At 42.8% G+C, this 144,179-nt stretch overlaps 3 protein-coding genes across 4 annotated transcripts in view; 2 read left to right on the top strand and 1 right to left on the bottom strand.

Annotated features, from left to right (window-relative positions):
- The window catches only part of prkcba (protein kinase C, beta a), a 126,445-nt gene extending 95,499 nt beyond the window's left edge, over positions 1–30,946 (top strand). The window contains exons 13-17 of one of the 2 annotated variants that reach the window (XM_061223471.1): positions 471–609; positions 3,215–3,295; positions 4,440–4,547; positions 11,247–11,387; positions 27,914–30,946. In XM_061223471.1, the coding sequence (XP_061079455.1) occupies positions 471–609; positions 3,215–3,295; positions 4,440–4,547; positions 11,247–11,387; positions 27,914–28,066 (622 nt within the window). In that variant the 3' untranslated portion in view covers positions 28,067–30,946. Of the gene's footprint in view, positions 1–470; positions 610–3,214; positions 3,296–4,439; positions 4,548–11,246; positions 11,388–19,249; positions 22,407–27,913 lie in introns of those variants that run through there. The other variant, XM_061223465.1, reaches the window with a different exon arrangement.
- Positions 30,947–51,134: 20,188 nt separating this feature from the next.
- On the top strand, positions 51,135–96,098 carry LOC133122319 (voltage-dependent calcium channel gamma-3 subunit-like). The gene is made up of 4 exons (XM_061232247.1): positions 51,135–51,345; positions 83,734–83,817; positions 93,997–94,137; positions 95,593–96,098. The coding sequence occupies exons 1-4, from the start codon at positions 51,135–51,137 to the stop codon at positions 96,096–96,098; spliced, it is 942 nt and encodes a 313-aa protein (XP_061088231.1).
- A 4,478-nt stretch (positions 96,099–100,576) lies between these two features.
- On the bottom strand, positions 100,577–138,011 carry LOC133122412 (probable helicase with zinc finger domain). The gene is made up of 31 exons (XM_061232373.1): positions 137,929–138,011; positions 137,092–137,304; positions 136,911–136,947; positions 136,514–136,638; positions 136,273–136,329; positions 135,614–135,659; positions 135,279–135,360; positions 134,547–134,745; positions 134,326–134,433; positions 133,602–133,878; positions 132,757–133,024; positions 131,965–132,304; positions 131,202–131,332; positions 130,592–130,765; positions 129,691–129,789; positions 126,575–126,753; positions 126,178–126,296; positions 125,791–125,936; positions 121,776–121,914; positions 121,070–121,253; positions 119,955–120,210; positions 119,661–119,865; positions 116,003–116,057; positions 115,034–115,212; positions 114,478–114,661; positions 113,404–113,471; positions 112,653–112,878; positions 111,676–111,856; positions 108,652–108,754; positions 103,003–103,186; positions 100,577–100,834 (listed from the first exon to the last, which is right to left on the bottom strand). Exons 2-31 carry the CDS (start codon positions 137,296–137,298, stop codon positions 100,704–100,706), a joined length of 4,689 nt encoding a protein of 1,562 aa, XP_061088357.1. The 5' UTR covers positions 137,299–137,304; positions 137,929–138,011; the 3' UTR covers positions 100,577–100,703.
- Between the last annotated feature and the right edge of the window lie 6,168 nt (positions 138,012–144,179).

Genomic DNA, 144,179 nt, shown 5'->3' with positions numbered 1-144,179 from the left:
GCCTAATCAACTGTACGTCGCTCTGGATAAGAGCGTCTGCCAAATACCAATAATGTAATGTAGTCAATTCGTCAATTTAGTCAAATTGTAATATTGACTCAAATTGACTCCTTACTCTTACTCTGAAAGATCCATTTCACTTCTCTATGCATCATATCCAAGAAACTAGTGCTGCTCTATCTTGGTGAAGCATGGCTGACTATCATTCCAAGCACCTAGCTGCATAGGAGTGAGTCACACACCTGAAATCCTGTTTGCTACGGCTGTTACAAAAGAGACACGCTTTGGTCATCTTTTCTCCTTTTTCCCAAGCCCACTCCGCTGCGCTCGGCACCCTGGTTAGAGCGGGGAAACAGGCACACAGATTCACAGCCTCTGATTTAATAAGGATTTTCCACACAGCCCTTTCTTCTCCACCGCACGATGTTGGGTACAAAGTGGAATCACTAAAAGCGTGCTCTTTGCCACAGGGACCTGAAGCTGGATAATGTGATGCTGGACTCGGAGGGACACATCAAAATCGCTGACTTTGGCATGTGCAAGGAGAACATGTGGGATGGCGTGACCACAAAGACCTTCTGTGGCACACCTGATTACATCGCCCCTGAGGTGAGGGACACCTGCATCTTCTGTGTCTGTGTGTGTGCGTGTGTGGTGTGTGTGCGCCTGTGTGTGCGTGTGTGTGAGTCTGTGTGTGCGTGGTGTGTGGTATGTGTGCCTGTGTGTGTGCGCACTTGTGTGTGTGCCTGCGTGTGTGCCCGTATATGTGTGTGTGTGTGTGCGTATGTGTGTGCATGTGTGTGTGCACGCCTGTGTCCGTGTGTGTGTCCGTGCATGTGTGTGTGCACATGCCCTCCTGCACATACCGTATGTATGTGCATACCTGTGTGTGTTAAGTGACGTGTATGGGCATGTGTGAGTCTGTCTGTGTCTTATTGTGTGTGTTTATGTGTCTGTCTGTGTCTGATAGTGTGTGTGTGTGTGGGTGTGTGTGTTATCTCTGTATTGTTACTATTATGGCAGCGCAGATGCCACTCCCTGGCACTCATTAACATTTTAAAGGAGCCTTGTAGAGTACAGGCAGAGCTGTCACTGTTGGTGAGTATGAGTGGCCTACATACAGTAACCCATGGCTGTATTATTAATGTGTGCTATAGGATGTGCACATAGAGACACACTGAAACAGCAAAGGGAAATGCTGCTAAAACCCACAACCAACTTTATCAAAATGTTGTTATCGGATTCAATAAAATAGTTACATTTATTTGAGGAAAAAAAAAATCTATATCTAATACATAAATATAAATAAATTGCTTTTTTTATATGACGTTTTGCACCAGAGCCCTCACCACACATTGGCATAAGTTCCGAGGGAGGAAATCATCGAGCTAATTCAACTGGGGATGATTAGGTGGCTGAGTTAATCAAGCCGTTTGGGAATTTAGCTGGGACACTGGGGAACCTCCTACTCTGAGAAAAGTGCCATGGGATGTTTAATAACAACAGTGAGTCAGGACCTCAGTTTAAAGTGTCATCCCAAAGACAGCATTGGGGGTAGTAAATTTTACCATGTCTCCCTTCCATGTAACGTACAAGTAAAACACCTGAAGTCATGTTAGTATACATGTGAAAAGAAGAGATATGCAGGCGCAAACTTAGTTAAAAAATTAATGCAGTCTGAAATGCAAAGGAAGCAACTATTAATAGAATATTTTTCTAATGCTGAAGTAGTATCCTCGTATTTTATTGGCATTTTTTTTCTTAACCTGCATCAATCCCCATGACATACCAGTGACCTCTGACCCCGGGATCCATAGGCACCCTCCCCAGACAACTCACATATACGTTCCCACCCACTCACTCAAATGCATTTGCCTCCCAATTTATACAGGCACTTCATGCTGGCAGTGGCCACAGTGTGCATATTTGTGTGGTGTCGACAGAGTTGAATAGCTAGTGCACTTACCGCAGGTTTGCATTTACATTACCTGTTAAGTGGTAGCTGGAATTTGGTGTGGAAGATGTACTATTTGTTAATTTTAATAACGCTAAAAGTTGTTAGTGGTGGGGCACGGCCTGTGTTTGGGGTGTGGGGTGCGGGGTCCAGGGGGGCCATGCTGTCGGACAGGGGGAAGGGGGCTTAGACGTGGGGCAGGACCAGCACTTCTGTAATTAAGTCAATTAGATATCACACGTTTTTGGTCGACAGAACGACAGATGGTGTCGCCTGAGGTCTCAGCTCCAGAATGAGGGGCCGAGTGATTTGAATCACGCACACATGTACAGAGTTGTGTGCACATGCTCACACACACACACACACACACACGCACACACACACACACACGCGCACGCACACACACACACACACCCAAACACGCACGCAGACAACATTTATTCTGTGTAAATATTAAACGGGCTAAAATACTCACTATGCATTCGTAGTACTAATGTATGCTGTTACTTTGTGTGATGCGGTTCTGTAAGATGGAGGCCACGTAGAGCACTTGTGCCTCTGCACGTACTGTAAGGCTGCCATTACATTCTGCGCAGACACTCCTGATAATTGGTATTGGGAACGTGGTTGCATGCCGATTCCCCGAGGTCAAAAATAGAAAAAATCCACAATAATGAAGTACATTCATTACAATCAATTTTTCCTGGGTTTTCTGCAGCGATTAGCATGCGTCACAGACTGCCTGCGGATACACTCGGCTACACACTTGAAGGGTAACGGCAGCCTCAGAGGAGTACTGCAGTACAGCCGCACCATAGACCAGGCCAAACCGCACGTAGAACAAACCGCTTTTCGCCATCCCACTCCAGGCTAACGTCCCACGCTGCGGCCACGCTAACAAACAGACACACGTACTGTACACACACACACACACACACACGTGTTCATGTGCATACAATTCACGGCTGTACGTGTCTACTTCTTCCATACTCTCACATATGGATCACATACACACTGTGTTCACTGAACCTTGGAGAAGCTGTTGCTGTAATGTGGTGTACTGCACGTAACAATACAAACTTTAGAACTGCCTCATAACGCAATAGGGTCAAATGTGGACACAGTAATTACAACTTTCTGTTTTTCATGCGAGTGCCGATGATTTTTGTTCCACACCAAAGCCGCGCAACCACTATGGAGAACATCTGCTGGACCCTATTGAAAGCATCAGCATTAACACAATTTTCCTGTTTCCTCCAGATCATTGCCTACCAGCCATATGGCAAATCTGTGGACTGGTGGGCTTTTGGGGTCCTGCTGTACGAGATGCTGGCGGGAGAGGTAAGACGTACAGCTGAGCCATAACTGAGGGAAAATGGCTTCCTCCCTAATTGAGAAACCTTAGCTGATCCTGGCGACACGGATTTATTCCCAAGCACTAAATCTCAAAGGGCAAGAATAACTGTTCTCATTCATTTATAGAAGATTGATAGACATCTATATACTAAACTATTTTTAATGCATTGCATTAGTCAAAAAGTGAAGCGTTTATGCATGTAGGTCAAGTATATTAAGTGGGTAGGTTTTTGGCTGTGTAAGTAACACTGACAGGCCTTTTGTGAATTACTTCCTAGTCGGCGCTGAACTTTATTTGACCTGTGTAGTAACTAAATCATTCTAAGAAATCTTTGGTAGAATAAATTCCAAAGGCAAAAACCCTGATATTGTGGTCTCATGGTAAGTGTTCTGAAGGTTTACTCGCGTTTCTTCTTCATAGTACAGTAACTGAGGTGAAGAGGATTATAGGGGTTTAGCCATGGGGTTGAGGCTGTTGTTGTTATCTTTTAAGAAATAATGATAGAGAGAACCTGCTAGGAGCTACATCAAGGGTGAGAACTCCCACAGTGTCTGCAGGTATTTGTGGCTTCCTTTCAACAAGCAGTCCATTAAGACCTTGTGTGTTATGAGGTTTATTTATCTGGTCAAGATCATAAATGAATTGCTGGCCATGAAATGAACTGAAAGCCACCAGACACTGTGGCCTTCCTGGACTGGGCTGTGACTCCTGGGCTGGCTTGGCTTGTGTGCTGTCCAGGGCCCAACGCAAAGTGCAAGGAAGAGGCTCAGATTTCAATAGTCAATGTGCATGTGAGGTACTATAGCTTAATGTAATAAATGAAAAAACCTGCGCTCTCTCTTGAAGTCTTCAAATATTTATTGTAACAAACAACAGACGTTTCGGCAGTAAGCCTTCATCTGCATTCGGTCCTTGATGAAGCCGCTATTGGGCCCTTGACGAAGGCTTGCTGCCGAAACACATTCGTTTGTTTGTTTGCTGCAATACATATTTGAAGACTTCTCAACAGAGAATGCGGGTCTTTCAACTTATTATGAAAGGCCCAAAAGGGGACAGAGGCAGATTCGGTGTGGTGATCTTTGGCCTGGTGGTCTTATTGACGCAAGTGCCCCTCCCTGTCCCTCACAGCCCCCCTTCGATGGAGAGGATGAGGACGAGCTGTTCCAGTCCATCATGGAGCACCACGTGTCCTACCACAAAGCCATGTCCAAGGAGGCCGTGGCCATCTGCAAGGGGGTAGGTGACTGACCCCGGTGGCTCCGCAGATACTGCAATCTCTGGAACATACACTTAACAAAAGTGCCTAAAAAGGTACAAATGCTGGTCGCTGAGGCGGCGTCCTATAGGTACATACATTTGTTCCCTGAGCCAGCAAGTCTATCATTCATCTGTACCCTTTGAGGTTGGAAAACGTACTCGCTTGTACCCAGAGTGAACATTACTCTACTTTCAGGGTACGTTTGGGAAATTTGATCCTTGAAGAACAAAAATGTGCCTCCGCTGTCACTTTGTCTGAGAGTGTACGCATGCACGTCCGACGATCCCTCGCATCCCCGCAGAACCCCGTTACAACCTCCGCGACAGCCTCCTCCCGCCATTTCACACTGCGTGACAAACAATCACACTCTAACTGACTTCAGCTCATTCGAGTCGTCTATCAATTTAAATCAAATTAGGCGGAGGGCTGTCCAGACATGGTTCAGCGTACCGCGAGAGACTTGTCTCGCAGCTGCATGAGATGAGTTCAGTACGATCTGAAATACAGAGAAGGGTCTCTTTTTTTTTTCTTTTCTTTTTTTTTCTTCCCTACTTTTATTTGGCATGTTTACGAAAGTTGCCTAATTGACAACGCTCAATTCGCAATCTCAGACTGCATACAGAGCTCAAAGAGCTGAGGTTTGTTTAAATGTGGTAAATTATTGTTACTATTCTAGAAACATAAGCTCATGAATCATTTTCCAGCAGCCGCCTTGGAGAGCCACTGCAAGCTGCCTTGTAAATACCATAACCCCTCACCGCCCTCATTAATATTCACATCAAAGTCTGCCTTTTTCCATTTGGTCTGTGCTGCCTTGTCTCAGTTACCCAATGAAGCGTCAGATTTCATTGTCAGCAGGTAGACCGGTTGGGCGCGCATTAATTCTTATTAAAGGGCTGTTCTTCGCAAAATCTCCACACCCCCACCGAGGGAGGCTGATCGCCCTATTTGAAGCAGGAGAGGCTCTCATACAGAATGCAGGATGAGCGATCTCTGTTTCATTTGTGAAATAATAATGATAATAATGATAATGATGATGATGATAATAATTATAATAATAGTAATAATAATATTTTTTTAGTCTTTTACAGACACTTTAATCCAAAGCGACTTACATTTGATTAGACTAAGCAGGGGACAATCCAACCTGGAGCTGTGCTCAAGGGCCCAACAGCCGTGTGAATCTTACCGTGGCTACACCAGGGCTTGAACCACCAACCTTTTGGTTGGTGCTGGGGACGGCGGGATCATAATTAAAATGTTTCAGCAGTCTTACAGCTTAGAACTTTTAAAAGCCCAAGCAAGAGAAACTCTTAGGAGACCAAACTTCAGTCATGATTGAGATCTCCATTATTTTTAATGAAACTTATTTATGAAATTCCCAGGTTGTCTGAAGTCATCTTGGCTCGCTTTGTGTCGTACCTCAGGGTTTGCTGGTGGAGTGTACATCGTTTTTCACACTGTTTTCACCCCATTTTTTGAGAGCCACTGAAGGTTAATACTGGAGTTGGCGCTAATATATTAGCATAGGCGTATTAATCCAAACGTGTTCCATGCAGAGTCTGGGGCCCATACTGGAGTCAGTGTAGGTCACCGTACAAGCGCTGAGGTATAAAGGTATAAATAGATGCTTAGTTGTCCTCCTAAGAGAATATTCTTTGCACAGTTGGAGCAGGTAACCATATGAACATATGCACATATGCTCAGTGAGCACTTTATTAGTTAGACCTGTACACCAGCTTGTTAATGCAAATATTTAATCAGCCAGTCATGTCACAGCTGCTGAATGCATAAATGCATGCAGCTGTGGTCAAGAGGTTCAGCTGTTTTTCTGACCAAATGTCAGAATGGGAAAGAAAAGTGATCAACTATAAATGACCTTGTAATGATGCCAGGCAGGGTGGTTTGAGTATCTCAGAAACTCAAAAAAACATCCAGTGAGCAGCAGCTCTGCAGGCAGAAAATGAGAAGTCAGAGGAGAAGGGCCAGACCTGGCCGAGGCTGACAGGAAGGTGACAGTAATACAAATAATCACGCATTACAGTGGTATGTAGAACAGCATCTCTGAACACACATGTCAAACCTCTAAGTGGATAGGCTACTGCAGCAGAATATCTAAAAAATAAATGTAATAAATGTATTGTGTTGCTGCCCTTGCACAAGCTACTGAATGAGTATACTGCATGTGTTCAGTGGTGGCTTTATAGAATGTATATAGCCTGAAGTTTCTTCGAGTGTCCCGTTTTGCTGATCTCAGTGAAAGGAGTTCTTCTGGTGCGGTTTGTGCATGCGGGAGAAAGGTTTCACCCGTGGAATGCACAGTAGGACGGAAAAGAATGATTGAAAGGTCCCTGGGTCCCGTACTCTAATAGATTCCTGCTAATGCAAGCATTAAATAATGAATCGACTGTCTTGCGGCCTGAATTTTAATGCAATTTCTTTTTTTCGTTTGACTACCTTGATGAAAATGCAGCGTGGTAATATATGATTTCCAGCGGACAAAAGATTTCTTTTCGCCCTGCTTGGACACTTCTTGTCCTCCTGTCTGCACTGTTCATTGTTGTGAAGGAGATGTATTCAGCCAATAGGAAATATGGATGGAGGGGAACAGGGATGGGAACATTGTGAAATTCTCAGATCCCCATAGCCCATCCTCAACAACCTGGAAATAGCTTGCGAATACTTAATGAACGGTACATGTTTAAACCAGATTGGAAAAGCATGTAAGTTAAGAGCAGCGCTTCCTAAATACCATCTGGAGAGCTCGGAACTCCAAGAAACATGGAATACCATCAAATATAAAATGAGTCCTTTCCCATTTTTTTTGATACAAGTGAACCCAGTGAGTCTCTTTGCAAATTGATTTTTTCATCCGATACGGATGTGTGTTGTAGCGACTGCGTTTTGTTTAGCCGTTTGGTATGTGGGCTGTCACGGTTTTGCCTGCCACGAGGCCTACAGCCCACCACCGGGTCAGTTTTAAACAAGCCCAGGGACCCTCCGTCGAAGGAAGGCCATTATCCTTCCCGCCGGAAGCTCCAGGAAGGTGCCGCACGGATCAAAGCGCGCCTCGCGCTGGACACAGACCGGAGCCTCATTATTCACGGGCGGGAATGAAATAAATAAATCAATTAGGGGAGGAAGCGGTATGAATCATTTTGAGTGTCACCTTCATGCGCCGTGAATGTAAACAACAGATTTCGCCGGGTAAATAAATAAAGAACGGCGGGAGCCCGGGCTCGTGGAGGCAGTTGTGGAACGCGCTGGGCTGCATGGCTAATGAGCCGCCCCTGCGGAGAGGGGCACCATGTGGCAGCGCGCACGGCTCGGCGCGGGCGGATGAATCATTCATGCCCGTACTGTGGTGGCCCTGCCACTCGCGCGCTGCCAGATCACGCCCCGGCGCTGTGTGTAGCGCTGAGGCACCTCCGCTGTGTGACAGGAGCCTGAGCTGCGCTGGCCCTGTTCAGTGAGACCGGTCAGACGAGTGTGTGAGAGTGTGTGAGTGTGAGTGGGTCTGTCAGTGTGTGTGTATCAGTGTGTGTGTGTGTCTGTGTGTGGGTCAGTGTCTGTGAGTGTGTGAGTGTGTGAGTGTGTGAGTGTGTGAGTGTGTGAGTGTGTGAGTGTGTGAGTGTGAGTGTGAGTGTGAGTGTGAGTGTGAGTGTGAGTGTGAGTGTGAGTGTGAGTGTGAGTGTGAGTGTGAGTGTGAGTGTGAGTGTGAGAGTGCCGCTGAGGCACCTCCGCTGTGTGACAGGAGCCTGAGCTGCGCTGGCCCTGTTCAGTGAGACCGGTCAGATATGAGTGTGTGAGAGTGTGTGAGAGTGTGTGAGAGTGTGTGAGAGTGTGTGAGAGTGTGTGAGAGTGTGTGAGAGTGTGTGAGAGTGTGTGAGAGTGTGTGAGAGTGCGTGAGAGTGCGTGAGAGTGCGTGAGAGTGCGTGAGAGTGCGTGAGAGTGCGTGAGAGAGTGAGTGAGTGTGTACCGCTGAGGCACCTCCGCTGTGTGACAGGAGCCTGAGCTGCGCTGGCCCTGTTCAGTGAGACCGGTCAGATATGAGTGCGTGAGAGTGCGTGAGAGTGCGCGTGAGTGCGCGTGAGTGCGCGTGCGTGAGTGTGTGTGGGTCTGTGAGTGTGTGTGTGTGTGTGTCTGTGAGTATGTGTGTGTGTGTGTGTGTGTGTGTGTGGGTCTGTGAGTGTATGTGTGTGTGGGTCTGTGAGTCTGAGTGTGTGAGTCTTGAGTGTCTGTGTCTGAGCATGTGTGTGAATGCATTTGAGTAATCGTGTGTGCATGGTGGATGTGTGTGTGCATGTGTGTGTGTGTGTGTGCGCGCGCGCATTTGTGTGTGTGAGCGCATTATGTGTGTATGGTTAGCAGTGGAAGTGTATGTGTGCAACATTTGTGTACGAGTGTGCACATGCATGTGTGAGTGCATTTGAGTGTATATTATGTGTGTATGGTAGACAGCAGAAGTGTGTTTGTATGAGTGTGTGTGTGTGTGCACATGCACGCGTGAGTGGATTTCATTATGTGTGTATGGTAAACAGTGGAAGTGTGTGTGTGTGTGTGTGTGCACATGCATGCGTGAGTGCATTTGATTATGTGTGTATGGTAAACAGTGGACATGTGTGTGTGTGTGTGCACATGCATGTGTGAGTGCATTCGATTATGTGTGTATGGTGGACAGCAGCAGTGCTTGCCTGTAGATCTGGAGTTGCTGCCGGGAGCTTGTGATCAATATGCTGTTGAACAGCGGCTCCCAGCAGCCTGCTTGTATTCTTCAGCCACGGACTCGCAGAATGCTGATTCCAGATAAGGCCAAATGGCTGATTGAGCCAATTAAAAAATGTTAGCGGACAGCAGCCGTGTAGACTTCATAAGCAAGGTGGAGGACATGGGGACAGGAAGGGATGGTGTTCGGTTCTGGGTACACTGAAATGCCTTCAGCATGAAAGCCTTATGCTTATGTCTTTATGCTTGAAGGCTGGTGCATTCTTACACAGATATATTGTCTATGCTACAGTTTCAGGGACATGGACATGTGAAGGAACAACTTTACCACTTTTTCTTAATAAATCATTTGTATCATTTCTGAATTCACAATTGTGATTATTTTAATCTGAAATCACAGGGTGGGTCTGTGGGGAGTGAGACAGCAGGGAGTTGTCATGTGGCACTCTTTAGCCTTTTTTATGTTTTAATCTGAGGCTGAACAGTCAGGCCTGGGGGAAACCGAAATGGGGGGAGCGGGTTTATAACGCTTTCCGTCAGATTTCAAGGTGCTCCCAAACTTTCAGCTAAATGGCTCTGGGTATTTCAAGGAAATCTCTTCCCGTTCAGGGGCTTGGTGGGCATAGCCAATCAGGGAGCATTTGTAATGCGTGTGGAGTGGACGCAGGGTTTCTTTGCAGGAGTGAGGACTCGCCTGTCATCAGCCCTTCGGAAGGAGAGCACCGCGCTCTCACGCTGGGACTCTGTCAGCCAAACCAAGAGAGAGCTCGCATTTCCCTCTCGCTCACTCACTCAGTGGAAATGAAAAGCTATGGCCCACGGTGTCTTCATTAAATAAGAAAAAAGCCAGGAGTGCTGGAGAAGGCGATTAAATAGACGCACGGTCTGATTTCATTAAGTTGTAGCCCGGGGAATGATGAGGGAGACTAAGAGCTTTCCAGAGCCCTTTTCTTTTAGTTTCAGTTTGTGTTTGGTAGGTACTGTATCAAAACATAACCGCTCGCCGTGCCCGGACCCCTCGCCCGCCAACGCTCATTCCCAGCAGCCCCCACTTTCCCGCCCCACAGCGAGGCCCCGGGGGAGCCGCCCCCTCCAGCTCCTCCCTTCATCGTCGAGTTCTGAAAACTTCCATTTTCTAATTATTGCCGTCCTATTGTGCTTTCCATTAATTAGAGCCGTGGCTCTTTGTGTTTAGTGGTATTTAGAGTGCGCTTGCAGCTGTTGATGCCAAACAGAAGCCGTCCTCGGCTGAGCGAGCCGAGAGCCGGGTTTCCACCGCCGCGCCGTTTCCGTAGCGAGCGCTAGCTCATTGGCAGTCCAAGCGCCGCCGCCTTGCGAGAACATCATCTGTTGGCCACATCTCCCCCTATCTCCTGACATGAAAGGTATGAAATGTCAGGGGTAGCCAGCCAGTAGCGTATATACGCTTCTGTGTGGATCGTCTTTGAAATATTCAGCCCGAGGGATTATCTTCTGTTGGCACATATGGTGTGTGTCGGTCTTTTTTATTTTTGTTTTTGTAGTTTTTGCACATTGATATTGATCTTGGCAGTGCTGAGTGAATTTGATCCAAAAACCGCCCCTCAACTCCCGAAAACGTGTTGTTTTCGCTGTAAATAAATCGGTTGAGACGCGAAGCTTCTCTCTTTCTTAATCTCACCCCACAGTTACGAATACAACTTCATTCACATATCGTATCAAACACTCACACAAGCTTCTCAGTTCATGTAAAAGAATGGAGAGTATCTAATGTTTCAGATCATCCCGCCGATGATGTTGACTCGGTTGGCTCATTCATACTTCCTTGTGAACGGTCATGGTGACTATTGCCTTTGGTAGTATCTACTAAGGGGAAGGGGAAAATTTAGCTTCTTAGGAGTGGGTAGCAAATGGGTGGCACATTCAATTGATATGAGGCACACCATAACCTTTGACCTCTCTCGTTGTTCCAGTTGATGACCAAGCACCCCGGGAAGCGTCTGGGCTGCGGACCAGAGGGGGAGCGTGACATCAAGGAACACGCCTTCTTCCGCTACATGGACTGGGAGAAGCTGGAGAACAAGGAGGTTCAGCCACCTTTCAAACCAAAATCCGTAAGTCTACTGCCCCCACTCCCCCCAAGGAATCCATCCCCCCCCTTCCCTCAGACCAAACCCCTCCATCTCTCCCTTACAAACCTGAGCCTCTATAGCGCAATGTCTGTTTGAGGAAAGGACATTTTTAGTACTGCTCACTGAGTGCATAAGAGTATATTTAGTATTTACGGTTGGAGGTATTCACTCTGGTAAAAGAAAAACTCCTGTCAAGCTGATACTTTTCTATTAGCTGGCTATGGAAAAAGTTTGGTGGTCACTGTGTTCGTTTTCTTATTTGAAATATTGCCTACCCTCCTGTGATTTGTTAAACCAACTGTGACCTGGATCAGCAATTTCCCTCCCCGGATTTAGGCGGTTCTATCCAGTTGAGGGCATGTTTCACTTGCTGGCTAGTGAAGAACTAGATGCCTCTGTGTCTCTCAGCACCAAGACCCAAAAACCCTTCCAGCTCTCTACCACACCCAATCCTTTTAACTGACAAATGTCTTTCTCCATCAGAACCAAAAAAAACCCTCTTCTACCCCACTCATATCCTTTCCCCTCTACCTCACCCAAACCCTTCCCTCTCAACCCTCCTCCCTGCCCCTCACACTCTCTAGCAGCTGGTGTGATGTCACAGGTAAGTATGGTGACTTTGAGTGCAGCTGGGCTCTGCCCCCCTGGGATCTCCATCTTTACGTTTTTGGGCTCAGATATGCTTCGAATTGTCAGGCTTACTAATATGAAAGGGCGGACGTCAGTAATCTATGTTCACATTGACGTATAGCACAATGAAATGGAGCTTGAGAAAGAGATTTTAAAGTCTTGTGAAAGTCCGTGTCTTGTGCTGCAAACGTAGGATGTTAGGGAGTCATGGTGCTTTGCCGCTTGCCCATGGCGATCCACCCACTCATGTCCTGCGTCAGAACGAGAAAGTATGACGGCAGCTAGAATTGATGCTTTCAAGGTTACCTTCACTATATTCCTATTATGTGCTAGTTGATTACTTTCTTATCTTGTATTCATGTTGAGGTGTTTAGAAACTTGGGCTATGTTCCTTTTCACCAAAGTGATGAATGCTTGTGCTGTTATTAATGATGTTTTATACTGTGCTCCATAGTGCTCTCAGATGCAATTGCAAAGTGCAGCAGTTGCTTGTTGTCATCTGATTAACTATACAAGGGGGCCGGAGTCCTTCACTGGCTTGATCATTGTACAAGGGGAATTTAGTTCTTAAGCAGTCGGGCACTCTATAAATGAAAAGCTCTCCATTTCATGCATTTCTAGCTAAAATGTGAACTTGTGCTTCCTTCCTGAAAAGCTCAGCCATGCCCTGTATTGAAGTGTTCTGGAATGGTGTCTTGTGAATTTCAAAGATTGCCCTTAAATCACCTGATGGGAACAGCGTGGCTTTTGTGTCATCGCCGCAGGTTACCTCTTCGGGGGGCTGGGGGGGGGGGGGGGGGTCGGGGGGCCGGGGGGCCGTGCTGCTGGTCGTTCTCCTGCTGTGTCTTTATTGGTCCTGTTGAAATCTCCAACGTTGACTTACATTGACATTAATAGGATCTGATTTCGATGTGCCGTAGTTCCCCTTTAAAGAGGACGTCATGAGCGGTCACCAATTAGTGCTGATGAGTTCTCACTGTTGGGGTGGGGCGGGGTGGGGGGGGGGGGGGGTCGGGGTACGGTGGAAGAGCACAGACCTCATTAGACAGCAATTGAGGTGAAACGATTGGTTAGCCATGGTGGGGCTGAACTCATTGATGAGGCTGATTAGGCGAGATGGCGGATGACATTGCGGACGAGGCCGAGCAGCGGTCACGTCGCCATTGTTTGCGGGCGTCGCCGGCGTCCCGTGGCCAGAGCGGGGTGCGGTGGGGGTGTGAAGTGACATTCGCATGCTGTCCCTTTGCATCAGCATTCTCATTAACACCGTCATCTGCCCGTTAATGCCCCCCGCCCCCCCACCCCCATATACAGACATTTAATAATAACGGCCCTAATTTGATAGCAGTTGCCCTGGGGGGGCAGGAGTAGAAGAGCCTGGCATTTAGCTTTATTGTTATGGCTCCAGTGTGCAGCAGCACTGTGGGAGAGTGCTGGAGTTAGTCGCCTTGTTATCAGTGCATGCTCAAGAATTGGGAAGGGTCGCTGCGTCTTTCTGTCATGGGCTCTGATAATAAATATGCTGTAACATGTCATTACCGTCTTAAACTTAAAACAACAATACGCACTTCATGTATCGTGTGGGAGCGGCTCAGAAATGCTGATTGAAATAATGTTTATTAGAAGCGTTTCAGTTGAAGTCAGGTCTGTTGCATACTTTGCCGCCGAAGTCAGGCAAGGTCATTACCTAGTACTAATTATTCATGTTGAAATATGTGCGAAGGCTAGGGTTTCGTGTTTATTGTGACTTGTTTAAAGCCTGTCTGGTTTAATGGTCAGTAATAACCCAATATGTAAAGGTCCAGCACGTACCATACAGTAGTGAGGTTGTCTGGAGACCATTGAAAGGGTCAATGTGTCTGCGACAGCAAGCCGATTCCACGCAATTAACGTTCACTCTTGCTGATGACTGATTTTTGGTTATGTATGAATATAAATGTCATGTTAAGCTGTAAGTTTGTGTTAGCAGTCTGCTTTCTTCTCTCATGGGGGCTTAAAAGTAGCATACAGTAAATGTGACAGTAAGTTTATCGGTTGGTATGTGCATATGTAATGTTCTTTTGATGACTTATGGTAGCACTGTTGCACAGTGGTAACATATCAGCACCAGTGTGTCAGGAAATAAATGGGGCCTTCTGTAATATTCTGTGCAGTTAAAATGGGAACAGTACTGAACTGAATATTCCACTTAATGCAAAGTGGTTGGGGAGTGTGCTCTGTTAATGGCACTAGCAACTGCGAACTCTCCGTCATTCTGCTTTTGTACTCCCCGCATTGCTAGTGGTTAGGTGATGTTTCCTATGTTCTTTAATGTGATAGTGGTCAGATAAATCCCACTGGGCATTTACCAGCATTTTCTAAGCATTGTTGCGGATTCAGTTTAATCTGTGTTCATAGTATTCACTTGATGACTGTACTGACCATGTCTGGTCCATGTTTCAAGATTGGATATCCTTGATACACAAATCATTTTGAAGAAAAGTGTCTTTCCCTAACAAATCCTTCAAAGATCAGTGTGTGGTGCTTTAAAAGCTGGCTATTAAGCAAGGGTAGATGACTGCAGCCGATAACCCAGGGCCCAGCCAGATAAAGTGGATAACGCTCTCATATAGGAACGATGGAGGGCCTATCTCAAAAGCCATCAGAGTCAAGAGCAAAGATTAGTGCAGCCACTTTAAAATAATGAAAGCGGCAATTTTCTCTGTGGTCTTTATTTTTTATTTGCTGTGTCGCCGAGATAAGGTACAGCAAAAAGAGGAGAGGCTCAACCTTGATTAGGTCCCCAAAAGTGGAGTTAGGGTGGCAGGCAGAGATTATTGTTGTTGGGGCCGGTAAAGGGTCCTGTTGTTGGGGATGGTAGAGGTTACTGTTGTAGGAGCAGATAGCGGTTATGGTTACTGTTGTTGGGGTCAGTAGAGATTACTGTTGTAGGAGCAGATAGCGGTTATGGTTACTGTTGTTGGGGTCAGTGGAGGTTACTGTTGTAGGGGCCGATACAGGTTACTGTTGTTGGGGCCGATGGAGGTTAGTGTTGTTGGGGCTGATAGAGGTTAGTGTTGTTGGGGCCAATAGAGGTTACTGTTGTTGGGGCTGATAGAGGTTAGTGTTGTTAGGGCCAATAGAGGTTAGTGTTGTTGGGGCCAATAGAGGTTACTGTTGTTGGGGCTGAAAGAGGTTAGTGTTGTTGGGGCTGATAGAGGTTAGTGTTGTTAGGGCCAATAGAGGTTAGTGTTGTTGGGGCCAATAGAGGTTGCTGTTGTTGGGGCTGATAGAGGTTACTGTTGTTGGGGCTGATAGAGGTTACTGTTGTTGGGGCTGATAGAGGTTAGTGTTGTTGGGGCTGATAGAGGTTAGTGTTGTTGGGGCTGATAGAGGTTAGTGTTGTTAGGGCCAATAGAGGTTACTGTTGTTCGGGCTGATAGAGGTTAGTGTTGTTGGGGCTGATAGAGGTTAGTGTTGTTGGGGCCGATAGAGGTTACTGTTGTTGGGGCCGATAGAGGTTAGTGTTGGGGCTGATAGAGGTTAGTGTTGTTGGGGCTGATAGAGGTTAGTGTTGTTGGGGCCGATAGAGGTTACTGTTGTTGGGGCCGATAGAGGTTACTGTTGTTGGGGCCGATAGAGGTTAGTGTTGTTGGGGCTGATAGAGGTTAGTGTTGTTGGGGCCGATAGAAGTCAGTGTTGTTAGGGCCAATAGAGGTTACTGTTGTTGGGGCTGATAGAGGTTAGTGTTGTTGGGGCTGATAGAGGTTAGTGTTGTTGGGGCCCATAGAGGTTAGTGTTGTTGGGGCCATAAAAGGTCCTGTTTTTGAAGCCGGTAGATGGTACTGTTGTTGGGGTACTGATGGGGTACAGTGGTTACTGTTGTTGAGGGCAATTGAGGGTCCTGTTGTTGGGGGCAGTAGAGGGTCCTGTTGTTGGGAGGGGAGGCAGCGGTTTGCGGTAAATGGGCAGTGTTTAGCAGCCGTGTTGGCGAGCGGGCGGAAGAGCCTGTCACACGTGTAGCTCTAATAGCCTGTTCCCCTGCACAGCGGTGCCGTGATGCTAATCACTCCTGACAGGTGTATCTGTGAGGACAGTGAAAAGCTTTTGCCTCAATTTCAGGCTTTGATGGAATGCGAGGCCCAGTGCCTATAGCTAAGCAGCCCTCCCCACCCAATAGATTCCGACTAATGCAAGACACCGTGCCGATCATTACCGCCACGCTGCAGAAACTAGGGCTGCGTCGCTGTACACGCGCAGTTCAATAGCGGCGCGTCTGCCCACCGCAAGATCGGCAGGGGTGCGCGTCCAAATCCGATCAGACATGCGGTTTGGCAGCTCCTCAGGATTGGACAGCAACACCGGGTTGAACACTGATGCTGTGGGTTAGGTATGCAGTGGGGGGAAACTTCAGAAATGTAAACACACATATGTTCATTTGTTTTGTTTGGTCTTTGGTGTTGTCTGTTCTCCTCAAGGCTGGGTTTTTGAGTTAATAGATTTACTTAACCTCTTCGTCACTTTGTTTTCACCTCCAGTGCACACGCATCCAGTGTTTATGCCGACGTTCGCCTTTCCGAAATGCTGCTCTCAGTGTCTGTGCTGACTTCACACAATTTGTGAGTGCAAGAATCGCACTCATTAGCAGATGAAAATTCTAATCATAAGCGCAACAGAGGAAGGGGAAAACCAACCCAGATTTTGTTAAAGAATCCCTCAATGACTTGTTAATTTCCTCTCTGCACAGGACGCTTAATCAGACTCCCATGTTTGAGCAGGAAAATAAGAAGAGTAAAAAGGCGGCTTTGCATTTCAAACCCTAGCCAGATAGAGGAAGATAGAGCCGAACGGTGCTGTGAGTTAACCGTACTGTGCCTGAGGTCACAGCCACCAAAGGCTTCTGTGGTCTAAAGCTTTTATTGGATGACCAGGAGCCAAATGAAAATGCAAGGGGTTTGCTTCAGTTGTTTATTTGTTTGCGAGTTTTTTCCACCTGTAATAAGATTACTGTTAAGTCTGCAGGGGCACTGGAAACCTGCCATGGTTATGGTAATTAGAGACGAGAGTGTGCACGAGAGTAAGAGATCACATTCTGAAAGCATTTTTAAAAATTGACCCCCCCCCCCTCCATGAACGTCAAGTTTTCTCCAAGAAGTGTGGAGAAAATCCCTGAAATTCAGTTTGGCCATACAGCTGATCCTCGCTGCCCTCTCTCTAAGAGCAGGCTGCCTCAGTGCAGGGCAATAGACATAAAACCACTCGGTATCAGCCAATAGTGGAACATAAAGAGAACATACTGTTGCAGACCCTAGCACCTTAAACAGAAACGTAGTGGTGCAGCCTCTTGGAGCACAAAGGCCAGACATAAGCTGCCCAAGCCATGCTCAAATTACAATCAACAACAGCTATAGACAATTTTTATGAGAAATACAAGGAAATATGACAAACCGTTCCTTCAAGTAAAACAAACGTCCAGTTTTTACTGCCTGTCGGAAATGAAAAGAATGAGAACCTTCTTGGGGAAACAAGTGGAAATATGGTTTGGATGTACAATATACAATATACCTGCCATAGCTTGTGAGAGAGTGACCCCTAAAGCTTTTTAGAAGCGGAGAAGTAGTTGTGTCTTAATGAATGTTTTATTATATGGTATTAAAACATGCACATGCACCTGCCTAACCATAAATTACTATGTTGATTTTTGCTTTGTACTGATTGTCAGGCTTGGCTAATGTGTGCAGAGCCAGCATATTGTGCCAGTTGATGATTTGAGATTTGTCTGCTTTTCACTACAGGCAGCAAGCTGTAGTTTATTTAAAGTGAAACACACCTGCAGGCTTGTGTTTTTAAATGTCTGTGTGATGTATGGGAGAAAGGTGGGAGCTGGGATAGGCAAGACCTGGATTTGTGATATTGCGCTGAAGGTTTGTGTTTAAGGGGTTTGAAATGTAAGCACTGCTTTGGGTATTGTATATGTTTTTTCCACAGCTGTGCCTTTTAAGGTGAATTTTGACATGACAACCCCTCACTGGTCTGCCTGTTTGCAGTGTGCATTCAGGCTGGCACACTGAGGTAGCTTTACATACTGAAGATTCAGACTTAATCCCAGGTTGGATTTGTGACGCTTGATGCAATGCCCCCTTATGCAGATGTATAGGGGAAGAACTTTAGGGTTTGATATATGAAATGAAATGCTTGACTATGTCTTTACATAAGGCCAAGGTTCCTGGTTCAGAACAGGTGGACCATATCCTGTCTTCCTAGTCGGATTGCCATTCAGAAACATTCAGAATGCCAGCTCTGCACCTCAGTCCCAAATGACTTGCTGTCAGTGCTAATCAAGTGTATGTAGCTGATTGAATAGACCGAATGTATTTACATAAATCAAATTGAACCTCTGTACTGCTCTGGTGTTTCCAAATTATTTCTTTATTGAAGATTTAACATGTCATCATCGTGTTCTCATATGTATGATGGAGAAAACTGTGGGAAGAAGCGACAGAGGGATGGCCTCTTCATGTTGTGTTAAACAAACTGAGCTTAGAAAAGAAGTCCCAGTGTGGACATGTAGAAATGCAGCCACCACTGCCAAGTGAGGTGAGCTAGGTTTCCGTAGACCGGTGATCTTCATTCCTGGTCCTGGAGAGCCACGGGGTGCACTGGCTTTTGTTGTTACTCAGCACTTAATTAATCAATTACAGCAGTTAATTATACCGTTAACTGACCTCACCTGGTTTCTTGGGTCTGAATTGGTTGCCGACATTAAGCCAAAAACAAAAACCAGCACACCCTGCAGCTCTCCATGACCGGGAATGAAGATCACTGGTGTCAAACGCCTGGTGTGGTAAGCATCAAGTCTGGACCTGCTCTCCCTCAGCTACTACTGCAGACAACCAGGGTTGGCATCTCCTGCTGACTCTAGTCATAAAGAAGACACCACCTTCCCCTGTCCCTAGACACAAACTGGAGCCTGTACCAAAACAGTCTTCCTGTTCCTTCAGTGCTTTGAACATCAATGGAAATAACCCTCGCTACCACCACCACCCAATCCCATGCATCCCCCTTCAGCATTCATACATACAGAAGGAGCTCCTGGGCGTCCATCTTGGATGTCCAGGCAGCGGCGGGGCCGTTTCCTTATGATTTGACCGGTTATTTTCACTGTGTTCCTTGGTTTTGTTTCTCTCCACTCCACCCACCACATGCCTCTCTTGTTTTTTTTCTCCCTCCTACAGTGTGGCCGGGACGCCGAGAACTTTGACCGCTTTTTCACCCGCCATCCTCCCGTCTTAACTCCACCCGACCAGGAGGTCATCATGAACCTCGACCAGGCCGAGTTTGAGGGGTTTTCCTACATTAACCCTCATTATCCTCTTATGGAAATCCAGAGTTAAGGACAATCAAAAAAAAGCGTATTGCTAAATCTTCTAGATACAATATCTGTAACCACTTCTACCTGTTTATGTATATGTACCATTTCCAGCTGTACTGTACATGTACATAAACAAAAACAAAGATGGCAAAACCATTTATTAGCCTTTTGGGTTAAATCAATTTGTGAAAAGCCCCTTGAATGATTTCCTGAAATTTGAGACCAATATTTTACCTCTTTATCAACATTGCATTGCCTATTGAATGTCCTTATAAGAAATCAGCCAGCTGTCCATTGTGATTCCAGAAAGTTCTAAAATGTCCTTGGATTTTTATATATAATGCTTTCATTAGATTTTCATCACTGCACCCAGTACAGCTCCTCACCTTGCCATTCCAGCCTATGCAATAATGTGTTGCATAGACATTTTTGTTCCTTCAGATTCTCATCTCAACAAACCTGCCTTCTCCAATATTGGTGGAAGTCATGTGATACAATCATTGATTTCTGGCTGAAAGAATGAACCTCTGTCTATAGCTACTCTGATCTTGATCTACATCTGAGATTTTTTTGCTCCTGGTTCCTTTTGTTTTTTCTCTCTAGTAGCGTAAGATTTTTCCAGTCCCAAACAAAATCTTGAAGGAAAAGCAAAAATCTAATTAAGTTATTGTGCATGTGCTTTTTTCATAGCAATTCCAAAACAATAGCGTTAGTAAGATAGTTGAAATCAAATATTATTTTATCATAATTTGCTGAATATATACATACACGTATACAAATATACATATGATAGTTACAATAACTAATTGTTTTTTTTTCCAAGCATGAAAAAGATGTTTACAGGATGACTCAATCCAGCGGTTTGTTTGGTCCAACATAGTGCTTCTGTCATCGTGCTCCTCTGTAGTGGTGCTATGGTCCTCTCGCCTGTACATAGAGTGGCTCTGTATTACCCCACTCCCTCTGGAACCAGATTCCCCCTGCACCTTACACTCACACACACACACATGTACACACACACACACTCAGACACTGCAGTAACTCTCCAAATCTGGGAATGTACCATTTCCCTGTGCAATGGCTGTATCAACAGAGCCCATCTCTGAAGAACAGCATGTCCGCCTGTGATAAACATGTTAATGGCTCCCTGGCCTGTGTCGTTTGTTATGGGTGTTATGGCTGACGTCATGGGAGCAGGAACAGTGGTGCCAGACCAGGCTCCTTCAGCACTGTGCAGAGGTTGGGTAGGGGGGCGGCACATTGGACAGCCGTGTGAGAGATTGGCGAGCCGTCACCCAGCAACTTCACCTTACTTTGACCTTTTGCAGCATGTTGCCTTCAAAAGCAAACAGCCAGCATAACCAAAATCTCTCGGAGAGACATGTTGGTGGCATTTTGCGGAAGATGACATTCCTTACACTTAAGTAATTAAACTATTACAGGGATACTAATACAGTTTAATGCTTACACGTGGCGACCTTCACTGCAAATAGTTTTTAACAGGGTGAAGATTATACAGTGTGGCAGTGAAAACATGCTTGTTAAAACTTGTGCCTGTAGTTGTTTCAGTGTTATTCTTGTTGACAACCGCTAGTTTCCAACTTCCTGAGACAAAGAGCACTGTTAAAAGGTCATGAACAATTTGAAATGCTGGCCATGCAGGCAGACAAATAAATAAATAAATGGTCTGCGGGATAATTCAGTTGGTATGTAAGGCCTGTCTTCTTTCCTGAAATGCCATTTTGTTTGTCTGTAACAGAAGCTAATCTGTGGTCAATGGTGCACAGCAGACTCCTCTGTGCTGTCAAGGGCTTGGCCCTGTAGCTCCCGCAGTGTCTATACTGGCAAGCAAGCCCTTTCCACTGCATTTACCCACATACTATATACTGTATATGGAGGATTCTGAATATGAATGGGTCGACATGTACACCCATTTCAAATAATGAAATCTTCTCAAATTATCTGAAGTGCAGCTCAATAACTGTTAGAATGACTGGGTACTAGTAAATTTAAACCATCATCGAAAACCACTGGTTCTTCATACCTGACCTTACACTATCGGAGTGTTAAGCTTCAAATAATACTGTTTATAATATTTTCCAATAATTATTGTCTGGTAATAAATAATCATTTGTTTTTGTTTTGTTTTTTTTATTTCTGGGCTAGATTATTATTAAGAAGATTTATTACTTTAGTTATCTATATTGATATAGAAGAATCGTAATTTCTGCCAAAACTGGTGTGTAGATTATTACAGGGCTTTCATATTTTTGTAAGCATCTCATAAAAAATCTTGATACACACTGCTGTGCAAAAATCTTAGACATTTAGCATTTTCATACTAAGATGCATAAGGAAATCAAATCTTTGTATATGATTGAGGCAATCTGATTTTTCAGATGGATGAAAAAGGCTATCGATACGCGTGTTTGAATGTTACTGTAATAAATGTGGTATACCATTCCACCATGTTTACGACAAAATAATCTAGATCTTCTTTAACAGGTTTTAGTGTTATTTAAGGGGCAGGGTGGAAAACTGTAATAATGTATATTGTGTATCATTTGAAAATTGTACATTTTCAGGTGTATTCACATTTAATGCAAATGTTTGTTTCCTTGTCTATCAAAGTATAACAATGGTAAATGTCTCTTGCACAACAGTGTCTATAGTGTGTGCACAAATAATGTGTCAAATTATGTTTAGTAAAGTTCTTGCATATTATGTGGTCGGGATTCTGTCTGTGAGCCTTACAGTATTGTATAAAAAAAGGAAAAAAATAATTTTAATGTTAAGATATGTCTTTTCTAAACTGAGGATATCAAAGTTTTTCATTAACAAAAAATGCATTGTGCATGTGCTTAAGTAACAGTTGTAATGTCATGTTCTTTTTGACCATTCGTGCTTCAGTGGGTGCTTCATGCTACTGTGTGGGCTTTGTACACTTTAACTCAGATGCTGTTAATGTGCCAAAGTATTTTCCAAAAAAAGAATATATTAAATAAAACTTTACATGATGAGCTACTTCAAACTATCTTTTTTTTTTAATGGTGTCCAAAAGCAGTTGATACAGAGTAAGGCCCTGAGTCAGGAGGAAATACCTTCAAATAATTATGTGAGCAGATTTGGGTGGTGGGTATGGACATTTTGAGGAAAGGAGTCAGTGTCTTCTATTAATGTTTGAAAAGAAAGGTGTTCACACTTGCTGCCTGTGTTTTGAAGGTTTTGGTGTTTCCTTGTGTCTGCATTTTTTGAACTGGAAAGTATCAGTGCCTTGTGTTTGAATTGACAGGTATCAGTGTCTCATGTCTGTGTTTGAATTGAAAAGTATCAGCGCTTTGTGTTGTTTGAATTGAAAGGCATAAGTGTCTTGTGTCTGCGTTGTTTGAGCTGAAAGGTGTCAGTGCCGCCTGTGTTTGTTGATTGAGCTGAGAAGTGTCCGTGCTTCATGTTTGCATTAATTTTCAAACTGAAAGCTATCACTGCTTTGTGTGTTGACTTCTGCATAGAATGGTATTAGTGCTTCTCGTCTTGGTTGATATTCTGCACTGAAATGTATCAGTGCCTCCTGTCTGTTTGATCCTGTTGCCTGTTGATATTTGAGCCAAATTGTCATGCCTCCTGTCTTTGTTGTCTGGACTAAAATGTGAGTCTGTTTTTACTTACAGTGAGGTCCAGAAGTGGTACAATTTCCAATTTTTGGATTTGACTGATGACTGATTTTCACCTTTGCTGTAATCTGGGGGTATTTGCATCCATATCGGATGATCTGTATAGGAATTACATGCCGTTTTGTACATCGTCCCTCAATTTTAGGGGATGAAATGTAATTGGACTGTTGGCTTCTCAGTTGTTTCTGATTATTGAGGTGTAATGCTTCCTTACTGCATGTACTGTATAAGAAGCTTTGATTATCAAGTCTTGATTCTAGGCTTTTGATTGTGTTTGGAGTCTGTTATTTGCGTTCATCAACATGAGGACCAGCCTTGTGCCAATGAAAGTCAAGGGAGCCATTATGAGGCTGAGAAATAAGAAAAAAAAACAAGCCGAGAAATAAGCTGAACAATAGGCTTACCGTTTGGAACATCATTAAGAAGAAAGAGAGCACTGGTGTATGTTCGAGATGACTGGCTTGCTGTGGGATGAAACATTGTCCAATTAGTTTGGAGGTATTTGATTGAACGTGAGCAGATAAGATACGTCTGTACACTTCATAATTAATTCTTTTGCTGCTATCAGCAGTTACATTATCTACGAAGGCAAATGAGCCAGCACCTGTGGCAGTCATATATGCCCAAACTATAACACCCCAACCACCATGTTCCAAACAGTTTATTTTGGTAAGCCTATTGTTTTGCCTATGTTTTTGGTGGTTTTCTTCTTATTTCTCTTCCTTGACTGCTGTGCTTAGGACTACTGTGGTTTTAAAGTTGACAACCACCAACTCCAAAGGCAATCGAAAGCCTAGAATCAAGACTTGATACTGAAAGCTTTCTTATACCTGCTCTAAGAAAGTGATCAAATAATATTCATTATTTCATTTTAAATGCTGGAGTACAAAGCCAAATTAACAGAAATTGTACCACTTTCCAAATACTTACGACCTCACTGTATGTAAGCAACACAGTCAGAAAATGATGAGCCACAACCAGAATTTTTTTCCCCAGAAGTCCCTTGGACAGTATTGAAGCTGACACCAAGCAGCATTTAATACCCATTTCCTTTACTGGGTACATTTGCATTTTGCTTGCCCGCTTGATGTTTAAAAGAAAGGCATACACTACCTAACATTTGCTATTGCATGACACTTCAGTCCAGTGTAATATCTAGCAGCTGTTGAAATAGACCAGAGAGAGCAGTACAAGCAGAGTTATTTGCGAGCATTGTGATGGTTACGATTGTAATTACAGTTGTGATTATGACTATTAGTGTTGAAGTTATGATTATTATAACTGTTATTTGTGATGTTTTATGTGTGGCACCCTGTGCACTGTAAGCCATGTTTTTAAACTTCGTTGTTACGCCTTATCTCGGCTGCATGTTCAGTGCTTTGGTGCCTCCGTTTAGCACATGAATGCTAATTAATTCTGAATGTTACAGCCTCAAATTAAAATCAGCCAGTTAGCATGAGCGTGCAAGGCTTATCTGCTGAAAACAGGTCACCGTTTGATACTGCTATTCTGTGGCGTGTGCTGCCGCTGACTTCAGCTCCGCTCTAATCCCCCTCTTTCCTGAAAAGCCCCACGCCTTAATGGAGGAAGAAATTAAAGAATCAAGGTTGGAATTAAACCCTAGTTATATTAGCTCTGGCGATTCAGCGGAAAGCATGTGTCTATAAGCGCCTTATTCCCCCGGAACGTTTCCTAATACACGACTCCCCCGGTCCTATCGCTGCTCTGCATCTCCTGTAATAAACAACCGCCTGCAATAGATTTCTATCATATTTACACGTCCAGCAGCCCCTGTTGCCTGGCGAATTCCAGCACTGCGTGAGCTCCCTTCTCTTATTTTCCATTTTGTTCTCTAGCCCGCCCGGCAATCGAGGATACAATAGACTCGTCGGCTGTCGTTTTTGGCCTGACGTCCAGCGCATCTCAGTTCAGGGCTCAAATGTTGACTCGATTGCCCCTTTGCCTGATCACACAATCAAGGAGAGAATTGAAGCCACTCAGAAAGGAAGGTCGGCAGCCTATTGGAAAGACTCTCATTTCCTCAGATAATAACTACGGGTTTGCGTTGGCTCAACACGGAGCAATGCACCGTTACCTCCCGCACACCTTTTAAATGCGTCCTCCTCCCCCACCCCCTTCACGGTTTCTCCTTCTCTCCATGGCAAAGTGGATTTTTTCCCCCCTTACCTCAGTACTATATAAGTGGTCTGTCCCTCCTCCCACTCCCCCCCCCCCCCCCCCCCCCCCAGACCGTCATCTTAGAGCAGAGGAGAAACAGCGCTAAGCTGTACTGCTTGAAGCCTCCATCTCTGTGCTCCTGGTCTACAGCCAAGCCTAGAGACTAGAGCTGGCACAGACCAGGGAGCACCAGGATCCTGAAGGAAGATGGCACATGCATACCCAACCGCTTGTACATACCCAACCGTTTGTACTGAATAGAAATCTGCATTTGGGCAAAGACTATATTGTTGAGCTCTCCCTTCAGTTCATCTGTGTGCTTCAAAACAAATTATGCAGAGTGCTGTAACCTTTTGACTCCTCGCTTCTCCCAAAGGTAATTACTCGGTGCTTAATAAAATTAGCCAGTCATGAAGGTTACCCAAATTTCTTGAGGTTAGGTTTTGCCACAAAGACAAGTAGATGTCCCATTTTTTATTGGGAGACTTACACATCCGGAAGAACTGCAAAGAAAATAGACTTTTTAACTTAATCAGTGTGGATTTCATGTAATGGTGAATGCCGAGCTGGATTTTCCCCAAAAAACATTTACCAGAATGGTCAAACAGATTACAGATTTTCAATGTACAATATGTATTATGTTTAATCGAAAGTTTTTTCCAGTACGAAACACAAGGTTCACCTGTGACAACTCATCCACCTCTATTGTATTTTGTGTTCATACTAGAACTGCAAAACTTTGGCAGTTTTTGGTGGGCCCATGGGTTGTCACATAAGTATCTTGGAAGGAGTGATGAGACTGAAGTCAAACTGATTTGGGTGATTGTGTATCAAAGACTGCGAGAGACAAAGGGCTTTTTAGCATTGTCACATGGAGATGCAGGGATGTTCTGGAAGACGCCATTAACTATAACGGAATGCAAGTTGTTTTAACCCAATAAAAACCACCGATTGGTGTCTAAGCCCTGTAAGGGTGATATCACACCCCCAGCAGCTGTTGTTTAGGCCCCTGGGGACCAGGCACTTGAGTGGAGCCAATGCCCAGGGCCCTTCACTGGAGGTGGGCCTTGTGTGCGGCCCTCCCGTGGGGCTCGGCCGGCCTACAAGGGAGATGGAGCAGAAGGTAGGAACAGTGTCCTCGTTTCAGCCTCACTCTCAGACCTCCCCTGTCTCTGAATCTTCTCAGCGGTGCAGACCTCTGCGCTCTTCACTTTTCTTGTCTCCGTTCTTTGATTGTAGCACCTCTCTGGTTTTATCGCTGTCAGCTGTGCTGTAAATATTCCTGTCTGCTGCAGTCTGGTTTCTCTCTGCTGTGTGGCATTTCGGGCTCTCTCTCTGCTTATGTGTGGATGGTGTTTTGTCTTTGGCTCTAAACATCCTTTTAGTTGATGGTCGCAGTCCATAGTAAATTCCTAAATGTTGTGTTGGCATTTCCATCTGTACTGTACATATTTCCATACGCTGAGGAACTTACCGTAGGTGCACTTAGCGGTGCCTCGGAAAGCATGACACTCACTCTTATCGTGATATATTAATGTCTGTTGGCCTCATCTGTTATTTTGAGAAAGTCAACCTCTGGTTCCTGTGGCATTCTCTTCAAATCATTTTCATTTTTATTGCTATGTGTTTGCTCAGCCGGTGCCCTTATCCAAGGCAAATTCAGTACTGTCTCACACTTTGCAGATTATCCGTCCAAATGGATGTTTACTGGAGTGATTCAGGTTACAGGAACAGCAGCAGTGTCCCACCTGGTCATCAAACCTGCAGGCGTATGATTAGTGGACCGGCTCCTTTAGCCACTGTGCCACAAGCCACTCTAGACTTCCACTTTTCTGCTCCAAAAAGAACACATATTCGGTCAAACGTGTGTGCCTACGCTCTTACACTTAGGCATTGGCCATGTTTTTGCACATTTTTTTTTATTTTTTATCATTTTGAAGCGTTAACCCAAGCGCCATGCTCCTCCTGTGGGCTGTAGCACATTTCTTTCCCCCTCAGTCTCCCCGCCCCCCAGCCCAGAGAGCTCCCTCCCCCATCATGGATTTCCATTGCCAAGCAGTGCAGTAACAATGCCTAGCCTTAGAGATGAATCCCCCCCCCCCCCCCCCCAACACACACACAACACAAACACACAAGCATACACACCAAACACGCATATACACACACACCACACACACATACTCTCTTGAGCCTGTCCGCCTGCCTCTCTCCCCTCCTCGCGCTCCCAGGCAGGCTGGCATGCAGGGCCACACCATCACAGTAGAGAGGAATTCTCAGAATAAGAACTGGCCTCTGGGCCTGACGAACCGTCTGTCCCTTTTAGTTTAGCTTCAGTCCGCTCTGCCTGCCTGCATCCCGCTCACACAGAGGGATCACTCCGCGGGCGCGCACACACACTCCGCAGAGCGTCTTCCACGCTCACTCGGGAGAGGGCTCTACCCAAAGGGCCCCGCTTTTGCACAGAGCCTCCACCGTTTACACACGCTCCATTTGAACCGTGGAGCAAGCTAAAAATGGTAAGAGGCATTAATCTGCGGTCTGAACCCTGCAAGCTCACGCGCAAATAAAGACGGTCATCCGATGTGAAATTTTGCATTTTGAAGATTGAAGTGGTGCTAAAATGCCTTTTTGTCTCTCCCTCTTTCTCCCTCTCCCTGTTCTCATTCTTACCCGACCAGAAAAACCGACGCGACACCGCCAACTTCGACAAGGAGTTCACAAAGATGCCGACTGACCTGACCCCCACCGACAAGCTCTTCATCATGAACCTGGACCAGAACGAGTTCCAGGGCTTCTCCTACACCAACCCGGAGTTTGTCATCCAGGTGTAGCCCCTCCTGGAGCGCGCATGCCGTTGTCCCCGCGGGAGACTACATCTGTATGTGTGTGTGCATGTCTGTACTCAGGTGGCTATGACCTCATTCTGCAGCTTTGTGGACTGGCTGGAACCTTCCGGAAGGGCTCATGGGGTTCCCGCCTCCAGTCCAGGGTGTGTATTTTGCCCTGTCCTCCAACTCAAGCGATTACCCCCTGTGTGCTGGGTCTGTCTGCTGGACCAGGAGCCTACAGTCACTACCTGCCACATCTCCTGCTCTCTGGTCTCCATCGGATCCAGTCCTGGACAAAGCTGGTCTTGCCAGGTTTGAACATTCAGTTTCTCAGATGGCCTCTGTGAGGTGGGAGTGCGCGGAAGAGGAGGAGTGACCTCATAGCCTCCCTCCACATCTGTCATGTTTATTATTCTCAGCTTGTCTATAATTTTTTTTTCTCCCAGTATATTTTTGTACGATGAGATCTGTATGGACTCCTCTGTTGTTGGGCCTCATTGGATTATGGCCCAACCAGGACCAGCTGGTCCCTCCAACATGCTTTAAAACCACAACAAACACCACAAATCCCCAACTTTGATGTTTAAAACATGCTGATTTGATCCTCAATAATTTATTCTTTGTTTTCTTTTCATTTGGTATTTGGTTTTTCAGTCATGTTTGGAGCTAATGTTTATTTGACTGCCTCCGGCCAATTTGATTAAATCCATGTGGCAAAGCCAATCATGAACAGGGTTCGATGTTGGGCACCCACGTGCTGTATCCCAGTGCATAATGTACAGAGCCAGGCTGTTACTTTTCCACAGTTGACCAGTGAGCTCTCCTTGTGCATGGTAGCTAGGATCTAATGTTTCATTCCGTCAAATCTCTGTCACTGTGTGGCAAGGGAATTTTTAAAATAAGACATACAAGTGTGCTAACATGAAGCCCTTGCATTCCTCAGTGTGTACTGCTGGTTATATAATCATTACACATTAATTCCAGTGTTTTCTATAAAATACAGCCAGGTACAGTATTGTGCAACGTTAGAGCAACATTTGTTTGAGTACTTGTGAAAACAAGCTCAATTTCCTCAGTTATTGTTAGAGAATGGACTCCTTGAATGGAATATATTTTAGTTGATCTGATAGTCTATCTGAAGCAAAAAAAAGGTGTCTATCTTTAGTGATGTGCTGCTGCTATTCTATGCATGCCTGTTTGGTTTTCACACTGATATTAGTGTTAGTACTGTATATCAAATGTTACTACTGACAGAGATGGATTGGTTGGTGATATATATTTATTTAAAAAGAATTCAAATGTATCTAGAAGTCTTCCAGTTAAAACATGTATGAATGTGACTTGTTTGAAAATTAAAAATACACAGCAGCATTTTGTGTTGATGATTAATGGGTTCTGTGTAGCAGAGCAGGTGGGCTCTTTTGGACTTTTGTGCACACCCTCTCCTTGCAGCCATTGAAGTTGTCCTGTAAAGTGAGAGGGGTAGTCTTTGTGTTTTCAGTTAAACTCAGTTGATAAATCAGGTCTGAGGGGGGAAAGGACGTGAGGGAGGAGGGAGAGGCAGGCGGGCTAAAAAACCCTCCCAGAATCCCGCTGTGTTTGGCAGCTAATGGCATTCTGCAATGTGCCAGCACCATCAGTGACTCGTCCACTGTTTACAGAGAAGAGGACAGCTGGTCATCATGACAGCGTGAATGGCCGCTCGTAACGCAGGAACAAACAAGCGAAATGCTTGTTCCAAATTTTCTTAGCCTGAGGTGGCGGGCTCAGTCATTGTAATATACACTGAAGAAAACAAAACTTGATCGCTTGAGTATGAAGCTTCAAAAAGAGAAAAAAACGATTTATTAAAACCATGTGTCAGGTGACTCCCAGGTTCTGACACTGTGTGTTTATTTGGCATAGTGAACGCTTCACAATAAGGCACAGGAAAATGGCACTTGGCCATCCTTTATCACAATGGAGGATGAGGTAAAATTTGCATTTCATTTATATCAGTTGGCTCTTTGGGGAGAGTATCTCAAGCCTTTCTTGTGTCTGTTTTTAAAGTAAATTTGCAATAAAGAAAAGGGAATCTGAACCGTTTAGTGGTAACAGTCATTCCCGTTTGAATTGGACGAAAAAACCTTGGAAAGAGATAACTGATTGAACACAAACACAGCTATCAGCCAACAGTACTCCATTAAGATCTCTGCCAAATGCTGTCTCTAGATGTTTCCTGAATATTTTACATTATCACAGTAGAGCCAACAAACACACTGTATATAGATATCTAAGCCTCTTATTACTTCTTTTTTTCCAACCTGAATTTCCCATTTTCTGTGGCCATATACAGTAGGTTGGGTAAATGTGACATAATAATCCCATAATGCACTGCCACAGCCCCACAGGGTACATCTTGCTGTCCATTCTCATGTTTCATTCTCTGAAGATCCCATGCACACAAAGGTGTGCTTTCTCAACATCACAACACATATGGAATTTTACTCAAGGGCCATTCTTAGTGTGCCATCATAAGAACATTACAGAGTTCAGTTAAAGCGCTGAAAGCTTGCGATATTATCATAGGCTGTCTGAATCGTGTCAAAAATGTGCATCTGTGCTTACCGGGACTGTTGAAAGCATGATAGCTGTATGGATATCCCGTGAGACACATATGCATAAATACGGATGAGGGGAAAATAAATTACTATGCAAGATAGGGGTCTCTCTGTGTCTGTGCATCAAAAATGAATAGCAATGAAGGATTCGCTGTTGTATAGAAAGGGTGATTGAGATGAATAAGAACTGCATATTCCTGAATTCCTGGTCTGAGAATTATGTTGCATGTTCTGTGGTTAGTGGTATATTATATGATATATATTACACTTAACATTTGTCAAAGACTGTGTGATGTGTCTTTCTTCTGGGTCCATTCCCAATGTGGAGATGAGTGTTGAGTGTTGTTTGACCAGGGGGTTGAAAGAGAAGTGGGAAGTTTGTGAGTGTGTACATTTCAATGTTTGCATGCGTGTTTGTGTGTACATGCAAACATGCGCACACAATATGGATATTTACACATTTTTTTGTGAAAGGTTATGTGTGTGCATTAGTGTGTATAGCTTCTGTTTGCAAAAGTGAGAGAATATGTTATGCTCAGAGCTGTGTATTCCTGGTCTGAAGGCACATCTTATCTCCAGGAGAAAAGGCTGATTTGAAAACGATGACGTTTTGCCTCAAAGCAAGTGAGAAAGAAAAATAAACCCTTGAACAGAGCTCGGATCTTCCAACCCCACCCAAGTTCAAGATGTTATGACCCCGTTGTGAAGGAGCTCTTGAACGTGTGACTACAGCTCACCAGCTTGCATAAGCAGGGCCAACTTTCACATCGCAAGAAGGGATATGCTTAAAATAGGAATATGCAGAATAGTTGTTTTTTGTTAAATTCCTGTGAGTCTGCATCTATCTCTGCCCGTGAGTGTGCATCTATCTCTGCCTGTGAGTGTATATCTATCTCTGCCTGTGATTATGGATATCTCTCCTTGTGTGTGCAAATCTATCTTTGTCTGTGAGTGTGCATCAAAGTATCTCTCTCTGTGAGTGTATATGTATCTCATCCTGTGAGTGTACATCTGTATCTGCCTGTGATTATGAATCTATCTCTCCTTGTGAGTGCAAATCTATCTGTCCGTGAGTGTGCATCTATCTCTGCCTGTGAGTGTACATCTGTCTCTGAGTGTGAACCTGTCTCTGCCTGTGAGTGTGCATCAACATATCTCTGTCTGTGAGTGTGAATCTATCTGTCTGTGAGTGTGCATCTGTCTCTGTCTGTGAGTGTACATCTGTCTCTGCCTGTGAGTGTGCATCAACATATCTCTGTCTGTGAGTATGCATTTATCTCTGTCTGTGAGTGTGAATCTATCTCTGTCTGTGAGTGTGAATCTATCTCTGCCTGTGAGTGTGGATCTGTCTCTGCCTGTGAGTGTGGATCTGTCTCTGCCTGTGAGTGTGCATCTGTCTCTGTGAGTGTGAACCTGTCTCTGCCTGTGAGTATGCATCTATCTCTGCCTGTGAGTGTGCATCTATCTCTGCCTGTGAATGTACATCTGTCTCTGTCTGTGAGTGAGAATCTATCTCTGCCTGTGAGTGTGCATCTAGCTCTGCCTGTGAGTGTGCATCTATCTCTGCCTGTGAGTGTACATCTGTCTCTGTCTGTGAGTGTGCATCTATCTCTGCCTGTGAGTGTGCATCTATCTCTGCCTATGAGTGTGCGTCTGTCTCCATATGGCTGTGTTCCTCTTAGCGCTTGTCTCCAGTTTCCTTCCCTGGAGCAAAGTGCTGAGTACACACTACTTTACCACATCCCACTTAGTGACGCCTAATCAAATTGGGGATTATTCACTCTTAACAATAGCTAATTATACCTCTCAAAGGCACTTTGTGACTCTGTCATTTTCTCTCTTTTAATGAGCTGGCTTTTTCTTTAGCCACTGTCAGATGTGAACATGAGTGCTGTTTTATGAGGATGGGCTGAACCTCAGGTTGACGGTTGATTGTAAAATTCTGAAGTGCGGCAATGTGAGTGGATTCCAACCTGTAGCACACTGCCTCCTGCCTGCTGATGAATGGGAGGAGATGGTCTGATTTCAACACAGTTCACTCCAGGAGCCGATTGGCTGCGGTACCACGGGCAGGTTTGCATCAGCTGGATGAGAATCTGCAGTGGACCGATTTTATGTTTGTTTTGAGGAGTAAACACTTAGGCATGGGCGAGGTCACAAAGAGAGTGCCAGGCCAGCACAGCTCTCTGTCCATTATAGCACACAGCTGTAATGTATTGGTGCTTTCCAGAGATTCCTTCAGAGCATGCAAACCACAGTTTAAGCCAGTGTCCTATCTGCGGTGGAACCCTATTTGTTTTATGGTCATGGTAAAATCGCCTGCTCTTGTCTCTCACTTTATGTCGCTGTGGGAAGCCTAGTAAATTATCTAAAAGCCACCCTGACCTCAGCTTGCAGTACAGCCAACAACAAATGGGAAAAAACCTGTTTCCAATGCATTTGTACCTGTACCTGACTAATGAAGCTCATGCATTTTTTCTTATTCTCTCCCTTTTAAAGAGATCCCTAATAAGCTAAAACTGCGGTTTATTTTCGTTCGTGCTGCAAGCAAAATAAATGTGAACAAGGGACGGACCCAGCTACCTCCCATTGGTTCTGACAAGCCAAATTACAGACATAAAAATTCTCATGCCAGAGAAGCCATTGTTTACTAGACTATTTTTGATAGCGTTTGGTAGAAAGGGGTTGCTGAAGAACTTACAGAAGAATTTATTCAACCCCTCCCCCTTCCTTTTTGTCTGTTCTTTAATTGTGACTAGTGCTGTGCTCATCACAGCGTATGGAGGCGAAGCCATTTAAAATGTAATCTCCTTTTTTAATGAAAACAAGCACAGGCCCTGGGTGTGAGCTAATGAAACCTGGTGAGTTATAACCCAGCCTCTTGGAACTGGCAGCCAGGCTGGCCACTCCGACAGCGACAGTGCACTCACACCTCAGCTTTTGGGCTGTGTTGTCAGACAGCTTGCTTGGGGGGGGGTGTGCGGAAGGGAATTTCTCCAAGACTGGCATCCTCACATAACGGTTGGCTTACTTCACTACCCTTATTCCCAGTGCATTGGCAAATGGTATAAAATGACTATCATTCAGATATATGGGGTTTGTTGATCTGTTGCTGATTCTATCAGATTTTTTGTGGACTCCTGCAAGCATGGGATTTTGGATCATGTGTTGAAAATATGGTTCAGTCTGCACTTATGATGTTGGATCATTTTTAAGTGGCATATTGATTAATTGTATATCCATGGCGTGTGTATATTGCTTTGCACTGATTATTATACAGATTGTATATGTAAGTACAGGGAGAGCTTAATTATGTTTTCCATAATCATTTATTTATTTTTCAAGTACATTCTCCAAACCAAAATATATTTATTTAATACTGAAATATACATTATGTCGACTATCTGAATTTGTTCTGAAGCTAATTAAAGTATGACAACACAGTGTTTGTAGCAACACTGCAACAACAATTAGGAAATCAAAGGTATTTGCTAAAAATCTATTTAACAATGACCTAAATTGTGTAAGTAATCCAGTATTGTATTCCCACTTTATTTTATCAATTAGAAATGGTAAAATTGTAAACGGTATCCCTCTTTTCTCTTTTTTTTATTTATTTTTTATTTTTTTTATTTTTTATTTTTTATTTTTTTTGCTTCAAGTCAATGAACAGCACTGTGATTGGCTATTTATGTCGACACCTTCACTCAAGTGATTAATTATAAAAAACAACTTTTTTTCCAGTCTGTCATTGCTTGACATTGCAGTGGTTTGTGAAATTCGCCCTGTGGGGGATTCTGTATGGGAAGCAGACGGGTGTGCAACATGCATCACAAAAATGAAGGATCTGAATATTGAATTTCTGTAAGTAACAGTCAAATTGCCCATCTGTCCATTTTACTGAGATATACTATATATGCGTAAGAAGCTAAGCTACACTGTTGAAATCCTTTGGGCTGATTGGATCAGTGCATAGGCAGCCTGAGTAAAGATGCACTGTGCAAGAGGCCACCAGATCAACAAGCTTCCTGGCCAGCTTCAGGTAGAAATGATCCTGTCAAGCACTTTGAGAGGGATGCTCTTTTACTTTTTATAATTAATGATTATAATATTAACAACAACAAAACCTGTGTTATTATCAGTGCTATATAAACTATATTATTATTATTATTATTATTATTATTATTATTATTGTTATTATTATTCTGTGATTTATTATACTATTAGTAATTTATTATTGTTGTCATTATTAATTATTATTATTATTATTATTATTGGTATTATTATTATAGTGGCAATGCTTGTTAATTCTGGACTACAGCGCTACTGTGAAGATGGGAATATCTCCTATGCTTACTTTCATTATTAACATTGACGGCCTATTCACTCAGCCAGCAATGTTTATCAGTGACAGTTACTCCTCTGCTAACACGTTCAATGACTTACCTGTTCACTTCAAGACGATAATACACGTGCTGTTAGAGAGACGAAGGTGACTTCTTAACCCGCTATCTTCTGCATGATAGAAATGCTCTATTTCCAGATTACAGTGCATGAGTTCTTCACCTCACTAAACACCTTTTTCGAGTACGCCTTTACATTTTCAGCGCCGCAATCAAACATTTAAAGGTTTGCTGTTTGGATTTGTAAATTGTCTGTGATTATTCAGGTTAGGGAAGAGGACAAGCCTGAAAGTCACAGCCTCGAATACTTTTCTCAAATGAACTGGAAGATTTTGCTCCAATTATGTTGCTGCAGTAAATGTCATACAAGCTGTACCATTACTTAAACTGATTGGCTATATTCATAAAGTTGATTATGTAATGGTCAGTTGCTATAAATGTGTCATAATTCATTTCTTTTTGCTGGTTACATTTTGGGCACATACTCATTTGTCATTATTTTTATTTATGAATGTGTAACTGGTTTGCATGTTAAAGCATAATGAAATGGCTTATACAATGGTAATTTTGGAAATCTCGGGATAAACTGAATCACTAAGTAGTCTTCTGTCAAAAGAATCAAATGACTTTCCTTTTGTTTAAATGTTTTTGCAATCTAAAACAGTCACTTACAGCAGCAATATATTAAAATGATTTTCCATCCGAGTTGTAAAACAATTCATGAAAATTGTCCTACAGTCATACGCAGCTTCATTTAATCTCTTCAGAAATCGATTTTAATCTAATGTAGCAAAATAAAGCGTCATTAAAAGAAGTGAATATCTGAGCGAATGCCGCATTTCTAACTGTTCCCGAAGGACATGACTAATTTAATCGTGTAGAGAAATAGATATTAAATCATTTCTGTGCCGTTTCTCCCATATCTGGCCCATTGTAGCGGTTGTCCTTGACTTGACAGCGGTGGCAGCCTCCCTCCCCTGGTAAAGATGTGGCTTAGACAGCGCGCTTCTCCCTTTCACGTCTTCTGTGTTGATTTGGAGGCCGGTGGGATCCGGTCACCCCGCACTTCACTGACACAACCCATCTCATCACGCGTTAATCACACTCAGGTAAAGGTGTCACCCGTCCCCATGGTCCCGTTCTGCACTCAGGCCATGGCTTTGACTGTGGAGGTGCTCTAACCTATAGTGAATTACCCCTTACACCCATACCTACAGTAGCGGTTAACCCTTGTGTAGTCCTAAAATAAAGCAGCTGAATTGAATTTCTATTTTTCAAATCTATTTTGCATGAAGAAACAACCTGTCACTCATAACAAACTTTGCCATCAAATTTCAAGTTGAAAAACAATCATTTAGCGGGTTTTCTCTGGCGGGTCATTTTTAACCCTTAATGGTTAAGGTGCATGACTGGGACCCAGAAGGTGGTGGTTCAAGCTCCAGTGTAGCCATGAAAAGATCTGCACAGCTGTTGGGCTCTTGAGCTAAGCCCTTAACGCCACATTGCTCCAGGGAGGATTGTCCTCCTGCTTCGTTTAATCAACTGTAAGTCGCATTGGATAAAACTTGTCAGCTAAATAACAAATTATATTATTATAATTATGCCATATTCACCGTTCATCCATTCACCAATCACCATCTCGGTCACAAAGCCTGCTGGCAACTTTGAAGGGAAAGTAAAGTCAATTGGAAAGCACTGTAATCTCTGATTTAGCTTTTCTTTTATTCTGTGCTTTATTAAATCTGTTTTGTTTTTTTTCTAACTATTCTTTATCTATATGAAAGAGAATAATTGGTGGGGTGTGCAAATCTGTGGGATGGCAAATACTTTTTTTTGCCAGGTACTCTCACACCTATAGGATGTGTGAGAAAAGCACAGTTGTGTTCTATTTGTTCCTTGCTATGTTATCAACCATGATGAAAATTCTAAATTCCTAGGTTGTTTCTTTTGTGCATCAATATGTAGAAGATATTTTTAAAACCCCATCATGCCTAAACCTGCCCTTTTGGCCTACACTCCATGTGCCATTATATATGCCGATTCTTCTACAACTCATTCTCATCTGTCTTGACCTCACCTGGATGCCTTGTCTTCAGTTCCTGTTTGAAGCCCCCTCTTTATTCTGTGTGCATCTTCTTTCTCATCTTCTTCAAGCCCTTCTCTGTGATTCCAGAGACTGTTAAACAGGAGCTCTGCATTCCCTCTGAAAATGAAACATTTTCTAGAATGTTCTGGTCTGTAATAGGAGATTTCGATGCTGTCCACTCTGGTATGTGACCTATTAATGTGCTTCGCATATCCTTTCTTTGCCCGTTCTCCTAGAAATGCATAACCAGACAACGTATCCAGACATTTTCCATTTCTAAAAAAATTCAAAGAGAAGAATTTCAATGAAAAGCGCACTGAATGTCTGCTCGGCAAACAATATCTGTGGCGATACTCCTGGCCTGTTTTCCCCCCTGGGCCTCCTCTCTTCCTCTGCTGCCACTTAACTCACTGCCGTTTCCCCCGGGCTCTGTTCTCGTCATTCACCCTATCTGCACAGTCTCCCTCTCCCCTTCCGCTGTCACTCACTGTCGTAGCTCACATGTGCTGCAATCTGTATCTCCTATTAGCTCGCATTTATCTCCCAATCCCCCCCTGGCTTGAACTATTGCCACAGTCATATTTCTGCCTTACCGTCTGCCTCTCCTCCTCTCTACCCTTTTCATTTCTGTCACTCTGCACCCCCACCGGCTCTCGCTGCCTCCTGGCATTATGCCATTTCGCCGCTGTTGAACCACTCCTTGCTTTTATATCTCGGAGGACACTCCTAACCCAGAATGCAACAGCTCAAAACATTTGGAATCTGTTTTGTGTATTTCCGTACACGCCTGTCGCAGGAAATGCCTGTCAACATGTTTTTGTGGAGTCATCTCTAACTTGTAATGAAGACCACACTACGTGATTGAGTGTGACCTGAGGACAACCACAAATATGCGGTCATATGTGGTGCTCACCCAGGTCAGATCCTCTGGGGCTTGGCCTGCTGTCCTCCATCTTGGCTCCTGAGATGTGGATAATGCAACATCTCAGCCCACTTTCCACTCAGCCGAGTGCTGCAGTTTCCCACAGCTCTATCATGTGAATTCACTTCTCTGTGACATTTTTATGTCAGCAGTGGGTCCGAATGAAATCAAATATTGTATATCTCTATATGTGATATTGTGAAGGGCACTTAAACAGCAGGTCCATGTTGCTAGAACATGATAGTTGGAATCTTGTCATACTTGCAATTTGCATGTATACAGTATGTCTGTGCAGGTGTGAAAATGTGCAAATGAACATGTAACCAAACTAATGCAAACTGTCTTAAGCCCCAGTCATAAGGATTATAAAGACAACGCTTTAAGAAAATAATGTTCATGACAACAATTCAAGTAAATAATTACTTTCTTGAGTTTAAATGGATGTATGTCTCTCCAAAATGAACAAAACAATGGAAATGAGAGATACATATGACTCTCTTTTTTTAATGAGATTCATATAATAAAAATGTTACTAAACACTGAAGTTAATAAGGAATTCCCATGGAGGAAAAGTATTAATTTGACAGAGATGGAGTCCAGTCTGTGGAAACACTACAAGGAGGTGGGAACCTGAAAGGCCCAACTTGAAAGGCCTGATGGCAGCAGTGGCCAGCAAGCTTCACGATCCACAATCTTTATGTTTTACTCCACCAATTAGGCAGGATGCTCCCAGTGTAAAAAATAGAGACAGTTTCCTTTTAAAAAAATGACTGGAGACCTTCAAAATAGTTTCATAAAATCAGGATTTCTTGATGATAAGGGACATGTAGGAGACATGTCTTCTAAGGACCTAGCTAACTGCAGTAACAAGTGGCCCATTTCTCATCATGGCATTTAAAGAAGATGGTACAGAGGATCTGTTGGAGGACAGCAGAGGGGAAGTTAAACTCTTTATCCATTCTCTCTCTATCCCCTTTGACGCTTGGCTCTCTTCTCTGGAGAGCAAGAAAAAGGTTTGATTGACAGGCGTGTTGAGCGATAAAATGTTCTCCAATGTGACTGTAATAAAACATGTCATTGTGTTTATAGGTGTCGTTATCATTCCAAGTGTGACCAGGACTTTGGAAGATTAATATGACCAAATCAATATTTTGGTTTAAAATTTCACCTTTAGCTAAGATTTGGCAATATATCTCTTATAAAAGAAAATGAAGAGAGATTATATTTTTGTAGGGAATGATAGCAGTAGAAATTCAGGTCTTGTTTATGTATTATATCAGATTCATATCTGTTCTGTACCATGCGTCCTGCCTGGTGTAAGTAGGTTTACACAGGGAATGAAAAACAAATGATCATATTCATTCTGAGTGCCTCCTTGTTTTAACGGAGGCCTTACCTTACCTATTTCTTGTATAAAATAATGTCAGACATAGCTTTCCCAAGTGTAAAAGGCTAGAAAAACACGTATGTACATTGTAGCATCAAAGGGTTATGCTTACATGTAGTTCAGGTAGGGCACTAATTTTCTTGGAAGATTGTGAACTTTAATGGCAAAATATTCATTGCTGAAGATTGTACAGTAATTTGCAAGATGAATTCCAAACAGGCGGAACAAATAAAGAGAAAACAAAACCGAACTCTTACTGAATGTAATATGGATCCAATCTACAACCCGTACTGCACTGCAAATTTGAAAGATGGAAATCAACACCGGTGTTCATTTCAAGACGTTAGCAGTGTTTATATGGAAAGCACCAGAAACCACAAGTGTGAGATCAGCACTCAACACTAAAAAAAAAAGAACTTGACAATGAAGCAGTTGTGTAATACTATCGGAACCGATAGGACTGATAATACACAGAGCTGTCTAAGACATAAAAGATGTCACTGCCGTTGGGTATTTGCAGGCTTATGACACCACAATTCCTCAGGTTTGATGACTGAAAGACTCACACTTAACCTGTGTTTTGTTGGTAGGATTTAGGCTACATCTCTGCCAAAGCTATTATTCAGCAACATCCTGCCTGCCCTAAGCCAACTATAGCCATGTAAACTAACAAACTAAATGCAAATTAAATGTTGATTGTTCAGAATAGTACATTTACTGCATATTTTCAACACTAAAGGCAGAAATTGGTCAGTTGAACACAAAGAAAAAATAGCCACAATATTTACACTTTGGCATGCAGCCAATGCTGTCTACGGCTTTAATATTTTTGCTCTATTTTTTTAACTGCCTTGTATGAATCACCATGACAATCCATGAATGGCTTATTCTGACAAGAACACCATCCCTCAGTTCTCAAAAATAACTGTTTCTTGTTTTGTTCCTTGTCATGATATCGTGGCTAGTACTCAGGTTTGTTTGTGTTCTTTAGCAGGGACATTTTCCGTATAATTGGTATTTATCATGCTGTTCACAGTGAGGACACCATCTTCAATGTATAAAAGAGGTATTATGTTACTTTGAAGCTTTTAAATCAGCTCTGCTCTCCTTTTGCTGCACTGCCCTCCACTAATGCCTTCACACCCCATAAACAACCCCCACCAGGGGTAACTGGAAACCTCAATGATAGGAAACCTGGCTGGTCTGGAAAGCTTCCTCACTGCCATGTAAACGAGGAGCTCGTTCAGTATTCCTTGCGTATTGTATCATTTCAACAGGTGAGAAGGATAACAAAGTATCCTAATGCTTAGCTGGGATAAATGAAAAGCTGCTGAACATTGTTCCACCTAAATGGTCAATGCGTTTACATTCTGTAAGTGTCTCTTTGTCAAACAAACTTTTTTCCCTCCCTCTCTTTCTCTTTCTCCTATCTGTCTCTCTCTCCTCTGTCTCTCTCTCTCTCTCTCTCTCTCTCAGCCTTTATGCTAATGTAGCTGCTAGAGTTACCTGTGCAAGGGCAAAAGAGCTCTGCTTCTCTGCCTCTAAAGTCATTTCTATGCTAATAAGACCCTCAATAAGATAAGACAGCTAGTGAAGAGCTGCCTCTCTGGCACAGCTTTGTGATGGGGAGGGCTGCCAGAATTCAAAATGCCTTTTTGTGCCCTCTGTATCGGTCTATTTATTTATTAGGACCGTTTTATTTGTTTGTTTATCTTCACTTTAAAGTAGACACCCAGTGCAATTACACAATTGCCCCTCTGTCAGAAAGGGTATGATAACAGTATTCTATATAAAGGAACAAAGAGCACAGGTTGACGGACAGATGCATATGTGGTCACACCACCACTGATTTCAAAATCTCCTACATTGTCAAACAGTCTCTCTCTCTCTCTCTCTCTCTCTCTCTCTCTCTCTCTCTCTCTCTCTCTCTCTCCACTTTTTTCATTTTCATGTAACTGCTATTTTTTTCTCTGAGACTCATTTTAGGGCCAGGATAAAGGAAGATGGGATGCATTGGATGGTTAATGTATTCCTTTATCAATTCGTAATTTGTCTCCTTAACAATTTTCTTGCCAATGGCACATCTGCCGCGAGTCATTAAATGTTGCGTAGCAAGTGCCGTTAGTCAACACTGAGATGTCATGTCTGTGGTGTAAGCACACTGCATAGCTGTGCTTAAACAACGATGATAGCCACTCTTTGGGATTTACTACTGCCTTGCATGCCTATTATGTCAGTTGTAAGGGATTTAATATGCACATTGCGCTAAATGCTTTGAAATACAAAGGCATCTGAGCATGGCGTTCCAAATTAAAATGTATTTAGTTTATGATCAAATGAGAGGGAGAGGGAGGGAAGGAGAATTTCAATGAACACAAATAATAAAGAAAGTGCCGGCATGGAAAATGTGGAAATGGAAAGATGAATGATTTTTTAAGATATCAAACATGCTGTCACACTCGTCTCTCGGTGAACAGCCACTGTGGCGGACGGGTGAATCTCACCCAGCCGCTCCTCTCTGAGCGCTGGAACATTTCCAGCCCTATCCAACGATATCAAAAAAGCATTCAGTCGGAGACGCGATTAATCTACGTCAGCGTCCCATCAGAACAATTTAATCTGATTTAAGGGACGCTACCCCGCTCTCTCAGACACACCAGTGAGCCTTTTCTTCCCGGCGCCTCCCCTTTCCTATCACTCGGACCCCCGTTCGGGTTTAAAGGCGGGACTCCTGTCCTCATGGTCAATAACATCAAGGTAAACGCGGAAGAACAAAGCGACGCTATGGCAGGCAGAAGAAACTAGCTTCGCGGGCTAGTCCCGTCTCTCCATCCATCAAAGACGCAGCATGAAGCTGAGCCTCATTAAAGCTCCAAACATTGACCAGGAGCGCGGCTCAGCGCCGGCTGACCTTCAGGAGAGTGCTCCCCCGGGCCAGCTCTCATCTCTTTCATTTGCATCACAATCTACCGGCCTCATTATACTTCACCCACCTCCATTCAAACTATTTTGAGGGAATCAATCAAATTTGAGGGGCCTTTGGAAGTGGAGGTATAGGGCAGAGAAACAAAACCACAAAAGGGTGTAAGTAGTTCTGGGAGATAAGATTAACAGACGTCACTCCCACATAAAAGCCCCACGCGGTATTTATAGATCGTATGCTCTACGGTTTTATTACAGAGCGTATTCTGCATATAAACAATATGCTCGGTAATATATTATTTTATTGAATGTTCGAATTACAAAATGTAATTGTCTAGGCTACTGTGTGTTGTATGGTTTATTGGACATGGACAGGGGGTGACAGGGGGTTCATGGTCTTGCCATGAAACAGATTTGAAAGATGTTCGGAAGTTGTAACTTAATAGTAGAATTAGTTAGCGATGCCTCAAAAACGGTAATCCGTATTTGCTATTTTAATTAGCTAACGTTTGATTAAGGAACTAAAGCGGCCCACACTCATAGTGCAGGCTTGCTTGTGCCGGTAATGCCAGGTAAAGAAAAGCATGTTGCGATTCGCTGTGCTTACGATATTCCATCTGAACAGGGCTTGGCAGTTATTAAGCTGTCACTTGTCCATCGTCCCGCCGTAGGCCAGTCATCATGTTTTACAATCAATAGGCTCTTTCCTTACAACTTATCATATAGCAGGCTACAGTGCAATGCACATCAGAGATTGATGAGCAGTACAAGCAAGACTGTATCATGAGGCGGTCTACTGCTATAGACTTTTCTTAAGGTTTCAAAATAACTACCCACCCCTAACCCTGATATCTTTCTGATTTACATGAAATACATAAAGTACATTGATGCGCGTAATTTAGCATAGAATATTATGAGCACCCTCACTCTGAACCAACCACTGATGGGAGTTACACTTTTCTTACCCTATATTAGCTGCAGTGGCAGTCGGTGAGCTGAAAATTGGTTGGGCGGAGAACTTTGCAGTAAACTGATTATTGACCTGTTTTCAGTCATTTTCCATTTCCAACCATTATCAATACAGCGATTCATTCACTCAATACCATCAGATTTAGGCAGCTCATCTCAAATAAGCCATCTAGGGAGTAATTAAATAATTTAATTTTAATTGAAAAATTGTGCACAATTTATCAACATTATTTGTGGAAGTAGACCTCTTCCTTCTCTCCACTAACACTCAGAGAATATTCATAGTAAAGATATGCAATGCACTGATTTAAATCTTGAAGCGCAGGTTTTGCTTTTGCTGGTTATAAAAGCTAACACGATGGTTAAAAGTGTGTATATCCTTTTTCATTAAGTGAACTAACAGTAATGATTAAAACATTTTTCAAAATAGAACTTATAATTTCAACACAATTTGAACAAGCTGTCTGGTACTTGGCAATTGATTACCTCAGATTGTTGGCATGCTTGTTAATCAAGGATAATTCATTAAAACAGGTTGAGACCAAATATTCAGTTTAAAGGAAAGTTTCCTGCCCCACTAATTTTCAGCTTGCCAACTGCCACTGATTATATGCTCTACTTGTGGTTAAACAGATTTTTAAAAATGTAAATACAGTACAGTTCATCACCAATTGTTCACATCCACCATAGGTCTAGCAGTTATTTTGAACTACCAGTTACAAAATTCATTGTTAGTGCCATGGTGCTCTGCCATGGTTTTGATTTCAAGCTGTAATTTCTTGCTGATTATCTTATTTATATTTTTCTTGTTAAAGCAGTAATGCACTCACTGAGCACTTTATTAGGTGTTTATTAGACTTATTTTTTAGACTTATTCAGTTTTCTCCTGCTGTAGCCTATCCACTTAGAGGTTTGACACATCATATGTTCAGAGATGCCCTTCTGCATACCACTGTTGTAATGTGTGGTTATTTGCATTACTGTCACCTTCCTGTCAGCTTTGGCCAGTCTGGCCCTTCTCCTCTGACCTCTCTCATTAACAATGCATTAATGAGAAGAAAAAAAAACATCCAGTGAACTGCTGCTCACGGGATGTTGTTTGTTTTTCGCATCATTATCTACAAACCGTAGAGAACTCAGTTGTGCGTGAAAATCATTCAATTTATTCCCCATTCTGTCTGAACTGCTGAACCTCTTGACCATGTCTGTATGCTTTAATGCAGTTGCTGCCATGTGATTGGCTGAATAAATATTTTTACAGGTATACCTAATAAATTGCTCACTTAGTGTATCCATAAAAATTTAGGAAGACACATCCTACTGTATCGCAAACAGTAGCCAAAGAAAATTGTCAGCAATAACAAAATAGGTGCAATTGTAAACTTGACACTAAAAGGTAAGACACAAGAGCAGGGTGTGAAAAGAAGAATGGAGGACTGTTGATAGTTATCCACAGAGGGGATTCTAGTAAAAGGGACTGATTGGCAGAACTGAATACTGAAGGTTGGAGGGGTAGCTAGAAAGCTACCCTTTCTATACAATGTGAACCCCTGTCTCATGTTTGATTTGAAATAGATACTGCACGGTAAATGATCAGATTTACTTCTCATCTTCTACTTGGTAATTTACAGAACAGCATGCTACCAGTTTTCACAGCACAACACATGACTTGTGCTGCTATATTCATTCTTTTGAAGATTCTGCAAATTAGCTCTACATTGTTTTTCTACTGACCCCAGACCTAGTACTCCCATTTTGTAGTCCGACAATCTATGAAAATTTAAAGGCCTTGTTTGCTTTTGAGAGAACGATGCAGAGGTTCAAAAATAGGTGAGAGATTGTAAGTGCCTTGCTTTGCATTGTACTTTCTTTCAAATTGTTGTTGTCGTTGTTGTTGTTATTGTTGACTGCTGGATCTTCTGGATTGTGTTGGACTTGAGCAGAGCTGTATTACCAGTGATTGATTATTTGATTCAATATTTGAAAGATTTTTTTGATACCACTCTGGTAGAGTTGCACATATCCATAATTTGGCTCTGTACTCCACACTTTTAGATTTGTAATCAAATAATTCACTTGTGGTTAAAGTGCTGATTCTCAACGTCTATACATTTTTTTAGAAAAAAAAACTAAACATTATACAGGTTCTGTGTTCTTTTTATTGTCTATGTCAGGTTTTGTCTATGTTGTTAGCATTTCCATGTATTGTTACCCTCTATGCTTTCCGTAGTCTCCCCATTCATTCACAGTTATTCGTTTCACCTGCATTTTCAGTACCTGATTGCCGTTCCCTCTTGTTATCTGTCTTATATAAACCCCTCTGTTTGTTTAGTTAGTTGCCAGATCCATCTTATCCATACTCTCCAGCATTTTCTAATTCTTATCTGTTACGACCTGTTTTGCCCCCAACTTCAGCGTTTTGTTGATCCCGTCTTTCTGATTTGGAACCATAGCTTATCGACCTGTTTTTGGACCTCAACTTTTGTTTCTTGATTTTGTTTCTGTCTGCTTAGCCTGCTAGTTACTGACCCTTCGTCTGTGACCACGATTACGATTTGGATTATCCTTCTTGTTATACCTGTTTGCCAGAGTATTGACCCTCGCCTGTTTGACTTGCCTGAAAAAAATAAAAAACTTTCTGCCTGCTGGATTACTGTGACTGGATTTGCTTATTCTATGGCCCTGATAGGCACCCTTGGTTTAATTATGTCTGTTACGATTAATCTATGTGATCGAAAAGCAAACCTGAACTCTAAATAGTGCAGTTATACTTGAGACCTTTCTCCAAATTTGAGACAAGTGAGTGAGTATAATTCCAGGGCTGAAATTTTTACCCAATGCCTTCTAAAGTATCCAACTGCAGTGGCTGTCCGGTCTGGTGTTAACAATAATGGGTTCTTCTAAGCAGTTGTCCAAGGATTTCAGAATTAAGATAATTTCCACCAAGAAGAAGGTGTAAGGTGGTACAAAAACTCCCTCAATGTTTCAAACTACCTATTTCCACTGTCATTATTAGAAAATGGAAAATAAATGGAATAGTTGAAGTCAAGGCAAGTCTGGAAGACGAAGACCAAGAAAGATTTTGGATAGAAAGGCCTAAGACCTGGTGAGAAATGTTCAGAAGAACCCACACATCACTGCAAAAGAGCTGCAAAAAAGAGTAGCAAACACAGGTCTAGCTGTTCACTGGACAACAATACAACTTACTATGAATAACAAAGACCTAAACGGCAGAGTTGCCAGAAAGAAGGACCTCAACACAAAGTTAAGCATCTGAGGTATGCAAAAGAAAAAATTTAGAAGCCTGAAGCCTTTTGGAACAATGTGCTTTGGACTGATGAAACCAAAATTGGTTGGCCACCGCCAAAGAAGGTATCTTTTAGAGAAATTTAGAGATCTTTTGTAGAGAACACCTTGCCAACTGTTAAGTATGGAGGTGGATCCATAATGCTTTGGGGTTGTGTGGCAGCTGGGTGCACAGGAAATATTGGGAGTGGGAGGAATGATAAATTCCACCAAATATCAAGAAATTGCTAATAGTCGAAGGTCAGTCCAGAAGTTGAAGAGAGGTTAGGTATTTCATCAATGACACTTAGCTGGCTACAGGAAGCGTTTGTAAGCTGTTATAGTTTCCCAAGGAGGAGTCACAAAGTACTAACTGACAGGGTTCCCAAACTTTTGCACACTGCCCTTTAAATTTTTTTATTTGGCTAGTGAAAAATTTGGCTTTGAAAAACTCCTTTGTTGCAGTATGTTCTGCTACTTCTATTGGAAGTTACATGATCAACGAAGACAAGTGAGCCAATACCTGTCCAAACTATAATACCCCCACCACCATGTTTCAAAGATGAGATGGTATGCTTTGGATCTTGGGCAGTTCATTTTGGCCTCCACACTTTGCTCTTACTATCACTCTCATATAAGTGAATCATGGCCTCATCTGACCACAAGACCTTTTTCTGCAGGCTCTTTTAGGTATTTCTTAACAAACTGTATCCTGGCTATCATGTTATTGCAGCTAAATAGTGGTTTGCAAACATTCTTTGCCCCTGAAGAATGTTTCTGATATTTTGGACTGGTCTTTGGGGTTCTTTCTTCATTATGGTGTGAATTCTTAGGCCACTGGAGAGTTGGATGGCCATCATCCTTGGCCTACAAGGCCCTTTGCAATTATTGATCTCATCACTGCTCTCTTTCTTCTTAAAGGAATTCCAAACAATTGATTTTGGTCAGCCTGAGAATGCACATGACTAAACAGAATCAGAATCACCTGTGAAACCATTTGTTGTAATTTCTACATGGTGAAACCAAAATGCATTATTTGTGATATTAAAATGGTCAACTGATGTCATGGCTGTGGATGCCCATAATTAAATAGCCAGTCATGTAGTTGGCTTAACAAGTTCAAAAATAATGAAAAGTTTGTTCTTTTCAAACATAATATACTTGGAACCAATGCAATTATGATTAAACAAATATTTCTTGCCCAAGGAAATTGTGCTCAAGGATGAAGTTTGTTTTCTTATGTTTGTAGTTTGTCCTTGAGTTGTTTGGTAGAACTGTACCATGAGCCAGTGGGTATCTTCATAATGACTGACTTGTTGCTGTATCTTTGTCAAATAATTTTACTATTCTTTCTAAAACATCCTTGAGATAACCTTTGCAGTAAGATTGAATTGCATGTGTTTACCCCACACTAGGCTCATTGACATCCAACAGAACTCTTTTTCCATTTTACTTTGCAGAACATTTTTTATCTCAGGCCAAGAACCAAATTAAATATATTCTGTCTTACCAGAATTCATTCTCTATTTATTTGCTCAATGTTACTTCCTTTCTTGTATACGTATTTCTTACTTTGTACTGTTGTGTGCTTTTAAGTTACATGTAGGTGGTAGCTTACTTGGTTGTAAACGGTTGATTAACATTAACATTGCATTCCACAAAAAGGAATGTTATCCCTTTTTCTTTCCATTTTCTCTCATATCTTTATTGATACCATGAGTCTAATGTGACAACTCCATCATGCTTTTGGCAATGTGAATGATGAAACCTGTAATTTCTTTCAAGCTGAAATCAATCGACCGGTAAATTGTTGGTTTCTGACGCCTCATAAATTCTGAACTGGCTTAAGCTTTGGTCTGCGAAACAGGTTGCCAGCTTATTTATATAGTCTACCATATACAAGTCAATATGAGTTTATATAGCCAACCCTAATTACTTCACAAGTGATGAATGTAACAGTGTTTTCTTGATTGTGTTCAATGCTCCAACAGGCCTTTAAACACATTCCCAGGTTCAATCGCTGCTGAACCCTCCTGATCCTCTTATTCTCCAGCGGATGGAGGAAATGCATGTCCTTATGTTTTCCAGTCTATTCTGAAGTGCGTTTGAATGGTGAGACAGTCTTCACTATGCTGTTCTGCTCAAAGTGCCCATGTGAGTCCAGTTTATGGGAATGAAAGGGACAGTGTATACAGAATGTATTTAGTTCTTACTAATCTGGATGCAATTGGAGTTTCTGTAATGCTTTAATTTGAGGGGGGATGGAGGTTCCTTTTCTGACAGCGGGAAAGAATAATCAATTAATCTCTAGAGATTGGAACATGTAGTCTGACAAGGACCACAAAATGACATTTTCAGTCTAACACTCTCTGTTCAAGAAATGTCCTGGGGATGAAAAGGTTGTATCGACATTTAGTGAATATTACAAGTGGTGGAGCGGTAGTGTAAGTGCTCATTAGGAATATGGTTTCAGAATCATGGAAAGCATTTCCTTTGCTTGGTGTCCATTTTTGGAGGGGCTCTCACTCTGCAACCCCGAGGATGGCTGATGCAGATGTGAGCTATGACACATAAATTATGCATCCCTTTATTCATATTGCAATTCAAATATATGCCTCAATTTTAGAGGGGTTGAGTTGGGGTCAAACTGACAGATATATGCAAGTATGCCAGTGGACATTTCCCTTTCAGCTTTGCACGGGCGTTGATCCAATCATATTTCACCAAATCATATTTTGGTGACCATATAGTCACCAAATATAGCCTCTTGCTAATGGTAAAAATATAAAAAAATATTTTCAGTGACAATATTTTTGAAAATATTCAATATTTTAATAGATTCTAAAGATTTACTTAACCCTGCATATTGCTATTGTGATATGAATGCGCTTGAATTGATTTGCTAAGTTTACTTATGGGAGGACCGCCGATATACAAGTCATGAATGCGAATATTGTTTGGCAGATAAAGAATTCGCATGTAAACAGTCCATAAGCCGTATGCGAACGTAAGTAATCTACTGTATGTACTTGGTACAAAAGTATCTCTCATGGAATAGTCACTAACCTTTAATCTCAAAATACCTCTCAAGGAGAGCGCTTTATTAACGACACTAAACACAGGTCTAATTTATCGCATGTGTCATATGTTGCTTCTTTGTCCTGTGTTCTATATTTTATCGTAGGATGGTAGGCTATGTAAATCTGCTATGTGAAGTGGTCCCCCTAAAAGAAATCTTAGAAGATGTTAGTGGCTCTTTAAGTATGCTTCTGTTCTCCAGGGTCCAATTCTTTATGCATCACTTGTCAATATTTTTGCATATGAAGGCCTAAGTAGTACATTGGAAGGCCCAGGGGCGCTGTGCATGCGGTGGCGGGGAGAAATCCGGCAGATTATGAACTGACTCGTCCATTCAGAACCGCGGACAGCAGCCAGCGCGCTACATTTGCAACGCTCAACTCTCCCCCCGGTTCCACTGTGGGCGTTGTTTCAGCTGAGCAGATTCGAGGAGAACGTGGGTGCTGTCATTTCATAACCACAGCTGCAAGAGCCAGCATCAGTACTACAACTACTGCAAGTACTAAAATGATAAATGCTCATGTTATGAATTGATTTATTCTTTTTTGGACAGGTGCCTTTTAAGTGGCTGGCTGTAGCCTATGTCCGCTATTTTAAGATGCACGTTCGCGTGTATATCACTTTCTCTACTGAAGAAGACATACATTTCAAGTATTTATGAAAGAGCAGCGGTAGAACGCAACTCCCTCACCAACTCGGATGTTCGTTGCTGTGTAATATTATTGAAGATAAACTGGCGCTTTTGCGATGGAAGGGGAAAGCTACCTTGGATTAAAAGCAAGAACATTTTTCCTGGCTTTATTAATTGTCAATTTTACAAACTAAACCTGTTACCCTATGTGCGATTTATATTCAGTAGAATTTGCCTGCAGGAGGAATTACATACGGTTAGGTTAGGTTAGCAACTGTTTCTATTATTTCAAATATATTTATTGTTGTAAAGGGGAAGAACGATTTACGCTATAAAACACATGTGCATCGGTTTTTTAAATAAAATGTAACGCTGTGTTTGTTTTAAATCGAATTAATAACCTTATGATGATAATGGTAGATACTCTTGCTGTTATTTTAAGCTCTACCTTTTCGTCGCTCTCTCTAAGACGCACGCATCTTATGTGATTTCTTTACTTGACGCTTGCTGCTCCGGTTTCGGGAATGGAGACTTTTCCAGGAGCTGGACACAGTGTTCCTGCTTTTGTGTGACACGCGGACATTAAAGTGTCTGGGCAAAGCTGGGGAAGTTATTCAGCACAGCACCGTATGTAACCACTATTATACCAACACCTGTGAAAAGTTGAAGATAATGGTATTCTTTACCGAAGTCGACCGGAGTTTTCTGTCGGGAGCCGGCATGCCACGCGGGCAAGGAGACCTGTGAATTGCCCCTTGCTGCATGTTCCCACCCTGGAATAAAGCATAATGAGGATGTGTGATAGAGGAGTCCAGATGTTAATTACTACGGTGGGGGCTTTTGCTGCGTTCAGTTTGATGACAATTGCGGTGGGAACTGACTACTGGTTGTATTCCAGAGGCGTGTGCAGGACTAAGAATGCAAACGATAACGAGACTAGTAGGAAGAACGAAGAAGTGATGACCCATTCGGGACTCTGGAGGACCTGCTGTCTGGAAGGTACTGGGTTTTCTTATTGGTTAATTTAGTGAAGGCTGTCCAAAATAAATAGTTAATTATTAATTGTTGCCATATTTTGCAGTTTAACAACATATTATTCTTATTTAACCGTTTATTATGTTTCTCCAGTGGTTGATATTTGATTTAGCCCTTAGAAAGATTTTCGTTTCCTTGCTCCCGTTCTTTTCTTTAGCGTGTATGTGATAGCCTATTTGCTACCTGTGGTATGGTATCTCGTGCAGCTGCTACTTAAAATTGTTAAAGCCGACTACCATTGCAGACACGCTCGTTCGTGATCTTTAAGGTAACCTGTGGAATTTTGTTCTCAGACAAGTTTGTCCCTATGAATACTGAAAAGCGCGAATGAGAAGAAACGGGTATATCTTGAAGCCACTTGAATCTATTCAAACATTCAATGCACGGCATTAACATTTTACAAATATAATAGATTCAATATACTTGCTGTTACAGAGTTGTGTTATCGCAATTGAAAAACACAAATATAAGCTTACCCTCTGGCCGAGAAAATGTAGATGAGATTTAAATTTAATTAATATCTTTGTTGAATCTTTCGTATTTGTATATTATCAGAAAAGGGTACTCTGTGGATTTTATGAATAGCCTACATATAACGGTATGATAAAGTGTGTGTGTGTGTGTGTGTGTGTGTGTGTGTGTGTGTGTGTGTGTGTGTGTGTGTGTGTGTGCGCCCGTGTGTACGTGTGTGTGTGTGTGTGTGTGTGTGACAGAGAGAAAATAATAATATTGCTCTAAAATCTGTACATGATGAGTTGCTTAAATGCTTCAGGTTTTCACTCACTGCAGTGGTGAAGACACTATGCCAGGTATGGTTTCTGCATAAAAGGATTTTTATAATCAGGACTGAAAGAAATATGGAAATTCTACCAAAACCCTACATTTCATGATTGTGAAAGTTCCTTAATTTTCTGCATTTTCTGACTACAAGCCACAGACATAAGCACATCTTTCAATGACATCTACCCAATTTAATGGTACAGGTCAGTAATCAGTAGTTTATGTAAATTATAAGGCTTTGTGATATTGTGATAGAATATACATATACAAAACAAAATACCTTCTTATACATTATTAGGAATATATGGCTTTGGACTTTCCTTGACTTTCATTTTGGCAGTGCTTGACCTTCTTAAAAGGAAATGCTAATGTACTAATACCTCAGGAGAGATGCATCAGTATTTTATATGTGTTCTTTAGTACTGTTCTTCCATCTGTTCAATCAGAAAACAATTACCAAAAAAAGCAAATGTGATTTTAATTGAATGCTTTTCGTTCTTCAATTTGAGATCAACTGCAGTCGGCAAAATGTTCATTCCTTTTAGGCAAACAGCAAAGTACTGATTGCTAAATGAGCAATGTGCCGCAGTTGTGTTATTGCATATTTGTTATTCATGTGTTTGCCTGGAAATACATTTTCTCCCAATACAACTGGGTGATTCTCTCAATTTTACAACAGCAACAATTTTCCCTAAATCCTATACTGAAATTATGCTTTTTAATCCCTCATTTTCTCACTTGCAGTACAGTCATTGGCCCCCTTTCCCTGTGACTTAATGTGAAAAATTCACAAAAATACAATGTCAGATTGGCTATACCCTGCTGTCATAATTTTGACATGCCATTGCTTGCTATCATGCACTATACAATGATACAGTAGAAACACAAAGCTCGAGTCATCGAGTGATGTTCCTTTTGATTAAAAAAGCCCCCGTAGCTCCCAGTAGTGACAGTGTCTTAGTGATTACTGGGGTTGCTGCTGTTGAAGTCACTTACCATGACAGAGCCGAATGCCCATTCGCTGTTCTCTTGTGGATATGCAGTCGGAGATATCCGCCCGGTAGTTTCATAATGTATAGATTGCAGTGCTTTAGTGGCTCCATATTGGCAGTTCTATGAATACATGCGGGCCAATAATTAAATATCAAAATAAAGGACGGTGTGCCTGGCATGAATAGCGTTTCCACTGCTTTACTTGTTCATTTTTTTTGTTATTTTGCAAGTCTTGGCTGGATCATAACCCACTGAAAAGGAAGAATCAACGGGGTGCTGTCGAGCATGAGCTAACATGACCTAGTGTCCTACGCAGTAGTCACTTGTATTTCATCCATGCATACTGTAATTGCGTTAATAAAAATGTAAGTTCTTTATGTGCAATAGATATGAAAGGAGCAGTGAAAGGCCAGGAGATGAACTCAGCTCATAAATGTGTGAGTGACTTGGTATGAAGAGCTGGCCCCGATTTAACAAGGCTTTAAAACAGCAGCTCTGTTATTGCTAACTGTTAATTGCGTTAAGTGGGTTTAATCATTATCATCTACACTTTTACATTTTACACCTGAAGAGAAAGGAGAGAGAATTAATATCTTACATTTATTAGCGAGACTTGGGAAATGTCTTCAGGCATAGTCATAGGATGATTTATTTATTGCCGATGGTTGTTTAGCCACAGATATTTGTTTTACATTCTGTGCACCAAAGAGGCCAAGTGCAATGTAAAGTACATGAAATCACTGAGTAGGTGTGATTCTACAAACCTCAACAAATCAAGGGAATCATTCAAGCAGTTTTGTTTTTGTAAAATTGTCTTACATGCTGAAAATAAGGATTGTTTCCCACAAGAAAAAAGCAATAACTGCATCATTTCTTGTAACATAACCAAGATCAAGCTTTTTTATGACAATATATTGTGTAATCTTCATCCAAAAAGCAGAGGCATATTATATATGCATTTTGTGGGCTATTTTCTTGTGATTGAAGCAAATGAAGTATAGAATGTAGTCCCCTCCCTGTGTGGTTCCTTTACCCTGTTGTATTTTCCAGATTTAGTTTTAATGAATCAAGTGAGACTTCATCAAATTTCATATTCTAAGCTGATGCTTTCCAGACCTGACAAAAATGAATATGAGGGGGAATCTTTTTATTATTATTATTTATTGACTGATATTTCACGCATTGATCAATTAGGTCAGCCTTAATTACATTTAATCTTTTGTAGTCAGATTAGTGATGATCAAGATTTGAGGAGCCTGTCTAAAGATTAAAAGCAAAAGGTTATCATGAACTGACAAAGCCCACGTTTTGCCAAATTATTTTCTCGCCTACAGTATTTCCTTCCTCTGAAAACATTTTCCCCGCGCGTTACCAAACGTAACGACTGTTTCGCATTCGCTTTTCGGAAAATACGGCAAAAATTGATCTTGGGAAGCCACCATTGATCACAGACAGTGACGTGGTGCGGGACTGCCGCGTACAGGATACATTGTTCCTTAATGGCATTTGTATTGGGTGCTACAGGTATGGCCAGGCGTGAAATTGATGATGTTGGTCTACAGGTGCGAGTGTGTTTGAGGTGAAGGATTGGCTGAGCGGCGGATAAATGATGAAGCGGTGGCCGCGGAGGAGAAAGGGCGAGGGAAGGAAAGCAAGGGAGTGATGAGGAATAGCGAGGCTCTTCCCTCTGTGTGCGCTCGAGTAGAACATGTCTCATGTACTCTCATCAGCCCGCTCCTAGGCAACCAACAGCCCCGGCCTGGCTAGAAGGCCTTCGCCGGGCCTCAGTGCTTTCCCCCTACTTTCCCTGCCGTATGGAGATACGACAAGCGGCGGGCTACACCAGAAATTTCAGGGCAAAAAAATTATGTATATCCAAAGCCTCTGCACTACACGTTTCTCTCACTATTTTGTTGAGTTTGTATGTGATACTCTGGTCAGGCAGTGGAAGAATCATACATTGCTTTCTCACAGAAATTCACGTTATACCCACACCCTTTCAGATAATGAAGGCTGTATCATTATATTAATATGTTGAAATGTTTTACATGTTTCATTATGAATGAACTCCATAGTAATGCTGCATGTCTACCCTTTTTGCGTCTTGACTTTTTTGACTGTCAGGGAGAGGGCACTCCCTTAATTTTAGCCCTGTTTTAATGCGCCCTGTCCCTATAATAGGTGTCTCAGGTGATGATACCTCTCTGTTGTTGAAGCTGTGTTTTTGCTCGTGATTTGAGCTGCGAGCTGTGAAGTATGTAAAGAGTAATACGGGCTAATTACACCGCCTGGCATCAGTGGAGCGGCACTTTTGTGCTGCTTGGGTGCAGACCGGGAAGGAAAACGGCTGAGTGCCCCCACCATTAAGCACATTGGAACAAATAGGCTTTGATGGCCCAACTCTCGCTACTGAGTACAAAGGACTCCAAGCTTGAAATATTAATGTCCCCTTGGGTCAACAGGCCAAAGCAGAACTAAACCAATTACATACTTTATAAAATACATGTATTCTTTTTTTATGAATAGTGATTGGTTGTATAAATCATAGTTTGTACTACAATGTATAAGTAAACATACAAATGTGAGTAAACAGACATTTTAGGAGCTATGCATGTGGCAGTCATGAGTTCTTCCCTATGTTAAAACTGTTTCTCCCTTTACTATGGAGAACAATGTTTTGCTGTTAGATGTGGGTAAGGTCTAATAAAGGGTTATGATCAGTGAATGCCTTGCATTGGTCAGTTTTACCTTATCTGTCCTGTTCCGTAGTTTGTTCTAATGACTTTGGTATGCACTTTTTGTATGTCACTTGGATAAAAGCGTCTGCTAAATAAAATGTAATGTCAGTGTATGTAATAAAGAGTGATGATATTGGTCAGTATTTTGAGTGGATGAGGGTATTGGTCAGTGTGTAATAAGGAGTAAGGGCAGTGGTCAGAATGATGATGTAGATGAGGGTATAGGTCAGTGTGTAATAAAGAGTGAGGGTATAGGTCAGTGTGTAATAAAGAGTGAGGGTATTGGTCAGTGTGTAATAAAGAGTGAGGGTATAGGTCAGTGTGTAATAAAGAGTGAGGGTATTGGTCAGTATTTTGAGTGGATGAGGGTATAGGTCAGTGTGTAATAAAGAGTGAGGGTATAGGTTAGTATGTAATAAAGAGTGAGGGTATTGGTCAGTGTGTAATAAGGAGTAAGGGCAGTGGTCAGAATGATGATGTAGATGAGGGTATAGGTCAGTGTGTAATAAAGACTAAGGGTATTGGTCAGTGTGTAATAAAGAGTGAGGGTATTGGTCAGTGTGTAATAAAGAGGGAGGGTATTGGTCAGTGTGTGATAAAGAGTAAGGGTATAGGTCTGTGTGTAATAAAGAGTGAGGGTATTGGTCAGTGTGTAATAAAGAGTGAGGGTATTGGTCAGTGTGTAATAAAGAGGGAGGGTATTGGTCAGTGTGTGATAAAGAGTAAGGGTATAGGTCAGTGTGTAATAAAGAGTGAGGGTATTGGTCAGTGTGTAATAAAGAGTGAGGGTATTGGTCAGTGTGTCATAAAGAGTAAGGGTATTGGTCAGAATGATGATGTAGATGAGGATATAGGTCAGTGTGTAAATGTTAAATGGACTGCATTTATATCGCACTTTTATCCAAAATGCTTTGCAATTGAGGACGTTCATTCACACATTCATGCACACACTCAATGCCATGGGGCGACATGGCTCAGGCCGTAAGAGCCGTCGTCTGGCAGTCGGAGGGTTGCCGGTTCGATCCCCCGCCCTGGCTGTGTCGAAGTGTCCTTGAGCAAGACACCTAACCCCCAGATGCTCCTGACGAGCTGGTTGGCGCCTTGCATGGCAGCGAATCGCTGTTGTTTTGTGCGTGTGTGAGTGTGTGTATGAATGGGTGAATGAGAAGCATCAATTGTACAGTGCTTTGGATAAAGGCGCTATATAAATGCCAACCATTTACCATTTACCATCCAGGCACCAACCTGCACATCAGGAGCAATTGGAGGTTAGGGGGTTAGTGGCATATGTGAGTGTGTAATATATATATAGAGGGCATTGGTTAATATGATGAATGGATGAGGTCTTATGTGAGTGTGTAATAAACAGTGAGGGCATTGGTTAATATGATGAGTGGATGAGGACATTGGTCAGTCAGTGTTGTAACGGGTGAGGGTAGGACTGGGCAATATGGCCAGTCTTGAAATCATGAAGATCATACCAAATGAAAATGATAAAAGCTGAAATATATGAATATATCCCATCTCTCCTCTAATTCCAGTGATCAGCTTGGGCAGTGCAGGATTCTGATTTCTTTGGCCAGCGGGCTGATATCTTGGGTCAATAACCTGTATAAGCCTCTTGAATCATTTATTTTCCACAGCGGTGATGTGCAGCATGTCTTTAGTGAGGCAGTATGATAATACACGAGTGATATCTTTGTGTGGTTTTGATTTCCTGTCATAAGGCTTAATGCTAGAAAGGCAGCTGCAATTGTTTGTTGTTTGGTTCTCACATCTCTAGCAGTTGGATATAAAAATACCATGAGCTCAAACTTTGTGTGTGCTCTAAAGGATGGTACTGTTTCAGACGGTGGAAAAGATTTGGGGTGTCATCTGTTTTTGTCACCTCTGATCTGTGCCAAACAAATGCAGCTCTAAACTTTGATTTCTTTGTCTTTATCTCGGCATGCTTGGAACTTACGGTGTGGACTTCTCCTTTGAGCTTTGAGCTCTCCCCTGAGCTTTTGTCTTCACTAATTGTTTTACAATTGAGTCCTCGAGTGTCCTTCCTCATCTCCAGCTACTGAAGATGCTAAGTGTATTTCGACAGGCGTACAGTTGCGTAGGTTTATATGTTGCACACAATCAGCTGTTTGAGTAGCATATTTGCCTGTGAGCTATTGATGTGATCAGAGCCGGCACTGTGTGTGATGTTAATTTGGGCATTTCTCTAAAATACATATATCCAGGGAATAATGTAACCAAGTATCTTTTAGTGGAAACCCACGGTTTGCCAAACCCTTCAAAATAGCCTTCTTGATAGCAGTCAATCCCACAAATAAAACATGTATTTTTCTCTGTTGAGAGTATTACAGCATTTTAGTCGTCCTCATGCCCAACAGTCTGTGTGTCTCAATGACCCGAGTGTCTTCGCCACATATTTCTTAAGAGGTTAATGGGAGGGAAATCCCACTACATACAGTACGTGTATGTGCCTACTGCTCCTAACAAGCAAAGATAGGGTGTCCAATAATGACAAATCTGTGGTATGGAGGAATGTAAAATATATGAGCTGAAAGCATACCAGCTGATAAACCAGATTTCTGGAGGATACAAATGTATTATTCTGAACTTAATCCCGGTATAGAATCACAATAGAGACCCATAATATATGCAGAGAGTATTAGTGTTACCTCATTTATTGTAAAGGAATGTGTGTACCTTATTTGAACAGTATACATACTGTATCTGAGGCAGTGTACTGTGTCATGAAATTAATTAAACTACATATGTGTATATTATTATTATTATTATTATTATTATTATTATTATTATTATTATTATTATTATTTTGTAACTCTACTGTTTGTCTGTATATGACCAGACTATAAATATCTCACAATCTCTCACAGTAATTTATGGTTTAGTTTGATTTCCCACACAAAAATAAAATACTATGCTGGCTTGCATCATTACTGTTACATAAACTAAACAAAGTGAGTGTTCTGCACATTACTAAAAGGAAATATTTGTTTGCTCGGAAACCTGAATAGTAAGGTGATAAACAGGAGTGATAAACAGATTTTTTTTTCTGTTTATCACCTGAAATGTAAGGTGATAAACAGGAGTGATAAACATTTCCAACCACAATGTATGCTGTTGTTGTACATCCCTGCAACATTGTCAGATTAAAGAAAAACTTTATCTATTTATATAATTCAAGTTAATTGGCATGCCCAAACTATTTACAATGGCTACAAATACAATATTCTCCATTGTACGCTGATGAAGATGTGTTTTTGTGTAATTTTCTGAAATTCATTTATAGCTTTTGTCTTTGCAAGCATACATTATATGAGTAGGTAATTGTGCAATATGCATTTCATACCATATTTCCTTGCTCTGAGGTAATTGGTGAATATGCTATTTCAATCTCCTTTTTTGCTTGTTGTTCCTTAAAAGGCTTGCTTCATTTATGCTTGTTTCCTGGTCTTGGTTCTGTGTGGGTAGGTTATCATTACTGAATACACATTACATTATCTATGTTGTGAAATATTTAAGATGCATCTAGGTTATACCCTGGAAGTACAGAGATGCAGAAGCAGTGTTTACTTTTTTCAAAATTGCATGCTGAGCAGTTTCAAGGTGCCTGATGAACTACTAGAATCATCAGTCTTGAAAATGTTGATCATTATACAATATGTTTTGTTGTTTTTCGTTTGTGACAAGGTGAGATTTTATTCTTGTTTCAAAGCGTCTGAAATGGTTTTAGTATTCCTGAAGCTGTTTCTCAAAACCACCTTTTGGCATTGGAGTTTCAAATCATCTAAGCACAGGACAGCTTACAAAATGTTATTTTGATAGCGTATGGGTTTGTACATAAACATACAAATTATGTGTTATTAGCTTATGCCACTCTTTCTTTCTTGTCATCAAAGCAATTTCATAGCAACCTGCAGTGAGGTCCATAAGTATTTGGACCGTGGTACAATTTCTGTTGTTTTGCCTCTGTACTCCAGCACATTGGATTTGAAGGTTAAAGTACAGACTGTCACTTTTAATTTGAGGGTATTGACATCCATATCAGGTGATCTATGTAGGAATCACATCCCTTTTTATGCATATTCCCCCCTTTTTATGGGAGCAACAGTAATTGGACAGTTCAGCTGTTTTTGATTAGTCAGGTGTATTCATTTGATTCCTTAGCACAGATATAAGAAAACTTTCAGTATCTAGTCTTAATTATAGGCTTGTCTGAGTCTGTTATTGGCATTTGTCAATATGAGGATTATACGTCAAGGAAGCCATGATGTATTAGCATGAGAAATAAGAAAAACATAGACAGTAGGCAAAATAATAACTTATCGAAATAAAGTGTTTCGAACATCATTAAGAAGAAAGACAAAAGATGTTTGGCAATCTTGCTTTGCATTTGATTGAATTTGAGAAGATAACTTCAGCAGTTACCTTATCAATGGCAGTATCTGTGGCAGCTATACATACCTGAACTATCATACCACCATATTTTACAGATGAGTTCTTGGGAAGTTCATTTTAGCCTCTACATGTTGCTCTTGCCATCCCATTGGAAAGTCAATCTTGGTCTCATCTGTCCACACTTTTTTTTTGTAAATGTTTCCTTGAAGATTACATTACATTACATGTTATTTAGTGGACACCTTTATCCAAAGCAATATAGAGTTGATTAGACTAAGCAGGAGTCAACCCCCCAGAGCAATGTGGGGCTAAGGGCCTTGCTCAAGGGTACAACAGTTGTGCGGATCTTAACCGGGGATCATGTACCTTCACCACTACAATACAGGCTGTCCCTGCCCCTGCCAAGTCCTTCTTCCAGGACCCAGCAAGCTCTTTTAGGTACTACTTAGCAAACTGTGCCCTGGCCATCCTGTTTTTGGAGCTAATTAGTGGTCTGCATCTTGCATTGTAGCCTATGTAGATTGATTTGTGAGTAGTCCACAACAGGTGGAGTTTGATACATACTGTATGATTTTATAGTCAGACTCTTACAAAGTAATGCACTTCTCCCACTCATGGCAGCCATTTGTGGTTTCATGTATTTTCTTTTTTACATTTATTTATGTATGTATTTATTCAATTCAGCATTTTATTTATTTCAATTCCCCCTTTTGTCTATGCAAATTGTAACAGGTGGTTGTTTCCACTGAGTCACTGGTCTGCCTCTCGCACCCATACAAAGCCCTCTGTAGCTGAACTGCATGCCCTCCTCTGATGTACACACTAATGAGACACTCGCTGTGTTCCACACCAGAGGGCACACAATACTACAGGAGGGAGCTATTTGCAAGCAGAGGACTATTATATCTCACCGAGAACAACTGGTACTTGTGCACATCTGGCATGACAAAAGTAACTCCAGAACTATGTACTATGTGGAAACCCGATGATGATGATGGTGATGGTGATTATGATGATAATAGTGATGAGGATGATGATGATGATAATGGCAATGACAATGGGAATGATGATGATGATGATGAAGATATTATTATTATTATTATTATTATTATTATTATTATTATTATTATTATTATTATTATAGCACTGGTATCTGTAGTATTTATTGTACTAGTAGCTGTAGTGAAATAGTGACAATGCGTCTTACATAGAAACAAATTCTCTTCTCGAATCATTTTAGGTTCATAAATTGAGGATTGTCTGTTCAAAAGATATGACTGATATGGTGAGTGCGGTCATCACTACTGCCACATATTTGAAATTTGCTCATTCACATTCATACAGAGCTCTGATGGTTCCTCTCCGCTTAGCACTTGTTACACAAAAAATGCAACCATTCACTTCACCCCTCGCAGATTTTGTGCAATCAATCACCATCAAACTTTATGGTGCAACGCTTCTCTGAATAAAGTAAGATTAAAAGTAGGTATCACATGTGTGAATGAGGCTGTGAAAGAGTGGAGGATATCTCTGAAAGAGCGGAACACTGTGCAGCTATACTGCCTCACAGAAGGTCCTGAATTAAAGTCTGTTTGGTGTTTTATGAATGTGATCATTGTCAGATAACGAGTTTTCATTATTGCCTTTGAGAGACAGGCAAAATAATTGGTAAATTATTTTAGCAAACTGTCATTGCCCATGTGTTTAAGTGCCCTGCTGTGTTAAACCATAGAAATGCTGTCTGTGTTCTCTCTCCCTTTCGCTCGCCCTTTCCCAGAAAGCTATGTTTTATGATTTTATGGCTTGGAAAGAAGAAACCACACTCAACATTCCACATGCTGAAAGGAACAAAGTCCTTTTGATTTCAAGTGACTGCTAACTGAAAATCTCATCACTGATACAGATAATGGCTATTGAAGCCTGACAGTTGAAATCTGCATTTTTAGAAGCTCCATCCCTCCAAACAGGGACACATGCAGCACAAGAGATTATAACATTAATTGTAAAAATTTGATATGATTTCTGGTGCCAAACGTGGTGGCTCCAGCATCAGCATCTCAAAAACAACTTGCCTCGTAGGATTTGCATGCACTACACTACATTGGAGGGATTTTTGACCATTCCTCCATGCTGTTCAGAATCATTGATATCCTTGTGTTTTGCTTATGGACCCCCCTCTTCAGTTCAGACCACACATTTTTCAAGGGATTTAAGTCTGGAGACTGAGATGGCCATTGCCATCATGCATGTTGTTTTTGCTTTAAAATTCTGTGTGGATTCCACCTGTGGCAAATTGGTTTGATTGGACATAGTTTAGAAAGGCACACACCTGTGCATATACTGTAAGGTCACACAATTCACACTGCATGTCGGGACAGAAGCCAAATCATGAAATCCAAGGAACTCTCTGTAGACCTCGGCGATATAATTGTGGCGAGGCATAGATCAGGACAAGGGTGTAGAAATATTTCTAAAGCTTTGAGTGTTCCCAGGAGCACAGTAGCCTCAATAATTGTGAAATGGAAGAAGTTTGGAACCACCAGGACTCTTCCTTTGGCTGTCTGGCCAAACTGAGTCACCAAGAAAGAAAGTGAGGGAGGTAGCCAAGGTCACTCTAACAGAGCTTCAGAAGTCCTCTGCAGAGGTGACCATCTCAGCAGCACTCTATCAATCAGGCCTTTATGGTGGAGTGGCTAGAGGGAATAATACTAATACTAATACGAGTACTATCCTTACGGTGAAGCATGGTGGTGGCAGCATCATGCTATGATTTTTCACAGTGGCAGGGACAGGGAGACTGCTCAGAATTGAGGGAAAGATGAATACAGCCAAATGCAGAGAGGTCCAACTTACAACTGGGGCGACAGTTCACCTTTCAGCATGACAAGGACCCGAAGCATACAGCCAAGACCATGCTGGAGTGGCTTCAGGACAAGTCTCTGACTGTCCTTGAGTAGCCCAGCCAAAGCCCAGACTTAAGTTGTTTTCTATCAATATATTATTGATATTATTTCAGAAATGTTTAAATAACGACATGGATCAAAATGTTTAATTATAAAGTAGGCTAATTTACAGCTAAAATCTAGAGTGTAATTGCCCTTTAAAGGTGGAGGCTGGTGGTAGTAGTGCAATGGTGTGGCGAATGTTTTCTTGGCACCTTTTAGCTCAAGGGTGATGTTAGCTCAGGAGGTAAGTCGGAGGGTTGCTGGTTCAATCCCTCACCCTGGATGTGTCTGAGCAAGACACTTGACTCCCAATTGCTCCTGAGGTGATGTTGGTGAATGAGTGAATGAGATCAATTGTAAAGTGCTATATAAATGTAGTCCAATGCTACAGCATTGTTGACCATGTGCATCTCTTTATGACCACTGTCTACCCTTTTTTAAAAGGCATTGTTGACCATGTGCATCTCTTTATGACCACTGTCTACCCTTTTTTTAAAGGCATTGTTGACCATGTGCATCTCTTTATGACCACTGTCTACCCTTTTTTAAAAGGCTACTTCCAGCAGGATAATGCACCATGTCACAAAGCACACATCATCTCGGGCTGGCTCCACAAACATGACAGTTGCTTCACTTTACCCCAATGGCACTCACAGTCCCAAATCACAACCATATAGAGAAACTTTGTGACGAGGTTGAATGGGAGATTTGCATTTGATTATGTTTCCAGCACCATGTTGAATCCATGTTGTGAAGAATTCAGGCTGTTCTGGGGGCAAAATGTGGTCCTACTTAGTACTAGATATGTGTAACTAATTACGTGGTCTCTGAGTGTCTACTTAGCACTCGATAGGTGTGTCTAATTAAGTGGCCACTGACTGCATATGATCAGATTATTCATATTCTTCATAGGACAGTTCAGATTGTCCGTGTTAGACTGATTATTCCTGATAGAGTCTGAGTAAACAGTTGAGTGTGTGACAGTAGGCCATTCGGTCCCTGCCCTGTCTGGCAGAACTGGTGTCTGCCGGACGATAAGGGCACTTGAAGTGGTGGAATGCTTTTGCTGCAGTAACCCTGCCAGGTGAGCAGAGATGAGGCTCTGCACTCCTGTTAAATGACTAAGCGCTTTTGGCAGGGTCAGAATGCTGTGTTCCTGCCTCTTCACACTTAGCACAGTGCTAACTGATAGCGCATTTACATACACTCTCTCTGTCTTTCCCACCCTACCTTTCACACTCCTGGGACATGCTCACCTGAAAGCATTAATAGAATCAGTGCTGCTTTTAAGTCTCACAGACTGTACAATGCATCTGCTTGTGCTGTATGAGCATTGTAGGAAGAGCATGGAGAGTGGTTATTTTAGTTTTTGTATTTAACCTGATTCCTGGACTGGAATTTTAATATAAATAAGGGACGGTTGCAATAGATAGTTTACTTTTGGCTTGCTCAAGGGCCCAACAGCTGAGCAAATCTTACCATGGCTACACCAAGGCGTGAATCAGCAACCTTGGTTCCCAGTCATGTACGTTGGCCACCTGGCTACAGGATGCCTCCCAGAAGAAGAAACCTATGTTATTCTCTAAAATATCCTTAATCACACAATGTCAAATCGGCCTATCGATAGCATGCACTTAAACCGAATTGATGCATGCACTTAGTACCTCCTTAAGTACTGAACCTGCATGTGTCTTGGCTTTGCCTTTGCTTACTTATTACAACTTATTTATTTATTTCCTGCCAGCACTGGCACCCAGCTTAGTTGGCTAGTTCTGGAGAGGAAAACTCAGAGTGACAGTGGGTTCCTGGAGGGCACTGGTGTTTGTTTTCCATTCGCTTTTCTGCTAATGATTCTTTCAAATTTCATACTGCTGAAATAGTCCTTGGATTTCAGTCACTTTCTGTCTGTATGTAATTTTATTGCGCATCCTTGCACCACAATTCTGGTTACCACTGTACAGTACATTGAAGATTTGCATTGATATCAAAACCCTCTGGTGAAATGAGATAGTTTTGCACAATACAATTATAATTGCTACATTGCACATCTATGTACTGTATTTAGGCCTCATAGATTTGCATGCCATTTTATTCCATGATAGGTGGAACAGGTTATATTTACAGCCTTCAGATATGAGTTCCTGTACATGGTCCTGTTTATGTATATTAGTGGCTGGAGCAGAGCTGTGCATCTGCTTAGCACACGCCGTCATTTCTCTATTAGCTAATCTGTCAGCACTGCGCCTAGCTTGATTGATCATAGCATCTCTCGGACCAAGGAGACGTTCAGTTAAAATATCAATGATGCTATGGTTTAGGCACTGAGTGCTGGATCGATAGAATACCACATGTGTTGTGCTATCAATTTTGTAGGCAACTTTCAATATTTTCAGCCTTTGGAGGTGTCTGCCCACTGTGTGTCACTCATGATGACTTTGACTGTATGCTTCTTACTGGGGATTTTTTTAGTTTGTTCATGCATTTTGAGAATATGTTTTGATGTCTAGAAAAGTGTGCCTACGAGTGCTAGAGTGACCATTTATTTGACCAATTATGCAGTTATTTTAATGAAACATTCCATGGATAGCATTCCATAATTGATCAAATTCCATGACTTTAAAGCATTCTTATCCACCAGGATTGCTATCTTCCCTGTTGAAAAAAAAAAGCTCAAGCGAGGTTTTGAAGCAGCTGGTAGCTGGATGTCCAGTTAGACCAGCTCTATATTCAACATGGTTTGACCAGCTCAAGCTATGTTTTTTTATGTAGCTGGTGTTTCAAGTTGGTCTTAGCTGTATTTTACACCGGGGGCCATACAAACTCTGCATTGTCAGAGATATCAATATAACATCTACTCACAGGGGCATTGCATGAACCCAAGGTGCATCAACCATTTAACAGGAAAAGAAAAAAAAAGTGTTGTTTGAGGTGTTGGGAGGGTCAACATCTGCCCACTGTGTGTCACTGATAATGACTTTGACTGTATGCTTCTTACTGGGGAATTCCTGTATGCTTCTTCCATGCATTTTAAGAATATGTCTTGATAACGCGGAGCACCAGAGGGCTGCTGGGATTATAATGCAGCGAAACGCGTGGTCCGCTCCGGCGGTGGCTGGCTTCTGCTCTGCAGCCACAATGCTGGCTGAATGCAGACCACACACTGCAGTGCAGCTGGACCACATTCTGTGGGGGTAACAAACCCACGCGTAATTCAATTAAACTCATGCTGGAGAGAAGTGCCTGCAACTGTGGACGGCCTCTCTGCGGAGACGAGGCCTGGGCTTTTGGTGAGAGCCAGCAGCTCTCTTTGGGTGACCTATATCGCATTCTCCTGCACAGTTCCGCATAAAAGTGTTTTAATGGAAAGTTAAATGAAGCATGATGCCTGCCTTAAAGGACATTGATGTGACAACGATCATTCTCTGTTTGTGTGTGTGTGTGTGTGTGTGTGAGAGAGAGAGCGAGCAAGAGAGAGAGTGAGAAGAGAGAGAGAGAGAGAGAGAGAGAGAGAGAGAGAGAGAGAGAGAGAGAGAGAGAGAGAGAGAGAGAGAGAGAGAGCCTCGAGCGCCTCTCTGCTCTTCTGTGCCCAAATGACCAGGCTGCTATTAGTGCCCTCTATCAAACAGATTTCACTGTCATTAGTGACTAATGTTGAATAACTGCATTTGCCAGCCATGACTGTACAACCTCTACAATCAGCTCCACAGCCACTGAGTATGACAAGCAGTGGTGTCAGGAAAATGTGCAATGCCACAGTATGTAATTCCCAAATGTGTAATGATTAGGGCTGTCAAAAGATTTCCAAAATCTATTGTGATTAATAATAGGCTATTACGAAATAATTATTGTGATTAATCACAAATTTAATCACTCATAAACACGTAGTATCTAGAATACCAATTTAATGATCACATTCATTGCATAGATTGATGCTGGATCCGTCACATCAGTATTCTTGTCATTTGTAGAGGGACTGAAATGTGTACTATGCTGACTTTTAAAGTGAAATGAATTCAAAGCTTTGGCAGCATGATACTGTAGTTTTATTCATACATTACCCAGTGTTCAGCGCAGTATATTTTCCACAATTTTTCTTTCATTTTGAATTTCCAGGAAATTCCAAGTCATATTTTTAGGCCCTTCCTATTTCTGCAGTAGCATTGCCGTCATTGATCAATTCTTATCAACCAGGATTGCTATCCTGATAAACATTTTTACAAACTCTGCATCGTCAGTAATGCCACCGCGTGTATCATTGATATTACTATGACATCTACTCACGGGGGCAGTGCATGAACCAAGGTGCATCAACCATTTACCAGGAAAAGAAAAACACATTAAAGGAAAAAAAGTGTTGCTTGAGGAAGTGTCCCTGGACGAGCAGATTATTACCCTAGTGTAAAATCCACCTATGACCAGCTTGAAATACCAGTGACCAGCTGTTTCAAAACATAGCTTGAAGTGTTTCAGCAAGGTAACCACATGCATGTTTCAGTAGAAGAACACACCCCATGTGTTCTTCCCAGGTACTAACTTGCAGGAATGTGTATTTGTAGGTGTGATTCTGAGACATACAACTTTTTTGATGAGTGTGCCGTATGATAGTAATTTGTTTTGCACTGTTGCAGCACATTTATCATAGACAGTAATATTTTGAAAATCTCACTTTACCTAAACCTGTGTTAAGCATTTTATAAGATCTCATGTGAGTATTACAGTTTATTACAATGACTTTAGCGATAAGTTCACAATTTTCAAAAGTCCAAACGGTCAGCACTTGGAACACAACATGTCCGCCTATTCAAACCTTGCATTGGGCACTCATATCTTTGAACAAATTAGCTATTTAAATCAAATAGCTCATTTGTTTAGATCGCCCATACACAAGATACCTAATGCTTTAATACTTTAATATTGCAGTAAAAAATGCTTGATATGTGTTTGGAAATAAATATTGATATGGTTTGAAATAAATGGAATTGTGGAAACAGTAGAGAGAGTGGAATCAATTAAAATTATAACACAGGTTTGTTTCACATTTTTACATTACATTACTTTTTCAGACATTTTCACACAGTTAGCATAGGAGCACTCTACGTGGACCAAACTGGGAATTAATTTTTGACAATAAATTCAAAAAAAGAATTTCTTAGTCAGGCTGAACCACCAAAAAAGATGTGTCAAAGTGTCCCTGACCAAGACACCTAACCCCCAAATGCTCCTGACGAGCTGGTTGGTGCCTTGCATGGCAGTCAATCGCCATTGGTGTGTGAGTGTATGTGAATGGGTGAATGAAAAGCATCAATTGTACAGTGCTTTGGCTAAAGGCGCTATATAAATGCCAACCAATTACCATTTACACCCATTTTGCAAATGGCTGACAGAAAAGAGTGCATCTACTGTAATGTCACTGGTTGTTAGTGTTTTTTAGATCATTGTTCTATGATTGACAAACAAATCTTATTGGAAGAGTACTAGTGCTGGTGTAAATAAAATAAATCCTCAACTGCAGTGAATGGCACTTTCCTCTACCAGGTACCTCCCTGCCCCCCCTCCCCCACCTCTAAGGCGAGGACCAAGGCCACCTCTCTGAGTGGTACACCACTTGTCGTCTGCCATTCCATTGACCCCTTCCTCTTCCTCCTGTTACAGTTATTAGTTTCCATAAAACTATGCATTCGGAGTAATGTTACAGTTACTTATCATTTTGAGTAGTTGGATACATTGGTAGTTAGATGCATTGTAATGAATGAAAAGCCAGGTTTTTCAAATTGAATGTGTGTAGTTCATTTTGAAATGCTAATACTTTGATAAATTGTGTCACTGTGAACAAGTGCTTTGGTTCAGCGAACTAATTATTTTTGGTTTATGAATATTGTATTGTATCCAAGCAATTTAAAAAAGTATTGAAAAAATGACCTCAAGGTTCTGAAATTAGTATCAAAATGATTGTAAAAAAAACTGTAATTCACATTTGAAGAATGATTCAATGGAAGCAATCAACGTCAAAAGCATTTGAATTTGTCTTAAAGAACATGACACCTCAAACAGAGAAAAAATGAATCTGCACATACATGTAACTGTAAGAAGGTACAGCACAGTGCATATCTGAAGGAAAAGTAGCTGAAGTGTGAGTTTGTTTAAATCATGGCTGCCTGCCCTCTCTCTCCACATTGTTTGACAATACAGATTATAGGTTTATGATAATATTCTCCAGAGCCCCAGAGCTGAATGCAAAAACTGCCACTTCTAAATTTGCACCAGTAACACGGCTTTACCAGAGATTTCCTCGTACTTGTAGCATTTAGTTAAATTATGAACAGGAGAGCTAATCCCCAGGCACAAAGAAAAAAAAAAACCCAGGAGGATTAATATCTCGATGAAGACTTTGGAGAACAACTATGTTCTTTACAGATCATTAAAACAAAGCCCTAATGAATATGCATGGCTTGCAGTGTCAAAAGCTTTAAACTAATCATTTTCTCAGCTCTGTGACCGAACACCCAGTATTGTGGGAAAACATCTTAGAATTTCAGGACCTGGTGAGAAACAGCTTGGTTTCCATGAGGCAACCTTGCTATTGCCGCCTCTTTCTCAGTAATTTGTATTTTAAAGTGCTGCCAGGTTTTTCACTGTTTCAGGGTAAAGCAATGCTGGCAGCATAAATGCGCGAACAGCTTTGACAGTAATCTTTAAAATGCATGGCGCAAAAAACCAATACCAATGGGCTTTCAGCAGCACAACGAAGATGTTCATTGAAACATTAAGGGCATCTAACAAAAACATCCATGCGTCTGAGGCTAAAAGCTGAGCACTGACCGTTAAACACAATGGCGGCAGTGAAGGATGCAATGCAGTCAGTGCTTCACCTCACTCACATAGATTCACTCAACTTCAGACAGTTTTTGTTTGGGGAACAATATAGTACTGTACCAAGTACTGTACTAGCAGCAAATCTCTCACGCAGAAGAATAAGCTTCCATAAGGAGGGGGTGGTTTTATATCTTACTTACTGCTGTCACACAGGGACAAACAAATCCACCATTTCAAAAGAAGCAACTTCATGTCATGGCTATAATGACAGAAATATTGTAGTAAGACATTGGGTAGATCTGGAGTTGTACAGAATGCAGTTGTAAATGAAACAGTGAAGTGGCTGGAGTCATGCCCCGCTGCTCTTGATTTAAGGGTAGGGTCAGAAAGTGGGTCAGCTCTGGACGTGCTGGAGGTGAACTCCGACAGCCATGACTGTAGACAGACGATGGGAGGAATATGGTGCTGTCGTCTGCTACATTGTATGTTATCCATTCTGTATTGAATTTGCTGTCATGAAATAAAGCCAGTAGGTCTGTAAAAGAGAAGGTTTATAAAAACTGACTCGTAATAATTGCACATACGTACACTTGCCGCTCCAGTTTCATTGCTGTATTACTACAGTTCTTTTTTTAATGTGTCGTTTTTATCCACCTAAATTAATGAACTTGTCATCTTATAAACGCAATGCCTGGATTGGGCTTCAGGGTGGTGTGTTGCTTAGCACTTGTGTTCATCCTGCACTCCAGAATGGAGGGAATGTTGTTACCATTAATAGTGTCACGTTAACTACCAACATCTCTCTCTGAGAACTGATATGGCATACTTTCTCCATGATAGGAGAGTTGTGGGAGACTGAACTACAAAAATATGTCCTCCAAAACTAGTGTTTTTTGAGTAGTACAGAGATGATTATAGCTTGAGCTGTTTGCACCAGCTTTTCTCTGAGGTCCCCTTAAGGATGAGTGGAGAAAATGACTGGCCTCTGGCTTGGCTGAGGAGCACGGTGAGAGAAGGTTCTTGAACCTCTCCTATCGCAAAGAGTATCACAATCGCAATCACGGAGACGGCGGAAACACTCCTCTCGTAAAGCTGCTTATTTGCAGCACCAGAGGCTGTGTCCGTTTCTGCACTTGTTCCCCTTGAAAGTCGGGCTGTTAACATCTGTTGAAAGACAGAGTAAAATAGAGGAAAATGCTAGAATACATTTCAGTAAGTTTAATAATACATTCCCTTTGCCAAACATGATCTTTATTTCATGCTTTTCTGTCTTTCTCTTCCTTCGTGTCTCTAAATGGGGAACGGTTTTGGGACAGGAAGGAGGCTTGTGCTGTCTGGCAAAGGATATCTGATTTGTGCACATTTAATCTTGTGAGTTCCCCCCACCCCCACCCCCAGCAAAGCTGTCGTATTTTAAAGACATCTCTGTTGAATTATTCACTCCAGTGGCTTTTGTGCGCTGCCTGTTTTCTTCGGCTGAAAGGTCTAATGCCCAGGAGCGGCTTCCTGCCCTTTGCTCACTGGGAGGAACTAAAGCTATAGAAACGGACAAGATGTGGCGCAGTCCAAAGGCTGGAATTAATTGAAAACACCTCTTCCTACAAGCCCTCTCCTTCTCACTCCGTCAGCAGCCGGACATCCGTCGTGTTCCATTAGCCCTGGTGTGAGATGCAGATGCCCAACTTGTCTGATTGTTTTACACGATTTCCAGGACACAGTATGTCACCGCGAGTGAGGCAGGCTCAGGCTTCCGTTAGTCCTCACTAGACCCAGTCAAAAGCTCACACACCCCGGGCAAAATATCAGTCACACATTTCAAAAGTGCATCCCTTTCTTATAGATGATCCTGGCATCAGATATGTGTGTTTAAAGGGGCCATGCACCCAAACATGAAAATTAGTTTCCACTGGAAGTACTGTCTGCCCATCCAGATAGGTTCACTGGGATGTGACGGATTTTATAGATTTTATGCCTTTTCAGACGCAGTTCGCTGTGATATAATGGATCTCAATGGACCTTTATTTTCTGGAAATGAATCCTCTGAAAATTTACATTCGAAAAACTCAACACTCAACAGCAATGTCTCTTTCCCGAGATACTGCCACAGGTACTCACACACATCAATAGAGCTCAAAAATGCACATTTTAATCGAGAACTATTTATTCTAATGCCGGGACTCAACTGTTTTCCTCGCAAGCAGAAGTTGAAGTTAAAGCACACCAGTATTCTGGGGCTAAGTGTTCATGTCATCTTTGTAGACATTGTGACCTAAAGGAGTTCCTATATTGTCTTTGCACAATTTCACAAACTAAAGTTTGCAGCTGGCTAACCTGTACACTTTGATGTTTTGATATTCAAGCCATGTGCAGCAAACAGCCAGCAAAAACATTGATCACAATTTGTCACATCTCAGTGAAACTATCTGGATGAATAGATAGTTCTCTGGGTAAGTGGAAACATTCTTTAATTTCATTTTTGTCTGGACTGCCCCATTTGCACACTTTGGGTGGCATTTTACTGAGAAGAAGCTGTGGTTCATTGGATTCAGAATTTAGTGAATCCTGGCTTGAGACTACACGTTTTATCTAGTTTTATTTAAGACATGAAAAGGTGGAATGAATAAGGCAAGCCTATTGGCCAGCATATGGAATTACAGCTCAAATAATTTTTTCTAAGTGGGCAACAACGGTTTGACTCAACCAATTTAGTTTTATATTTGGAGTTGAATTTGAACATAAATTCTACATTATTAAGAGCTATTACATATAGAGTTCATCCATCCATTATCTAACCTGTTTATTCTGGGTCAGAGTTACAGGGCGGCTGTAGCCTATCACATAAAAAACATATAACCATTGTTATCTAATATTCATGTACAGTAAACTATTCTTCAAATGTGCATTTTTAAGATAAAACCGACTTTAGATATGCTTGCTAGAAATTGAATAATTGAATCTATTGGCTCAAAGGCATTGAAAAGTTTTTAAGATGAAAAAGACTATTGCATAATAAATTCTTTCATGAAGGGTGCTGTGTTCTTTCTTTCTGGAAGGAGTAATGAGATAATGGCATTAGCTTTCCTGTTAAGAGGATAATCGTGTCTCCCTTTAAAAAGAGAGGTTTTTACTGGAAGAGTGTTTACAGTGATAGCAGTAGAGCAGTGGACAGATAAAAGCTGATGAAATATTTCCCTGTTTCATTTAGCTGCCCCAGTTTGGAGCAGTTTTGATATCATTGCATCTGCAGTTTTGGTAGAGAGCTGCATTTTGGTCGTTTTAGCTTTTAAAAGCACAACATATCTCCTCCTAAATCTGTGGGATTCTAAAAGCAAGCATATGCTGCATTATACTGTTGACAGTTTTTTGGTTTGTAATACATGATACTTATTCCAAACAATGTTGTGCTAACTATTCAGGTTTATATTCAGGTGGCCGTTTCTTTTCCTCAAAATTGATAAATATACAGTGGGCTCCAGAATTATCGACACTCTTAATAAAAATTGAGAAAAAAGACATATAATAATATAATAAATATAATAATGCATATAATAAACAAAATGGATAGAGATCTACATGTTATGTTCAAACATATCGGAAAACGATATATTTTATTTCAATACATTTACTCTCATGTTTCAATATTTTTATTTAGTCTTTTTTTTTGAAAACCAGAGGTTCCAAAATTATTGGCACCCCTAGTGATTATTGTAAATAAAATACAATTTTACTTAATTTAGTTAATCTCAGTCTAAAGGAACTATTTTGTGTCATTCCATCACTTCCTGTTTCACTAGGGTATAAAAATGAAGTAACAAGCATGTAAAATTCCTTTGTCAACCATCAGCATGGGAAAAGCCAAATTCTATAATGGTCAATTCAGAAGCCACAGATTAAAAGCGTGGTAATAGGTACAAAAACAAATACATGGTTGCAAATGTCCCAGGAAGAGGATTCAAGTGCATATGTGACTCGACCCCACAAACGGTATACCATCGTGCATTCTCAATTTTCCAGAATGCTGAAAAAAGATTTGATTTTAGTAAAAAATTAGATAAGCACAGACCTGGAAATACTCGTCTATCATTCAACTATAAATCACGTTACCTGTCACAATATGCTAATATGAAAACAATTTAAAAATATAAACGAGTCTGGTCGCCTTTTCTGTTGGTCCTCCATGTTCTTTTTTGTTGTTGGAACAACCTAGTCTACGCAATGAATGCAAATGAAGTGATGACGACGTCATTATTGTCACAGCCCTTATTGACTATAGACTATAGAAACTATAGAAAGGCCAAATTCAATTTGGTTCTCCACAAATTATTGGATTTGCAATTTTGCATATTCACCATCAACAACATGCAGAAAAAAAAGAGCTATTTATCTAAACTCAAAAGGTAGGCTAATAGATCTGTTTCTGTAAGCTAGACAAGTGAGGTATGGCTTGAAGATAGCTAGCTGTGCGCTAACATAAGTAAAATAAGCACTACTAAAAATAATGTGCTAATGTCACGTCAATTTACAACTGCATCAGTCCGTATGTTCTTCTCTTCTTTAAAACTCATCCACCGATAGAAACAATATCCAATTTTAATTATATTTCTGTTCTGATGAAGATCACATTCATGAAGCTGAAGGGATAAAACCCAGAAGAAGCAAGCTGTAGCCTGCATCATAAAAGCAGTTTTAACATCCACTTGTTAACAATGCCAATGTCTTAGCAAGCCAGAGAGTAGGGGAGACTTAATCATTGACCTGGCAGGTGAGTTGCGTGAAATTTATATTCAAGTTTGTTCAGTCCCTGCCATGTAAACCAGAAAAGCTGTGCATTCTCTGTAGAGAAGAGAGACGGTGTCTATCTCTTCTCTGGAGTTGGGTCATTCATGTTTTGGAGATATTTTTCTGCAAGTGGTCCAGGTACACGATCAATGGCACAATGAATTCAACAAAGTACCAGGAAATCTTGGCAGAAAATCTGGTTGCCTCCACTAGGAAGCTGAGACTTGGTCATAGGTAGATTGTCCAACAGGACAATGACTCCAAATAGACATCAAAGTACACACAGTAATGGTTAAGCAAAAACAATATCCATGTTCTGCAATTGCCATCTCAGTCTCCAAACTGAAATGTGTTCTCTAATGTCTTCTTTGCCATAGGTGTTTGCACAAAGTTCTACATCAGGGGTGCCAATAACTGTTTTTTGGGGAAATATTTATTTTATTTAAAATAAAATAAAAATGGTTGATTCCATTGAATCATTAATAAAGCTCTCTACATTGTTGAAAAATAAAGCTTATGTCTATAACTATTATTTTTATTTTAAGCATTCGTGCACATTTATCAATAATGATAGTAATAATAATAATTCTGGAGCCCACTGTAAGTTATTTGGCCATAAAACAGGAGCTCACATGTTTAATTCCATTTCCATGTTGTCTAGGTTAAATGAAATGTATTTTTTCATGCTGTCTACCACCCAGCACACATGTACGGTTACTTGAAAATATTTGCTGCGGCAGGATGTGAAATGAGCTTGCAAACCTACTAATTTGTCTGAATTAAAGCAGTGTAAAGAGGAGAAGGCTAACATTTCCACAGCGTGGAAAAACTGATACCAAATTATAGGAAGTGTTTTGTTGCAATTATTGCTGTTGAAGGTGGTGCAACCAGTTATTAAGAATAAGGGGACAATTACTTGCAATTACTGTACAAGGGTGATATGGGTGTTTGATAACTTTTTCTTCCATTAATACATTAAATAATATATGTATTTTGTGTTTATTCAGGTCCCTTCGTGTAATAATACATCTTGTCTAAAGATCTGAAAACATTCAGTGTGAGGAATATGCAATAATAGAGGAAAGCAGGAAGGGGGCAAATCATTTTTCACGTTACTGTATGTGTCAATGTCCAGGAATGTACTGCCATCCTGCCCAGGCTGTGGTTCTGTCTTCAGTGGATCATGCTGGCCAAGTCCAGTACAGAGCACATCATTTCTCCATCCACAGGTTCCCAGATATTCAAGTGGGACCATGAGGCCATGAGTCAGGCCAAAGACAAAAACAGTCTTTTTTTTACTCACCACAAAGCAGTACAATCCACAGAGGGTTATAAGAGGATAGCAATAGCACCCTGTGCATGAAGGATCTGGAGACAAATGGCAGGTGACAGCAGTTATTAACAGCCCAACACTTTTGACTGATGCTGTGGGAATCAGAAGATGACCCCTCCCCCTGCATACACACATACTGTAAGCACATACACGCACACACACACGCACACAGACATGCAGACACACACACATACGCATGCATGCAGGCATGCACACACACACACACACACAGACACACACGCACATACTGTTTATAACACACACACACACACCCACACATACACACAGAGCTTCACTTTAATTGCCTGTTAGGTGGAGCCCAGATATCTGGGAAGGCTGCTTGCTGCCCTTCTGTGATTGTGTCTACATGCTTCTACCGGGCTACTTTAATTAGAGGCCAAGTTTTTCCTGCTTCATCTTGAGTTTAAGATGCTTCAAGGGAGAGATGTATTTTATTTTTTTAAAGAATAGCCTTTTTATCTTATTTTTTATCTTTATCTTTGAGTTCTTTTTGTTGAGTTTGATAAGAATTTGAAAGCTATTGCTACAGTTAGTAGTATGTTCTTCTTTGTCAATGTGTGAAGATTATTCATTTATTTCATTATTTACGTATGGGGAAACAATTCCTTGACATTCAGGGACATTTTGTGCTCTGTATGTCCATTTGCTGTGGCTGAGGTCTCTAAATGGTGATGCTCTGTTATGGCTATTGTCACTTTTTGAACTGAACACACACACACACACACACACATGCACACACACACGCGCAGGGACACACACATAGACGCATACAGTATGGACACACGCACTCATGTGTACAGTACACATATCCAGGCACATACATGCATACACACACACACACACACACACACACACAGAGTGAGTGGCATGTCTCTCATTGATCTGTCCTCCTGCTCCCTCTTTTCCTTGTTAAGGCAGCTCTGTTTGTTCCACTGAGTCGTGACCTTGAGGCTGGTGGGCTCAGTAATTGCAGTTCTTCTCTCACCTCCCTTACACAATGTAGATCAAGCTGCTCCATGCTAAACAGCTATTGCTGGGCTTCTGAATAATTTATCCATGTCCACTGTTTTCTGTAATTGAAACAGAGTAAGTTCTTGAACCCTTTCTTGAACATGGTCAAGTAATGCTAAAGAACTTGATGAAAGCATCATCATGAATTGGGAGCCTGTACGTACTACGCATGGGGGTTCATTTTGAGTTTGAGTTGGTGACTTCCATGTGTTTGAGTTGGTGATTCTATTCTATATTTCATATACATTGTGGCAGTGTTTTATGTAATGAACAAGCTGCAGAGTGAAGATTTGGGATTGTAGTCCCATGGTGTTCGCTTCCCTAATAGAACCCTAATAATGTTATGTATACCCTAGAGCAAGGTGGATAGACTGGTTATAAAAATACATAAACCTGCAGATATATAAATAGATAACATGAGAAGGTATGTGAAGGAATCATATGAATAAGATACTGTGTAAGGAGTCAGGCAGAATTAGCAACTAACGTTTAACACTAAAGATCGATCTGCTTTTCTCATTTCTGCAACAAGGTAATTATTATAATGAACACAGTAATTCTGCCTATACTTTTTTCTCACACTTCTTCAGTTATAATTATATACAGCTGTGTCTATGGGCATATTAGACCTAATTATTGCCTAATTAGATTCTTTATAAAAAAATATCATGTCACAAAGGTTCAGTACAGTCTGAATTTGATACCTGGAAAGTCATGGCTTTGCATTAGAATTATTTAAAAACAGTAAAATAATCTCTAAATCAATACATAAAATCAATAGAAGTAAAAAAACTGATAATAATATACTTATATTATATAATATCTCCACCAGTACTCAGAGGGGGAGAACATTTGCATTTGTTCAACACCTTTGTAAATAATGTGTGAGTGAATGGTGCCTAAGGAAGAGAGGTTGTTCTTGAAACTTGTCACCAGCACAATGTCACCAGTGCAGATAGAGCCTCATATGCTCCACAGCTAGGTATCCGCTTTCTGTGTCACGTGCCTACCCTGGTATAAAATCCAGCAATGACCAGCTTTAAATTACTGTACCAGCTACCAGCTGTTTCAACACATAGCTTAAGATGGTCAAACCATGTTGAGTATAGAGCTGGTCTGAACTGGTCAACGAGCTACCAGCTGTTTCAAAACCTAGCTTCAGCTGTTGTTTTCAACAGGGTAATGCATATTTTTTTACCAGCACCTAAGCGGTTTTCCAACTTTCTTGTGTATTATTAATTTGACTGCCTTTTTTGGGAACTCTTTATTCCCCTTTCTCACATGTCATTCAAGTAAATAGTGATTGAGCTGTAATTCCATATGCTGGCCGATATGCTTGCCATTTTTATTTAACCTATTTGTGTGAGCAACTGCTGTGTAAATAAAACTAGATTAAAGTGCATTAGTCTCAAACCAGACTTCACTTATTCACTTAATGGGACACATAATGGGATGAAATGCAAGTTCATCACTCATATGACAAGCCAGGTTCAGGCCCATAAAGGCTAGCTAACTCATAACCTGAGCTGTGCTGTCATCCAAAATGGTGTAGGCTTTTAATATAACATAATGACTAGAACAGGCCATTCAACCCAGCAATGCTCACCTTTTCCTACCATTAAGTGTATCGACTGCTTAGTTAACCTAAAGCTAAATAGTATCTAACACAGTATCAAGCCTGGTCTTGAAAACCCCCAGTGTTTCTGCCTCCACTACATAGTAAATGGTAAATGGTTGGCATTTATATAGCGCCTTTATCCAAAGCGCTGTATAATTGATGCTTCTCATTCACCCATTCATACACACACCGACGGCAATTGGCTGCCATGCAAGGCGCCAACCAGCTCGTCAGGAGCATTTGGGGGTTTGGTGTCTTGCTCAGGGACACTTCAACACAGCCCGGGCGGGGGATCGAACCGGCAACCCTCCGACTGCCAGACGACTGCTCTTACTGCCATGCCATGGCAATCTATTCCACGGAATGATCACTCTCTGTGTAAAATACTTCCTAATACCTGTGCAGAATTTATCCTTTGCCAATTTCCATTTGTGCCCTCTCATTCTGCTAACCGAACTCCCGAAGAATCGGCTATAGTTCACTTTGTTACTCCCTTTAATTCATTTAAAAGATTCAATGAAATCATGAAAAATTAAGTCTCCTTTTACTAAGCTTAAAGTGATTAAGCATCTTAACTCTTATCTTGTATACATGGCATCAATTTGGTTGCCCTTCTCTGAACCTTTTCCAGCGGCTCTATATCTTTCTTATAGTACAATCCCCAGAACTGCACACAGTGCTCCAAGTGTGGTCCAATAAGAGTATTGTATAAGGTGAATATAACTTCCTTCCATTTATACTCAATACTCTTGGCTGTGTATCCTAGCATCCTGTTGGCCTTTTTTACTGCTACCGTACATTGACTAGAACCTGAAAGGCTTTGGTCAGCTATTGATCAGTACCCTTGGGAATATGCCATCGGGGCCTGCTGCCTCATTTGTCTTTATTTTATGTAATTTAACTAGTATTTCTTTATCCCCTATCTCAATATCAGCTAAGACAGTTTGAGTATTGAATATTTACACTACGCATCAAGTACAACCCTTTTCATTCACAGTCCTGCAAACCATAACTTGCTCCCAGTCTACATTGCTTAAACATTACATACATAAATCCTGGACTAAGAGCAGCCCCTCTTAATTTACCAAAATACAGTAAAATTTTTTGTGGAATGAGTGGTTCCATTACCTCTATACTGCAAATTCTGTCAGAATCATTACATAACACCAGATCTACAATATGCCCTCTTGTAAGCAAACTGACATACTGTGTCAGAAAAAGGTAATTTATATAATCTAAAAATTCCTCTTCACTTTTTCCCTCTTCACAAATTCCCATTAATATTTGGGTAATAGAAGGCTCCCATGATAATAGTCTTACCTCCCTGACAAGGTCAATTTCTGGAAGTTGGTCAATTTCTGGAATCTTTTGCACATTAAGATTTTCTCTTACATAAACAGCCACACCCCCACCTCTCTTACTGGATCTGTCCTTCCTAATAAACTTATTATATTCATCCCCATCTTCATCCCCAAGCCATGTCTCTGTAATCCCAACAATGTCATAGCCCCCACAAATAATAACAGCCTCAAGTTCCAAATAAATAAATAAAATACTTCTAGCATTTAAACAAAGGCATTTCAGTCGGTTGCTTCTTCACATCCTCTCCTGTCCCCCCACTCCCTGCTGTCTCAAGCCACCATTACTAACATTTTGCCTTGGAAAGATTTTATTAGTGCTCTCGCCATTATACGTTTCCGTCTGGGCAGTCTGTACCTCTCTGCCCATTTCACTTTCTATCCTCCCTGCCCCCCAAGTCCCGAGTTTAAATTCTGTGTCTGTGGACATGCACGTGAGTGGGTATACCTGGGCTAGAACTCAATGGGCTCACACTGTGGGTTCTTCTGTACATGTCATGTCTCATTATGTGCCAATGACTATTATTTTCAGAATGCAAAAATCCCTATCAACAAAAACCCCAAGTAAAATGTCCCTGACCTTTTGCATTTCTGCTGGAAAACCACCAGCAGCCAGAGTTTCGCTCCACTGTCCAGAGAGGATAATCTCAGCAGCCCAACATTCATCCAGACCTTACTAGGCTCATTTCAACCTCTGAAGGATGAACATGTTAAAGAGATTATTATTATTTTCTTCCTTGCGCTCTCCCACCTCAATCAGCTGGCGCTATCCGAGAGGGAGCTGATTAGTGCTAGGCAGCAGTCTTCACAGCTTTTGAGCATTTAATGAACATGTAGACGTTACGGTTTGGAGATTAGCTCACAGAGATGCTTCTCTTAGCAGCACATTTTTCTCTTTATATTATAAGCTCAGGGCTTCCATAAGATGGAGGAAGAACTAAATTGAGCATGTATGTTTCTTTAATGCAATCTTAAATATTTAATATGCATCAGTACAGCATAACCATTTTTACTGTTTGACTTCCTGTGAACATAGAATTTGACCTTGCGGTGAAACAAAAAGAATCGTTAAACATTTGGTATAATGTAGAAAAGCAACAATTAATATACACTCTGTGAGCAATTTATTATGAATAATACCTACGTATTCATGTGATTATCTAATCAGCCAATCCTGTGGCAGCAGTGCAATGCATAAAATCACACTGATACAGTTCAGGAGCTTCAGTAAATGTTCACATCAACCATCAGAATGGTGAAAAATGTGATCTACAGTGCGTGAATTTGACCGTGGAATGATTATTGGTGCAAGACATTGTGGTTTGAGTATCTCAGAAACTGCTGATCCCCTGTGATTTCCACATACAACAGTCTCTAGTGTTTACTCAGAATGGTGTGAAAAACCAAGCATTGAGCAGAAGTTCTGCGGGCAAAAATACCTTGTTAATGACAGAGAGGTCAGAGGAGAAGGGCAGGAAGGTGACAGTAACGCAAATGACCACACATTACAACAGTGGTATGCAGAAGAACATCTCTGAACACACAACAAACCTCTAAGTGGATAGGCTACAGCAGCAGAAGACCAATAATTTAAAAAACTAAGTCTAATGAATACCTAATAAAGTGCTCACTGAGTGTACATTAATATATTAAAAGCTACAGTAGCTTATGTATATGGACATAAGAAGGGTTTTAAAAATTCTTTCTTATTTGCCTATTAGTGCATTATCTTTCCCTTAGATTCTGTCTTGTTGGTGATAGTCTGTGTAAATGTATCTTTTTAATGGACATTTACATTATGTATCTTTTGCATTTCTATCTTCTGTCCTATGTGCATAATTTATTCTTATACCAGTAATATGCATTTTGTTCAAATGTAATGTAAGAGGGGAGAATCATCACATCCAGTTGATGTTTTATTGGAAATGTGTGTAAAGGTTGGATTTATATAAGGATTTATATACAGTGGCTTCAGAAAGTACTCAGACCCCTTCACTTTTTGTACACTTTATGGATCAAATTGCCATTGTTGCCCATCAATCTACACTCAATAACCCATAAGGATAAAGTAAACACATGTTTTCAGATGTTATTACTTATCATGTTATTACAATTTTTCAACTAAAAACTATTCAGACCCTTAATTCAGTCATTTCTTCAAGCTTTGCACACCTGGATTTGGGCAGTTTATCCCATTCTTCCTGTCAGATCATCTCAAGCCCTGTCAGATTGGATGGGAAGTGACTGTGAACTGCTATCTTCAGGTATCTCTCCACAGATGTTCTATGTGGTTTACTGTGAGTCTGGGCATTATGGTAGCCGCTCTACCATAAAACCTTATTGATGGAGTGCTGCTGAGATGGCCGTCCTTCCGGCAGGTTCTCCCATTTCTGCAGAGGACTTACAAAGCTCTGTAAGAGTGACTGTTGCATTCTTGGTCACCTCCCTGACCAAGGCCCTTCTTGCCCAGTTACTCAGTTTGGCCAGATCACAAGGATAATTAAAGCAATCAGGATGCACCTGACCACAATTTGCCACAGCAAAGGGTCTGAATACTTATATACATGAGAGATTACAGTTTTAGATTTTTGACTAATGGATGAATGGTGTCTATTGGTTGGTGTGCTTGTCTTTCTACTGTTTAGTTTCGACTCTGTGTTGTGTCATGTTCATGCCCATTGCCATAAATGGAAAAAAACCTTCTCCACATCTGGAGTAATTATTTTTCAAAACTGTGACATTGCCTCACACACAATGATGGCAGATATGGGTTACAGTTTGGTTTGCCATACAATGGGCTATTATTCTTCTGTCACCCTGTTGACAGTACCATGCTGCCATGACAGAGATATGTACTCCATGGACTTGTATTGCATGCCATGATCTTTAATTCCTTTGATGAACAATACTGAGTAGTTGCATCATTATTCCACTACCAGTGGGCATAAAACTATAGCGATACACCCTTCTTTAAAATGGCAATTGATGCAATTTACAACCAACTCGGGCTCAGCAACACAGATTTGATTGGCTGTCAGAAACTGAAAAGGTTTGATGACGGAACTGTCGGGGGAAATGAAAAAAGAATGTACTGCACATGTAGGGTGTCACATATTAAGCCTGAGGACAGGAATGTTCTTTTTTTAATTTGTCATTATCTCCTGACTATGTCAGAGTGTATGCGCTTTTTGCTCTTCAGGAATGTGCTCAATTAAATAAAGTGACTGCTATTCTATATTCTGCATGCATACACAGATACACACATGGAAAAAATGCACATGCACACAAAAGCACATCCACACTCACGTGTGCTCATTCGGGGGACATGGGCTTACATCGCGGGGAGGCTGAAAGACGAAACGTACCTCCGTCTCGGGGCTGAAGCAGCCTCCCTTCCACACGGGGTTGATTATGAATGCAGTGCTTTATTTCGGCTACCACCTGGCAGCACCGCGCTCCCGAAACGCTGAGCCCCCTCCGACTCTGAGCGCACAGCGGGAGGCTAACAGCAGCTGTGTGCGTCTGTGTTCTTTCATCGCCACAGGAACATTCAGAGGAGTCTGCAAGAAAATCGACCACTTTCTGGAGGACGCGGACTATGAGCAGGACGCAGCCGAGTACCTACTGCGTGAGTGTGTCGGCCCCCTCCTGCAGGAACACATACACGCACGCAGACACACACACTCACACGCACACACACGCACACACACACACCTTTACTATACCTAATTATGTGGTAATCGACAGAAAAGGTGTAGCTGAAGTGAAACTTCACTGAATTTTGCAGTCCAGACATCCATGTACTGGGTGGCAATATGCAGCTTTTGAATGTAAAATTTGTATGCAAGAACATTTCCATATTCTTATCGTATCTTTATAACCCTGAATGTTCGTCAATGAGTGCGCATTCATGAAAATTGTGTATTAGCTTAATTAACCCAAAAAATGCCATATAAGGCTCGGCGTGAAAACCCCATTTGAAGTCATTCATAACAATGGCATCTCAGAATAAGAAAAAGTTTTTTTGCAGTGTCATCAGTGGAATTAAGGGACTTGCAAAAAAAAGCCAAGGCAGGGATAAAATGACTAATGCTGTTAATGCAGTTCCACCTGATGCTCGTACTGTCCCTGTAATTAAGAAATGGTTTGATGTGAAAATCTGTTCTTCGGTTCACTAAAATATTTGATATGGCTAAAATTAATAGTTAACAAGTGATTACGAATAAGCCACCCATCTCCATGAGCACCTTGAGATTGACGCCTCCCAACGTCACTATTTTGCAGCAAGAATTAGTTGTGCACTCTTCCAGGCCATTGAGCAACGACATGTAGCAGGTTGTATTTTGCATCTCATATAATTTGGAGGTTAATAATTTGGATGTTGTAGTTGCGGAAGGGGAATTGCAAAGGCAAAGGTGCTTTAATGTGTAAACTACATGTGTAGGCTACTGTCTATTGTTCATATGATGTTTGTAAATCCACAAATGGCACCCTTAAGTTGTACTTTGATGTTCGATGGCAGTGCATGGGAATTTGATGTACCTAGGTGAGAGTCTGATGAGGGTTTTCATTTTTAATTATAAAGTTTATTTTTTTCCATTTTTATATTGCCTATATGTGTGTGTATTCAAACTTCAAAATACGTAATGTTATATACCATTAGCCAATTTGTTTTGGAGAAGTTTGCATTGGAAAACAGCTGGCTAAGTTTACATGATCCATACGACAGGTCGGGACCACCATTGCTGAAAGCTCCAAGTTCTCTTATGTCACTCATAGACCCAAGCAATCTTTTGATGCTTCTAAAATTTAGCAGTATTAGAAAAAGAACCACTGCCATTTTCACCATTCTCTGTCTGTACCTTTAAATTGGTCAGCAACTGAACATACATCCAATCAAGCATATCATGAAGTTAGCTCAGTGACAAATATAGCAGTAGCCCTCAAGGACCCATATTACATTCCTCTGACGTACGGAATATTTATGTAATAGCTGACTTTTACAAAAATTTCAATTGAGATCTATTTTCTCTGTTTTAAGTGACATACTTTTCTCCAGCATATTTCTTGAAAAGCACATGACCTCTGGTCTCGAGAGAGCCCCTCCCTTCCCTGTGTGTTGTGGCATGTCACTGATGTCACAGCATGTCAGTTGCAGTGTTGTGTGAGCTGGGTTTGGGGTGATGTGACCTGGCTGTAAGCCATATATGGCCTACACACATAGTGGAGCAGAGATTTAGGGATCATGTGTGCCTCTATATTCTACTTCCCATTTCATTAGCTTGCAGGTGCTACAATAACATGAATTCATATTTTGCTTTTTTTTACCTTTAAATTGTGGTCTGTAAAAGGCCAATCAAAAAGCAAAAATATATATTCACTTGAAAAATTGCCCACAGCATCTTTCATCAATTTAATTCACTGGGCTTTCCACAAAACATGCCTAGTTTTTCTTTTCTAGATGTTTTCAACCAGTTTAACTTCCCTTTGCCTCCTGGAAAATCTTTATCTCCATTCAAAAACTAAAAATGATGTTGATCTCCATTCAATTATTTTTCTAGTGAAAAAAGTTTTAAAATTGGCGCAGAATGACCTGTAAACAGAAAATGTCTTTTAAAATCCAGGCTTGGCCCTCATCTCTAACAAAGCAGGCAGGCAGAAAATAAGGAAATATCCATGTGGGGCAGCTCTTTGCATCCTCTGAGGCCGAGTGATCCCATCTGGGAGTGGCTGCTGGTGATTTGCTCACAGCTAAACTCATTACAAGCTGCTGTTACTGACAAGGCTAAGGACAAGGAGGAGCAAGACTCTTTCTTTACCATCTGAAGATGAGAGTGCAGAATAGGCGCAGAATGAAAGAGTATTTGATAAGGATGTAGACCCCCTGCAGAATATGTTTTGCCAAAAAGGAAGGGACCGCAGTCTACCCAATCAGGTATAAGTCATCCCTTGTTCTTATAATCCCATTGGCCATCTATCCGACAGTACCCACCTACAGTACCATATATAATGTATTATTATGGACCTTTCTGAATATTCATTAAGGACAGTTGTCTAAAGTTATGTGCGTTTGTCGAATCTGACATGGCACACTCGTATGAGCCCTTCATTCTAAAAAACGCAGAGAAATTTATGATAGGAATATGAAAACGTTGTCACACAAGGGCCGATGTTCTGATTCTGGAGAATAGCAGTGCCATCTCTGCTGGCAGCCCTGCAAGGTGACGCATGATTGGCTCCAGCACCACCCAGGGATGGGAGGCTTTCAGTCGGCTGGGAGCGCAGCTTCTCATGGCACTCCAGCAGCCACTGACTGATCAGGTGTCAGCCAGTCCGGTTGTGAAGCTGCTTCCTTTGTCTGTGGGAGCCGTCTTTGCAAACGGTGATAAGAAAATGGTGGCTGATGTGACGGTTCTGAGCAGGGGCGCCCGCAGGATTTATTTTCAATGTACGCAGAAAAAAACCAAGTAAGGGTAGCCTAATTGTGGACACCGCCTCATCCATTAAATAGATTTAATGTATCTATAGTGATTTCTAGATAATTTACCTGAGCTTTGGTTGCTACACAACACAACAGGCATCAAGCAAGCAATCATTTAAGAAAGGCACAAGAAATTAAAATAATAATGTAGTTCCCGACCAGTGCACACAGACTCTGTAAAGCACACCCATATAAAGGGATCTGAAGCTCCGGTAAATGAGGTGAAAGAAAGCAAGGTAGCCTACTGTATGACGATCCTATCAAAATCTTGCTAATAACTTGTTATTTAATTCCAACTAGGCAGCTATCCATTAACCATTTGAACTGGACATGGCAGACCTAGCTAGCTAAATTGCTGGGTATAAACTAACTAGCTTGCTCATAACTAATTATGGAGTCAGAAAAATCATTATCGTGAACTGTTTTCTGTTTTATGTCCAGCATATCTTCTTAGCGACCACCAAATCAATCACCACCAACAAGCATTGGAAAAGGCGAAATCACAAAAACTTGAGTTGAAGCCCTGCATGGTTATATCCACAACTTTAACGAAACATTGTCATAAGGCTTAACCGATTAAATTAATAATAATTGCCAGACATTGGTCACTTCCATCAATTCTAGGTAGCAAAATTGCAGATTTTATTTTTAAAAAACACACACATACTTCACTTCCCCCAAATTTAGACATCTTAAATCAAACAAATATAAAATTCAAGAAGAATACATTGACCCCTTTTGCAAAGAGCATTTATCTGGTATAGGATAATGTCATTTTTAATGTTTAATTAAAACCGCAGTTGATTGTGAATCACAATGGCCAGCCCAAAAATGTCAATATAAGAAACAAAATCTAGTAGATGTAAAGACAGCTGATGAGATATGGTGTGATTACAATACAATATTCCAGTTACCGTAGTGTACATTAAAGAAGTAACAGTCAATTAATAATGCTAGTTTTAATACTTAGCAAATTATATGTAATATTTAGACAGCTAACACATACTCACAGTAAAGTATTTACAGCATACAGTATAATAAAGACATTTTGAATATTGTTCATACTGTAATTTGGCCAGAAATGATCTGTCTCGTATGGGACAATATCGTCGATGCATAATAAGGCAGATGCGACCTAAAAATAAAATAATTCCAGAACAAATCAAGCCATAGAAGCTTGAAACACTACAGCACAGATCACCAGATTATGGTCCATGAGGGCCGAGAACTGCAGGTTTTCCACCTTCTCTTACCTGGGAGTCAGGTGTGAAGACAGTCAGCAGCACTAGTGGCTCAGTTAATTAGCCAGGAGAAAAGACCGGGACTGGATTTTGATTCAAGGGCCAGATTTGATGATCCCTGCACGATAGGATTTGTCTTAAGGACAAAATGGGGGAAAAGTATCAGACATGATATACATGTTATCAATATGCCATGGATGCCTCTGCCACATAAGCAATTATGACAAGGTCATAGCACACTACATCCTCTCAGTTACACTTCAGCTTCTGTTTTTTTACATGGCATGATAAAGTCATTTTTAGTGAAGCCTGCTTTAACAGCTCAGTTGCAAGTGCTGTGCTGTGCTGTAATATGAGTCGCTCTCTCTGTGACCCACATGCACTAAAGGTAGTACTGTCAGAAGTTCCAGTAAGTGCCATCTGTGCTATTAGATGAATATTCCAATTCCTTTGTGTTTTCCGGATTCATTCTCCCATTCATCTTCTGTGTGTGTGTGTGTGTGTGTGTATGTACAGTGGTTCAGTTCCTCTAAGAATGCTATCATTCAAGTTCTGAACTTCCTTCCTTCCAAGAAGGAAAGACTCCAGTTCTTTGAAGGAGAAAGAACATGGAAATCTACTTCACACTCAGCACACCAGAACTTCCCATAACGGTTCAATAATGTTTTGATCTGGTGATTATGGAGGCAAAGAAGACATTTGAGTTCATCCTGGTGTTATGAAACCAGTCAATACAATTTGTATTGTAGTGTGTATGTGGGAAATATCATCTTGGAATGTGAGGACATCATGAGAGAAAAGTGTTTGCACCATGGGGTGCACCTCCTCTATTAAAATGGCTATTGGCCGTTATACAACCATGCAGAGCTATCATCAGACCCAATGACTCCCATCCCATTACAGATCCACCACCATGTTTACCAGCTGCCAACAGTCATTCAGGGCATCTTTTGGCTTTCTTTGAGTGTAAACCTGTCCAGATGTAGGAAAAAGTAAAAGACAACTTATCTGACCATATTATTTTGCTCATAGGTCCAGGTGTTGAGCTCCTTACACCAGTTTATGCATCTTTGTGCTTGGCCTTGGAAACAAGCAGTTTCCTGCAAAATACAAGCTTTGTGAAGCTCATGACATACAGCTTTTGTTGAGACTGGGTCACAGAGGTGTTGATTCAATTCTGTGGCTATTTTGAGGAGGTAATTTGGAAACCATTGTTTTCTGGTGTTTAGCAGCTATCGTCTGACATTCTTTTCCTGTCGGTGAACTTTTACCACTGTTCCTCTTTGTCGATGCAGTTTGTGTTTGGGAAATGTTACCATAATTTTTGACACTGCTCCCCTTGACACATCAAATCATTTTATAGTATTTTTAAGGGACCAATGCACCTCCAATTCAGGCACTGACTATTTGGCCTCTTGCGACTCTGTTAGTTAGCCTTATATTACTTTGGAAACTCACATACCAACCTGATTGTCAGACCTTTTATACAGTAGATAGCACGTATTGCTATTTTTTACATTACATTACATTATTGGCATTTGGCAGACGCTCTTATCCAGAGCGACGTACAGGAGCAGGAGACAATCCTCCCCTGGAGCAATGCAGGGTTAAGGGCCTTGCTCAAGGGCCCAACGGCTGTGCAGATCTTATCGTGGCTACACCGGGATTAGAACCACCGACCTTGCGTGTCCCAGTCATTTACCTTAACCATTACGCTACAGGCTGCTATTTGGCATTAAACTTAATGTGACTCATCTGTGTCGGTGTGTTTGTAATTGAGATTTATTTAAATATTTGCATTGTTTTGTCACACCCTGTAATGTATGTATACAGTTTGTGTTCTGGTCCCTGTTTGAGATGGAATTCAGTACTGATGCCACTTTAATTGTTTCTTACTCAGCATATGTCAATGAATATAACAAAATATAGATTGCAACTTTGTCAAATGGTTGCAATATCAATATTTTCTATTTCATTTATTAAATCCATTTATACCACAGGGGTAATAGTATAGTAAGGTGCTTAAAGTAAAGAGTCCAGAACTACAACCACTGCACACCAGTACATGTGGTCACTGGAGACATCTGGCCCAGCTGTGTGTCAAAATACAGCACCACTCGGTGAGCATCAGACTCACTTAGCACCATTTCATGCAACCTACAAGGGCAACCTCTGTGCACATACCAGAACCATGTTCAGTTGCCAAAAACAAACGGGACAAGAACACAATGTAATGTAATGTAATGTAATGTAATGTAACAAGAAAAATAATGGAAGAGAACTGTGAATTGTGAATTGTCAATACCAAAAAAAACTGGATAAAAAATACATTTTGGCTTTTACTCCTCCGAGCACACGGGCATAGACAGCAAATACGGACACAGTCATTTTCAAAATAACTCTGATTATAATGTATTGTGATTGTGATGGAAAATGGACGGGGTACATTTGGACCGCTTCCCAGACTCATCTCGCCAACGGTGCTGCAGGATGGAGGGACTCTGTCTCTTTTGATCTGTTTTCTTTGGGTCTCTCTGCTCAGAGCGCACTGGCAGCAGAGAGAGAGAGAGACTGACAACCATGATTTCACTGTGTCCAGTAGATACACAGTATACATGCAGGGCAGAACTGAGGGTGAGCTCAGCAGTCCCCGTCAACGACACAAGAGGCAAATTCGAGAGGTTGAACATACAGTACATCCCCCAACCCATTCCACATCCCTACTGCTGTACACATTCTTATGTATTTACTATAGAGGCACAAGACGTGTTGGCATGGAGGCCATTCAGTTGCGTCTGCGCGACAGCTAGATTCGCGAGCACCGTCACTGAAGCGCTTCCGGCTGGTTGCGGGAACGCGCTGGGAGCACGGTCGGCTCCGCTCGCACGACGCGGCGGGAAGCCTGAGCGATAGCCACTCTCCGCTTGGCTGCGGCTCCGCTAAGAGCCCCGCCTTGCCTAAGACGCCGTAATCACTCCTCCCTCACAGCACGCCGGCTATCCGTGTCCCCCTAATGGAGACCTGCAATTTCAATATGTAATCAAGGGCTGTTTGGCCAGTGATACATTCCCAACAGCACGGATACAAGGAGACGGAGGAATATTTAATCTCCCCCCAGGGTCCGATTTATTAATGAAGTGCACCATGGGAGGCCGTGCTTATCCTCAAAAGAGAAAAACATAATAAGGAAAGAAAGAGAGGGAGAGGTGGAGAGGGAGGCGGAGGGGTGCGGAGGAGAAGAGATAAGGGGCGGATGAGAAGGTGAGAATCTTCCGCGACCCCAGGAGAGAGGAGGCACGTCTGAATAACAATCATGTGGCTGCTCTTTCCCAGACAGAGTGGAAGTGTTAACCTTCAAAGACATGCACGTCCACATTCGCCATTCAAGTACAGCCTCTCAACCAAGCCTGTCAATGATATGCATTAAGATTGTTCACTTTAGATATGGAAATGGCCATGTGTACGTCAATAGACATAACCAGCCTCGTAGAAGGCCAGATACAAAGTGAATTGATGATGCCTATGAATGATAATTTCCACTTGCATCCCTATGAGGAATTTATTATCGCAGAGTGAGTTAAGGTTGTCTTTTATCTCATTCTCCATCAAAGGTCTACCTTTTTTCAATAAGGGTAGCAGTTACGTTACAACCACATCAGTAATAACCACTGGTCCCGCTTTCATTGTCATTTTTCATTTTTCCTGGTGAGGTTGTATGTTCCATCCACATATGCATGACTATCTTCCTTTCTGATGTAATATTCCATAAGCAGTTTGCAAGATTTCACTGTAATTGAGTGCTTGGTGAACCAGTACAGAGTTTTGATCATGTGTTGATTGTGATAGCTCTTAATCTTTTCGAGATGACACTTTCTCTTGATTTCTGATTAAATTAACAATTTCAAGTTGAAATTAACTGAAAAGTTTCTTGAGTATCGTGACAGATCCTCAAACATCAAGCAGCACTTAGTAACACACAACACACAGGTCCATCACACGGTCGCAAGGAGAATCAGTACAGCTGCATATATTGATCACCATCATCTGAAGTGTCAATTCTATGGTCGGTGTCCTGTTTGCATCAGGCTGTTTTGCTTTTGATCTGACTGAGATTGCCGTTGTCGGATCACTGAATTGGAGATGCCTCATGTGCGGCTAGTGCAGTTTCTTCTGCTCCAAGTGGTCTGGAGCTAATTAGAGCGAGGCGTGTGCGTGTGGAACTGGGCTCAGATGCGCTCTGCTGCACTGTGGGTAATCTGTGAAGCCTGACTTACTCACAGCTAAGATCAATGCCTCTGGGAAGAGAAGATCCCAACCACTACTTTACCTCCCAGAACAAGCTGAGGTCAGGGTTAAAATACATTCAGAGAGGATAGCTGTGCTACAGTTTAGAGTCGGGCCAAAATCCCAGGAGTATTCATAAATGAGTTTTAATGTCTAGATGTGTAAAGGAGACAAAATGTCAAAGATAAGCTGTGCAATAAGGTCATTTGCTATGCAAATTATTTTGTTGAGATAATTTAAGGTTATTCCTTGATCAATATGCACAAAGGTGAGGCCATGCTGTACTGTATGGAAGGACACTGGCACATTTTCAGTCACATTACCAACTGCTTTGCAATCAAGCCCTTTTGTACTACATGTCTTTTTGTATGGGTGCCCCGTCAACTTCCTTGAGAGGATACTGAAGAGTAAAGAGTGAGCTTCACAATCCCTTGACTGCACATTTAAGCGTTATGGAATGAGAACCTGTGGTCGTTACATCCTCTAGCTGTGCCAATATCCACGATACCACAGGTTCAAGTTCCATAACGCTTTTATACAACGTTTACCTCATTTATCTTTCTAAATTTTACAAAAGAAAGACAAGACAAACTTTAAATGAATGTATTTTTAATGGAATACTGTTTTATGGTAAATGTATTGTTCCTCTGAACAGTAGTTTATTGGTTCCCAAGCAATGGTATTGGCAATGGCTACTTGCAATAAATAATGTATCCCTACTGCACTAATGTTAGCTAGCTAGCTTGCTTAAGTTACAACTGACGACACTGGCACACAAGTAATTTCTCTTTGTTGTAGACGTTTATCTGGACACTGTCAGAAAACGTACAGTTCTTGAAATAACTCATAGAGTCTTTATGACCAAGTCATAATTTGCTTCGCCGGTTTGGCGGTCTTGCTGGTATTTCGATCCAAGGATGTTGCCTTAGTTGTTAGTTATTTTCTTTGTTCGTACTCCTTTCCAAATCCCCTAGAAGGTCAAAATCACTTTAAAATCACTCATTGTATTTTACTTTGGTAACGTAAGGTTACTTGCGGCTAAATGATAAATAGTAGATAACGCGGAGTAATATTACAAGATGTGCGACCATTCCATTTAGCCATGTTCATATCATGGATATTGACACGGCTGGAACACAAACTGACCAATAGAGACAAAGGACCGGACCTATCCATTGTATAATGTTAGGTATGGTACACAGTGCTGTGGCTAGCTAGCCTGTGGTTAGCTTGTGGCTTGCTAGCTTAGCATCAATGATGCACAGCGACCTTAGCAAAAATGAATGAAGCTCATTTAGCACTTGAAAAAACATATTTTGGTGTTAACTTGTTCATACATTCTGGTAATTATTACATTACTGGCATTTGGCAGACGCTCTTATCCAGAGCAACATACAGTTGATTAGACTAAGCAGGAGACAATCCTCTCCTGGAGCAATGCAGGGTTAAGGGCCTTGCTCAAGGACCCAACGGCTGTGCGGATCTTATTGTGGCTACACCGGGATTAGAACCACTGACCTTGCGTGTCCCAGTCATTTACCTTAACCACTACGCTACAGGCCGCCCTTACTTCATCAATGGCTTCACAGCAACCAAGATGGTGAAAACATTACAAATAACATACATACACAATCTTTGAGGTGCCACGTAAGTATAAATAATCTAATCAAGGAACATCAACTTACAACTGACTCATTTCCTCAATGCTCATGCATCTGTGTTACGAAGTAACCACAGTTACCACTGATAATGGCATGGCTGCTACTGATCAGAGGTGTGTAATACAGTGTGTGTCCTACAGGTGCGGTGAGGGCGTCCAGCATCTTCCCCATACTGAGTGTGGGGTTGCTGTTCATGGGGGGGCTGTGTGTGGCAGCCAGCGAGTTCTACAAGAGCCGGCACAATGTTATTCTCAGCGCCGGGATCTTCTTTGTGTCTGCTGGTGAGAAACACTCTTCGGGGAGTGATGTATGAAAGAAATGTTTTCAATATCCATGTCCCATCTTCACTGACACTACTTATTTGTTCTGAAGGAATGAATATGAGCTCCAAGTGTTATTTAAAATATCCCTGCACCAAGCAAAAAAACAAAGACTTTGAAGTCATTCAAAGTTACCCAAAAACTTCTCATTGAATTGTTCTTTCACCCTTCAGTTTGGATCAAATTGGCCTGTTTTATACTTTTGGTGAAAGAGGAATGACACTTTCTGTCTTTCTGTGATATCTATTATACTATTATATTGTCACAAATTAATGTAATTTTTCAATGTGATCTAGCAGACATAAATGGCAATCATTAATAACATATATTATTTATAGTGTTTGGATTAGAAAAAAAAAATACATATATGGAGTATTTCTACATATCATTTATATACAGTATGTATTGCCTTAAGATCCTAATAATGTATATTTGACCCTGGCTAACCATTTCACAGCTAATAAGTCAACAGAAAACCAGCATAAAAGACCTTGGGTACACATGCAAAAAACATCTTTAAGGAAGCATTCTCGACAAGTATTTTATCCTGATGCTGCAACATCTTCAAATGTCATGCCCTGTGACTGTGTAATGAACATGCATCCCCCAGTGTGTTGATGATACACTCCTCCCAGTTCGCCAAAACATGTCAATTACAGAATTAAAATTGGGTGATTAGCAAAAGCCTCAAATGGATGGTAATTAACAACAAATTTGTGAAATACAAAGCAATCACATGCAGTAAAAGCCTTGCATTTCTCTCGTTGGTGGAATTTTGCCCATGATTGGGGTGGCAGGCGGGAAAAGTCTTCCCTCCATTTTGATGAAACACTAGCACTAACAGCATGCAATAGACAGTTGGAATAAAGGGATGTATTTGACTGCAATCCCATTATGCTGAAACAGCATGTAACTTGAGAAAACATTTAGTCAATTAGTCGACAGTGCAAAATGCACTGGTCCTTCACTGTCCACTGTCTGCTATATTAGTGGTCAGTTCTCATGGGAAAGTCATCCATATTTCACCTCAGACCTTGTCTGTCCTTACTCACTTGACAAATCCATGACTATATAGTATATGTGCAATAGTATATTATATTTAAACAGAGTTACAATGTCCAGTTCATTGTTTTCTTTGCATGACTGGTATGATGTGTTTTTCTGATCCCTGCTGTAAAATCCAGCTATGCCAGCTATACCAGCTGGGAAATTGAGCTGGCCAAGCTGGTCATAAGCTGGTCTAGCTGGATATGAGCTGATCAACCAGCTAGTGCTCGTAGCTTGTCTGAACTGGTCAACCAGCTCCCACCTGTTCCAAAAAAACCTAGCTTGAGCTGTTTTTTTCAGCAGGGATGTCCAAGGGGTCAGCTGCATGGTGTAAACCCCCGCTCTCCCTCTCTTCCCCACCTTCTCCAGGCCTGAGTAACATAATCGGCATCATCGTGTACATATCGGCCAACTCTGGGGACCCGGGGCAGAGCGACTCGAAGAAGAGCTACTCGTACGGCTGGTCCTTCTACTTCGGGGCGCTGTCCTTCATCATGGCGGAGATGGTGGGCGTGCTGGCCGTGCACATGTTCATCGAGAAGCACCGGCAGCTGCGCGCCAAGTCGCGCACCGAGCTGCTGAAGAAGTCCGCCTTCGGCCGGATCCCCAGCTACCGCTACCGCTTCCGCCGGCGCTCCTCCTGCCGCTCCAGCGAGCCGCGCTCCCGCGACCCCTCCCCCATGGGCAAGGCCTTCCCCGGCCCCGCGGCCGCCGACATCTCCATGTACACCCTCACCCGCGACCCCGCCAAGGCCGCCATGAGCTCGCTGCTCAACTCCGAGAGGGAGTTCCTCCAAGCGCACAACTCCATCCCCAAGGACTTCAAAGACACCCTGCACAGTAACCCGGCCAACAGGCGGACCACGCCTGTGTGAGGGGAGACCGAGACGGAGGGAGCGGGGAGAGGGCACGCAACCCGCAGCGCCGAGGCCGAAACGTGGCCGAGGTCTCCCGAGATCCTTTCAGCTGCCAGGAGACGGGAGGAGCCTGCTGGGCTGGAACTTGTTTCTATAACACTTATAAATATATAGAATAATTGTTAGATCATTGGTGCTTCCTTTTGTTTGTCTATTCTAGTCACTGCATTCTTTTCTTTCCACCCCCATCTGCAATCAAATATCCCCCAAAGGCAGGCTACTGGGAGAGTCCAGAGTCCTTCCTTTGATAGCGCACTCGACACAGAAAACAGAGGACATCTAAAAAAGTATCATTCCTCTTGCGACAGCCCGGGAGGTTTGGAAGCATTCGGTTCAAAAGCACACCAAGGAATAAAAGGAGGTCAGGGTATATATCTACGCTCATGATTTTGTATGAGACCAGTGAGTTTTCTCTCCTTGGTCATCTGACCCCTGTTCCCCCCCAAAACACCGCCAAGTCCTCTTGTGTGGCGCTAAGATGATTGTACTGTACAAGGCAGGAGTGCTGGTCCTGGTGGTCTGGACTCTACTCCAAACTCTGCCACTCTCATCTCCACCCTGTGTGTGGCCTCCTGTGCACCTCACCCAGCACAGTGCTGCATCTGCTGTCCTCCACCTACAGGGACCTCCATCCCTTTTCACTGTGCTCCTTCCTGTCCTCACCTTCTTTCGGCATCTCCATCTGCTGTGGGCTCTGTGTTCCTCACCAAAGGTGCAGAACCTTTCTTTAGTATTTCCAATGACTAGACGTTAAAGCCATTTTATTCTCTTCGGAATCAGCAACATCATGATACAGAAACACAATGTAACTGAAGAATAGTGTATAAATGCAATCTCTCGGAAACTCACGGAACACGCACTGTTTTCTGTGATACTCAGAGAACCTGCTTGAATGAGTAAGAAAACACTAAAAGATTAGCCTAACCACTAAAAATCCTCCCACTGAAAGTAGAAGTGCATGTTATATGACATTGTTTGAACATGTGAGGGTATTTATTCTAAGTAATTCTGTATTCTTTTTCAAATTCCCAGATAATGTATGTGCAAACTTTGGCCACTGCCATATGGTGTATAGCAGCATTACACCCAGCTGTCTTTTTTTACTCCCTTGCAAAATGTTCACTTGGGTGCACATAGGCCTACTAGTTAAGTAAATATGAGCATCCACCATTTTCTCTTAAATATTCATGTATATCAGAAAGAATATTTTAAAAGTCTCTGAAATCTAATTAGTCACATGTATATCCATGGAAGATAAAAGGAAGATACCCTCATACTTACAGAATTTTATTATACAAATCAATGGTATCAAATGCTAGACATTGCTGCAGATCACAATTTTTAAAGCATTTCTTTCAACTAATTTTGTTATCAGCCTTTGTGTTACAGAACAGTACTGTGGAATATGCTGCACTAAAATCTAAGGTACCCAAGATCCCCATTTGTTCCCATGTCATAGTCTGAATACCAGCCAATTACAAAGGCAAATGCCACTGTTTGCATTCAACAAAAATATACTGCACCTGACACCTCAAATTGGAGTAGCGGATAGGAGTGTGTAACCTTTTTTAATCGTCTCAAACAAATGCGCTTTGTCCTGTCAGTGTGGAATGTTTTCAGGAAGTTAAATGCCTCAGCTCCTCTTCCTGGTGTTGTGGCTCCACAACCTTTGGTGTCAGCCAGCCAATCCAGTGCGAAATTTCACCCAAGTAGCCAATCCTATGTCCACATCAGTGCTGAAAATTCATCAATGCTCTCCAAAGAAAGACAGAAAATATGCAGAGAGCAGAAATGTTGGTTTCAGACATTCACTTGGTGACATTCACTTGGTAACCTCTGTGTACGTCTGGACTTGCCCGAGCGAGGAGTGTGACTTCGCTGCAGTGCCATGATCTCAATCAGGCTGCGTGTGTTTCCCAGCCTGTTGAAATTCTATCATGTGGGTTAGGTTGTCTACTGGTCAGACAACCATCATTCCCAACAGGGGAGTATTTCAGCTGGTTTCTATTCATTGCATCCCAAATACAAGAGGCACAGGTTCACCCAAAGTACAGCAAGTACAGTAAAACTGTACAGCAGTCCACCTTTAGGGAGTTCAGCACCAAAATGAACGAAGGCTCAATGCACATACTTTAAACCTGGCAGTCAGTATTATGAGTGCATTCACTGTATCCTATGTGGTGTGTGTTTTCAAACTGAAGCTGTCAGGAGTGTTCGACAGCAGTACAAGACAACTTTATAAAATGGCACCAAGTTTGTCTTGACAGCACAGCAAGCAAGAATACACTGATCTGCTAATGAAGGCCTTTTGAAAGCATTTGTATAATTCATATTATTATACTGTTATTTACTGTGTGATAAAAGAAGTGCCAGGGTATCATCATGATTCAGTTGCAAGATCCCCCCCCACACACACACATACCTACATGGTATTTATCCCACTGGTATGGTTCATAAAGAGACAGTGGCACAGTTAGTTATTTAATGTGATTTTAGCTCATGTTTTATCTAAGGGCTTCTGTTTTATTTTATTACTTGAACATACAAGGGCTTTGACTTGCTCGATTTAAATTCACATGATAAATATTTTGCAAGCATAGCTCATTTTCTATAGCTAAATAATGACATGCTTAGAAATCATTTCTGTTCAGGCCATTTAGAATTGGTATAAATTCAGTGACATTTGTCTTTCTGTCCCTCGAGATTCTAATCAGTGTCCCCAACTTCATTAGAAATATCTGGACTATAGTTTCAGACCTTTTTTGGATAGGCCCATTGAGCCTGCAAGCCCTAGGGCATTTCATTTATAAACATTCATGTTCATGGACAGTGACCATCCGCATAAGTCTCACGCACATTACTGTATTTCTTTCAAAAGTCACACCCATTGGTTTTCCAACACTTGCGGTGCTGTTATCTGTTAGCTGTGTACCTGCCATTTTGTAAAGCTAATGTTATGTTTGCTGTTAAACAAAATAGTTGGAATGTACCATTTTTGAGATCAGATCTACTTCATTAGAAATAATTACTTCCAAGAGGTTCTGTATATGTTTGTGGTTATCGGAAAAGGCAGAGTCTGTAGGATTATGAGCTTTGTTTGTTCGACGGGTCTGTTTTTCGAGATTTTAAATCTATACCAAGCCATTTCTCCCATCTCACGGTCACTGCCATCTACGAGCTGATCTGACCAGACCTTTTCCTCACCTCAATTGAGGGCGAAGAGCTCTGCAGAGGCCTCACTGTGTTCAAATAAAAAGGACAAGCTGTGATATTGTCTCATTACCCATCAAATCAAGCTGCTGCTCTGTGTTGTATGAAGACTGTTATCGAATCAGCGACACAGCACACCAATCATAGGCCCCCATAGCACAACAGGCCAGTGACATCACCCATGTGACTTCTCAACTACGCCAGCAATTTAGTTTTAATAAATGCAGTAGAAAAGCACACCTTTTAATTTACTTAAAAGAAGTTGTAAAGAGAATATTAGCACTAATAAAAGCTCATTTAAAAGCCATGACAACAACACCCTGTGTTTGTGCTTCTTTTCAGAGCTTGAACATGCTTGTCTGAATTTCTTTTCACTTAAAATCTTCCATTATGCCCGGCCTGAGATCGCCGAGTATCGGCTGAACAAAACAATAAATCACAGAGCCTTATCTCTGTTCACCAAAATATTTACTTTCTGCTTTTTCATCAGTATCCATTAATCAACAAAAGTCACAAAATAGCAAAAATAAAAGATCAATCATTATTCCCAAAACTGTTCTTTTAAAGTCAACCAAACACACTTTAAATAAATTAATAAATGAACAAAAGAAAGAGAGAGCCATCTGAGTGCAGTGTTATACAAGAGATTATGAAAGAACAAATGCATTTTGGTATCTAATGCAACAAAATATTACACATCCATTTCATCAGTCAACACTCAAACTTAAATGCACAATTATTTTTATATATTTTAAATATGCTGATATACTAATTAAATGTATCACAACACAAATAACCTTTAAATAAAGTATTAAATATGCACATTCTTAAATTCCCCATTTGCATTTCATATGTATTGGTACAATTCAGGAAAAGAAGAATTCATGATTTATGAATTGACCATAAGATATCATTCAAAGTGCCATGATGGAGTTAAAGTATTTATATCTGTATAACATGGTATGATGTGGGGCACATTCAGATGATACTGACATATTTCTTAATGTTTAACATTAGGCTCACATTTATTCCACTACACTGAGATGGCCGTCTTCTTCAAAACAACAAGCTTTTTCATTTAAAAAACTGAACAAAAATCAACCCTTTCGACTCCATAAATCTACCCACCCACATTTCAGAAAAGAACCCTCCCTTTGTCAGAGACATTGAAAAACTATCAAAATAATCCCGCCCACCCCCCCTAACATAAAACATTATAACACATTTTGAAACAAAAAAGTGCATTCATCAGTAATAAAACGAATCAAATGTGCGTATCATGGAAAAAGAAATGGCATAAAAGAAAAGGAGGACAGAAAGGCAGGCACTGTGGGAGCCCAGAGCGGAGAGCAGTCAGGGGAAGTAGGAGTAGAATGCGCTGTCCTGCTCCCCTCTGCAGCCCAACTCCTGCAGCAGGGCCAGGGGGGCTCTGGACTGCACCTGGCTGGAACACGCCCAGCCACTCTGCACCTCACTGGACTCAGCTGGAGGGAGAGAGAGGGGGAGGAAAGGGAGAGAGAGGGAGACAGACAGATGACAGAGAGAGAGAGAGAGAGAGAGAGAGAGACGACAAAGAGAGAGAGGGAGAGAGATAGAGATAAACACAGATACACACACAGAGAGAACATTACTACTACTCCCCATTTATTACCAAGCATTTATTGAATTGAATTCCACTGCAGTATGGTTTCCACAAACAGTAGCTTAAAGCTCAACCTATAATTTTCCTTCAAGGGCTACGACTACATACCCACTAATACACAGTGTCGGTTTCAACTCGACCACTTAATTGGAAACAACAGCAAAGCCAGCTAGCCACAGTACAGAAGACCCTGCGATATCTTATTGAGAAACATTATTATCAACTTCGAGAGAAGGCTGGCAGCTAAGAGGGTCCGTGACATTCACGCCCAGTTCCCAAACCACTCATAAACGGTGTCATTGTAACCAATGGAGGGCTCTAACCGACAGCACACCCCAACAACAAATAGAGGTTGGGGAGGGGTGGAGTTGGGTGAGAAAGACGATCTAATTCGCTGTGCGTAATGGACTCTGACAAGAGGAATGAGCGAGAGCAATCTGGGTGGTTCATCAGGCTCCCGGAAAGGCTGGAAATTTAGTATGCCAGAGAGAACACGGCTTACCAGCGGCTTGTGCTATAAAATCAATATGTGTTCAGTCTCTAATGTATGAGTTACAGGTATTGCTTTTTTCCCTTCGATAATGAAGCGTGGTCGGATTTGGGAGATGTCAGCGCTGATTGCTGTGCATCTGGGGGCGGGGATAGCGCGGGCGCTGGATGCGGGGAGGGGGGGGGGGGGGGGGTGACAGGCCCAGAGGCTGAGCCTGATGAATACATGAGGACATCAGAGCAAAGAGCGGGGGCGGAGGAGAGGAGCGCTGGAGTCTGTCTGTTCGTCTCTGTCACACAGATACAGACGTAACAACTGCAGGGAGAGACAGGGAGGCAAGACGCCCGGTCTCCCGATGTCTGACGCAGGTGCTGGGATTTTCGATGTTTGTTTTCGTTTTTTGTCGTGTGCGGGGGTGGCCGTTCGGCTTTGGTTACACATAAATCCAGCGTCATTAAGTTGATGACCGTTAAGTTCCGTGGGTCTTCAGTGGGAGATAAACATGCAGAAAGGCGACTTGTATTGGAGGAAAATTTAGAAATCTGGAGGGGGGGGGGGGTTGAGTCACACCCAGAGCACAGGACGGTCGGGTCAGTGATCGCACGGCGATTACCAATTAAAACACTGCCATTCCTTCAGGGCAGATACGCCCGCTCTCCCACCAAGCAGAAATCACACAGCAACCACATAAAGGTCATCCTTCTCTGCCACCCCCACCCCCCACCGGTGCCCCCACCTCCTACACTCTCCCCCTCTAATCCCCCCGACAACCAGGCAGACTGCAAAGCATTTAATTAACATTGTTATTTCATTAATATGAAAAAATCTAATACAATTTTCAGACCGCCGCGTTCCTCGTCAGAAAGGAAGGAGATTAAAATGAGAGAATGCAGAAAAGGCTCATTTCTGAGCCCAGAAGGAGGAATGCAGAGATGTTTGAATGTGTGTCTTTTTGCACAGGCTTTGATGACTCATCCAGCGCGTTATCTGCACACGCGCGCAGCCTGCAGATTGCCTGGGTACGGGCTGCCACTGAGGCAAGAGGAGCCCAGGAGATACAGCCACCCCCCACCTCTTCAAAGGGGGTGAATCCTACTACATGGAAAGGGAAGCACAGGGGTATAGGGGCACCATTTCCAGGAAAAGCTATTTAAACAAAGATCAATTAAATGTGGATTTCACAAAATTAAAAAAACACATGAACACTTAAGAGGAGAACTCCTCCGGTCATTTGGAGCCTGGAGTCATTTTTAGAATTAGTAAATTCTGTAGCCCAGGGCTGCCCAATCCTGTTCCAGGATACTGTGCCATCCTCTAGGTTTTCATTTCAACCCTAATTTGGCGCACCCAAGTAGCCGCTAATTTGGATCTTACTGAGATCTCCAGCTCTTGAATGAGGTGTGCCTTGTTAGGGTCAGAGTTAAAACCCACAGGACGGTATATCTCCAGGAACGGGATTGGGCAGAACCCGGTGTAGCCCAACATGCCTCCACCAGTGACCTCTCTCTTCCCCGGCTCACCGGGTCCAGATGTGGGAAAAGCCTTCTCCAGGTGGCGTGTGTTCTCTCTCTCCTGGGCCCACACGGAGGGGCTGCAGGGGGGGCCGGGGTCTCCGTCAGGCTGGGACAGGGGAGACGCCCCTGGGGTACAGAGAGCGGAGGAGCTACGCTGGTACAGCCTCCGCCCGCCCATCCGCTCACCTTCCTGCAGCAGAGAGACAGGAGAAAGATGGGGCTATAATTCTGCTGCCCGGCTGCAGAAAGGGAGCTTAGCGAAGACAAACTGACGATAAAGCGCTTCGGTATCTTGACAGAGGTGAACGGGGGCAATCTAACAGCGGCGGCATTATTCGTTTTCCATTCCGCATTTCAGCGCATTCTGCTCCAAATGCTTCATAACGACGGGCTGATATGTGAAGCGCGCTTGCATGCACTAAAGCGTTTTAAATAGCACAACATCTTGTTCCCTCAAGTAGTCCCGTCATTAAGGAGCAGACACATGGTCCCGCTATCTTCAGCACTTCATCACAACAAATTAGTACACCGTTATCGCCCGCCAGAAACAATGCGGGCCTTCGCTGAGATTTTAATCTGAGCTGCTATGTCGACGATTTTAAATTACACTCCTACCTCAGGAATAAAAAAAGCCTTATCTCTCACTGTGCTCAGATACATTTTAAGGAGAAGAAGAGATGGCGGATCACAAATCCTCCCCAGGTTCTTTCCTGGACAGGGGTAAACAGAAAGGGGTAAACAGCGGAGGAGCTGCACCACTGCAATTGTAGGAAAAGAACCCATCATGAGCCATTTTTGCCTGGTTTTGTTTTAGATATTTTTTGTGTTCCAAGTGGGAGTATTGTAAATGTATGTACCTGTTCCAAATAAACAAGCTTTCATGTCATCCGCTGGTCAGAATGCAATTTGCCTAATCATTTTTTCAAAAATTAATATGAAGACCATTTTGTTCCAGAAAGAAAGGGGAAAACTGAACCATATGAATGCCACAGCACACATTCAGGCACAGCTTGGGCAACCCCCCCACCCCTGAGGCAGTGCTGCATCCAGTCTTCCCATCAAGCCCCACTTCCCCTGGCGTCCTCTGCCGTTTCCATTTACGCTTTTCCTTCATTTCTTTATTTAACTCGTGGACAGCCATGCAGGAAACAGCTGAACATGAATTTGTTAAAAAAGGCTTCCTCTGGTTCGAGTCAAAAGATTCTGAGCGGCTATTCATAACCACCAAAATAATTTCATACGCGCTTGGCTCGGACTGCTTTGAAGGGAGATAAGGGCTTGACGAAACGGCGGAGTCAATTGGTGTAAACAGATAATGGCTGATCCACTGGCTGGAGAGCAGCTTAAAGTACGGACGGGGAGCAGTGTAGCGCACGCACTAACAGCGCTCTTACAGGGATCGTATAAAAATAACACACAAGGTTCATGGCAGCCATTAATAACGCAGATGAATAGGACAATTCCTGCTTCACAAAATATACGGACAAAATCCATTTAATGTTGACAGGGGAAATTAAGTCTCCTGATTGGCAGCCGCACTGCAGTCAGAAAATAAAGCGCCTAACGGACGATGGTTTTGCACAGCCCTGAAGGCAGAAATGCGTCCCAACAGCAACATCAGCGATGGAACACCCATGAGTGGAGCCAGTGCATGTATGCTACACGCATGTGTAAAACAAATAACACTGGGAAGACCAGCACCCTCTGGAACTATTTAGAGGGGGCTCCAGAATTATTGACACTAATAAAAGTGAAGAAAAAAGGCTTCGTATAACAAAGAACACAGGTAATAATAAATACAGTGGCTTCAGAAAGATTTAATTTCAAAATGATAAAATTGCCATTGCTGCCCATCAATGTTCACTCAATAAAATGACAAAGGGAAAACATGTTTTTATAAATTTTGGCTAATTTATTAAAAATCTAAAACTGAAATCTTTCATTTATATAAGTATTCAGACCCTTAAGTACTTTGTAGAAGCCCCTTTAACAGCAATTACTTCAAGTCTCCTTGGGTAAGTCTCTACAAGCTTTGCACACCTGGATTTGGGCAGTTTATCCCATTCTTCCTGGCAGATCCTCTAGAGCTCTGTCAGATTGGAAGGGAAGCGTCTGTGAACTGCCATCTTAATGTCTCTCCACAGATGTTCTATGGGGTTTAAGTCTGGGCTTTGCTGGGCCACTCAAGGACAGTCAGAGACTTGTCCTGAAAGCCACTCTAGTGATGTCTTGGCTGTATGCTTTGGGTCATAGTCGTACCTGAAAGGAGAACTGTCACCCCATGTGTGAGGTCATGTGCGCTCTAGAGCAGGTTTTCCCAAGGACCTCTCTCTGCATTCATCCTTCCCTTAATTCCGACGATTCTCTCTCTCTCTGCCGATGAGAAGTACCCCCAATGCATGATGCTGCTACCACCATGATTCACCACAGTGATGTGTGGCACGTTGGCTCGGTTTATGAAGGAAGCAGGGCAATCCGAGGATGGAGCCGACTGGTTAAGTCAGCGCACACCTGGACTACATTTTGAATCAGTCCAGGGGTTTATATGGTGTGCTTCTTTCCACAGTATGCCCTCAGACCGGGGAACCATCGCCATAGGGGAGCGAGCTGTTCCTGCTGACCAAGCGGCAAACAAAGCTGAAAAGCTACTTCAGGTTTTGGTTTACTTTGCCATTATTATTTTAGTTTGTTATTTTACCTGGATCCTGTGAGGGTGAAGATGATGAGCAGTGCTTAGTGTTCACCAGACATAGTGCTAGGAGTTTAATTTTGGACCAGAGATTCATCTTCCTCTCTCAGTGTCCTTTAAATGCTGTTTGGCAAATTCCAAATTCAAGAGTCGATTCTGTCTTGAGGCCACTGTGCTCCTGGGAACAGTCAAAACTTTAGAAATGGTTTTACACCTTTCCCTGATGTATGCCTTGCCACAATTATTTCGCATTATATAGGTCTACAGAGAGTTCCTTGGACTTTATGGCTTGGTTTTTGTCCTGACATTTAGTGTGAATTGTGGAACCTTATATACACAGGTGTGTGCCTTTCTACACAGTCCAATCAATTCAATTTGCCACAGGTGGACTCCAATCAAGTTCTAGACACATAAAGGATAATTAAAGTAAACAGGATGCACCTGACCACAATTTGGAGTGCCACGGGCAAAGGGTCTGAATACTTACAGTATGTAAATGAGAGATTTCTATTTTTGAGGTTTAATAAATATTCTTCACTTTTTCATAATGGGTTAATGAGTGTAGATTGATGGGCAAAAATGGCAACACAAAAAGTAAAGGGGTCTGAATACTTTCACCATATGTTATGTTCAAAGGTATGGGAAAACTGTATTATTTTATTTCAATACATTTACTCTCGTATTTTAATGTTTTTTTAGTAATTTCTTTTTTTCTTAAAACCATACAGTAGACATCAAAATGATTGACACCAATAACAATTATGGCATTAAAAAGATCAAACAAAGTGAAATTGGCAATACAATTAATTAATTCTGTTAATCTCAGTCCAAAATAACTATATTGTATCATTCCATCACTTCCTAAGTGTAAAAATTAGGTAACAAGCAAGCAAAATCTCTGTCATCCATCAGCATGGGGAAAAACCAGATGATAGACAGATGGTAATTGACCGTCAGAAGTCTGGTAATGGGTTAAGAAAAATAAATAAGCTGTCAACATATGGAATGATTGCAAACTTGCCAGGAAGAGGACACAAGTGCATGTTTGGTGAGGAAGATGCCATAAAGAACCCAAGGATCACAGTTTTCCAGCGGCACCATTTAAGATCAATGGCATAATTAATTCACCAGGAAATTTTGGCTGAAAATATGGTCGTCTTTGCTAGGAAGCTAATACTTGGTCATAAGCAGATTTTCCTGCTGGACCCGTTCTGCATGCAGGAATGGTCAAAAATCCCTCCAAATGTGTTCTCTAACCTTATCACAAATTATAGGAAAGGATTCATGGCTGTCATCTTTTTTTCCAGGGGTGTTTACACCAAGTATTAAACCAGGGATTCCAATAATTGTGAACCCTGTTTGAAAAATGTGAAAATGTGATCCCAAAAATGCAAAAGGTTTTGCCATCAAGCTGACACTTTTGAGCATCGGCTACTGGTGTACTGCACCTGCAGATTTTTGTAAAGTCGCAGACGCCCAATAGAAGTGTTGCACAGCCACAGGTTGACTGGAATTAATACAAAAGGTTGCCATGGCAAAGATACTCCTTTACTAGCCTACGTGTTTTTATGAATGAAGACATTTTGTTTACATAGCTAGCTAGGAAAATGGAGGGGTATGAGGAGAAGCCGGTTGCTATAGTAACAAAGCGGACTCTCTCGGAACTATAAATGTAAAGTTGTCACTTTGTCGCTGAAGCATAAATTGGCCTTTACTGTAACCAGTAAAAGGAACACCAGCCAGCGAGACAGAAACAGTGAGTGGATCGGAGAAGGAAGGAGGAAGAATGCGAGAGCGGAACAGGGAAGAGCTGAGGGAGGGAGAAGCGCACAGAACATGTCGATTGAGCGAGGGAACGAGGAGAAAGTCGGAGAGGGGAGGGCAGAGCCAAGTGACGCTGTCCTCAGAGGCTCCAAGTAGAAAGGGGCTTAACAGCTGTCTAAATCTTCTACTCAGCTCAGCTAATGAAGTCGGGCACTCTGTCTTCTGAATCTCCAGCTGGGCATGGGAACCAACATCCCTAATTCACAGCAGTAACTTAAAATGCTTAGTTAACACCAATTAATTTAAACTGTGAAGGCTGATCTACGAGGCTAAACATTTAATCACGGTAAATTATTCTTCTTCTTAATGGTCCCTTTAAAAGATAAAAATGATGGAGCTGCCTTCCCCCTCTGTAATATACGGCCTGCTCCCAGCCCGGGGAGCACCGGCATCGGGCCACCAGACGGATTGGCTGGAGACGGCAATTAAACGTGAACGGCGGAGTGGCTCTGTCCCTGCGGCGGCCGGGAGAACCGGACACGGCTCCCTATATACATCACTTTTACGGCCGCGCCACTCTCCGACTCCGCACCTGCGCAAGGTTACAACAATAAAGCCTTTTAACATGCAGCAGGGCCAAGTGCGTCCCAAAGCCTGCGTGTCTGAAGGTAGTCAAAAAAGTATCATTCTCAGGAGCCACAGCCCTGTAGGGGATGTACAGAGACACCCGGAGTGTTTGCGCCACAGTACTGAAGCGCATTTCCAGAACTCAACACAACATGGTGGTCCTGGCTACCTCCAGCACTTAGAAGCAGACTCTCCAGACCAGGGGCATCAAACTCCGGTCCTGGAGGGCCGCAGTGTCGATAGGAATTTGTGGTTTCTTTTCAATCAGCAACCAATTAAGGTCTTGAGAGCAAGAACACATAATTAAATTAATCACTTGTGCTGAAACACACCAAAAACCGGCAGACTCGGCGACTATCCAGAAAAGCATTTTGACACCCCTGTTCCAGACAGAGACAAATCAGAGCTGAACGCACAGGTAGGTAAGTAGGGTAACACCTGCGCTCGGTGCGTCGCGTGGCCCCAGGTACCCTCACGGAAGTCCCCTGTGGTCAGCGCTGTCCTGTGTTGGGTACAGCTAGCGGGAGCACAGCACCGCCCCCCCTCCCCCTGCCTCTGAGGAGGCCCCACCTTACCGCGCATTCAGCATGGCCGGGCTGGGGGCTGCAGGAGAGCTCAGTCCCACTCCGGGAGCTCTGGTCCAGGGGGGAATGCTGGAAAGCCGGAGCTGAAGACAAGCTGCAGTGGGGACAGAGGAGGTTGGAAGGGGTGGAGAGGTAAAGGATATGAGTTTGAGATGAGAGAAGAGCACTGCAGAGCTGAGGCAAGGCTTTGGGCTTTTCTTCAACAAAACTGAGGGATAGAAGCAGAAATTCCCTGTACTGAATGAGATTCTGGATTGTAGTAGAACATCACTGTGCATTAAGAAACTCAATCCCCCTCTCAAACAGTTCACCTTGCACCATTTCCTCAATGTGCCATGCTGTTAAGCTTTTACTACTACTAATCATATTTTATATACTGTACCACAACCCAAAAAGTCAATAATTGTTTGGAAGACACCTTTATTCTGGACCATTTGACAGAATATCGAGTCGAATACACTCATTCAAGAGAAGCCTTTTCCCCATAAACATTTATTGGAAATTGATAGTGTTTTTGTTAGTTTGCTTTAGGGTCTTTTAAAACCCTCTGGTTTCTACTGTATGTGCGCTTGTTGTGTATTAGAGCACTGGTTTCAAACTGGTTTGTAAATCCAAAACAACACATGAACAAGCAAAGGAACAAAGAACAGTCATGCCCCCGCCATTACAGCCCCTCCCTCGTGAACGCAGGCAATCTGTGCGCCGTGGCAGATGAAGGTGGCACCTGAGTCTAGTGCCACACTGTCGGGCTAATGGAGCTCAGCTGCTCCTCATTAGACCGCAATGAGAGAGCACAGGCCACAGTGCCCCAGCCAGGCTGCCTGCCTGCCAGTCATCCCTCATCACACACAGACACGGCTCCCCGCGCAATTAGCATCGCCACTTACTGGGCCTCGCCACACACGCAAACAGCCAGGGTTTCACTCCATATACACCGCACGTAAATGCATCCTCATAATAACGTGTGTTTTAGAGTAAATGTACTGTGACCCTGCTGAATAACATCAACATTTTGGTTTTAGAGAATTGCCTATATGTGGGGAAAAAATGGGATTCAAAATGATGTTGTTAATTTAATGGAATTAATATTTCGGTTGCAACATTTTTTTGGAAGTGGTTGAAGCTGTGGAAGCTTCCTGGGGGTAAGGTTTAAGAGTAACAACTGTCAGGAGATGAGAGAAGACCCTCTGGGGTTGAACCGGGGACAGCAGGAGACAGTCCTCAGGTGTTCACCAGGGGCCTGAACTCGGCCCCATCTGCCAGCTCCCATTGCCCAGATTCATTTCTACAGGGCACTCCTCTCTCAAAGCCAGCAGCCCATGTGGCTGTGTACTCCCCTCTTCTGCTTCATCGCAGGGCGATCTGACTGCCAGATGACTAGCGTGCTCTATGTAGACCGAGATACTGGACTTGCTTAGGCTCTCTTCTTCCTCCTCATGGTGTTTGGTGTGTCTTGCAGTCATACATCCAAAATATTCTGTTACCACTACACAAATACCTTCAGAGGATGACAGGGAAAACACCCCCTGCAGCTTCTGCATGAGATCAATAATCCTGGCACTATCCTCAGAATTCAGACCTCAATCCTTCCTCTAAGAGTCTAACATTTGTGCAGTTTGCATTCGTTTTTATTTCATAAAAAGGCATCAAGGCCTGTATAAATTTCACCATATTATGAAAGGGCTTTCATACAGATTTAAGTAGATTAATGTATAATTTTGCATGGCATAATCTAATTTACTAGGACAGGCCTATCTTCCTAATTAGATGTACTAAAAACTATAGGAACGTGACACTTATACATCCAAGGTGCCAATAAAGAGGTGATTACCATGAACATTACATGCCAGTAATAACATTTGCCAAACAGTAAAAGGCACATTTTATTCAATACCATTGTATCTATATAAAGTTTAAGCTGTAATGATCAAAGACTTAAGCATTACATAGTGCAGCCATTTGTGTACTTTATTAGTTAGTGATATCTTTGTTTTATACAATGCTTTTAAGCTTTACTGACAATGCCATTTTTATGCTAAGTTGGTGAGGATAACCATTATACCTTCCATTGAATTAAAGATTTAAAAAATGGGTCTGTGCAGGAAAAAAGGGTGGGAGGGGTAAAATACACAATGCAGATGATTTGCTTCCTCTCTGATCAAGCACAAGTGCATCCTCTTGCCGAAAGAGCGCTTCTCCAAACATATAATGACAGCGTTTGTTGTAATTACCGTGCATGAATGGCGAGTTTGTGTGTGGCGCACAGCAGGGAAAGTTTGGGGTTTGTCTCTGTAAACATCTGCGCGTCATTTTCAACGAGATTCATTTGCCTTTTTATTTCACAGCTATTCTGAATACAGTTTGAGTGAAATGAGAGAAGAAAAAAAAAAATCACAGCTGGTAATCCGGCCCTTTAACGCAAGCTTATTATGTAACGCACACCTGCACTACTTAAGTCAGCGGGGATTTGAGATGCCCCCAAGACGGCAATGCCACATGGGCGGCCTTTGCAAAGGGGATTTGCGGTACCAGAGGGGATTCTGGGAGAGCATCCTTCACTATCTCAAGCCTCTCTTGGATCACGTGAAGGAGCTGACAAAAACTGCAGTGATGGCTGAGGGGCGTAACATCGCTGCACAGCACAGCGTTTCAAACAGAATTCCCCACGGTTATCGTTTTATTTACATCACAGAGTCCCTGTACTGCGCCCCTGATTTAAAAACAAAAGTGTTGTGGTACACAGGGCACACCACAATACACGCTCGTGTCGCCATAACTTCCTTTGAACTCCACCGACTCATTAATATTGTTCAGCATTTGTAAGTCGGCTTTGATTTTTATTTATTTTATCTCCAGAGGTAACTTGGGTTAGGGGCGCATAAACAGAGATATTCCCATTTACGCCCAATGAAGATAATGTAGGCTCTCCGAAGACAAAATCAACAGTTATGTTTATGCTATGCGTTCAGCGCGATGTTGGGACACAAAGCCCCCCCCCCGGGGTGCGGGCCCTACCTTCCCACGGAGCCCCAGCTGTCCTCCGTCCCATACCCGAGGGAGCTGCTCGCTCTGGTTGTGGGTGACAGAAGGGGGGTGTCCCCTGGCGGAAACGGCGATGTCGGTGTGTTGTGCAGGAGAGGGGCGAGTGGCAGGCTGTTTGGCTCAGCCCACGGGGAGTCTCCACATTTCACGCTCCCTTCAACGAGAGGGAACAGGTCTGAGCCCAGCCGGCCAAATACAAACGTAGAATTGCTGCGCTTTGTAACTTTTGTAAAGACAAAATGACAAGAGGTGCTTTGTTGTGTAATGACAAGCAACTGTAATAGAGGCAGATCTGGGCCAAATATGTAATTGTTTTGGATTAAAATACTTCTTCTTTTCTTAAGCTTGCCCCTACAAAAAATAACTGCAATTCAACAGCAGTTGTAATGATTGTAATTATGGCAGTATTACAGCTGAATTATTGTGGTATTACAGCAGTTCTATAGTTGCCAAAATGGTGGTATTGCTATTTGGTCTGTTTATTTGATTATTCTACAAGGGTTCGGGTTTTAATCTACTGTATGTTATCACTCTTGCACTTGGAACCGTACTTTCCTCTAGGGTTTTCAGCGCACTTGTTGCCCCTGGTTATGCACTTTATTGTACGTCGCTCAGGATAGGAGCATCTGCCAAATGACTAATGTAATTATGCGATATTTTGGACACACATTTTTTCATTTCAGTATTACTGAAGATTATTTTTATTGCAATTTGTCTGCATTGTACAGTTACACTACAGTGTAACTTCAAGTAGCTGCAGTAATTATTGTTCTCATGCATCGGAATCTATGAAATGCTCTCAAAAAGTGCAAACCCTAACTTCTTGTCCTCTTGGTTGACTCAATTACGCCAGGCAAGATCAACCAAGCACAATCCAGAACAATTACGTACTTGACCCGGGTCCGATAGAGGTCAACTCCAAAAGCAGAATTCCCAATTACGTTCAGTACCATAGCTTCCATTCTGCATTGAGGGGTAGCAGGGGCCCCTCTTGAAAAGGCCGGAGGAGTTGCCCAGCTCAGGGGACATCCTGTAGGATGAGGGGGAGCCATCACGGCCGAACAGGGGGGGAGAGGGGCTGGAGTAAGGCCGGGAACGGGGAAGCGTTGGGGTGGAGCACTGCTCCAGGTGAGGCCCTGGGGACCGGCTGCGGCAGAGGTCAAACGCTCCTGCAGCCTGACAGGTGAACACGAGAGCACAGGGTCACTGCACAGACAGACCATACACATCACAAACAAACACATTTTAATGACATACATGTACAGAACAATTAGCATGTCAGCGTGAAACTGGACTGCAGAATCACAGTAGAAGCACTTGGAGTCATATTATCTGCACAGTAGCTTGTAATGTCAAGTTGAAGACAAAAAAAATCTGGGTTACACACCATATACTGTAGCTGATGCTCTGCATCAGAAGGTCAGGCTAATATGCCAGTCATTTTGTGGCAAAGGTTAAACAGTGCTAATGTTGTGTTAGAACCCTGCTATCCAGCAATGTACAATGGGCGGACTGTGTCCTAAGTTTTTGGTCACTCATAGGATATGATTGACTGCCATCTTCAAAGAGCTGGATGTGCGCTGTATTCTGATTTTAGGAGACCAAGCCCTGCCCATTGAAGAGAAAGCGACTCAGCCACCCGACACAGCGCCGAGCGGATACAAAGCAGGCCCATGTGGGAGTATGGGTGCAGAATCCTACCTGTTCCCCTCCCTCAGCCTCTGCCCACAGACGCAGGGCCCCCAAACCAGCACTCATGTCACCTCTACCTGAAGAGCACAATCAGACACACAGCCTTAGACAAACACAGCTCATCTACCTGAAGAGCACAATCACACACACAGCCTTAGACAAACACAGCTCATCTACCTGAAGAGCACAATCACACACACAGCCTTAGACAAACACAGCTCATCTACCTGAAGAGCACAATCACAAACACGGCCTTAGACAAACACAGCTCATCTACCTGAAGAGCACAATGACACACACAGCCTTAGACAAACACAGCTACTCAAGTGACTTACACAGCCTTTTAATGAAACTGAAAGAGGAAGTAGGACGTGTGAGCTGGTCACAGAGGATGTCTGTAATCTGAATAATGGCCCTGATGACCTGACATTTCAGCGAGGTCCACAGAAAATGGCACTGCTCATTACGGGCAATGGGAGTGACTGGCATATACAGTAGGAGTATGACAACACTGAGGATTAATGGCACCCTCCCTAGCCATCGAGTTAAATATCAGCTCATAAGCATCTTGCGTGACCATTGTGCTGGAACAGAAGATCTATTAAAAGTGTGTGGGCCTAAATACAAATTCCGACCCCATATTCATACTCAAACCTCAAATTAAAGAAAGAGAGACAATCACGAAGAAGGATACAATCTCTACCTGCGAAAGGAATTACTAAATTATTTTATAAATGAAAGATGGAGACTTCTTGAACGCATCATTTCTTTTCTTTTTAAAGGTGTTCCGAGTGCTACCAGACTTGTTAGTGAAGTGTCTACATAACATACCATTACATTTAGCTGATGCTTTAATCCAAAGCGATTTACAGTAGATTAGACTAAACTGGGGCCAATTCCCCCCGGAGCAATGTGGGATTAAGGGCCTTACTCAAGGGCTCAACAGCTGTAAAGATTTTATTGTGGCTACACTGGGGCTTGAACCACCAACCTTCCAGGTCCCACCTTAGCCACTAGGCCAAATGCTACCCCAAGGGCGTCTAGAGAGCAGGCGTCCACCCCCATCCCCCAGGTCCTCCTCACCAGTCCTCCCAGGATCCAGGCTGCAGTCGGGGGGGCTCCTGTAGGCCTGCAGGGGCGAGCGGAGGGAGAGGCCAGTGGATGGCGGGCTGGTGGGCGTCTGCAGCAGGTTCAGGTTGTAGGCCACAGCCGCCTGGCACGCCACCACTCGCGGGTCCACAGGAACGCGGCTGGCATAACCGGAGAACTGCGGACAGGCAGACTTACCATCTACTTGGTTGAACATCAAACACTTTTTGTTATGAGTTCATAACCTGAAACTAGACAGAATATTCTCATTCTCATCAGACTACATGTTCTCTGGTCTCCCCCTGCTTTAATGGCAAAGATATGATGCTCCAAAATCGACAAACTCCAATTTCCACCCACAAGTGACTTCTTGGATACCACCCGCTCTGTTTAAAGAGCCAATATCTCTAGCACGACAAATCCAATGGGGCTAATATTTTGGATTTTCTTCACTGAATATATAAAGAACATTTACACAAAGTTTGAGTGAAAATGGAGTGGTCAGCTCCAGTCTCTAGTCTCTAGTGTCCCGGGGGGTGGGGATACTCACAGGCAGGGGGACGGGCATGAGCAGACGCCGACGGTACGGATCACACACCAGGCCGGTTCTGCCCAGGGGGTTGAGGCGTGTCAGGGGCCCGGGGCTCCTCCCGTATACACAGGGGCGCCCCGAAGACAGGGCCAGGAGGTAGGGAGGGGCCCCCTGAGGCACACAGGGCCCCACGTGCCCTGAGAACCACAAACGCAGACTTGAGCCACACACGGCCGTGCCCCAGTTACACACTTCCAGAACTACTCTGCCATTACTGCTACAGCGCTGGCTATACTTCATGACACAAATGGAGGTTCTTTATATAGCATGAAATAGGGGAGGGATGTGTGTTTTAGTGCCATGGTTTGCTTTGCATTTTTGTCTGAGCCATGAACGTAGAATCATTTTCCCCCCGTTCATAAAATCCTGTGATCTACTGCCAGAGATTCCAGTGCTCTTCAATAGTGCGAGGGAGAGCGAGCCAGGCCCATTCAGACAGCCTCATAAAGAGCCATTTAAAAAAGAAAAAATAACAGTAATTGTTTATATTTCCAACTCGATTTTATTATGAAGGCTCAATAAGACATTGTTTTAAAAGATACTTCATTGATTCTTTCACACAAAAAATAATACAGATAAAACACTGTAAACCACGGTAGAAGGCGACAAAATGAAACATTGTGTTGTTTCCCATTTAAATTTTTAAAACCCACAATAAGGATTTAAATTTTAATCATATTGCATGCATCTTTCAGCACTGTGCCGAAATGAATACCCCAATCAAAGGCCCTGGAGGAAGCTGGTTAGCTTACATTATCTCCATTCACAGTGGCACCTCAGAGAGAGCTGGTCAAAACCAGAGAAACTCACAGCAGGAAAGCTCTAATGCACTGCATCCTCTGCCACACAGTACGTGGATGACTACATGATTACTGACGTAACATACAGAAAACTATTACAATATTGCGTTGTTAGATTCTGCCTCACCATAACGTTCCCTCTGCAATGGCTGTTTAAAGTGCTGAGAAGACGACCGTTTCACCTGGGAAGAAATACGAAAGCGTGGGTGATCAAAACAATACAAACATTCCTCCCCATGTCAAACAAGGAGTTTATAACAGCTTTTTGTGACATATTCAGGGTAATCTGTGCGTCATGTGACAGAGAGCATACAGACAGGGACAGGCAGACACACAAACAAATGCACACTTGTATACACACACAAGAACACATGCGCAAGTCAACAGCACTCACTCAATTCCAATTAAAATGTGGTAAAATCAAAGGATTGAACGTAATAAAACTGCCACATAACAGTAACCACTCAAACATCCTGTGACAAGCCAGAGAGTGGCCAAATACAATAAGCAGGCTGACAGAGAGTCAAGGCGGGCTTCTCTACACTAGCACGTCGAAGGCAGTCATAAAGGCAGCCATGTTAGAACATTTAGCATACAGTATGTATGATTTACAGCAGTAATTGCTCCTTTGCTCTAACTCAGTGAAACTCGATTTATTTTCCTAAACCAGACACAGGAGAGCCTGGAGCATTTACTTTTATTTAATTAAACATTACAGTCCATAATTCAGTTTACCTTGAAATTTTACATTTAAGCAAGCATTACTTCTTATCGTATCATATTTAACATTTTAATTTCATTGGAGCAACTGCCAGATACAAGTGCGGTTTCATCTGCATAAAATGAGTATTCAATATCATAGGATTGAAAATGGACTTGTACAGAACTATCCACACAGCCACGGGATAGCAAATAAATAAGCAGCTGTATTTATTTATTCTTAATTCACTTCTTTATTTGTCCTATTGCTGCTCAATATTCTAACTGATTGGGAATTGAATTGAGCTGCTTCAATGTCAGGCCGTTCTCAGTGTCCAATCCTCTGATCTGGTCCATGAAAGCCAAGCACGCAATGCAATGGCCCCACAACCAATCAGCATCACTGAAGTCCACATGCACATCAAGCCTCCAGTGCCTCAAACGCAGACGTCACAAAAACTGATGCGGACATTAGAGACACCCAGAGCAATGGTTTCCATTTTGTACTACAGCATTGTTGTCCTCTTCCTCGACTTTCTTGACTGTTTCTAGCCGTAATGTCATGGCTTGGGGGATGTTTCCAAGGGTTATATTCAGTGTTTGGGAATGTTTCCACCAAGGGGGTGGATGGCTAGGACTACTGATGTCACCAGGCACAGAAATGCCACGGCGTTAGGTGCAACCCTTCACATTTGCCATCTCCAATCCCACCTGAATTTGGGATGTCAAATTCACAAACCATGTATAAGCCGGCTTTTATACGATCCTGCTGCCTCCTCTAAAACACACACCAGTCTTACAACTACTTCTTAAACATTACATGCACAGAACAAGGCTGGAAGAGACCGATTCATGCATGTGAAACCCACGGACGACCAGAGCAGGAGTCGTTTGAGCAGCCAGCAAACTATCCCGACTGTCTTCCATATCCCTGAACAACGCAAAGCCAGTTGAGTGCTGTTTGCCCGCGGATTGCCGCAGTGTGCACTTCTACAGAGTTACCCAGCAGCCCTTTAACGCAGGCAGATTACAGCCACAACCGCAGTCCTTTTCGCGAGCAAGTCCACGCATTCAGAGACCCTGTGCTCATAGCACAGCTACAGAGTGCAACAGAAACAGAGTTTCCCGCCCACGGCCGTGCGGCCATATGGAACGGCAGAGTCTAGTGACACCACCACCACTGCAAACAGAAAACGATGTGGAGTGCTCTGCAAATTATTTGCTCTGGGAACGATTAGCCATCATGCAACAAGAAATGTGTCAAGCCAACAGCAGTACGTTTCCAAGCAAAGGAGAGGGTGTCCAATTCTAGCGAGAGGGAACAAATCCTCGGGGGCAATCCAGCTAAAGAACACTTGATCCTTAAGTGGGGTAAAGTGCAGAGCAATCTTGAGAAGAGCTTTTGAAGGGAACGCCTTGCCCTGCCGTGGTGTGAAAAGGCCTCTGAGCCCTTACTGCAACAAAGAGAGACACAAAGAGAGGCATATACAGCATCTCTGAGGCAGGAGAATGGGGAATAGGTTAAGTCACCATCAGAGACCATTCACACCCTCGGCCTGTTTTTCCAGTCCTTCCTCTTCCTCGTCTGAGCTAAACTCAGGGAACAGGGGCAAGAGGGAACGGGGGCAAGAGGGAACGATGCCGTTCACCGATAATCCTGGATGTGAAGAACGGAGGGCTGAGCTTGAAAGGCACTGGTAACTCAGGGAGTCCAAATGGAATGATATTATTTATACTCGTAGACTTCCTCTGTGAGTGTAAGCCAGTATGGGAGATCGGTAATGAGTTCATTTGCAACTTCAGGCTAAGAAAACCCCCAACCCGCCTCTGCTCCTTTCAGTGCCCACTCCACCCTCTGGCCTCGCCAGTCCACATGACCCCAGGCAAACCCCGCCATCCCTCACAGCTCATTTGAAGTGGTCACACCCGATACTGTGTCCGCGGGAGCCCCGGCACCCAGGCCTCGGACTGACGTCATTCCTCTGGAATACAAACAGATGGATGCTGCCTTTCCTCGTGGGTCAGAAAACAAACATATGCTTCCCAGAGACTGAGCACCTGAGCCATCCAGCAAGAATCAGCCGGCTGCAGGGCCCTACCCTGCTCCTCTGGTAAGATGAGCAAACGAGGAGCTTCAGCTGCATGCTGGGCCATACTATGCTCCTCTGGGAGCTTCAGCTACATGCTGGGCCCCACCCTGCTCCTCTGGGAGCTTCAGCTGCATGCTGGGCCCGACCCTCCTCCTCTGGTAAGATGGGAAAACAGGGAGATTCAGCTGCATGATGAGCCCTACCCTGCTCCTCTGGTGAGATTGGTATACCGAGCGCCAGCTGCATACTGGGCCCCACCCTGCTCCTCTGGTAAGATGGGAACTTCAGCTGGCTGCAGCAGGCAGGGAGCACCCCCCCACCCCCCTCCTCACAATCTATAGGCCTGTTTTTCTGAGCGCCAGCCTGTGAAGCAGAGGATGGGCACTGCACTCAGGCACTGTGAGGGACAGAAGCAGTCAGTCTGTATGTGCACAGGATTCCTCTGAGCCCGGCGGACTCGGGCAACAGCAAACACAGAGCGAGCCGGGAATACAAAGCCGCAGAAACATCTCCTCGCAGCTTCTCTCCGATGAGCCAGTCACGCAAACATCCAACATATCAGATCACGAGCGAGCAGCAGAAAAAAACGATTTCCCTTTCATCCTTATTATCTTTCTTCAAGCGCAATAGACTGCTAAGCCTGTGAAAGATAGGGCAAATCCCAATGCTGAGGAGGCTGTACTAATGGTGGCATGAGGAGGAGGAGAGTAACGAGGGAGTGGCACCTCTCTCTCACCGAAACCTCCCTCCCCTGCCTGCCACCAAAAACCGAAGGACCAACCGACTTGCTGCATTTTACCAACCGTAACAGCACTCCATTCTAATGCTACTTTCATATTAGCATTCCCATCCCACGGATAAGCTGAAGAAAGCCATGCAAGTTTCATTTCTGAAGATTAGCGAAGCCCTGCTGCAACATGCTACGTTAGCTGAACACCGCTCATTCTCATGCTCTTGCTTGGGGACTGCAGAGGTCCGGGAGAGGAGGCCACGCACCGTGATGCGGGGCAGCGATGCGGGCAGCCTGGGGGATGGGGCCGGGCTGCAGGGCCCGCGTGGGACAAACTCGGGGGCCAGGGGGTTGAGAACGGCACCGCCCCTGGACTCCAGCATGTCCACCTGCTCCAGCAGGGCGGGCAGGGTGGTGCCGTGCAAACTCCCCTCAGAATCACACACGGAGAGGAAGCGCTCCCAGATCCTTCTGGAACACGGACACAGAGGGAATTTGGAGCGGTGGAACATCCCAAGCATGGCTGCCTGGTGTGTGCACAAAATCTCGCCGAGACCTACCTGCACTTGCCCATGGTGCAGAGAGCCACGGGGTCTCCCACCACGGCCAGAAGGGACTGAGCGCAGAGCAGAACGGAGCGCAGGGTCCGGGGTGAAGACAGGAAGCCCAGCTCCCGGTCCTCCACAGACTCCTCCTCTTCCTGGGCGGGCTCCCTGCGTCGCGGTCCGGAGGCACCTGCGACCCCGCCCACAGCCTCCTGCTTAAGGGAGTGTCGCGTACGCACGGTGCTGAGGAACAGCACGCGAAAGTAGCGCCCTGGATTTAGGGGAGGAAAGCATGAGATAAGTAGCATAATTTTCGTTAAAAGGGCTGATAAAACTATTTTTCTGTCTGCCACGTGCATTATTAATAGCTATGCATGTCAGAAGATGCAGCTCATACTGTGCTCTTTGTAGACTCCTGATGTGGACTAAACATGAAGCAAATAAAGCCGTGAAAGAAATTAATGGCAGTAAACATCCAAAAGCTAAAAAAGCACCCAGACACAACAGTAACCTGTGGTTCAGATACAGATGGTTTGATGCTTGATGCCACAGGAGGCATAGGAATGAGGTAAAAGAATAAAAGCATGGATATTAATAGTACAGAGGAGTGAGAGAGACAGGCACAGTTGCAGAGTACATTTGAACAATTGACGAGAGAGCGTGAGAACATGTATATGTGTGTGGAACAAAGATGAGGTAATCACAACCTCAAGAGAAGGAAAAGGAAGCAAACACACAGAGAGAAGTCATCGACTAAGCCAACGTTTAATTGGCCCTGTAGTAACACAGGCTCTGGTTTCATTAGAACCAGGCGTCTCATTGGCCTCTTTCCCCATTGATGCCATCTTGTCACCGTTTTTCTCCATTAGCTATCCAATCTGGGTTCTATACTGTACGTGTTATAAAATGTGCAAGAAAGATGCAGAGAAAGGAGTCGTCAACTAAGTCGTATGTTCAATTGGTGTAGTGATGCGATTATTTCCCCATTTTTACCATCCGACGTGGGCTCTCTTTAAGAGAAAGGGAAATTCTGCAACCAACAAGACAGTGTAGGCCTAAAAACAGGGATTATTGAGCCGGAGTGATGTGATGGCGGGAGGTGAGGGAGTGCACTGAGGGCGCAGGCTGACCGGGCAGGGTGACGAGCGTCTGCACTGTCACGCAGCTGAGGTTGCGCCGCTGCAGCTCTGAGCGCAGACACAGGGCCTGGCTGGCGTAGGGGGTCAGCACCCCCACGCTGCCCTCCTCCAGCTTTCCCCAGGACACCGGCCACTTCTTACACAGGCTTTCCACCTGCTCCACCACCTCTAGAACCTGCGCACACGTCACAACACAACACAACACACGACCGGGATTCACAGGGACCGCACACACTGCTTTAGCATCAGACCGGGGTCAAATACCTGATAAATTTAACTTTTCTACACTTTCTATACTCTCAAATAGTTCAAACTCCACCTTCTTGCCCTCTTGGTTGGCTCAATTGAACCAGGCAGAAATTGAATGCAGAAAAGTATTTTTTTTTATTTTTATAAAATAAATAAACTGTACGTATTTGAACCAGGTCAGATTAGCATGCAGAGACATGCCATGAAAAAAACCCACTGCTTTTCATTTAACTCAGATTGACTTCCAAAGGTAAATGTTGACTTAATACTCTTCTGTTAATTCTCTAAGATGAGTTGATTAACATCAATTAATGTAGCATAATGTCTAGGTAATAACTTCCCTATGGAAAACGCTCTGCACTTCATAGCTAAACCAGCCTGTTAAGGAGCATATGGGTAAGAGCATGGTTACATTAAAACACCTTGTGACATCAGTGGTCCCTCTCACCTCTGCGTAGTTGAGGTACCCGCAGCTGCTCTTGTCCGTCCCCCACGCCACGAAGAAAGAGAGAGGGAAGAAGTCTTTGTGGATGGGCTGTTTGCTGCCTGCCCTCAGCTCCCCCTCATAGAACAGCTCTGAGACCAGCCTATACACAGCACACAAAGAAATGCGCAGACATTACCGATTCTCCACAACCACCGCCACCAAAGTCACCACAGGTTAATACAAATCTCCACTTCGAGGACCCCAGCTTTTCCACAGAATTGACTTCTGTAATCACAGAATCATTCCTGGAAACACAAAAACGACCGTTGGAAATTGAATGAGGTGGAAAGGCAAGTGAAACGGATATTTAAAAAACAGAATAAAATGGTTTTGCATAGAAATTAGCATGCTAACATTGTGAGGTTGTTCAGAATCATTACCCCGTTCAGAAACCTACATGTGGACTCCCACAGAATGCCTAATCGTCCACGGCACTGCCCAAAGAAGGCTTCGGCCAGCAGGTGTTACCCACACTGCATTGGGTATCATCAACACCTCCTCAAGTCCATCATCTGCAGTGTGCCTGGGCCAACTATGCCAGCCATGCAGTCCTCCAGTGCAATAGCGCAGTAGACCCCAGAATGAAACAGGAAGAGGATTTCGGCTGCATATGTTCTAGGATGCACATACTGCTATGATGCCAGACTGCACTCATTGAAATTAAAAGAGGAATAAGCATACAGTTTTATTGTAACATTCCCAGTTTTTTCAGGGAAAAGAATCGTTAAAATCCGACACTGAAATAACATGTAAACATAATATCAGCAGTGTTAAAGATTCATGAAATGGTAAACATATGAAATGCACATTTTTATTTTCCTATGTTATGACTTTCATTATCATGCAAACCATGAAGGAAAGAGGACGATACCAGTGTCATTATACATTTTTGTGATCAATGGCAGTCACTGAGGAAAGTTAATTATAGATACAAAATTCTCACATCATTAAAGTAATTTACTGGCCAATATTATACTTCAGTGAGTGAAAAGTAAGCTTTGTTATTCCAGTTGTTAGCCATGGCCTTGTAATGGCCTCTGGTGTCCTAATTTTGCCTGTCACCATGGTTCCATGCTCGTCATCACCTCTATTCTTTGCCTCAAACATTTTAGGAAATTAGTTTTAAGCAGAAATCCTGTCACAGGCAATTACTTTTCCTCAATTCCTTAACATCTTCTGAAAGGTGGCTACTTTCTGGAAATTTTAAGCCTTAAGTAAAGGTGCTTCTTTTTGCTTAATTCAATTCTTTCCAACATTGCTCCAATCAACAGAATCAGATTCTGTCAATGCTCCGCAAAGCTGAACAAATTTACAGATTCTCCTCAATGTGATGAGTGTAAATGTGAATGTATTTATCAGCTTTGATGGCAAAGCACTTCAAGTCATTTTAAAAGCAATCTGCTGCTGTTTGCAGATCCTTTCCTGGGTTTCGCCAGACATTTTTCCAGCGCTAAACTGAGGACATTTTAACAGCACTAAAATGTGTTTAAAAGCACTAAAATGTGTGCGCAAGAAATGCATTTGCACAGAATTGGAAAGAACCGTCAATATAAAGGTTACTGCAGAGGTGAAAGGTGTCAATATTCCCCTGCAGAACTTCAAAGTTGAAATTTGAATAATTTGAATACATTTTTATCTTTCTTTGCTGTGCTTTGTGGCAGAAACATGTTCAATGACTGCCACACTGACACTTCGTCAGCAAGACAGTGGATCTTCTACACTATAGCACAAACGCTGAAACTGAACGTTATTCTGGGAGAAACATCTACTCTTATATGTAGCTTTGATTTTCCAAAATTTGTCAGCTCAAACATGCGCTGTCAGCTTTGTCATAATGAAAAAATATCAGTTTTATCTAGAAGGTTAGCCGTCAACATAGCTTGCACCATATAACTGTAAAGACGATCTGTGGTCTTTTCTTCTTCAAGAGTGGCAATGCTGTGTACATATCCCTCCACAGGCCCTTTTGTGCTTCTATTCAATGTATGGGCCCAGTTTAAGGGGCACAATAGCATATAGTGACATCACAGTCGTTGCTGACAACCCTGAAATCGACACTCGCACTGAAATTGTGATTTTCATCCGGATCAATCTAGCATTTACCCAGGACAGGAGGCTGGTGGAAAGTGGGTCAATATTTCAAGGCATGGTTGGTAAAAATACACTGTCAGCTGTGTATTTTTACTTTTTCAATGGCTATAAAAAGGCTAAATATTGCACTTGAAGGACGTTAAAATTTCGACAGACAGGCCTGCACGCACCAAGCTGAGCATGCGCTGGGGGTGTGGTAGCGATCCGCGGTCTTCTGGGCTTTGGTGCTTGACATTCAATTTTTTTTGGCACTTTTTCATTGCCATATTGACACTGTTCGCCAATTTCATAAATCTGGGAGGGTTCCAAATAAGACCGAAGACACTTAATAAATGTGCATAATCCTGTACATTATGACACTATTCAGGCATGAAATAGAGATAATAGTTTTGAAATGGAAATACTACAGCACCATGGAATTCATGTTTGAAATATAAACTCTAGCAGAGTCACAACCTATGTGTCACAGAAGGAAACAGCCAGCTGGTCATGGGCTAACATTACAATGGCCACTCCTGTACGATATGGTCACTTACCCATTGTGTTAAAGACTTAATTGTGTTAGTTGGACCATTGTACGGGTCAGAATTCCAATTTTGCTTCAAGCTTTGGTTTGAGGCAAGAGAACAAGGTTTTTAGCTACAATGAAAATGTTTGAATTGACCTTTACTTTAATGTTAACAAAGACACTAGGACCAAAAGACATGAAACACTTTGAAAGGTCTTGACAGCTTCTGAACCATCAGAGAAGGGTGATGGAATGGGGACATTTATTCTGCAGAACTGCCTAATCATAGCTTTCCAACCTTTATACAAAAATGAGACTTCTAACAATACAATGAACCAAATAACATAACATAAACATCTGTAAAATCAGTATGCGACCATATTGCACAGGAGTGGCCATTGCAATCTCCGCACCAAAAACGAATATAATTTTTCTTGTCGTTCAACTCAAGAAAGTAGTTCACAGACAAAACCAGGAACACTGAAGCAGTAATCTGGATAGAATTCAGAGATAATTCCTGATGTCCATCCTAATGAGTTATGTGTGCAAAATACCATTTAGCTAATAGGCATTTACACTTAATTGTTATATTACAAATTATATACAGCATTACTTATCTTAAAAGCGAGCTTGCTACACAGCAAAACATATTGTATCATATAGTACATGATGTAACATAGCCATAATAGTAATACAGTTGCAAAGACACAGTTTTCTGGCAAGGCCATGGGGCCTTTCATTTCAAATAAAATATTATAGAGTGGTCGTCACTCGCGTCAGATTGTGAGCCAAGTGAACAGCCCATCCATTGATCTGTCCTATAAATGAGTTTCCCCAGGCACTGAGTAAATCATTTTTATTCATCTCAGCTCTTAAGGGTAATGCCGATTGGCCAGTAAATAGTCACCTCAGACATACTTGCTACTTTTTAAGTGTTGTCCAGCCCCTTTGCACTGCGATCCAAATGTTTTATTCAGACACCACATTGAGCATTGCCTCTGCATGGTCATGGCCCTGATCCCTGATGATCATAACTGTCACTGCATTTCAATTGAACCCACATCAAAGTTTACCTATGTCTTTGTTCCACTGTACATAGCCTGGAAAAGCTTTAGATCAGTGCAGGCAGAATATACAGTAAGTTACATTTGACAATGTACTGTTCAATTGGGTGGAGGCTATGGTTTACGGTATTGGGCTGTTATAATGCGTGATGGTGTATTGTGCTGTTTGACTGATGCGATATAAATGATTAAACTGTTAAACGTTATGCCCATTCTCAGGAAAATGTATGTTATTTTAGGTGTTGAAACTAGGAATTGCTAGTGGTTTAAAAACATACTGGTCACCTCAGGGCTAATGTGGTTAAACACCCACCTGACGATGTGTTGCTGTGAGCGGTATTGTTCGATGAGTTTCACCCAGCAGCTACTGTCCTGAGGATACAGCCCACAGAGCCGCTCCAGCAGGGGGCGCTGCAGACCTCGCTCACGGGCAAATTCACTGTACACCAACGGCGGGAGCTTAGGATAACAGAGAGAGGCTGTGAGAATCCCCTGTGCCGCAACCACATGCTGCACAACTCACCGGCAGGCCGAACCACGGCAGGCTGCCCTCTAGTGGGCAGAAAGGGAACACGCCAATAACGGCTATCAAATGTCAAGGTTAAATCAAAGTACAGAGCTGAACCGCCGTAAGAACCCACCGAGCGTAACGCTTGTTTTTGACTGAGTTCGGTTGACCTGACGAGGCAGAGGCTCTCACCTGGCCAGGGTCTCCCGCCAGGACTACGCGGGTGGAGCGGCCTGCCAATGAAAGCGCCATGGCAGTCTCACACTCGGGCGCCGAAGAAGCCTCGTCCACCAGAACGTGAGTGAAACAGCCTGGCGGAAGCAACACGGGCCGAGCCCTTTATCACTCAACATATGACCACAACCATCCCTGTCTACCTCACAGGAAACAGTGAATAATAAGGGTATTTTAAAACCGTTATCAAATCCAAAGTTGAACATAATGTTAGCTCGCCATCTGGTGGTGAGTGTGGGAATAGCAGATTTCATAACAGGAGAGAACAGGCGAGATTGTAGCACAGTGCTGTTTAACTGGAGTATGTAAGAGTGGCAGTAGTTTCTCATAGGGGGGAGCCCTGGCCTTGCAGTACCTGTGTCCAGCCTGAGCTGGAGGAGGTGCTTGGCCTGGCGCACGGTGCAGACCACCACCCTGCTCCTCTCCACCTCCTCCCTCCCTGGCTGCTGCGTCTCCACTGGGCCAGGAGTGACTCCACTGCAGCGCTGTGCTGATCCTGCTGCCCATTTCACCAGCCTGCTGGGCCCCTGCAGCCTGCAGACAGGGGGAAAACACACCACCATGCATTATAACAGCACAACCTCCACACAGTCAAACAGCACAGTGCCACACAGCACAACCTCCACACAGTCAAACAGCACAACCTCCACACAGTCAAACAGCACAACCTCCACACTGTCAAACACCACAATGTCACACAGCACAACCTCCACACAGTCAAACAGCACAACCTCTACACAGTCAAACAGCACAACCTCCACACTGTCAAACACCACAATGTCACACGGCAGAACCTCCACACAGTCAAACAGCAGTGTCACATGGCACAACCTCCACACAATCAAACAGCACAGTGTCACACAGCACAACCTCCACACAGTCAAACAGCACAATCTCCACACTGTCAAACAGCACAACCTCCACACAATCAAACAGCACAACCTCCACACTGTCAAACAGCACAGTGTCACACAGCACAACCTCCACACAATCAAACAGCACAGTGTCACACAGCACAACCTCCACACAGTCAAACACCACAATGTCACACAGCACAACCTCCACAGTCAAACAGCACAACCTCTACAGTCAAACAGCACAACCTCCACACAGTCAAACAGCACAACCTCTACACAGTCAAACAGCACAATGTCACACAGCACAACATCTACACAGTCAAACACCACAATGTCACACAGCACAACCTCCACACAGTCAAACAGCACAGTGTCACACAGCACAACCTCCACACAGTCAAACAGCACAACCTCTACAGTCAAACAGCACAACCTCCACACAGTCAAACAGCACAACCTCCACAGAGTCAAACAGCACAGTGTCACACAGTCAAACAGCACAATGTCACACAGCACAACCTCCACACAATAAAACAGCACAACCTCCACACAGTCAAACAGCACAACCTCCACACAGTCAAACAGCACAGTGTCACAGTCAAACAGCACAATGTCACACAGTCAAACAGCACAATGTCACACAGCACAACCTCTATACAGTCAAACAGCACAACCTCCACACAGTCAAACAGCAGTGTCACACAGCACAACCTCCACACAGTCAAACAGCACAATGTCACACAGTCAAACGGCACAATGTCACACAGCACAACCTCTACACAATCAAACAGCACAGTGTCACACAGTCAAACATTAGTTACACAGCACAACCTCCACACAATCAAACAGCACAACCTCCACACAGTCAAACAGCACAATGTCACACAGCACAACCTCCACACAATCAAACAGCACAACCTCCACACAGTCAAACAGCACAATGTCACACAGCACAACCTCCACACAATCAAACAGCACAACCTCCACACAGTCAAACAGCACAGGGTCACACAGTCAAACAGCACAATGTCACACAGCACAACCTCCACACAGTCAAACAGCACAGTGTCACACAGCACAACCTCCACACAGTCAAATGGCACAATGTCACACAGCACAACCTCTACACAGTCAAACAGTACAACCTCCACACAGTCAAACAGCACAGTGTCACACAGCACAACCTCCACACAATCAAATGGCACAATGTCACACAGCACAACGTCTACACAGTCAAACAGCACAACCTCCACACAGTCAAACAGTAAAATGTCACACAGCACAACCTCCACCCAATCAAACAGCACAACCTCCACACAGTCAAACAGCACAGTGTCACACAGTCAAACAGCACAATGTCACACAGTCAAACAGCACAATGTCAAACAGCAGTGTCACACAGCACAACCTCCACACAGTCAAACAGCACAACCTCTACAGTCAAACAGCACAACCTCCACACAGTCAAACAGCACAACCTCTACAGTCAAACAGCACAACCTCCACAGAGTCAAACAGCACAGTGTCACACAGTCAAACAGCACAATGTCACACAGCACAACCTCCACACAGTCAAACAACACAACCTCCACACAGTCAAACAGCACAACCTCCACACAATCAAACAGCACAACCTCCACACAGTCAAACAGCACAGTGTCACAGTCAAACAGCACAATGTCACACAGCACAACCTCCACACAGTCAAACAGCACAGTGTCAAACAGTCAAACAGCACAATGTCACACAGCACAACCTCTATACAGTCAAACAGCACAACCTCCACACAGTCAAACAGCACAATGTCACACAGTCAAACGGCACAATGTCACACAGCACAACCTCTACACAGTCAAACACCACAACCTCTACAGTCAAACAGCACAGTGTCACACAGTCAAACATTAGTTACACAGCACAACCTCCACACAATCAAACAGCACAACGTCACACAGCACAACCTCCACACAATCAAACAGCACAACCTCCACACAGTCAAACAGCACAGGGTCACACAGTCAAACAGCACAATGTCACACAGCACAACCTCCACACAGTCAAACAGCACAGTGTCACACAGCACAACCTCCACACAGTCAAATGGCACAATGTCACACAGCACAACCTCTACACAGTCAAACAGTACAACCTCCACACAGTCAAACAGCACAGTGTCACACAGTCAAACAGCACAGGGTCACACAGCACAACCTCCACACAATCAAATGGCACAATGTCACACAGCACAACGTCTACACAGTCAAACAGCACAACCTCCACACAGTCAAACAGTAAATTGTCACACAGCACAACCTCCACCCAATCAAACAGCACAACCTCTACACAGTCAAACAGCACAGTGTCACACAGTCAAACAGCACAATGTCACACGGCACAACCTCCACACAGTCAAACAGCACAGTGTCACACAGCACAAATTCCGCACAGTCAAACAGCACAACCTCCACACAATCAAACAGCACAACCTCCACACTGTCAAACACTACTCAGCACTATAGTGTAGCCAGCACAGTAACATCTAGAGCCAGTGTGATTTTTTTTTTTTGCGATTTCCCTTTAGACACAGTGTCTGTGACAGTTCTGTGGCGGTTACCTGAGAAGCCAGCCCTGAGGGAGAGCGTGCCCCATCAAAGCCTGGAGGTCATTCATCAGCGTGTCAGCCGCTGCTTCCGAGTGCGAGCACAACAACACCCTGCAAGCACAGGAAGTGGGGTAAAAAGCATGATTACAATACGCCACGCTAATCAAGGCTCTTACGGTATGAACTGAAATTGAAACAAAGTAGAGCTGAGCTGATGTTTAATGCAAGGTTTTGCACCTGATGTACAAGGCCAACCAATCAATTGGTGTGGGAGGAGCCAATCAAATATTTAATACATTAAATGGTACTCATTGTTTGCCTGGAAATTCAGAACAATAATTTACTTAAACAAATGAAAAAAATATCTTGGCTTTCTTGATCTGCTCGTCTTAATACGAAATTTAGAGTAAAAATATGGTTTTTAAGCTTTTAAATGCAAGATGTCAAAGTGGAAGTAACACCAGAGTTGTACATTGTTTGGAGGCTAGCCAGCTTGTCACCGTTCACCAGTCACAACCACAGCGGCTACATGTTAATGTATTTGCTTTCATGGTCTGCATGACTTAATGTCAAGAGTAATGTTCAGAGTAAAAATATATATTTTATACATAAGTTTATACATAAGATGACAAGTTAAATTACGGAATTTTGTTAGTGTTGGTAGTCTCCCAGCCTCATGTAACTCTCGCTACTTCGAAGCCATTTTTCCTCAAAAACATGTTTTGATGGCACTCAAAATGAACTCCCTTGATATTTGCAGTTGAGAGATAACGTTTCTAAAACTCAAAATACATTTTGGGATCAATATGAGTGAGCAGGTCACATATGTTCACCTTACACATAGCTTAAGCCATATGAACACATAGGAATACAGTTGGTCCTATGTGCAGGTTGCATCATGAACACAGTGTACCTGTTGCTGTCCTCTCTCAGCAGAGCCCCTGAGGCCTGGAGCAGAGTGAAGCTTTTCCCCGTGCCAGGGGGGCCGCACAACAGGACAGGGGGCAGCTGCAGGGAGAGGGGGGCAGTAATGACCCCCAGGGCCTCCTTCTGCTGCTCGTTCAACCTGGCATCCATCCCCTCAACACTGCAGCCATGTACAGACACACAGACACAGGATCTCACACACTGCAGCCATGTACAGACACACAGGCACAGGATCTCACACACTACAGCCATGTACAGACACACAGGCACAGGATCTCATACACTGCAGCCATGAACAGACACACAGAGATCTGACAGTGCAGTCATGTACAGACACAGTGACCTCATACACTGCAGTCATGTACAGACAGAGACAGTGATCCCACACAATGCCGCCATGTATAGACACAGTGATCAGACGCACACTGCAGCCATTTACAGGCACAGGCACAAATATACACACACACACACACACAGACAGACAGACTGAGACACACATATATACACACACACCACACAGACAGACACACACACAGCCTCTCATTGACTGGTCCCATTGAGACCGCATCCCAGTCAATGACCCCCAGTGCAGGTACCTGAAGAGAGAGGGGGGCGCTCCAGCAGAGGGGGCTTCTGGGAAGAGCAGGGTGCAGCAGTCCTGCAGGGAGTCCAAGGCAAAGTGCATCTCACAGAGAGGCAGCCTGTTCAGCTGGAACTGCAGCTCCACCTAGTGGGGGACATGAGCAACAGCGACCTCAGGCTGTTTGCCTTCATGTCAGTACAAATCACACAAAGAGAATAAAAATTCAGAGAGCATAACCAAATCAAGAATGACTAATCCAATATTGAATTAAGTTATTAACTTGAAAAAATACAAATTCAAATTCAAAATGCTGAGAAACAATAAATACACAGAAAAGAAAGGATAAAGAGACTATAACATTACTGCGACAAAGGGATTTAGCAGGGCTGTCTTTCTCCCAGTCGTAATATATTTTTTTTACACTATCATGACCTTGGAATTATAAGGCTCTATCTGCATTCTGAGTACATTTGAGATATTGAGCTTCAAAGCTTTCACATCCTAACACAGTAAAAACTGAAATGCAGGGCAGTTCTTCATAGATCAAAATGACAGACACCCTAAAAGTACTGTGAATGTACAATATCAAAAACCTATCAAATTGCACTGTAAACAACATGTTTATGACACAAACTAATTTTTGTCAAACACATCAGTTATAACCTCATAATTCTAAAGTACACAGCAGTATTCTTTGTCTTTAAGTATCAAAGACATCCAGAACACATGCAAAGCGCTGGTGGGAGAGTAAGGGAAGGCGCGCGCAGGGTGTTGACCTGCAGGTCTTGGTCGGGCTGCAGTCTCAGGTCCCGGCAGAATTCCTCCGAGAGCCTGAGCAGCATGCACTCCGGACACCGCTCCTCCAGCTGGGCCTCGTACACCCGCTCCCTGCCCCCGGCCCCGGCCCCGGCCCCCGGGGCCAGCGCGGGCAGGATCAGGACGCTGTCCACCGTGTCCCAGACCAGCCTCCCTCCCGCAGTGTCTCTCCGCACCCCGGTGCCGGACAGACCCATCTGGGCCAGGAGCTGACCGGCCAGCAGAGGCCTGGCGCCAGCCCCCCGGAGCGCGGGCACTGTGGGGGCCGTCACCAGGCGCAGGGACGTCTGCAGGCTCAGCCTGAGGAGAGAACGCAGTGCTAGGAACCCAAAAGAGAAAGACACACAGCAGAAAACATTTGGGCTTTTGTAACTTCATGACGTCACAACTATATGCTCATTTGCAAGGTCGGCCTCACCACGGCCCACCTTGTAGCCAGAAGAAACCCAAGCACTTGGCACAGAGGCATTCAGCTCCTTGCAGAGCTAGCCAGCCAATCAGAACAGAGGTTCATTGATATGAATGAGCCTTAAAGACATGGTCACTAAAACAGCCTGTTCTTGCTAAAGCTTATGAGAGGTGCTGGAGAGCATATAAAATGGTATAGAGATTGTTTTTGGTACTTAAAATCACACAAATATCATCTTGTGGATATCAGGACCTAAACTAAAACACTGGAAAGGTGTAGAATATGGGACCTTTAAAGACAGAACAAAATGGAGGAGGTGACAGGGAAGGTTCCGGCACAGCACCTGCTGAGCTCCATGTACTGGGCGTTCTCCTCGATGTAGAGCAGGTCGTGCAGACGGGAGCGGTAGTTGTGCGCGGTCAGGCTGCGGTCGAGGACGGAGCGGGTGAAGAGCTGGTCGGCAGCGGCCGGGATCTGGTAGGACTGCAGCAGCGACTGGTCCAGCTGGGCCCGGTCTCGGGGCAGGAAGCCCACCACCGTCACCTGCTTACAGGCCGAGTCCCAGCGGACAGAGCGCACCGCGCCCTGCGGCTGCTGCTCCTGCTCCAGCTCTGAGAGGAGACACCCAGCAGTGCAGGGTCTGAGCGCCGCCGCCATTTCACCTGCCGTGTGCACTACCACGGCTCAGGACAGACTGCCCCATAGCTTCTTCATAAACAGGCTAAATAAACTATAAACTTCCTGGGTATAAGTTTCATGAGTAAAATCATTTTATCATTCTGTCATTTTACTGTATTATAAGGCATATGTCGGCTGCTGCTATCACTACCACAGCTCACTGCAGACTGTTCCAATAGCTTTTTCACAAACGGGTTAAAATAAACTATCAACAACTTCCTGGGTATAAGTTTCATAGGTGCAAAATACTTGTAATTATTTGATTATAAGGCATATATTTTTATACACTTAAAGTTAAATCCCTTTTTTTCCTCCTCGATTTTACAAATGTGAGATGCATGCCAATTTGTTCTCGAACAGAAATACAAATTGGCAAATAAAGCTACCAGCTGCTGTGATACTGAGTGTGAACGTCCCTCTATTAATAATACTATAATTGCCTTTAATCAATAACACTCAGGGACACAAGGCGATGGGCCAAAACGGTGCGAGAGAAAACAAAATGGCTACCTATAGGCGTGGCCAGCTCGGCGGAGAGTGTCTGCAGCAGCACGGGCTCGGAGCCGAAGTCCAGCACCACGGTCTGCTGGAAGCTTCCGTAGGCGGCGGTGGTGAGGAGGAGGGAGACCTGGTGCACGCGCTCAGTGGGGCCGTCGGTGCAGCTCCACTCCTGCGGCGGCTGGCTGAGGGGGCGGGGCTCCAGGCCGCCGGATGCCACGGCCGTGACGCGGAACAGGGCGCGGTGCGGCTCGCCGAGCAAGGCCACGCGACGCAGGGGCCGAGGGGGCTGCGGAGGGGGGCCGTCAGGAGAACAGAGTGACAGAGGGAAAGACTGGCTCGGTGCCCTGTACTTTTCTCACTTTACTTTAGCTCAATTCAATTCCAATTATATTTGTATAGCCTTCACAGAGTAACAGGGGGAATAAAACATGACAGCCCTAAGCTCCCAAATAGCATATGAGGTAAACAACGCCCGTATGGGGAGAAAAAACATCAAACAGTGGGAGAAAAGAAAACCTCCCCGATGGGAAGAAATCTCAAGAGGAACCCAGCTATAGGGGCATGCCCATCCTCCACTGGCCTATAAGTTGAGATGGTAACATTTGATGTACTAAACTAGTAGGTAAACTAGAAAGTCCTTATGGAGGGATGTAGAGTCTGGAGTTCAGAGGGTAGGGGGATGAATCTGTAACTCTGTAAGGGGTCAGGTCTAACAGAAGACTGCCATGCTCACGTTGCAGTCCAGCCGCAGGGTCCAGCTGACAGAGCAGTGCTTCTGGCGAAGGGCCTGGTGGAGGTCTGGAACACAGTCCACGGTCACCCCCATCATGCTGGAACTCACCTGCGCACAGCAGACTCGGTCACACACTGCAGGGAGGGCCGCAGAGGAAAGCAGGGCGGGTAACAGATTTCCAAAGAGGGACGGTGCAACAGAGTAAAGAGAAGGGACCTGACCACAGTGTGCGGGAGCGGATTTCTCATCCACTTCTCTATCAGGCTCTGGCCGTAGCTGTCCGCCGGATCGCTGGTGCTGCGGGCACGCTGGCCCCGGAGCCGGCAGAACAGCAGCCTCTGCCGCCACTCCAGCAGCTCGCCGTGGGAGTGGGCCGAGACACAGAGCTCGCCCAGCGGGCACGCGCCACCCTGCAGGAACCTGGGGAGGCAGTCAAACAGCACAACAGCTGGAACACAGCCGGGTTCTCTCCATTTCCCCAGAGCCCTCACCCCTTTGAAGAGGAGGTTTTTTTTGGAATGTTGCTTTTTCTGAATTCTAACTAATATTCTAATATTATAATTCTAATTCTAATATTTACATTTTTACATTTTACATTTTAGCCATTTGGCAGATGCTTTTAATCCAAAGCGACGTACTAGTGACATCAGCATTTGACTCTTAAGTTAAGAATATTCCAATCGCATTTGTGATCTTACATCTTGAAGGGTTAAAGCTTGAGCCACCTTTAACAAAACTACAGTGACTAACAGTTAATTTCCTATTGTGAAATTATAGTCCTAGTGTAACTTCTTCGTACCTTCATAAAAGTTGTATTCGCTAATATAAAAATACTCAATTCTCTCAACAACAAAAACATCTATGCTGTTTAGAATGCAGCTGTACATACTTGGCTCCAATACTGAGTCTGCCATTAGTTGACAGAAGTTCAGCATCATTACTGGAATGTGCACCTGAGACATAAGGTATACTCATCGATTCCCAGTACACCTCGGGGAGGGGCTCTGTGCATCCAGCGTCGCTCCACCAGAACGCCTGCGAGGAGAAAGGTGCGCAAAGCCAGTAACAAGAGAGGCCCGGCTCAGGCTGGAGCGCCAGGTCTAAAGGTGCCGCAAGCTCTGCCAAACTCACACGGTCGCAACACGTTCTCAAACGGTACACAAGCCAACAAGTGAACAGCCCCACTGTGTCAGTCATTCTGCAGCCACCAGAGAAGCACCACTCCCACTACGCTACAGCCAGAAAGCAGCCAGGAGTGGGGAAGGGAGGGGGAAAACGAGAGACAAACCTTCCCTGCCATCCTCTTCTGAAACTCTAGCAGCACTACTGGATACCTGGAGGAGATTCCTAAATGAGTAACTGATGCCTGAGCCTCTAAGTCATGATCAATAGAGCACAGAGAAAACACGTCAGGATGGCACCCTTTCTGCACATTTCTGCGCCTAGCCCAGCACAGCACGGATAGCTACCCGAAGGTAAAGCAAGCTTTCTCCTTCTCTAAAATAAGACCATTATTAAACTCCTCCCAGAACACTTACATAAACATTCATGATTATGTTTATTGACATGCTGATTGCACAATTATTTATTCAAGTTTTTGTTCTGATAAATATATCTCACCTCAACAAGTATAAACTATACATAATAACTTTTTCTAACACACTGACAGACTAAATACATGACTGAATTCATATTTTATTAGAATCACATATGCAATGGCTGCTAACACAGATTACATGTACATTATCCCAGTTCATAAACACTTCCATAATCATGAAATACAGTACAGAATATAAGAGAAAATATTAGCCACATAATTTATATAAAGCTAGGTAATAGGAAAAAATGAAAAGGACTTTAAATAGACAACTTTATCTAAGGACTGGCATTGCTGCATGAGATCAGATGGAGCATGTTATCTTAGAAATGACAAGGTTACATTTTTACCTGCGATTCAGTCAATAGTAGCATCAACTGCCTGAAATACTTCATGTTGCCTTCATTCTGCCGGGAAAAATAAAAATGTCTTCAGTAAGGTTTGATTTCAGGCCATCCCGCCATTGCAAGTGGTGATTCAGTTGGAGCTCAACAAGTATTATTCAATTTACTCACAAAAAATGACATCATATACTTATAACACTCTAAATAAAACCTAAATGTTCACAATTTCATAGATTTTTATAATTACCTCCCATTCCGCACTGTCACAGTTGAACAATGCCTGGCAAATCTCTGTCAGCCTGCCGTCCAGTAGCATGCTGACCAGAAGGTCTTTGAGAGCCCCGTCTCCCAGCAACTCCTGCAGGCACATTACTGCAAACAGGAGACCAACAGACATACAGTTATTATACAATCCCACACAGTGTCAAAATATATACAAGTACATCTCACAATAAACAGTCTATACAGCAATCTTTGAACCTGAGCATTGCAATAATGTGACAGGAAGGTAGAGGCATATGCATTTCTCCTGAAATATCTATAATAATATAATAATAATATAATAATCATCTAGGCGTGATAATAACAATGAATTCCAGTGCCAAGTCCACCCCAAGTAATACTGATTTGAAATCCATCCATACCGTTTTTGCTGTCCTCTTCAGCTTCTGTGAATTTTTTCTACAATGAAAAAAAATTTTTTTTTTTTAAATGATGTTTCACTAAATGAAACGTCAAAAATGGTAAAGATACTGAACAAACTAGAACAATTGTAAATATTCAATACAGGGTGAGTAAGGGTTGATAAACGTGGCAGTGCATTACCAACTGAATAAGGGCAGAGACTCGGCACAGCAGTGCCAGCACGCGGACACAGTGGTCTTGAGGTGAGGAGGAGGTGCAGGAGGAGGTGGTGGGACTAGGTGGCACAGCCAGGACCTCATCACAGCAACAAAGAGCCAGGTGGTACTCTTGCCTGCTGAGGTGCTCGCATACTTGGGCACATAAGACATCAGGCTCGCTCTCACCCATACCTCACTACAGTTGTATCAGAGGGAGATATGACAAACAGTGAAAATCATGCCAAGAAGGATCTCCATCCTTACCTGAAATTATATTTCTTCAGTCCTGTGTCTCAGAAATTGTTTTGTGGCATGTTTATGATTGTCCAGAATGCAAAGAAGCCTGTTCTGTCAACAGAGCTAACTGAGGCAGAAAGCAGCACCAGTTTTGCTTAGTAGTTATTTTTCTGAATTCTTTGCATCACAACCAAATCAAAGACATTTGTCACGGATAGAATTGCAGTAGCTGCGAAAGATATTGCGACAGGACGGAATAGGGAGGGTGTGCTTAAGTTTGGTCCAAGTTTACAGTGTCTGAGTGATGCTCGTATGCACGAGCACATCTTGGAGGAGGAGACAGCTCTGCGCGTGCCAACCATCGGAAAAATACTGCGTTTGCAAGTGGATCATTCGCAGGCATCGCATAGGCTACTGTACCAACTCACGTTTCCCCTTTTTACTCAGCATGACAGCACTAACAATTTCATATGCACCCAGCGGTAAATACAGTTCAGTTATTTACGTAAATGAGCTCCACTGCAATGTCATTCAGATATATCTATAGCATGCAATTGCAGACACCGAGAGCAGCAGAACCCACCTCAGCTCAGGGCAACGCCATCTTGGAATTTAGGATAGTTCGTATTAACGCAAATCTTTCCATTTGGCTTGACGTCATTCTTAAACGACGCACCTGAAAAGATGAGTGGGTGGGAGGGGGGTAGACAGGTGAAGCATCGATTGGCAGAAGAGGTGAATGGTGAATTACACAGTCGACATTATTCGAAACTTTCCTCCTATTTTTTGTTTTAAATATGTCACATTATGTTAACAAACATGTTGTGTTTATTATTATGCGCAATGGGTTTTATGACATTTTAAGTGTACAGATTGTTCACTCCTTTGTCCTCAGTTGAAACATGCATCTTTTTTTGGTATTTCAAAGAAATTGTACAGAAAGAAAGCAAATGTATTTTGTTGACCATTTACCTTTAATCCGTCTGCTATCATCTGATCTCTTTACACATCTTGTTGTTATCCTTTTATTATATTATATTAAATATGAAGTTTAATGATGATTAAACTAATTGGAAAAAATAACCCAGGAAATAATTCTGTTTCATTACATTAGAATAAAATAATTGCAAAGTGGAAATAAACAAAACAGATAACTGAATGCAACATGATTAAAATGCATCATATATATAAAAAATTGTGGTGTGATTTATAATTATTTCTCAGAGACCTTACATGGCCATCAGAGCAACTCATGAATTACATTAAAAAAGACATCGTGGTCTTGGTGTTGCAGCACTTTGAAGTCCTGCCCCACTCATTCATGGGGATAGGAACTCTGAACTTTGAAGAAGTAAATGTACAAAAGTGGCATGGTGGATAGGAGTATTGCAGAGGTAGTCCATGTGTGTGACACTTCAATGTTGATAAAACATTGCACCACTAATAAGCATCCCTCTGGTTTTGCAGCTCCAGAGAGATGCCATAGGAGATAGCTGGAGGAAGTGCCGCATACACACAAGCTACTACAGCCATAGACGTTATTATTAAGTGGTCGGAGGCACTCAAGAAATTATCAACCAAAAACATAACCCAGCCATGTCTGATACCTTAAACATGCATGGATAGGCCTACAATAAAAGTAAAATAATAGGCTACTCCTGAAATAGATCAACTTTGGTAATCATAATGTCAGTAGTGCATTTTAGCTAATTGTCCTAAATCACGAATTGTCCATCATGCAGCAGATTACATTACATTACATTACAAGGCATTTAGCAGACGCTCTTATCCAGAGCGACGTACAATGAAGTGCAAATCAAACACAAGTATGAGTGCTAAGAGGACCTGAGAGGACAGTACAGTTCCGAGTCCTAGTGTAAACATACAGATAATCAGAACCCCTGAAGAGTACAATCAACTTCTAAACTAGCATACCACAGTTGGCAGCTAGAATACCCTGAATACAACAATACAACACGCAATAAAAAACAACAATATCTATACAATCTAAACATAAGTGCCATTACAGTCTAAGGCTAATCATGGTGGTTAGGGATGGACAGTTATGGTGTTCAAAGTATCAATATTACATATTTTCACGTATTAGATCTACTAAGTTACTTTTTGACTTAGCATCCTCATACCTATACAGTACAGTTTGAATAATTACAACTCCCAAAAACTCTCCCTGCTAACAAATTCTTCCATCTGACCTATTATAAACACACTCGATAAAAAAAGATTACAACTTCACATAATCACACAATGAAACTTAAAAAAATGGGTTACGTTGTTTTTCTTCCTTATCTTTTCATTCTTATACATGTTCTTCATTTACTTAAATGAAGGAGATTGAGCATCGACGTGGCGTTGGTGTGAAACGTTAAGATTAGCCGCAACTTGGCATTGATCATTTTGATAATAAATAATTTGGTACACTGACTTTATTTATTTATTTTGTATTGTGTGTTGTTTTAATTACAGAACCATACCTTATATGCACTGTCCGTGTGATTTATTAGGCATTTTACGCTGGAAACATGAGTCAAACGTGAGTCAAATGTGATTGGGCCTACTGTAGGTTGGGGTGACGTTACTATACAGCTCATCTGGCGCGAATAGAGCCTCAGCGAAAAAGCACAAGAATCGAGACGTTTAGTGGATGCTGTGAGTTGCATCTGCACCTAAAGTAGCAGCATAAACGTAACAAAGGCAACTACATATTGCAACAAAAAAAATTGCAATCGTGTATTTCATACGATACAATACAATCCAAAAGACAAACAAGTTTTCAAAGACACATGAACGGACTTGGTTGCAAGCAAAATAATTGCAGGAGGTACAGGCCACAGTTATGCAGCACTTTCAAGGTAAGGCTGCTTTCGAATATGGGCTTTCTGGAAATAATATAGGAAAATGTACAAGCGATAGCAACAGATCTGATCTAAATATATTAGACTAACAGGTATAACTAGGCAATGGATGTTTTGGGAACTTTTCTGGGTACTATATTCCAATATTTTGCTATTGATGCTTCGGTGTACTCGGTGTAACATTTAGGCCTACCTCTAACTACATTAACCAAGCACTACAGTATAATATGCCGTGATACTTTATGTGTAGCCTACATAAATCACTTATGGCCTGGAATGGTTTGTAGTATACGTTTGTAGCCTAAGCCTATTCAGCATTAGTATTTTTGAGTAATTTCTTGTAGCCTTCGGTCGTCTGGGAATATTGCTCTTCTAGTCTATATCCACTGCCAGCCATTCTGGATAAGAGCGACTGGTAAGCGCAGTCAAAACGTGAATAGGATAGAGAAGGAAAATTTGTTAAATAATTAGTTTAAACGTATTAAGGCATATTGGGTTAATGGTTAGCCGATGCACTTGTTAAATAAGATTGTACACTATGTTATATCATGTGGCGGACCCATGCTGTATGGGGTTTAATCATAGACCGTAATTGAAAGCGTGGCATGAGAAATGTGAGGGGTAGGCTATTTCACGAAACTTTAGTGTACTGCAAATTCTCTAGTTTAATGGTACCGAACATACGGGATCACCGATTTCTGAAAGGGGGTTAAAGGGAATGTTAGAAATAATCATGTTCTGAATTCTGTTTTGGCACAGGCCAATCCGTTTCCGGATTTTAACCCAACTGCTGCTCTTAATTATTTAATTATCTCAATTATATATTCATATGACGTTCGTATGAGCACCAGCTATAGCCGCAGACTGCAAGTATAGCCTATTATAAAGATTTCACAGTCAAATACAGGAGTGAAAGAGTGTTGTTTATTAAGCTGTCAGAAACCCTAAAAGTACGGCAATTGGTTGGAACAAAAACCAGCCTTTGAAGGCCGGTGTTGTGCATCCCTGATGCAGCGTCTCTGAAACTCTGAAATTTTAGGATCATAGCAATTATTATCTGGGCTGTAGATGGCAGTGTAGCCTTTCACGCAAGACAGACTTTTTTCCGTTCGTGGTCGCACTTGAATTCAGCATTTTGACTGCCTTTTATTGCGAAGTTTATATAATGTATTTATGTTCATATAATGTATGCTTTTAAAATGTAAATATAAGATTTTCATTAACGTTTCATTATGCAGCTATAAATTGAAGATTGACAGTGTGGTTTAGGTGTGCCCATTTTTACACTGGATACATACATGTTCGACTGTATTAATCCTTTCAGACAATTGAGAAAGTTGAGCAAATTGAGTAGGGTCTTAATAGGGGCTGAAAACAATAGTATAGCAGTCATTTCGATTGGTTAAAAAGATATAAGGTCGAGAGTGCGATATGGCAAATCAAATCATGGGAACAATAGCAGTCCTAGTCAATAACCTCATTCAGGATCCGGATGGCGTGAGGGTAGAAGCTCCTCCTGAGCCTCTCTGAATTGGCCTTAGGGATGCGGTACCTTCTCTTCCTCCTCGATGGCAACACAGAGAAGAGGCCATTATTCGGGTGGCTGGAATCCTTTATGATTCTCCTGGCCCTAGTCCTGCACCGCCTGGTGTAGATGACCTGAAGGTGAGCGAGTGTACCCCCCATGATGCGTTCGGCTGACCGTACCAGTCTCTGCAGGGCCTTACGGTCCTACTGGGTGCAGCTCCCATACCAGGCAGTGATGTTCCCAGTCAGGATGCTCTCAATTGTGCATGTGTAGAAGTTCCGAAGTATCCAGGAAGACACTCACAATTTCCTCAGACGTCTGAGGTGGTGCAGTCTCTGCCGTGACTTCCTTACTAGAGTTTCAGTGATCTGGGCACCAAGATACCTGAAGTTGTCCACCCTCTCCACCCGGGGACCCATTGATGTCTAACAGACCGTAGGTCTTCCCCTGCTTCCTCCTATAGTCCACAATCATCTCCTTTGTTTTGCTGACATTCAGGAGGAGGTTGTTGTCCTGACACCACTGGGACAGGCACCCCACTTCCTCTAGGTATGCCTTCTGGTTGTTGTTGGAGATCAGGCCTACCACAGGTGTATCGTCAGCAGACTTGACGATGGAGTTGGAGTCAAAAATGCCCTCACAGTCGTATGTTCACAGGGAGCACAGCAGGGGACTGCAGGGGCACCGCCCTGGGGCGCTCCCGCGCTGAGGCTGCCCACTCTCACCAACTGAGGTCTGCTCATCAGGAAGTCAAAGCTCCATCTGCACAGAGTGGTGTTTAGTCCCAGGTTCTTAGAGTTTCGTGACGAGTTTGGAGGGGATTATAGCGTTGACAGCTGAACTGTAGCCAATGAACAGCAATCTCACATTATTCTCCTTCCCTTTCTCCAGGAGGGATAGGGCAGTGTGGAGGATGTTGGCGATGGCATTCTCTGTGGATCTGTTGGGTCGCTTGGTGAACTGTAAAGGGTCCAGTGTGCTGGGCTGTGAGGAGCAGATGTGCTCCTTGACCAGCCGCTCAAAGCCACAGAAGTAAGAGCTACTGGGCACTCTTGGGATTTTACAGTACCTACGCTTGAGTGTCATATGGCACTCTCAGGACTGAAAGGGTTAATACATGTTAAAATTATGTTCTGAATAATCTCCCCGCCACCGCAGATCATTGTGTAGCCATCAATAGCGTCCTTTAACCAATACAGTTTCCATTGTTCATCCAGTTCAAGAGGTTTGCCCTTTAGCCATTGTAACAGGTTGCCAGATAATTAATGCATTTAAAATGTGTGAAGGCATCAACAACCAATTTTAATTGCCTAACCATCAACAAAAAACAATACTTTTTGACTGGAAGAGCTGAAACAAAGTTAATATATCTCAATGGTTAAACTTGTTGATAGAGAAATAAATATTGAGCACTCTCAAAAAATCTAATGCAACCATTCAGTGATTACTGGAAACCATTCCCTACATCTGCCAGTGAGCTAATTCCACAATTTCTTTGACATTTTTTTGAATATAAGTTCCCCAAATGCTTCTGAATTTACCCAGGCCCAGCCATACAGTACCATATTGAGCACCACAATAATAATACAAATATAAATGCAAGCAGTAATTAAACGGGCCCAAGTACAAACTATTAAGCTGTAAGAACACATATCTATTGAATGGTACAAAGATTTTCAGTCTGTGTCCCAAAATTTGACATGGTATTCCCTAGCTTAGAGGTCAACATTCATTCAAGATTCATGATGTCATTGCAAAGCCTGTCACATGGGCAGTGAAAGCTGATTGGCTGATGCTGGCCAAATGTTTCAGGTATGACTATCATTGTGCATCCAATTGGATGCTGACAGAAAGATATGGCATGCAAAGTTTCAATTTGATTGGTAAAGGAATTGAGGACTTTGAGGCATTTTTTTTATATTCCCCTTCAATTGTCACCTATTGGTGAAGCTACATGAAAAATGCATGCTGGGACACCTAAAAATAGTAAATTACCAGATCTGTTTGTCAAATAAAGTTTCTCTTTGTTTTTGATATACCCTTCCATAATTATTTTTTATTTATGATGTTATGATTTTAAATATGAAATAAAATTTCATGTCATAAACAGTAATCACTCATAAGCCTGATGGTTCCATGCTCTGCATGTGTCCACCAATGATAGGATTTGTTTCTGCAGGGAAACTACAGAAACAAAATGTATGTACAGGGAGGTGGCCATTTTCAATCAACCTTTGAGTTGAGATTGTGTTCTTAGTTTCTTACGTTCTTAAGTGCACTGTAACTATGGGAACATTAAATTGTGTTCCAGAAATTAGCACACCTAATTCTAATTATCAAGGTCTTGCTCAATGGAGTAGTTAATTATTTGAATCAAGTGTCGTAGTGCTGGGCTAAAACAGAAACCTGCACTTACACCTGCCCATGGTGCAC

This window comes from Conger conger, chromosome 2 (genome assembly GCF_963514075.1).
Source record: "Conger conger chromosome 2, fConCon1.1, whole genome shotgun sequence".
Taxonomy (NCBI): domain Eukaryota; kingdom Metazoa; phylum Chordata; class Actinopteri; order Anguilliformes; family Congridae; genus Conger; species Conger conger.
This window is presented reverse-complemented; position numbering and strand designations above follow the sequence as displayed.

What these genes read in the sequence shown, in the direction of transcription:
- LOC133122319 (XM_061232247.1), top strand. Translation starts at nt 51,135, where the DNA reads ATGAGGATGTGTGATAGAGGAGTCCAGATGTTAATTACTACGGTGGGG. An exon ending in GAGGACCTGCTGTCTGGAAG is followed by an intron (nt 51,346 to 83,733) that starts GTACTGGGTTTT and finishes TCATCGCCACAG; the next exon opens with GAACATTCAGAGGAGTCTGC. An exon ending in GATCTTCTTTGTGTCTGCTG is followed by an intron (nt 94,138 to 95,592) that starts GTGAGAAACACT and finishes CACCTTCTCCAG; the next exon opens with GCCTGAGTAACATAATCGGC.
- LOC133122412 (XM_061232373.1), bottom strand. Translation starts at nt 137,298, where the DNA reads ATGGGTGAGAGCGAGCCTGATGTCTTATGTGCCCAAGTATGCGAGCAC. An exon ending in TCACAGCAACACATCGTCAG is followed by an intron (nt 121,915 to 125,790) that starts GTGGGTGTTTAA and finishes TGCTGTGTATAG; the next exon opens with GCTGGTCTCAGAGCTGTTCT. An exon ending in TTTTCCCACATCTGGACCCG is followed by an intron (nt 100,835 to 103,002) that starts GTGAGCCGGGGA and finishes CTCTCCCTCCAG; the next exon opens with CTGAGTCCAGTGAGGTGCAG.